General features: G+C 58.4%; 1 protein-coding gene across 7 annotated transcripts; it reads right to left on the bottom strand.

Moving 5' to 3' along the window:
- Positions 1 to 39,615: 39,615 nt before the first annotated feature.
- Positions 39,616 to 139,597, bottom strand: LOC140396049 (arylamine N-acetyltransferase, pineal gland isozyme NAT-3-like). 7 transcript variants are annotated; one of them, XM_072484129.1, is made up of 5 exons: positions 139,287 to 139,543; positions 135,099 to 135,240; positions 129,268 to 129,313; positions 124,168 to 124,254; positions 39,616 to 40,545 (listed from the first exon to the last, which is right to left on the bottom strand). In XM_072484129.1, exon 5 carries the CDS (start codon positions 40,538 to 40,540, stop codon positions 39,716 to 39,718), a length of 825 nt encoding a protein of 274 aa, XP_072340230.1. In that variant the 5' UTR covers positions 40,541 to 40,545; positions 124,168 to 124,254; positions 129,268 to 129,313; positions 135,099 to 135,240; positions 139,287 to 139,543; the 3' UTR covers positions 39,616 to 39,715. The 7 variants fall into 7 exon arrangements, 6 of the variants coding, with proteins under 6 accessions (XP_072340230.1, XP_072340229.1, XP_072340232.1 ...); XM_072484133.1 differs by lacking the exon at positions 39,616 to 40,545 and adding an exon at positions 66,816 to 68,962 and having other exon boundaries at positions 139,526 to 139,576; XM_072484132.1 differs by lacking the exon at positions 39,616 to 40,545 and adding an exon at positions 66,817 to 68,962 and having other exon boundaries at positions 139,287 to 139,597.
- Positions 139,598 to 141,614: the final 2,017 nt, after the last annotated feature.

Below are 141,614 nucleotides of genomic sequence, written 5' to 3'. Positions count from 1 at the left end.
CCCGGGTATCTGTTATTCTATATATAAACCACCCCAAACCCCTCGATTAGATTCCAGTCTGTAACTCACTCCCGGGTATCTGTTATTCTATATATAAACCACCCCGAACCGCTCGATATGATTCCAGACTGTAACTCACTCCCGGGTATCTGTTATTCTATATATAAACCACCACAAACCCCTCCATTAGATTCCAGTCTGTAACTCACTCCCGGGTATCTGTTATTCTATATATAAACCACCCCGAACCCCTTGATTAGATTCCAGTCTGTAACTCACTCCCGGGTATCTGTTATTCTATATATAAACCACCCCGAACCCCTTGATTAGATTCCAGTCTGTAACTCACTCCCGGGTGTCTGTAATTCTATATATTAACCACCCCAAACCCCTTGATTAGATTCCAGTCTGTAACTCACTCCCGGGTATCTGTTATTCTATATATAAACCACCCCAAACCCCTCGATTAGATTCCAGTCTGTAACTCACTCCCGGGTATCTGTTATTCTATATATAAACCACCACAAACCCCTCCATTAGATTCCAGTCTGTAACTCACTCCCGGTATCTGTTATTCAAATATTAACCACCCCGAACCCCTCGATTAGATTCCAGTCTGTAACTCACTCCCGGGTATCTGTTATTCTATATATAAACCACCCCGAACCCCTCGATTAGATTCCAGTCTGTAACTCACTCCTGGGTGTCCGTAATTCTATATATTAACCACCCCAAACCCCTTGATTAGATTCCAGTCTGTAACTCACTGCCGGGTATCTGTTATTCTATATATAAACCACCCCAAACCCCTCGATTAGATTCCAGTCTGTAACTCACTCCCGGGTGTCTGTAATTCTATATATTAACCACCCCAAACCCCTTGATTAGATTCCAGTCTGTAACTCTCTCCCGGGTATCTGTTATTCTATATATAAACCACCCCAAACCCCTCGATTAGATTCCAGTCTGTAACTCACTCCCGGGTATCGGTTATTCTATATATAAACCACCACAAACCCCTCCATTAGATTCCAGTCTGTAACTCACTCCCGGTATCTGTTATTCTATATATAAACCACCCCGAACCCCTCGATTAGATTCCAGTCAGTAACTCACTCCCGGGTATCCGTGATTCTGTATATAAACCACCCCGAAACCCTCGATTTGATTCCAGATTGTAACTCACTCCCGGGTTTCTGTTATTCTATATATAAACCACCCCGAACCCCTCGATTAGATTCCAGTCTGTAACTCACTCCCGGGTATCTGTTATTCTATATATAAACCACCCCGAACCCCTCGATTAGATTCCAGTCTGTAACTCACACCCGGGAATCTGTTATTGTATATATAAACCACCCGAACCCCTCGATTAAAATCCAGTCGGCAACTCACTCCCGGGTATCTGTTATTCTATATATAAACCACCCTGAACCCCTCGATTAGATTCCAGTCTGTAACTCACTCCCGGGTATCTGTTATTCTATATATAAACCTCCCTGAACCCCTCAATTACAATCCAGTCGGTAACTCACTCCCGGGTATCTGTTATTCTATATATAAACCACCCCGAACGCCTCGATTAGATTCCAGTCTGTAACTCACTCCCGGGTATCTGTTATTCTATATATAAACCACCCCGAACTCCTCGATTAGATTCCGGTCTGTAATTCACTCCCGGGTATCTGTTATTCTATATATAAACCACCCCGAACCCCTCGATTAGATTCCAGTCTGTAACTCACTCCCGGGTATCTGTTATTCTATATATAAACCACCCCAGACCCCTTGATTAGATTCCAGTCTGTAACTCACTCTCGGGAATCTGTTATTCTATATATAAACCATCCTGAACCCCTCGATTAGATTCTAGTCTGTAACTCACTCCCGGGTATCTGTTATTCTATATATAAACCACCCCGAACCCCTCGATTAGATTCCAGTCTGTAACTCACTCTCGGGAATCTGTTATTCTATATATAAACCATCCTGAACCCCACGATTAGATTCTAGTCTGTAACTCACTCCCGGGTATCTGTTATTCTATATATAAACCACCCCGAACCCCTCGATTAGATTCCAGTCTGTAACTCACTCCCGGGTATCTGTTATTCTATACATAAACCACCCTGAACCCCTCGATTAGATTCCAATCTGTAACCTACTCCCGGGTATCTGTTATTCTATATATATACCACCCCGAACCCCTCGATTAGATTCCAGTCTGTAACTCACTCCCGGGTATCTGTAATTCTATATATATACCACCCTGAACCCCTCAATTACAATCCAGTCAGTAATCTGTGACTGGCGCCTGATTCTTCAGGATTTGATATCCCGCCCACATTGACCCAGTAATGATCTCAGCTCTGTTCATTCCTGGAGCAGTACTGACCCCTCCTGACCGATTACAGACTCTACAGGAAGATGTTGAGAATTGATCCAGTTTTTAGACAGGCACTCTCACAATTATCCCTTGTTGGGCTCATACTTTACAGAATTCTCTACCTCCATCTCTCGTTCTCTCTGCCTGTTGCTTCGTTTTACTGCTGCTCCCTCTATTTCATTCTCTTTCTCTTTCTCCCAATCACTTTCGCTATCTCTCTTTTCTTATTTCCTCGCTCTCCCATTGTTTTCCTTCTCTCTTTTCATATCTTACTCGCTCTCTTACTCTCGCTCCTAAATCCTTCGATTAGATTCCAGTCTGTATCTCACTCCCGGGTATCTGTTATTCTATATATAAACCACCCCGAACCCCTCGATTAGATTCCAGTCCGTAACTCACTCGCGGGTATCTGTTATTCTATACATACACCACCCTGAACCCCTCGATTAGATTCCAGTCCGTAACTCACTCCCGGGTATCTGTTATTCTATATATAAACCACCACAAACCCCTCGATTAGATTCCAGTCTGTAACTCACTCCCGGGTATCTGTTATTCTATATATAAACCACCCCGAACCCCTCGATTAGATTCCAGTCTGTAACTCACTCCCGGGTATCTGTTATTCTATATATAAACCACACCAAACTCCTCGATTAGATTCCAGTCTGTAACTCACTCCCGGGTATCTGTTATTCTATATATAAACCACACCAAACTCCTCGATTAGATTCCAGTCTGTAACTCTCTCCCGGGTATCTGTTATTCTATATATAAACCACACCAAACACCTCGATTAGATTCCAGTCTGTAACTCACTCCCGGGTATCTGTTATTCTATATATAAACCACACCAAACTCCTCGATTAGATTCCAGTCTGTAACTCTCTCCCGGGTATCTGTTATTCTATATATAAACCACCCCGAACCCCTCGATTAGATTCCAGTCTGTAACTCACTCCCGGGTATCTGTTATTCTATATATAAACCACACCAAACTCCTCGATTAGATTCCAGTCTGTAACTCACTCCCGGGTATCTGTTATTCTATATATAAACCACCCCGAACCCCTCGATTAGATTCCAGTCTGTAACTCACTCCCGGGTATCTGTTATTCTATATATAAACCCATCCGAACCCCTCGATTAGATTCCAGTCTGTAACTCACTCCCGGGTATCTGTTATTCTATATATAAACCACCCCGAACCCCTCGATTAGATTCCAGTCAGTAACTCACTCCCGGGTATCTGTTATTCTATATATAAACCACCCTGAAGCCCTCGATTAGATTCCAGTCTGTAACTCACACCCGGGTATCTGTTATTCTATACATAAACCACCCCGAACCCCTCGATTAGATTCCAGTCTGTAACTCACTCCCGGGTATCTGTTATTCTATATATAAACCACCCTGAACCCCTCGATTAGATTCCAGTCTGTAACTCACACCCGGGTATCTGTTATTCTATATATAAACCACCCTGAACCCCTCGATTAGATTCCAGTCTGTAACTCACACCCGGGTATCTGTTATTCTATATATAAACCACCCCGAACCCCTCGATTAGATTCCAGTCTGTAACTCACTCCCGGGTATCTGTTATTCTATATATAAACCACCCCGAACCCCTCGATTAGATTCCAGTCTGTAACTCACTCCCGGGTGTCTGTTATTCTATATATAAACCAACCCGAACCCCTCGATTAGATTCCAGTCTGTAACTCACTCCCGGGTATCTGTTATTCTATATATAAACCACTCCGAACCCCTCGATTAGATTCCAGTCTGTAACTCACTCCCGGGTATCTGTTATTCTATATATAAACCACCCCGAACCCCTCGATTAGATTCCAGTCTGTAACTGACTCCCGGGAATCTGTTATTCTATATATAAACCACCCCGAACCCCTCGATTAGATTCCAGTCTGTAACTCACTCCCGGGTAGCTGTTATTCTATATATAAACCATCCCGAACCCCTCGATTAGATTCCAGTCTGTAACTCACTCCCGGGTATTTGTTATTCTAAATATTAACCACCCCGAACCCCTCGATTAGATTCCAGTCTGTAACTCACTCCCGGGTATCTGTTATTCTATATATAAACCACCCCGAACCCCTCCATTAGATTCCAGTCTGTAACTCACTCCCGGGTGTCTGTCATTCTATATATTAACCACCCCAAACCCCTTGATTAGATTCCAGTCTGTAACTCACTCCCGGGTATCTGTTATTCTATATATAAACCACCCCAAACCCCTCGATTAGATTCCAGTCTGTAACTCACTCCCGGGTGTCTGTAATTCTATATATTAACCACCCCAAACCCCTTGATTAGATTCCAGTCTGTAACTCTCTCCCGGGTATCTGTTATTCTATATATAAACCACCCCAAACCCCTCGATTAGATTCCAGTCTGTAACTCACTCCCGGGTATCTGTTATTCTATATATAAACCACCACAAACCCCTCCATTAGATTCCAGTCTGTAACTCACTCCCGGTATCTGTTATTCTAAATATTAACCACCCCGAACCCCTCGATTAGATTCCAATCTGTAACTCACTCCCGGGTATCTGTTATTCTGTATATAAACCACCCCGAACCCCTCGATTAGATTCCAGGTTGTAACTCACTCCCGGGTATCTGTTATTCTATATATAAACCACCCCGAACCCCTCGATTAGATTCCAGTCAGTAACTCACTCCCGGGTATCCGTGATTCTGTATATAAACCACCCCGAAACCCTCGATTAGATTCCAGACTGTAACTCACTCCCGGGTTTCTGTTATTCTATATATAAACCACCCCGAACCCCTCGATTAGATTCCAGTCTGTAACTCACTCCCGGGTATCTGTTATTCTATATATAAACCACCCCGAACCCCTCGATTAGATTCCAGTCTGTAACTCACACCCGGGAATCTGTTATTCTATATATAAACCACCCGAACCCCTCGATTAAAATCCCGTCGGTAACTCACTCCCGGGTATCTGTTATTCTATATATAAACCACCCTGAAACCCTCGATTAGATTCCAGACTGTAACTCACTCCCGGGTTTCTGTTATTCTATATATAAACCACCCCGAACCCCTCGATTAGATTCCAGTCTGTAACTCACTCCCGGGTATCTGTTATTCTATATATAAACCTCCCTGAACCCCTCAATTACAATCCAGTCGGTAACTCACTCCCGGTTATCTGTTATTCTATATATAAACCACCCCGAACTCCTCGATTAGATTCCAGTCTGTAACTCACTCCCGGGTATCTGTTATTCTATATATAAACCACCCCGAACCCCTCGATTAGATTGCGGTCTGTAATTCACTCCCGGGTATCTGTTATTCTATATATAAACCACCCCGAACCCCTCGATTAGATTCCAGTCTGTAACTCACTCCCGGGTATCTGTTATTCGATATACAAACCACCCTGAACCCCTCGATTAGATTCCAGTCTGTAACTCATTCCCGGGTATCTGTTATTCTCTATATAAACCACCCCAAACCCCTTGATTAGATTCCAGTCTGTAACTCACTCTCGGGAATCTGTTATTCTATATATAAACCATCCTGAACCCCTCGATTAGATTCTAGTCTGTAACTCACTCCCGGGTATCTGTTATTCTATATATAAACCACCCCGAACCCCTCGATTAGATTCCAGTCTGTAACTCACTCTCGGGAATCTGTTATTCTATATATAAACCATCCTGAACCCCACGATTAGATTCTAGTCTGTAACTCACTCCCGGGTATCTGTTATTCTATATATAAACCACCCCGAACCCCTCGATTAGATTCCAGTCTGTAACTCACTCCCGGGTATCTGTTATTCTATATATAAACCACCCCAAACCCCTCGATTAGATTCCAGTCTGTAACTCACTCCCGGGTGTCTGTAATTCTATACATTAACCACCCCAAACCCCTCGATTAGATTCCAGTCTGTAACTCACTCCCGGGTATCTGTTATTCTATATATAAACCACCCCAAACCCCTCGATTAGATTCCAGTCTGTAACTCACTCCCGGGTATCTGTTATTCTATATATAAACCACCACAAACCCCTCGATTAGATTCCAGTCTGTAACTCACTCCCGGTATCTGTTATTCTAAATATTAACCACCCCGAACCCCTCGATTAGATTCCAGTCTGTAACTCACTCCCGGGTATCTGTTATTCTATATATAAACCACCCCGAACCCCTCGATTAGATTCCAGTCTGTAACTCACTCCCGGGTGTCTGTAATTCTATATATTAACCACCCCAAACCCCTTGATTAGATTCCAGTCTGTAACTCACTCCCGGGTATCTGTTATTCTATATATAAACCACCCCAAACCCCTCGATTAGATTCCAGTCTGTAACACACTCCCGGGTGTCTGTAATTCTATATATTAACCACCCCAAACCCCTTGATTAGATTCCAGTCTGTAGCTCTCTCCCGGGTATCTGTTATTCTATATATAAACCACCCCAAACCCCTCGATTAGATTCCAGTCTGTAACTCACTCCCGGGTATCTGTTATTCTATATATAAACCACCACAAACCCCTCCATTAGATTCCAGTCTGTAACTCACTCCCGGTATCTGTTATTCTAAATATTAACCTCCCCGAACCCCTCGATTAGATTCCAATCTGTAACTCACTCCCGGGTATCTGTTATTCTATATATAAACCACCCCGAACCCCTCGATTAGATTCCAGGTTGTAACTCACTCCCGGGTATCTGTTATTCTATATATAAACCACCCCGAACCCCTCGATTAGATTCCAGTCAGTAACTCACTCCCGGGTATCCGTGATTCTGTATATAAACCACCCCGAAACCCTCGATTAGATTCCAGACTGTAACTCACTCCCGGGTTTCTGTTATTCTATATATAAACCACCCCGAACCCCTCGATTAGATTCCAGTCTGTAACTCACTCCCGGGTATCTGTTATTCTATATATAAACCACCCCGAACCCCTCGATTAGATTCCAGTCTGTAACTCACACCCGGGAATCTGTTATTCTATATATAAACCACCCGAACCCCTCGATTAAAATCCCGTCGGTAACTCACTCCCGGGTATCTGTTATTCTATATATAAACCACCCTGAAACCCTCGATTAGATTCCAGACTGTAACTCACTCCCGGGTTTCTGTTATTCTATATACAAACCACCCCGAACCCCTCGATTAGATTCCAGTCTGTAACTCACTCCCGGGTATCTGTTATTCTATATATAAACCTCCCTGAACCCCTCAATTACAATCCAGTCGGTAACTCACTCTCGGGAATCTGTTATTCTATATATAAACCATCCTGAACCCCTCGATTAGATTCTAGTCTGTAACTCACTCCCGGGTATCTGTTATTCTATATATAAACCACCCCGAACCCCTCGATTAGATTCCAGTCTGTAACTCACTCTCGGGAATCTGTTATTCTATATATAAACCATCCTGAACCCCACGATTAGATTCTAGTCTGTAACTCACTCCCGCGTAACTGTTATTCTATATATAAACCACCCCGAACCCCTCGATTAGATTCCAGTCTGTAACTCACTCCCGGGTATCTGTTATTCTAAATATAAACCACCCGGAACCCCACGATTAGATTCCAGTCTGTAACTCACTCCCGGGTATCTGTTATTCTAAATATAAACCACCCGGAACCCCTCGATTAGATTCCAGTCCGCAACTCACTCCCCGGTATCTGTTATTCTATATATAAACCACCCCGAACCCCTCGATTAGATTCCAGTCAGTAACTCACTCCCGGGTATCTGTTATTCTATATATAAATCACCCCGAACCCCTTGATTAAACTCCAGTCAGTAACTCACACCCGGGTATCTGTGATTCTAAATATAAACCACCCCGAATCCTTCAATTAGATTCCAGTCTGTAACTCACACCTGGGTATCTATTATTCTATATATAAACCACCCCGAACACCTCGAATAGATTCCAGTCAGCAACTCACTCCCGGGTATCTGTTATTCTATATATAAACCACCCCGAACACTTCGATTAGATTCCAGTCTGTAACTCACTCCCGGGTATCTGTTTTTCTATATATAAAACACCCCAAACCCCTTGATTAGATTCTAGACTGTAACTCACTCCCGGGTATCTGTTATTCTATATATAAACCACCCCGAACCCCTCGATTAGATTCCAGTCTGTAACTCACTCCCGGGAATCTGTTATTCTATATATAAACCACCCGAACCCCTCGATTACAATTCAGTCGGTAACTCACTCCCGGGTATCTGTTATTCTATATATAAACCACCCAGAATCCTCGATTAGATTCCAGTCTGTAACTCACTCCCGGGTATCTGTTATTCTATATATAAACCACCATGAACCCCTCAATTAGATTCCAGTCTGTGACTCACTCCCGGGTATCTGTTATTCTATATATAAACCACCCTGAACCCCTCGATTCGATTCCAGTCTGTAACTCACTCCCGGGTATCTGTTATTCTATATATAAACCACTCCGAACCCCTCGATTAGACTATGCGTTAACCCTGGACTGTTCTCATTTCCCAGTGCGGTTCCCAGTGTGTTTCCTCTTGACTGTTCCCATTTCCCAGTGCGGTTCCCAGTGTATTAACCCTGGACTGTTCCCATTTTCCAGTGCGTTATCGCTGGACTGTTCCCATTTCCCAGTGCGGTTCCCAGTGCGTTAACCCTGGAATATCCCATTTCCCTGTTCACTTCCCAGTGATTTAGGCCGGGACTGTTCCCATTTCCCAGTGTGGTTCCCAGTGTGTTCACCCTGGACTGTTCCCATTTCCCAGTATGTTAACCCTGGACTGTTCCCATTTCTCAATGCGGTTCCCAGTGTGTTAACCCTGGGCTGTTCCCATTTCCCAGTGCGGTTCCCAGTGTATTAACCCTGGACTGTTCCCATTTCCCAGTGTGATTCCCAGTGCGTTAACCCTGGACAGTTCCCATTTCCCAGTGTACTTCCCAGTGCGTTAACCCTGGTCTATTCCCATTTCCTAATGCGGTTCCCAGTGCGTTACCCCTGGACTGTTCCCATTTCCCAGTGCGGTCCCCAGTGTTTTAACCCTGGACTATTCCCATTTCCCAGTGCGTTAGCCCTGAACTGTTCCCATTTCCCAGTGTAGTTCCCAGTGCGTTATCCCTGGACTATACCCATTTCCCAATGCAGTTCCCAGTTTGTTAACCCTGGACTGTTCCCATTTCCCAGTGCGGTTCCCAGTGCGTTAATCCTGGCCTGTCCCCCTTTCCCAGTGCGGTTCCCAGTGTGTTAACCCTGGACTGTTCCCATTTCCCAGTGCAGTTCCCAGTGCGTTAACCCTGGACTGTTCCCATTTTCCAGTGCAGTTCCCAGTGTGTTAACCCGGGAGGGTTCCCATTTCCCAGTGCAGTTCCCAGTGCGTTATCCCTGGACTATACCCATTTCCCTGTGCGGTTCCCAATGCGTTACCCCTGGACTGTTCCCATTTCCCAGTGCGGTTCCCGGTGTGTTACCCCTGGACTGTTCCCATTTCCCAATGCAGTTCCCAGTTTGTTAACCCTGGACTGTTCCCATTTCCCAGTGCGGTTCCCAGTGCGTTAATCCTGGCCTGTCCCCCTTTCCCAGTGCGGTTCCCAGTGTGTTAACCCTGGACTGTTCCCATTTCCCAGTGCAGTTCCCAGTGCGTTAACCCTGGACTGTTCCCATTTTCCAGTGCAGTTCCCAGTGTGTTAACCCGGGAGGGTTCCCATTTCCCAGTGCAGTTCCCAGTGTGTTAACCCTGGACTGTTCCCATTTCCCAGTGCGATTCCCAGTGCGTTAACCCTGGACTGTTCCCATTTCCCAGTGTAGTTCCCAGTGCGTTATCCCTGGTCTATTCCCATTTCCCAGTGCGGTTCCCTGTGCGTTACCCCTGGACTGTTCCCATTTCCCAGTGCGGTCCCCAGTGTTTTAACCCTGGACTATTCCCATTTCCCAGTGCGTTAGCCCTGGACTGTTCCCATTTCCCAGTGCAGTTCCCAGTGCGTTAACCCTGGACTGTTCCCATTTCCCAGTGTGGTTCCCTGTGCGTTACCTCGGGACTGTTCCTATTTCCCAGTGCGGTTCCCAGTGTGGTAACCCTGGAATGTTCCCATTTCCCAGTGTGTTATCCCTGGACTGTTCCCATTTCCCAGTGCGGTTCCCAGTGCGTTAGCCCTGGAATATCCCATTTCCCAGTTCACTTCCCAGTGTGTTAGGCCGGGACTGTTCCCATTTCCCAGTGTGGTTCCCAGTGTGTTCACCCTGGACTGTTCCCATTCCCCAGTATGTTAAACCTGGACTGTTCCCATTTCTCAATGCGGTTCCCAGTGAGTTAACCCTGGACTGTTCCCATTTCCCAGTGCGGTCCCCAGTGTTTTAACCCTGGACTATTCCCATTTCCCAGTGCGTTAGCCCTGGACTGTTCCCATTTCCCAGTGCAGTTCCCAGTGCGTCAACCCTGGACTGTTCCCATTTCCCAGTGTGTTATCCCTGGACTGTTCCCATTTCCCAGTGCGGTTCCCAGTGCGTTAGCCCTGGAATATCCCATTTCCCAGTTCACTTCCCAGTGTGTTAACCCTGGACGGTTCCCATTTCCCAGTGCGGTTCCCAGTGCGTTAACCCTGGACTGTTCCCATTTCCCAGTGCGGTTCCCAGTGCATTAATCCTGGACTGTTCCCTTTTCCCAGTGCGGTTCCCAGTGTGTTCACCCTGGACTGTTCCCATTTCCCAGTGCGGTTCCCAGTGCGTTAACCCTGGACTGTTCCCATTTCCCAGTGCGGTTCCCAGTGTGTTATCCTTGGACTGTTCCCATTTCCCAGTACGGTTCCCACTGTGTTAACCCTGGACTGTTCCCATTTCCCAGTGTGATTCCCAGTGCGTTAACCCTGGACAGTTCCCATTTCCCAGTGCGGTTCCCAGTGCGTTAACCCTGGACTGTTCCCATTTCCCAGTGCGGTTCCCAGTGTGTTAACCCTGGACTGTTCCCATTTCCCAGTACGGTTCCCACTGTGTTAACCCTGGACTGTTCCCATTTCCCAGTGCGATTCCGAGTGCATTAACCTTGGACTGTTCATATTTCCCAGTGTAGTTCCCAGTGCGTTAACCCTGGTCTATTCCCATTTCCCAGTGCGGTTCCCAGTGCGTTAACCCTGGACTGTTCCCATTTCCCAGTGCGGTTCCCAGTCCGTTAACCGTGGACTGTTCCCATTTCCCAGTGCGGTTCCCAGTGCGTTAACCCTGGACTGTTCCCATTTCCCAATGCATTACCCCTGGACTGTTCCCATTTCCCAGTGCGGTTCCCAGTGCATTACCCCTGGACTGTTCCCAATTCGCAGTGCGTTTCCCAGTGCGTTAACCCTGGACAGTTCCCATTTCCCTGTGCGGTTCCCAGTGCGTTACCCCTGGACTGTTCCCATTTCCCAGTGCGGTTCCCAGTGCGTTACCCTTGGTCTGTTCCCATTTCCCAGTGCGGTTCCCAGTGCGTTACCCCTGGACTGTTCCCATTTCCCAGTGCGGTTCCCGGTGTGTTAACCCTGGACTGTTCCCATTTCCCAGTGCGTTAGCCCTGGACTGTTCCCATTTCCCAGTGCGGTTCCCAGTGCGTTAACCCTGGACTGTTCCCATTTCCCAGTGCGTTAGCCCTGGACTGTTACCATTTCCCAGTGCGGTTCCCGGTGTGTTAACCCTGGACTGTTCCCATTTCCCAGTGCGTTATGCCTAGACTGTTCCCATTTCCCAGTGCGGTTCCCAGTGAGTTAACCCTGGAATATCCCATTTCCCAGTTCACTTCCCAGTGTGTTATGCCTGGATTGTTCCCATTTCCCAGTGCGGTTCCCAGTGCGTTACCCCTGGACTGTTCCCTTTTCCCAGTGCGGTTCCCAGTGCGTTACCCCTGGACTGTTCCCATTTCCCAGTGCGGTTCCCAGTGCGTTACCCCTGGACTGTTCCCTTTTCCCAGTGCGGTTCCCAGTGCATTACCCCTGGACTGTTCCCATTTCCCAGTGCGGTTCCCACTGCGTTACCCCTGGACTGTTCCCATTTCCCAGTGCGGTTCCCAGTGTGTTAACCCTGGACTGTTCCCATTTCCCAGTGCGGTTATCCCTGGACTGTTGCCATTTCCCAGTGCGGTTGCCAGTGCGTTACCCCTGGACTGTTCCCATTTCCCAGTGCGGTTCCCAGTGCGTTACCCCTGGACTGTTCCCATTTCCCAGTGCGGTTCCCAGTGCGTTACCCCTGGACTATTTCCATTTCCCAGTGAGGTTCCCAATGCGTTACCCCTGGACTGTTCCCATTTCCCAGTGCGGTTCCCGGTGTGTTACCCCTGGACTGTTCCCATTTCCCAGTGCGTTATCCCTAGACTGTTCCCATTTCCCAGTGCGGTTCCCAGTGAGTTAACCCTAGAATATCCCATTTCCCAGTTCACGTCCCAGTGTGTTAGGCCTGGACTGTTCCCATTTCCCAGGACAGTTCCCAGTGCGTTAACCCTGGACTGTTCCCTTTTCCCAGTGAGGTTCCCAGTGTGTTCACCCTGGACTGTTCCCATTTCCCAGTGCGGTTCCCAGTGCGTTAACCCTGGACTGTTCCCATTTCCCAGTGCGGTTCCCAGTGTGTTATCCTTGGACTGTTCCCATTTCCCAGTACGGTTCCCACTGTGTTAACCCTGGACTGTTCCCATTTCCCAGTGCGATTCCGAGTGCATTAACCTTGGACTGTTCATATTTCCCAGTGTAGTTCCCAGTGCGTTAACCCTGGTCTATTCCCATTTCCCAGTGCGGTTCCCAGTGCGTTAACCCTGGACTGTTCCCATTTCCCAGTGCGGTTCCCAGTCCGTTAACCGTGGACTGTTCCCATTTCCCAGTGCGGTTCCCAGTGCGTTAACCCTGGACTGTTCCCATTTCCCAGTGCGGTTCCCAGTCCGTTAACCGTGGACTGTTCCCATTTCCCAGTGCGGTTCCCAGTGCGTTAACCCTGGACTGTTCCCATTTCCCAATGCATTACCCTGGACTGTTCCCATTTCCCTGTGCGGTTCCCAGTGCGTTACCCCTGGACTGTTCCCATTTCCCAGTGCGGTTCCCAGTGCGTTACCCTTGGTCTGTTCCCATTTCCCAGTGCGGTTCCCAGTGCGTTACCCCTGGACTGTTCCCATTTCCCAGTGCGGTTCCCGGTGTGTTAACCCTGGACTGTTCCCATTTCCCAGTGCGTTATCCCTGAACTGTTCCCATTTCCCAGTGCGGTTCCCAGTGAGTTAACCCTGGAATATCCCATTTCCCAGTTCACTTCCCAGTGTGTTATGCCTGGATTGTTCCCATTTCCCAGGACAGTTACAAGTGCGTTAACCCTGGACTGTTCCCATTTCCCAGTGCGGTTCCCAGTGCGTTAACCCTGGACTGTTCCCTTTTCCCAGTGCGGTTCCCAGTGCATTACCCCTGGACTGTTCCCATTTCCCAGTGCGGTTCCCACTGCGTTACCCCTGGACTGTTCCCATTTCCCAGTGCGGTTCCCAGTGCGTTAACCCTGGACTGTTCCCATTTCCCAGTGCGGTTCCCAGTCCGTTAACCGTGGACTGTTCCCATTTCCCAGTGCGGTTCCCAGTGCGTTAACCCTGGACTGTTCCCATTTCCCAATGCATTACCCCTGGACTGTTCCCATTTCCCAGTGCGGTTCCCAGTGCATTACCCCTGGACTGTTCCCAATTCGCAGTGCGTTTCCCAGTGCGTTAACCCTGGACAGTTCCCATTTCCCTGTGCGGTTCCCAGTGCGTTACCCCGGGACTGTTCCCATTTCCCAGTGCGGTTCCCAGTGCGTTACCCTTGGTCTGTTCCCATTTCCCAGTGCGGTTCCCAGTGCGTTACCCCTGGACTGTTCCCATTTCCCAGTGCGGTTCCCGGTGTGTTAACCCTGGACTGTTCCCATTTCCCAGTGCGTTAGCCCTGGACTGTTCCCATTTCCCAGTGCGGTTCCCATTGCGTTAACCCTGGACTGTTCCCATTTCCCAGTGCGTTAGCCCTGGACTGTTCCCATTTCCCAGTGCGGTTCCCGGTGTGTTAACCCTGGACTGTTCCCATTTCCCAGTGCGTTATGCCTAGACTGTTCCCATTTCCCAGTGCGGTTCCCAGTGAGTTAACCCTGGAATATCCCATTTCCCAGTTCACTTCCCAGTGTGTTATGCCTGGATTGTTCCCATTTCCCAGTGCGGTTCCCAGTGCGTTACCCCTGGACTGTTCCCTTTTCCCAGTGCGGTTCCCAGTGCGTTACCCCTGGACTGTTCCCATTTCCCAGTGCGGTTCCCAGTGCGTTACCCCTGGACTGTTCCCTTTTCCCAGTGCGGTTCCCAGTGCATTACCCCTGGACTGTTCCCATTTCCCAGTGCGGTTCCCACTGCGTTACCCCTGGACTGTTCCCATTTCCCAGTGCGGTTCCCAGTGTGTTAACCCTGGACTGTTCCCATTTCCCAGTGCGGTTATCCCTGGACTGTTGCCATTTCCCAGTGCGGTTGCCAGTGCGTTACCCCTGGACTGTTCCCATTTCCCAGTGCGGTTCCCAGTGCGTTACCCCTGGACTGTTCCCATTTCCCAGTGCGGTTCCCAGTGCGTTACCCCTGGACTATTTCCATTTCCCAGTGAGGTTCCCAATGCGTTACCCCTGGACTGTTCCCATTTCCCAGTGCGGTTCCCGGTGTGTTACCCCTGGACTGTTCCCATTTCCCAGTGCGTTATCCCTAGACTGTTCCCATTTCCCAGTGCGGTTCCCAGTGAGTTAACCCTAGAATATCCCATTTCCCAGTTCACGTCCCAGTGTGTTAGGCCTGGACTGTTCCCATTTCCCAGGACAGTTCCCAGTGCGTTAACCCTGGACTGTTCCCTTTTCCCAGTGCGGTTCCCAGTGTGTTCACCCTGGACTGTTCCCATTTCCCAGTGCGGTTCCCAGTGCGTTAACCCTGGACTGTTCCCATTTCCCAGTGCGGTTCCCAGTGTGTTATCCTTGGACTGTTCCCATTTCCCAGTACGGTTCCCACTGTGTTAACCCTGGACTGTTCCCATTTCCCAGTGCGATTCCGAGTGCATTAACCTTGGACTGTTCATATTTCCCAGTGTAGTTCCCAGTGCGTTAACCCTGGTCTATTCCCATTTCCCAGTGCGGTTCCCAGTGCGTTAACCCTGGACTGTTCCCATTTCCCAGTGCGGTTCCCAGTCCGTTAACCGTGGACTGTTCCCATTTCCCAGTGCGGTTCCCAGTGCGTTAACCCTGGACTGTTCCCATTTCCCAGTGCGGTTCCCAGTCCGTTAACCGTGGACTGTTCCCATTTCCCAGTGCGGTTCCCAGTGCGTTAACCCTGGACTGTTCCCATTTCCCAATGCATTACCCTGGACTGTTCCCATTTCCCTGTGCGGTTCCCAGTGCGTTACCCCTGGACTGTTCCCATTTCCCAGTGCGGTTCCCAGTGCGTTACCCTTGGTCTGTTCCCATTTCCCAGTGCGGTTCCCAGTGCGTTACCCCTGGACTGTTCCCATTTCCCAGTGCGGTTCCCGGTGTGTTAACTCTGGACTGTTCCCATTTCCCAGTGCGTTATCCCTGAACTGTTCCCATTTCCCAGTGCGGTTCCCAGTGAGTTAACCCTGGAATATCCCATTTCCCAGTTCACTTCCCAGTGTGTTATGCCTGGATTGTTCCCATTTCCCAGGACAGTTACAAGTGCGTTAACCCTGGACTGTTCCCATTTCCCAGTGCGGTTCCCAGTGCGTTACCCCTGGACTGTTCCCTTTTCCCAGTGCGGTTCCCAGTGCATTACCCCTGGACTGTTCCCATTTCCCAGTGCGGTTCCCACTGCGTTACCCCTGGACTGTTCCCATTTCCCAGTGCGGTTCTCGGTGTGTTACCCCTGGACTGTTCCCATTTCCCAGTGCGGTTCCCAGTGTGTTAACCCTGGACTGTTCCCATTTCCCAGTGCGGTTATCCCTGGACTGTTGCCATTTCCCAGTGCGGTTGCCAGTGCGTTAACCCTGGAGTATCCCATTTCCCAGTTCACTTCCCAGTGTGTTAGGCCTGGACTGTTCCCATTTCCAAGTGCATTACACCTGAACTGTTCCCATTTCCCAGTGCGGTTCCCAGTGCATTACTCCTGGACAGTTCCCATTTCCCTGTGCGGTTCCCAGTGCGTTACCCCTGGACTGTTCCCATTTCCCAGCGCGGTTCCCAGTGCGTTACCCCTGGACTATTTCCATTTCCCAGTGCGGTTCCCAATGCGTTACCCCTGGACTGTTCCCATTTCCCAGTGCGGTTCCCGGTGTGTTACCCCTGGACTGTTCCCATTTCCCAGTGCGTTATCCCTAGACTGTTCCCATTTCCCAGTGCGGTTCCCAGTGAGTTAACCCTGGAATATCCCATTTCCCAGTTCACGTCCCAGTGTGTTAGGCCTGGACTGTTCCCATTTATCAGGACAGTTCCCAGTGCGTTAACCCTGGACTGTTCCCATTTCCCAGTGCGGTTCCCACTGTGTTACCCCTGGACTGTTCCCATTTCCCAGTGCGGTTCCCAGTGTGTTAACCCTGGACTGTTCCCATTTCCCAGTGCGATTTCCCTGGACTGTTCCCATTTCCCAGTGCGGTTCCCAGTGCGTTAACCCTGGAATATCCCATTTCCCTGTTCACTTCCCAGTGAGTTAGGCCGGGACTGTTCCCATTTCCCAGTGTGGTTCCCAGTGTGTTCACCCTGGACTGTTCCCATTTCCCAGTATGTTAACCCTGGACTGTTCCCATTTCTCAATGCGGTTCCCAGTGTGTTAACCCTGGACTGTTCCCATTTCCCAGTGCGGTTCCCAGTGTGTTAACACTGGACTGTTCCCATTTCCCAGTGCGGTTCCCAGTGCGTTAACCCTGTACTGTTCCAATTTCCCAGTGCGGTTCCCAGTGCGGTAACCGTGGAGTATCCCATTTCCCAGTTCATTTCCCAGTGTATTAACCCTGGACTGTTCCCATTTCCCAGTGCGGTTCCCAGTGCGTTAACCCTGGACTGTTCCCATTTCCCAGTGCGGTTCCCAGTGCATTAATCCTGGACTGTTCCCCTTTGCCAGTCTGGTTCCCAGTGCGTTAACCCTGGACTGTTCCCATTTCCCAGTGCGGTTCCCAGTGTGTTAACCCTGGACTGTTCCCATTCCCCAGTGCGGTTCCCAGTGCGTTACCCCTTTACTATTCCCATTTCCCAGTGCGGTTCCCAATGCGTTACCCCTGGACTGTTCCCATTTCCCAGTGTGGTTCCCGGTGTGTTACCTCTGGGCTGTTCCCATTTCCCAGTGCGTTATCCCTAGACTGTTCCCATTTCCCAGTGCGGTTCCCAGTGAGTTAACCCTGGAATATCCCATTCCCCAGTTCACTTCCCAGTGTGTTAGGCCTGGACTGTTCCCATTTCCCAGGTCAGTTCCCAATGCGTTAACCCTGGACGGTTCTCATTTCCCAGTGCGGTTCCCAGTGTGTTTCCTCTTGACTGTTCCCATTTCCCAGTGCGGTTCCCAGTGTGTTAACCCTGGACTGTTCCCATTTCCCAGTGCGTTATCCCTGGACTGTTCCCATTTCCCAGTGCGGTTCCCAGTGCGTTAACCCTGGAATATCCCATTTCCCTGTTCACTTCCCAGTGATTTAGGCCGGGACTGTTCCCATTTCCCAGTGTGGTTCCCAGTGTGTTCACCCTGGACTGTTCCCATTTCCCAGTATGTTAACCCTTCACTGTTCCCATTTCTCAATGCGGTTCCCAGTGTGTTAACCCTGGGCTGTTCCCATTTCCCAGTGCGGTTCCCAGTGCGTTAACCCTGGACTGTTCCCATTTCCCAGTGCTGTTCCCAGTGTATTAACCCTGGACTGTTCCCATTTCCCAGTGTGATTCCCAGTGCGTTAACCCTGGACAGTTCCCATTTCCCAGTGTACTTCCCAGTGCGTTAACCCTGGTCTATTCCCATTTCCTAATGCGGTTCCCAGTGCGTTACCCCTGGACTGTTCCCATTTCCCAGTGCGGTCCCCAGTGTTTTAACCCTGGACTATTCCCATTTCCCAGTGCGTTAGCCCTGGACTGTTCCCATTTCCCAGTGTAGTTCCCAGTGCGTTATCCCTGGACTATTCCCATTTCCCAGTGCGGTTCCCAATGCGTTACCCCTGGACTGTTCCCATTTCCCAGTGCGGTTCCCGGTGTGTTACCCCTGGACTGTTCCCATTTCCCAATGCAGTTCCCAGTTTGTTAACCCTGGACTGTTCCCATTTCCCAGTGCGGTTCCCAGTGCGTTAACCCTGGACTGTTCCCATTTCCCAGTGCGGTTCCCAGTGTGTTAACCCTGGACTGTTCCCATTTCCCAGTGCGGTTCCCAGTGCGTTACCCCTTTACTATTCCCATTTCCCAGTGCGGTTCCCAATGCGTTACCCCTGGACTGTTCCCATTTCCCAGTGTGGTTCCCGGTGCGTTACCCCTGGGCTGTTCCCATTTCCCAGTGCGTTATCCCTAGACTGTTCCCATTTCCCAGTGCGGTTCCCAGTGAGTTAACCCTGGAATATCCCATTCCCCAGTTCACTTCCCAGTGTGTTAGGCCTGGACTGTTCCCATTTCCCAGGTCAGTTCCCAATGCGTTAACCCTGGACTGTTCTCATTTCCCAGTGCGGTTCCCAGTGTGTTTCCTCTTGACTGTTCCCATTTCCCAGTGCGGTTCCCAGTGTGTTAACCCTGGACTGTTCCCATTTCCCAGTGCGTTATCCCTGGACTGTTCCCATTTCCCAGGGCGGTTCCCAGTGCGTTAACCCTGGAATATCCCATTTCCCTGTTCACTTCCCAGTGATTTAGGCCGGGACTGTTCCCATTTCCCAGTGTGGTTCCCAGTGTGTTCACCCTGGACTGTTCCCATTTCCCAGTATGTTAACCCTTCACTGTTCCCATTTCTCAATGCGGTTCCCAGTGTGTTAACCCTGGGCTGTTCCCATTTCCCAGTGCGGTTCCCAGTGCGTTAACCCTGGACTGTTCCCATTTCCCAGTGCTGTTCCCAGTGTATTAACCCTGGACTGTTCCCATTTCCCAGTGTGATTCCCAGTGCGTTAACCCTGGACAGTTCCCATTTCCCAGTGTACTTCCCAGTGCGTTAACCCTTGTCTATTCCCATTTCCTAATGCGGTTCCCAGTGCGTTACCCCTGGACTGTTCCCATTTCCCAGTGCGGTCCCCAGTGTTTTAACCCTGGACTATTCCCATTTCCCAGTGCGTTAGCCCTGGACTGTTCCCATTTCCCAGTGTAGTTCCCAGTGCGTTATCCCTGGACTATTCCCATTTCCCAGTGCGTTAGCCCTGGACTGTTCCCATTTCCCAGTGTAGTTCCCAGTGCGTTATCCCTGGACTATTCCCATTTCCCAGTGCGTTACCCCTGGACTGTTCCCATTTCCCAGCGCGGTTCCCAGTGCGTTACCCCTGGACTATTTCCATTTCCCAGTGCGGTTCCCAATGCGTTACCCCTGGACTGTTCCCATTTCCCAGTGCGGTTCCCGGTGTGTTACCCCTGGACTGTTCCCATTTCCCAGTGCGTTATCCCTAGACTGTTCCCATTTCCCAGTGCGGTTCCCAGTGAGTTAACCCTGGAATATCCCATTTCCCAGTTCACGTCCCAGTGTGTTAGGCCTGGACTGTTCCCATTTATCAGGACAGTTCCCAGTGCGTTAACCCTGGACTGTTCCCATTTCCCAGTGCGGTTCCCACTGTGTTACCCCTGGACTGTTCCCATTTCCCAGTGCGGTTCCCAGTGTGTTAACCCTGGACTGTTCCCATTTCCCAGTGCGATTTCCCTGGACTGTTCCCATTTCCCAGTGCGGTTCCCAGTGCGTTAACCCTGGAATATCCCATTTCCCTGTTCACTTCCCAGTGAGTTAGGCCGGGACTGTTCCCATTTCCCAGTGTGGTTCCCAGTGTGTTCACCCTGGACTGTTCCCATTTCCCAGTATGTTAACCCTGGACTGTTCCCATTTCTCAATGCGGTTCCCAGTGTGTTAACCCTGGACTGTTCCCATTTCCCAGTGCGGTTCCCAGTGTGTTAACACTGGACTGTTCCCATTTCCCAGTGCGGTTCCCAGTGCGTTAACCCTGTACTGTTCCAATTTCCCAGTGCGGTTCCCAGTGCGGTAACCGTGGAGTATCCCATTTCCCAGTTCATTTCCCAGTGTATTAACCCTGGACTGTTCCCATTTCCCAGTGCGGTTCCCAGTGCGTTAACCCTGGACTGTTCCCATTTCCCAGTGCGGTTCCCAGTGCATTAATCCTGGACTGTTCCCCTTTGCCAGTCTGGTTCCCAGTGTGTTAACCCTGGACTGTTCCCATTTCCCAGTGCGGTTCCCAGTGTGTTAACCCTGGACTGTTCCCATTCCCCAGTGCGGTTCCCAGTGCGTTACCCCTTTACTATTCCCATTTCCCAGTGCGGTTCCCAATGCGTTACCCCTGGACTGTTCCCATTTCCCAGTGTGGTTCCCGGTGTGTTACCTCTGGGCTGTTCCCATTTCCCAGTGCGTTATCCCTAGACTGTTCCCATTTCCCAGTGCGGTTCCCAGTGAGTTAACCCTGGAATATCCCATTCCCCAGTTCACTTCCCAGTGTGTTAGGCCTGGACTGTTCCCATTTCCCAGGTCAGTTCCCAATGCGTTAACCCTGGACGGTTCTCATTTCCCAGTGCGGTTCCCAGTGTGTTTCCTCTTGACTGTTCCCATTTCCCAGTGCGGTTCCCAGTGTGTTAACCCTGGACTGTTCCCATTTCCCAGTGCGTTATCCCTGGACTGTTCCCATTTCCCAGTGCGGTTCCCAGTGCGTTAACCCTGGAATATCCCATTTCCCTGTTCACTTCCCAGTGATTTAGGCCGGGACTGTTCCCATTTCCCAGTGTGGTTCCCAGTGTGTTCACCCTGGACTGTTCCCATTTCCCAGTATGTTAACCCTTCACTGTTCCCATTTCTCAATGCGGTTCCCAGTGTGTTAACCCTGGGCTGTTCCCATTTCCCAGTGCGGTTCCCAGTGCGTTAACCCTGGACTGTTCCCATTTCCCAGTGCTGTTCCCAGTGTATTAACCCTGGACTGTTCCCATTTCCCAGTGTGATTCCCAGTGCGTTAACCCTGGACAGTTCCCATTTCCCAGTGTACTTCCCAGTGCGTTAACCCTGGTCTATTCCCATTTCCTAATGCGGTTCCCAGTGCGTTACCCCTGGACTGTTCCCATTTCCCAGTGCGGTCCCCAGTGTTTTAACCCTGGACTATTCCCATTTCCCAGTGCGTTAGCCCTGGACTGTTCCCATTTCCCAGTGTAGTTCCCAGTGCGTTATCCCTGGACTATTCCCATTTCCCAGTGCGGTTCCCAATGCGTTACCCCTGGACTGTTCCCATTTCCCAGTGCGGTTCCCGGTGTGTTACCCCTGGACTGTTCCCATTTCCCAATGCAGTTCCCAGTTTGTTAACCCTGGACTGTTCCCATTTCCCAGTGCGGTTCCCAGTGCGTTAACCCTGGACTGTTCCCATTTCCCAGTGCGGTTCCCAGTGTGTTAACCCTGGACTGTTCCCATTTCCCAGTGCGGTTCCCAGTGCGTTACCCCTTTACTATTCCCATTTCCCAGTGCGGTTCCCAATGCGTTACCCCTGGACTGTTCCCATTTCCCAGTGTGGTTCCCGGTGCGTTACCCCTGGGCTGTTCCCATTTCCCAGTGCGTTATCCCTAGACTGTTCCCATTTCCCAGTGCGGTTCCCAGTGAGTTAACCCTGGAATATCCCATTCCCCAGTTCACTTCCCAGTGTGTTAGGCCTGGACTGTTCCCATTTCCCAGGTCAGTTCCCAATGCGTTAACCCTGGACTGTTCTCATTTCCCAGTGCGGTTCCCAGTGTGTTTCCTCTTGACTGTTCCCATTTCCCAGTGCGGTTCCCAGTGTGTTAACCCTGGACTGTTCCCATTTCCCAGTGCGTTATCCCTGGACTGTTCCCATTTCCCAGGGCGGTTCCCAGTGCGTTAACCCTGGAATATCCCATTTCCCTGTTCACTTCCCAGTGATTTAGGCCGGGACTGTTCCCATTTCCCAGTGTGGTTCCCAGTGTGTTCACCCTGGACTGTTCCCATTTCCCAGTATGTTAACCCTTCACTGTTCCCATTTCTCAATGCGGTTCCCAGTGTGTTAACCCTGGGCTGTTCCCATTTCCCAGTGCGGTTCCCAGTGCGTTAACCCTGGACTGTTCCCATTTCCCAGTGCTGTTCCCAGTGTATTAACCCTGGACTGTTCCCATTTCCCAGTGTGATTCCCAGTGCGTTAACCCTGGACAGTTCCCATTTCCCAGTGTACTTCCCAGTGCGTTAACCCTTGTCTATTCCCATTTCCTAATGCGGTTCCCAGTGCGTTACCCCTGGACTGTTCCCATTTCCCAGTGCGGTCCCCAGTGTTTTAACCCTGGACTATTCCCATTTCCCAGTGCGTTAGCCCTGGACTGTTCCCATTTCCCAGTGTAGTTCCCAGTGCGTTATCCCTGGACTATTCCCATTTCCCAGTGCGGTTCCCAATGCGTTACCCCTGGACTGTTCCCATTTCCCAGTGCGGTTCCCGGTGTGTTACCCCTGGACTGTACCCATTTCCCAATGCAGTTCCCAGTTTGTTAACCCTGGACTGTTCCCATTTCCCAGTGCGGTTCCCAGTGCGTTAACCCTGGACTGTTCCCATTTCCCAGTGCGGTTCCCAGTGCGTTAATCCTGGCCTGTCCCCCTTTCCCAGTGCGGTTCCCAGTGTGTTAACCCTGGACTGTTCCCATTTCCCAGTGCGGTTCCCAGTGCGTTAACCCTGGACTGTTCCCATTTTCCAGTGCAGTTCCCAGTGTGCTAACCCTGGAGGGTTCCCATTTCCCAGTGCGGTTCCCAGTGTGTTAACCCTGGACTGTTCCCATTTCCCAGTGCGATTCCCAGTGCGTTATCCCTGGACTGTTCCCATTTCCCAGTGCAGTTCCCAGTGCGTTAACCCTGGACTGTTCCCATTTCCCAGTGTGGTTCCCTGTGCGTTACCTCGGGACTGTTCCTATTTCCCAGTGCGGTTCCCAGTGTGGTAACCCTGGAATGTTCCCATTTCCCAGTGTGTTATCCCTGGACTGTTCCCATTTCCCAGTGCGGTTCCCAGTGCGTTAGCCCTGGAATATCCCATTTACCAGTTCACTTCCCAGTGTGTTAGGCCGGGACTGTTCCCATTTCCCAGTGTGGTTCCCAGTGTGTTCACCCTGGACTGTTCCCATTCCCCAGTATGTTAAACTTGGACTGTTCCCATTTCTCAATGCGGTTCCCAGTGTGTTAACCCTGGACTGTTCCCATTTCCCAGTGCGGTTCCCAGTGTGTTAACCCTGGACTGTTCCCATTTCCCAGTGCGGTTCCCAGTGCGTTAACCCTGGACTGTTCCCATTTCCCAGTGCGGTTACCAGTGCTTTAACCCTGGAATATCCCATTTCCCAGTTCACTTCCCAGTGTGTTAACCCTGGACGGTTCCCATTTCCCAGTGCGGTTCCCAGTGCGTTAACCCTGGACTGTTCCCATTTCCCAGTGCGGTTCCCAGTGCATTAATCCTGGACTGTTCCCTTTTCCCAGTGCGGTTCCCAGTGTGTTCACCCTGGACTGTTCCCATTTCCCAGTGCGGTTCCCAGTGCGTTAACCCTGGACTGTTCCCATTTCCCAGTGCGGTTCTCAGTGTGTTAACCCTGGACTGTTCCCATTTCCCAGTGCGATTCCGAGTGCATTAACCTTGGACTGTTCATATTTCCCAGTGTAGTTCCCAGTGCGTTAACCCTGGTCTATTCCCATTTCCCAGTGCGGTTCCCAGTGCGTTAACCCTGGACTGTTCCCATTTCCCAGTGTGGTTCCCAGTCCGTTAACCGTGGACTGTTCCCATTTCCCAGTGCGGTTCCCAGTGCGTTAACCCTGGACTGTTCCCATTTCCCAATGCATTACCCCTGGACTGTTCCCAATTCGCAGTGCGTTTCCCAGTGCGTTAACCCCGGACAGTTCCCATTTCCCTGTGCGCTTCCCAGTGCGTTACCCCTGGACTGTTCCCATTTCCCAGTGCGGTTCCCAGTGCGTTACCCCTGGACTGTTCCCATTTCCCAGTGCGGTTCCCGGTGTGTTAACCCTGGACTGTTCCCAATTCCCAGTGCGTTATGCCTAGACTGTTCCCATTTCCCAGTGCGGTTCCCAGTGAGTTAACCCTGGAATATCCCATTTCCCAGTTCACTTCCCAGTGTGTTATGCCTGGATTGTTCCCATTTCCCAGGACAGTTACAAGTGCGTTAACCCTGGACTGTTCCCATTTCGCAGTGCGGTTCCCAGTGCGTTACCCCTGGACTGTTCCCTTTTCCCAGTGCAGTTCCCAGTGCGTTACCCCTGGACTGTTCCCATTTCCCAGTGCGGTTCCCACTGCGTTACCCCTGGACTGTTCCCATTTCCCAGTGCGGTTCCCGGTGTGTTACCCCTGGACTGTTCCCATTTCCCAGTGCGGTTCCCAGTGTGTTAACCCTGGACTGTTCCCATTTCCCAGTGCGGTTATCCCTGGACTGTTGCCATTTCCCAGTGCGGTTGCCAGTGCGTTAACCCTGGAGTATCCCATTTCCCAGTTCACTTCCCAGTGTGTTAGGCCTGGACTGTTCCCATTTCCAAGTGCATTACACCTGAACTGTTCCCATTTCCCAGTGCGGTTCCCAGTGCATTACTCCTGGACTGTTCCCATTTCCCAGTGCGGTTCCCAGTGTGTTAACCCTGGACAGTTCCCATTTCCCTGTGCGGTTCCCAGTGCGTTACCCCTGGACTGTTCCCATTTCCCAGCGCGGTTCCCAGTGCGTTACCCCTGGACTATTCCCATTTCCCAGTGCGGTTCCCAGTGCGTTACCCCTGGACTGTTCCCATTTCCCAGTGCGTTTCCCGGTGTGTTACTCCTGGACTGTTCCCATTTCCCAGTGCGTTATCCCTAGACTGTTCCCATTTCCCAGTGCGGTTCCCAGTGAGTTAACCCTGGAATATCCCATTTCCCAGTTCACGTCCCAGTGTGTTAGGCCTGGACTGTTCCCATTTATCAGGACAGTTCCCAGTGCGTTAACCCTGGACTGTTCCCATTTCCCAGTGCGGTTCCCACTGTGTTACCCCTGGACTGTTCCCATTTCCCAGTGCGGTTCCCAGTGTGTTAACCCTGGACTGTTCCCATTTCCCAGTGCGATTTCCCTGGACTGTTCCCATTTCCCAGTGCGGTTCCCAGTGCGTTAACCCTGGAATATCCCATTTCCCTGTTCACTTCCCAGTGAGTTAGGCCGGGACTGTTCCCATTTCCCAGTGTGGTTCCCAGTGTGTTCACCCTGGACTGTTCCCATTTCCCAGTATGTTAACCCTGGACTGTTCCCATTTCTCAATGCGGTTCCCAGTGTGTTAACCCTGGACTGTTCCCATTTCCCAGTGCGGTTCCCAGTGTGTTAACACTGGACTGTTCCCATTTCCCAGTGCGGTTCCCAGTGCGTTCATCCTGTACTGTTCCCATTTCCCAGTGCGGTTCCCAGTGCGGTAACCGTGGAATATCCCATTTCCCAGTTCATTTCCCAGTGTATTAACCCTGGACTGTTCCCATTTCCCAGTGCGGTTCCCAGTCTGTTAACCCTGGACTGTTCCCATTTCCCAGTGCGGTTCCCAGTGCGTTACCCCTTTACTATTCCCATTTCCCAGTGCGGTTCCCAATGCGTTACCCCTGGACTGTTCCCATTTCCCAGTGTGGTTCCCGGTGTGTTACCCCTGGGCTGTTCCCATTTCCCTGTGCGTTATCCCTAGACTGTTCCCATTTCCCAGTGCGGTTCCCAGTGAGTTACCCCTGGAATATCCCATTCCCCAGTTCACTTCCCAGTGTGTTAGGCCTGGACTGTTCCCATTTCCCAGGTCAGTTCCCAATGCGTTAACCCTGGACTGTTCTCATTTCCCAGTGCGGTTCCCAGTGTGTTTCCTCTTGACTGTTCCCATTTCCCAGTGCGGTTCCCAGTGTGTTAACCCTGGACTGTTCCCATTTCCCAGTGCGTTATCCCTGGACTGTTCCCATTTCCCAGTGCGGTTCCCAGTGCGTTAACCCTGGAATATCCCATTTCCCTGTTCACTTCCCAGTGATTTAGGCCGGGACTGTTCCCATTTCCCAGTGTGGTTCCCAGTGTGTTCACCCTGGACTGTTCCCATTTCCCAGTATGTTAACCCTTCACTGTTCCCATTTCTCAATGCGGTTCCCAGTGCGTTAACCCTGGACTGTTCCCATTTCCCAGTGCTGTTCCCAGTGTATTAACCCTGGACTGTTCCCATTTCCCAGTGTGATTCCCAGTGCGTTAACCCTGGACAGTTCCCATTTCCCAGTGTACTTCCCAGTGCGTTAACCCTGGTCTATTCCCATTTCCTAATGCGGTTCCCAGTGCGTTACCCCTGGACTATTCCCATTTCCCAGTGCGGTCCCCAGTGTTTTAACCCTGGACTATTCCCATTTCCCAGTGCGTTAGCCCTGGACTGTTCCCATTTCCCAGTGTAGTTCCCAGTGCGTTATCCCTGGACTATTCCCATTTCCCAGTGCGGTTCCCAATGCGTTACCCCTGGACTGTTCCCATTTCCCAGTGCGGTTCCCGGTGTGTTACCCCTGGACTGTTCCCATTTCCCAATGCAGTTCCCAGTTTGTTAACCCTGGACTGTTCCCATTTCCCAGTGCGGTTCCCAGTGCGTTAACCCTGGACTGTTCCCATTTCCCAGTGCGGTTCCCAGTGCGTTAATCCTGGCCTGTCCCCCTTTCCCAGTGCGGTTCCCAGTGAGTTAACCCTGGACTGTTCCCATTTCCCAGTGCGGTTCCCAGTGCGTTAACCCTGGACTGTTCCCATTTTCCAGTGCAGTTCCCAGTGTGCTAACCCTGGAGGGTTCCCATTTCCCAGTGCGGTTCCCAGTGTGTTAACCCTGGACTGTTCCCATTTCCCAGTGCGATTCCCAGTGCGTTATCCCTGGACTGTTCCCATTTCCCAGTGCAGTTCCCAGTGCGTTAACCCTGGACTGTTCCCATTTCCCAGTGTGGTTCCCTGTGCGTTACCTCGGGACTGTTCCAATTTCCCAGTGCGGTTCCCAGTGTGGTAACCCTGGAATGTTCCCATTTCCCAGTGTGTTATCCCTGGACTGTTCCCATTTCCCAGTGCGGTTCCCAGTGCGTTAGCCCTGGAATATCCCATTTCCCAGTTCACTTCCCAGTGTGTTAGGCCGGGACTGTTCCCATTTCCCAGTGTGGTTCCCAGTGTGTTCACCCTGGACTGTTCCCATTCCCCAGTATGTTAAACCTGGACTGTTCCCATTTCTCAATGCGGTTCCCAGTGTGTTAACCCTGGACTGTTCCCATTTCCCAGTGCGGTTCCCAGTGTGTTAACCCTGGACTGTTCCCATTTCCCAGTGCGGTTCCCAGTGCGTTAACCCTGGACTGTTCCCATTTCCCAGTGCGGTTCCCAGTGCGTTAACCCTGGAATATTCCATTTCCCAGTTCACTTCCCAGTGTGTTAACCCTGGACGGTTCCCATTTCCCAGTGCGGTTCCCAGTGCGTTAACCCTGGACTGTTCCCATTTCCCAGTGCGGTTCCCAGTGCATTAATCCTGGACTGTTCCCTTTTCCCAGTGCGGTTCCCAGTGTGTTCACCCTGGACTGTTCCCATTTCCCAGTGCGGTTCCCAGTGCGTTAACCCTGGACTGTTCCCATTTCCCAGTGCGGTTCCCAGTGTGTTATCCTTGGACTGTTCCCATTTCCCAGTACGGTTCCCACTGTGTTAACCCTGGACTGTTCCCATTTCCCAGTGCGATTCCGAGTGCATTAACCTTGGACTGTTCATATTTCCCAGTGTAGTTCCCAGTGCGTTAACCCTGGTCTATTCCCATTTCCCAGTGCGGTTCCCAGTGCGTTAACCCTGGACTGTTCCCATTTCCCAGTGCGGTTCCCAGTCCGTTAACCATGGACTGTTCCCATTTCCCAGTGCGTTAACCCTGGACTGTTCCCATTTCCCAATGCATTACCCCAGGACTGTTCCCATTTCCCAGTGCGGTTCCCAGTGCATTACCCCTGGACTGTTCCCAATTCGCAGTGCGTTTCCCAGTGCGTTAACCCTGGACAGTTCCCATTTCCCTGTGCGCTTCCCAGTGCGTTACCCCTGGACTGTTCCCATTTCCAAGTGCGGTTCCCAGTGCGTTACCCTTGGTCTGTTCCCATTTCCCAGTGCGGTTCCCAGTGCGTTACCCCTGGACTGTTCCCATTTCCCAGTGCGGTTCCCGGTGTGTTAACCCTGGACTGTTCCCAATTCCCAGTGCGTTATGCCTAGACTGTTCCCATTTCCCAGTGCGGTTCCCAGTGAGTTAACCCTGGAATATCCCATTTCCCAGTTCACTTCCCAGTGTGTTATGCCTGGATTGTTCCCATTTCCCAGGACAGTTACAAGTGCGTTAACCCTGGACTGTTCCCATTTCCCAGTGCGGTTCCCAGTGCGTTACCCCTGGACTGTTCCCATTTCCCAGTGCGGTTCCCAGTGCGTTACCCCTGGACTGTTCCCATTTCCCAGTGCGGTTCCCAGTGCATTACCCCTGGACTGTTCCCATTTCCCAGTGCGGTTCCCACTGCGTTACCCCTGGACTGTTCCCATTTCCCAGTGCGGTTCCCGGTGTGTTACCCCTGGACTGTTCCCATTTCCCAGTGCGGTTCCCAGTGTGTTAACCCTGGACTGTTCCCATTTCCCAGTGCGGTTATCCCTGGACTGTTGCCATTTCCCAGTGCGGTTGCCAGTGCGTTAACCCTGGAGTATCCCATTTCCCAGTTCACTTCCCAGTGTGTTAGGCCTGGACTGTTCCCATTTCCAAGTGCATTACACCTGAACTGTTCCCATTTCCCAGTGCGGTTCCCAGTGCATTACTCCTGGACTATTCCCATTTCCCAGTGCGGTTCCCAGTATGTTAACCCTGGACAGTTCCCATTTCCCTGTGCGGTTCCCAGTGCGTTCCCCCTGGACTGTTCCCATTTCCCAGCGCGGTTCCCAGTGCGTTACCCCTGGACTATTCCCATTTCCCAGTGCGGTTCCCAATGCGTTACCCCTGGACTGTTCCCATTTCCCAGTGCGGTTCCCGGTGTGTTACCCCTGGACTGTTCCCATTTCCCAGTGCGTTATCCCTAGACTGTTCCCATTTCCCAGTGCGGTTCCCAGTGAGTTAACCATGGAATATCCCATTTCCCAGTTCACGTCCCAGTGTGTTAGGCCTGGACTGTTCCCATTTCACAGGACAGTTCCCAGTGCGTTAACCCTGGACTGTTCCCATTTCCCAGTGCGGTTCCCACTGTGTTAACCCTGGACTGTTCCCATTTCCCAGTGCGGTTCCCACTGTGTTACCCCTGGACTGTTCCCATTTCCCAGTGCGGTTCCCAGTGTGTTAACCCTGGACTGTTCCCATTTCCCAGTGCGATTTCCCTGGACTGTTCCCATTTCCCAGTGCGGTTCCCAGTGCGTTAACCCTGGAATATCCCATTTCCCTGTTCACTTCCCAGTGAGTTAGGCCGGGACTGTTCCCATTTCCCAGTGTGGTTCCCAGTGTGTTCACCCTGGACTGTTCCCATTTCCCAGTATGTTAACCCTGGACTGTTCCCATTTCTGAATGCGGTTCCCAGTGTGTTAACCCTGGACTGTTCCCATTTCCCAGTGCGGTTCCCAGTGTGTTAACACTGGACTGTTCCCATTTCCCAGTGCGGTTCCCAGTGCGTTAACCCTGTACTGTTCCCATTTCCCAGTGCGGTTCCCAGTGCGATAACCGTGGAATATCCCATTTCCCAGTTCACTTCCCAGTGTATTAACCCTGGACTGTTCCCATTTCCCAGTGCGGTTCCCAGTGCGTTAACCCTGGACTGTTCCCATTTCCCAGTGCGGTTCCCAGTGCATTAATCCTGGACTGTTCCCCTTTGCCAGTCCGGTTCCCAGTGTGTTAACCCTGGACTGTTCCCATTTCCCAGTGCGGTTCCCAGTGTGTTAACCCTGGACTGTTCCCATTTCTCAGTGCGATTCTGAGTGCATTAACCCTGGGCTGTTCCCATTTCCCAGTGTAGTTCCCAGTGCGTGAATCCTGCTCTATTCCCATTTCCCAGTGCGGTTCCCAGTGCGTTAACCCTGGACTGTTCCCATTTCCCAGTGTAATTCCCAGTGCGTTACCCCTGGACTGTGCCCATTTCCCAGTGCGGTCCCCAATGTTTTAACCGTGGAATATTCCCATTTCCCAGTGCGGTTCCCAGTGCGTTAGCCCTGGACTGTTCCCATTTCCCAGTGCCGTTCCCAGTCCGTTAACCGTGGACTGTTCCCCTTTTCCAGTCCGGTTCCCAGTGCATTACCCCTGGACTGTTCCCATTTCCCAGTGAGGTTCCCAGTGCATTACCCCTGGACAGTTCCCATTTCGCAGTGCGGTTCCCGGTGTGTTAACCCTGGACTGTTCCCAATTCCCAGTGCGTTATGACTAGACTGTTCCCATTTCCCAGTGCGGTTCCCAGTGAGTTAACCCTGGAATATCCCATTTCCCAGTTCACTTCCCAGTGTGTTATGCCTGGATTGTTCCCATTTCCCAGGACAGTTACAAGTGCGTTAACCCAGGACTGTTCCCATTTCCCAGTGCAGTTCCCAGTGCGTTACCCCTGGACTGTTCCCATTTCCCAGTGCGGTTCCCAGTGCGTTACCCCTGGACTGTTCCCATTTCCCAGTGCGGTTCCCAGTGCGTTACCCCTGGACTGTTCCCATTTTCCAGTGCAGTTCCCAGTGTGCTAACCCTGGAGGGTTCCCATTTCCCAGTGCGGTTCCCAGTGTGTTAACCCTGGACTGTTCCCATTTCCCAGTGCGATTCCCAGTGCGTTATCCCTGGACTGTTCCCATTTCCCAGTGCAGTTCCCAGTGCGTTAACCCTGGACTGTTCCCATTTCCCAGTGTGGTTCCCTGTGCGTTACCTCGGGACTGTTCCAATTTCCCAGTGCGGTTCCCAGTGTGGTAACCCTGGAATGTTCCCATTTCCCAGTGTGTTATCCCTGGACTGTTCCCATTTCCCAGTGCGGTTCCCAGTGCGTTAGCCCTGGAATATCCCATTTCCCAGTTCACTTCCCAGTGTGTTAGGCCGGGACTGTTCCCATTTCCCAGTGTGGTTCCCAGTGTGTTCACCCTGGACTGTTCCCATTCCCCAGTATGTTAAACCTGGACTGTTCCCATTTCTCAATGCGGTTCCCAGTGTGTTAACCCTGGACTGTTCCCATTTCCCAGTGCGGTTCCCAGTGTGTTAACCCTGGACTGTTACCATTTCCCAGTGCGGTTCCCAGTGCGTTAACCCTGGACTGTTCCCATTTCCCAGTGCGGTTCCCAGTGCGTTAACCCTGGAATATTCCATTTCCCAGTTCACTTCCCAGTGTGTTAACCCTGGACGGTTCCCATTTCCCAGTGCGGTTCCCAGTGCGTTAACCCTGGACTGTTCCCATTTCCCAGTGCGGTTCCCAGTGCATTAATCCTGGACTGTTCCCTTTTCCCAGTGCGGTTCCCAGTGTGTTCACCCTGGACTGTTCCCATTTCCCAGTGCGGTTCCCAGTGCGTTAACCCTGGACTGTTCCCATTTCCCAGTGTGGTTCCCAGTGTGTTATCCTTGGACTGTTCCCATTTCCCAGTACGGTTCCCACTGTGTTAACCCTGGACTGTTCCCATTTCCCAGTGCGATTCCGAGTGCATTAACCTTGGACTGTTCATATTTCCCAGTGTAGTTCCCAGTGCGTTAACCCTGGTCTATTCCCATTTCCCAGTGCGGTTCCCAGTGCGTTAACCCTGGGATGTTCCCATTTCCCAGTGCGGTTCCCAGTCCGTTAACCATGGACTGTTCCCATTTCCCAGTGCGTTAACCCTGGACTGTTCCCATTTCCCAATGCATTACCCCTGGACTGTTCCCATTTCCCAGTGCGGTTCCCAGTGCATTACCCCTGGACTGTTCCCAATTCGCAGTGCGTTTCCCAGTGCGTTAACCCTGGACAGTTCCCATTTCCCTGTGCGCTTCCCAGTGCGTTACCCCTGGACTGTTCCCATTTCCCAGTGCGGTTCCCAGTGCGTTACCCTTGGTCTGTTCCCATTTCCCAGTGCGGTTCCCAGTGCGTTACCCCTGGACTGTTACCATTTCCCAGTGCGGTTCCCGGTGTGTTAACCCTGGACTGTTCCCAATTCCCAGTGCGTTATGCCTAGACTGTTCCCATTTCCCAGTGCGGTTCCCAGTGAGTTAACCCTGGAATATCCCATTTCCCTGTTCACTTCCCAGTGTGTTATGCCTGGATTGTTCCCATTTCCCAGGACAGTTACAAGTGCGTTAACCCTGGACTGTTCCCATTTCCCAGTGCGGTTCCCAGTGCGTTACCCCTGGACTGTTCCCATTTCCCAGTGCGGTTCCCAGTGCGTTAGCCCTGGACTGTTCCCATTTCCCAGTGCGGTTCCCAGTGCATTACCCCTGGACTGTTCCCATTTCCCAGTGCGGTTCCCACTGCGTTACCCCTGGACTGTTCCCATTTCCCAGTGCGGTTCCCGGTGTGTTACCCCAGGACTGTTCCCATTTCCCAGTGCGGTTCCCAGTGTGTTAACCCTGGACTGTTCCCATTTCCCAGTGCGGTTATCCCTGGACTGTTGCCATTTCCCAGTGCGGTTGCCAGTGCGTTAACCCTGGAGTATCCCATTTCCCAGTTCACTTCCCAGTGTGTTAGGCCTGGACTGTTCCCATTTCCAAGTGCATTACACCTGAACTGTTCCCATTTCCCAGTGCGGTTCCCAGTGCATTACTCCTGGACTATTCCCATTTCCCAGTGCGGTTCCCAGTATGTTAACCCTGGACAGTTCCCATTTCCCTGTGCGGTTCCCAGTGCGTTACCCCTGGACTGTTCCCATTTCCCAGCGCGGTTCCCAGTGCGTTACCCCTGGACTATTCCCATTTACCAGTGCGGTTCCCAATGCGTTACCCCTGGACTGTTCCCATTTCCCAGTGCGGTTCCCGGTGTGTTACCCCTGGACTGTTCCCATTTCCCAGTGCGTTATCCCTAGACTGTTCCCATTTCCCAGTGCGGTTCCCAGTGAGTTAACCCTGGAATATCCCATTTCCCAGTTCACGTCCCAGTGTGTTAGGCCTGGACTGTTCCCATTTCCCAGGACAGTTCCCAGTGCGTTAACCCTGGACTGTTCCCATTTCCCAGTGCGGTTCCCACTGTGTTAACCCTGGACTGTTCCCATTTCCCAGTGCGGTTCCCACTGTGTTACCCCTGGACTGTTCCCATTTCCCAGTGCGGTTCCCAGTGTGTTAACCCTGGACTGTTCCCATTTCCCAGTGCGATTTCCCTGGACTGTTCCCATTTCCCAGTGCGGTTCCCAGTGCGTTAACCCTGGAATATCCCATTTCCCTGTTCACTTCCCAGTGAGTTAGGCCGGGACTGTTCCCATTTCCCAGTGTGGTTCCCAGTGTGTTCACCCTGGACTGTTCCCATTTCCCAGTATGTTAACCCTGGACTGTTCCCATTTCTGAATGCGGTTCCCAGTGTGTTAACCCTGGACTGTTCCCATTTCCCAGTGCGGTTCCCAGTGTGTTAACACTGGACTGTTCCCATTTCCCAGTGCGGTTCCCAGTGCGTTAACCCTGTACTGTTCCCATTTCCCAGTGCGGTTCCCAGTGCGATAACCGTGGAATATCCCATTTCCCAGTTCACTTCCCAGTGTATTAACCCTGGACTGTTCCCATTTCCCAGTGCGGTTCCCAGTGCGTTAACCCTGGACTGTTCCCATTTCCCAGTGCGGTTCCCAGTGCATTAATCCTGGACTGTTCCCCTTTGCCAGTCCGGTTCCCAGTGTGTTAACCCTGGACTGTTCCCATTTCCCAGTGCGGTTCCCAGTGTGTTAACCCTGGACTGTTCCCATTTCTCAGTGCGATTCTGAGTGCATTAACCCTGGGCTGTTCCCATTTCCCAGTGTAGTTCCCAGTGCGTGAATCCTGCTCTATTCCCATTTCCCAGTGCGGTTCCCAGTGCGTTAACCCTGGACTGTTCCCATTTCCCAGTGTAATTCCCAGTGCGTTACCCCTGGACTGTGCCCATTTCCCAGTGCGGTCCCCAATGTTTTAACCGTGGAATATTCCCATTTCTGAGTGCGGTTCCCAGTGCGTTAGCCCTGGACTGTTCCCATTTCCCAGTGCCGTTCCCAGTCCGTTAACCGTGGACTGTTCCCATTTTCCAGTCCGGTTCCCAGTGCATTACCCCTGGACTGTTCCCATTTCCCAGTGAGGTTCCCAGTGCATTACCCCTGGACAGTTCCCATTTCGCAGTGCGGTTCCCGGTGTGTTAACCCTGGACTGTTCCCAATTCCCAGTGCGTTATGCCTAGACTGTTCCCATTTCCCAGTGCGGTTCCCAGTGAGTTAACCCTGGAATATCCCATTTCCCAGTTCACTTCCCAGTGTGTTATGCCTGGATTGTTCCCATTTCCCAGGACAGTTACAAGTGCGTTAACCCAGGACTGTTCCCATTTCCCAGTGCGGTTCCCAGTGCGTTACCCCTGGACTGTTCCCATTTCCCAGTGCGGTTCCCAGTGCGTTACCCCTGGACTGTTCCCATTTCCCAGTGCGGTTCCCACTGCGTTACCCCTGGACTGTTCCCATTTCCCAGTGCGGTTCCCGGTGTGTTACCCCTGGACTGTTCCCATTTCCCAGTGCGGTTCCCAGTGTGTTAACCCTGGACTGTTCCCATTTCCCAGTGCGGTTCCCGGTGTGTTAACCCTGGACTGTTCCCAATTCCCAGTGCGTTATGCCTAGACTGTTCCCATTTCCCAGTGCGGTTCCCAGTGAGTTAACCCTGGAATATCCCATTTCCCAGTTCACTTCCCAGTGTGTTATGCCTGGATTGTTCCCATTTCCCAGGACAGTTACAAGTGCGTTAACCCAGGACTGTTCCCATTTCCCAGTGCGGTTCCCAGTGCGTTACCCCTGGACTGTTCCCATTTCCCAGTGCGGTTCCCAGTGCGTTACCCCTGGACTGTTCCCATTTCCCAGTGCGGTTCCCAGTGCGTTACCCCTGGACTGTTCCCATTACCCAGTGCGGTTCCCACTGCGTTACCCCTGGACTGTTCCCATTTCCCAGTGCGGTTCCCGGTGTGTTACCCCTGGACTGTTCCCATTTCCCAGTGCGGTTCCCAGTGTGTTAACCCTGGACTGTTCCCATTTCCCAGTGCGGTTATCCCTGGACTGTTGCCATTTCCCAGTGCGGTTGCCAGTGCGTTAACCCTGGAGTATCCCATTTCCCAGTTCACTTCCCAGTGTGTTAGGCCTGGACTGTTCCCATTTCCAAGTGCATTACACCTGAACTGTTCCCATTTCCCAGTGCGGTTCCCAGTGCATTACTCCTGGACTATTCCCATTTCTCAGTGCGGTTCCCAGTATGTTAACCCTGGACAGTTCCCATTTCCCTGTGCGGTTCCCAGTGCGTTACCCCTGGACTGTTCCCATTTCCCAGCGCGGTTCCCAGTGCGTTACCCCTGGACTATTCCCATTTCCCAGTGCGGTTCCCAATGCGTTACCCCTGGACTGTTCCCATTTCCCAGTGCGGTTCCCGGTGTGTTACCCCTGGACTGTTCCCATTTCCCAGTGCGTTATCCCTAGACTGTTCCCATTTCCCAGTGCGGTTCCCAGTGAGTTAACCCTGGAATATCCCATTTCCCAGTTCACGTCCCAGTGTGTTAGGCCTGGACTGTTCCCATTTCCCAGGACAGTTCCCAGTGCGTTAACCCTGGACTGTTCCCATTTCCCAGTGCGGTTCCCACTGTGTTAACCCTGGACTGTTCCCATTTCCCAGTGCGGTTCCCACTGTGTTATCCCTGGACTGTTCCCATTTCCCAGTGCGGTTCCCAGTGTGTTAACCCTGGACTGTTCCCATTTCCCAGTGCGATTTCCCTGGACTGTTCCCATTTCCCAGTGCGGTTCCCAGTGCGTTAACCCTGGAATATCCCATTTCCCTGTTCACTTCCCAGTGAGTTAGGCCGGGACTGTTCCCATTTCCCAGTGTGGTTCCCAGTGTGTTCACCCTGGACTGTTCCCATTTCCCAGTATGTTAACCCTGGACTGTTCCCATTTCTGAATGCGGTTCCCAGTGTGTTAACCCTGGACTGTTCCCATTTCCCAGTGCGGTTCCCAGTGTGTTAACACTGGACTGTTCCCATTTCCCAGTGCGGTTCCCAGTGCGTTAATCCTGTACTGTTCCCATTTCCCAGTGCGGTTCCCAGTGCGATAACCGTGGAATATCCCATTTCCCAGTTCACTTCCCAGTGTATTAACCCTGGACTGTTCCCATTTCCCAGTGCGGTTCCCAGTGCGTTAACCCTGGACTGTTCCCATTTCCCAGTGCGGTTCCCAGTGCATTAATCCTGGACTGTTCCCCTTTGCCAGTCCGGTTCCCAGTGTGTTAACCCTGGACTGTTCCCATTTCCCAGTGCGGTTCCCAGTGTGTTAACCCTGGACTGTTCCCATTTCTCTGTGCGATTCCGAGTGCATTAACCCTGGGCTGTTCCCATTTCCCAGTGTAGTTCCCAGTGCGTGAATCCTGCTCTATTCCCATTTCCCAGTGCGGTTCCCAGTGCGTTAACCCTGGACTGTTCCCATTTCCCAGTGTAATTCCCAGTGCGTTACCCCTGGACTGTGCCCATTTCCCAGTGCGGTCCCCAATGTTTTAACCGTGGAACATTCCCATTTCCCAGTGCGGTTCCCAGTGCGTTAGCCCTGGACTGTTCCCATTTCCCAGTGCGGTTCCCAGTGCGATACCCCTGGACTGTTCCCATTTCCCAGTGCGGGTCCCGGTGTGTTAACCCTGGACTGTTCCCATTTCCCAGTCCGGTTCCCAGTGCGTTAACCCTGGACTGTTCCCATTTCCCAGTGTGTTATGCCTAGTCTGTTCCCATTTCCCAGTGCGGTTCCCAGCGAATTAACCCAAGAATATCCCATTTCCCAGTTCACTTCCCAGTGTGTTAGGCCTGGACTGTTCCCATTTCCCAGGACAGTTCCCAGTGCGTTAACCCTGGACTGTTCCCATTTCCCAGTGCGGCTCCCAGTTAGTTAACCCTGGAATATCCCATTTCCCAGTTCACTTCCCAGTGTGTTAGGCCTGGACTGTTCCCATTTCCCAGGACAGTTCCCAGTGCGTTAACCCTGGACTGTTGCCATTTCCCAGTGCGGTTCCAAGTGTGTTACCCCTGGACTGTTCCCATTTCCCAGTGCGGTTCCCAGTGTGTTAACCCTGGACTGTTCCCATTTCCCAGTACGTTAACCCTGGACTGTTCCCATTTCCCAATGCGGTTCCCAGTGTGTTAACCCTGGACTGCTCCCATTTCCCAGTGTGGTTCCCAGTGTGTTAACCCTGTACTGTTCCCATTTCCCAGTACGTTAACCCTGGACTGTTCCCATTTCCCAATGCGGTTCCCAGTGTGTTAACCCTGGACTGCTCCCATTTCCCAGTGCGGTTCCCAGTGCGTTAACCCTGGACTGTTCCCATTTCCCAATGCGGTTCCCAGTGTGTTAACGCTGGACTGTTCCCATTTCCCAGTGCGGTTCCCAGTGCGTTAATCCTGGACTTTTCCCCTTTCCCAGTGCGGTTCCCAGTGTGTTAACCCTGGCCTGTTCCCATTTCCCAGTGCGGTTCCCAGTGTGTTAACCCTGGACTGTTCCCATTTCCCAGTGCGGTTCCCAGTGCGTTAATCCTGGACTGTTCCCCTTTCCCAGTGCGGTTCCCAGTGTGTTAACCCTGGCCTGTTCCCATTTCCCAGTGCGATTCCCAGTGCGTTAACCCTGGACTGTTCCCATTTCCCAGTGCGGTTCGCAGTGTGTTAACCCTGGACTGTTCCCATTTCCCAGTGCGGTTCCCAGTGTGTTAACCCTGGACTGTTCCCATTTCCCAGTGCGGTTCCCAGTGTGTTAACCCTGGACTGTTCCCATTTCCCAGTGCGGTTCCCAGTGCGTTAACCCTGGACTGTTCCCATTTCCCAGTGCGTTAACCCTGGACTGTTCCCATTTCCCAGTGCGGTTCCCAGTGCGTTAATCCTGGACTGTTCCCCTTTCCCAGTGTGATTCCCAGTGTGTTAACCCTGGACTGTTCCCATTTCCCAGTGCGGTTCCCCGTGCGTTAACCCTGGACTGTTCCCATTTCCCAGTGCGGTTCCCAGTGTGTTAACCCTGGACTGTTCCCATATCCCAGTGCGTTAACCCTGGACTGTTCCCATTTCCCAGTGTGGTTCCCAGTGTGTTAACCCTGGACTGTTCCCATTTCCGAGTGCGGTTCCCAGTGCGTTAACCCTGGACTGTTCCCATTTCCCAGTGCGTTAACCCTGGACTGTTCCCATTTCCCAGTCCGGTTCCCCGTGCGTTAACCCTGGACTGTTCCCATTTCCCAGTGCGGTTCCCAGTGTGTTAACCCTGGACTGTTCCCATATCCCAGTGCATTAACCCTGGGCTGTTCCCATTTCCCAGTGCGGTTCCCAGTCTGTTAAACCTGGACTGTTCCCATTTCCCAGTGCGGTTCCCAGTGCGTTAACCCTGGACTGTTCCCATTTCCCAGTGCGATTCCCACTGTGTTAACCCTGGACTGTTCCCATTTCCCAGTGCGGTTCCCAGTGCGTTAACCCTGGGCTGTTCCCATTTCCCACTGCGGTTCCCAGTGTGTTAACCCTGGACTGTTCCCATTTCCCAGTGCGGTTCCCAGTGTGTTAACCCTGGACTGTTCCCATTTCCCAGTGCGGTTCCCAGTGCGTTAACCCTGCGCTGTTCCCATTTCCCACTGCGGTTCCCAGTGTGTTAACCCTGGACTGTTCCCATTTCCCAGTGCGGTTCCCAGTGTGTTAACCCTGGACTGCTCCCATTTCCCAGTGCGGTCCCCAGCGTGTTAACCCTGGACTATTCCCATTTCCCAGTGCGGTTCCCACTGTGTTAACCCTGGACTGTTCCCATTTCCCAGTGCGGTTCCCACTGTGTTAACCCTGGACTGTTCCCATTTCCCAGTGCGGTTCCCAGTGCGTGAACCCTGGACTGTTCCCATTTCCCAGTGCGTTAACCTCTCACGTCCGCTTTAGGATCAGCAGCGGAGGGAGTGAGATGGAAAGACGCCGGGACAACCTGTATTCGATGTGCGTACTATCCTTTTACTTTAATCATTCATTCACAGGAATAGCAGGTGAGGAAACTCCACCCTCTTGCCCACACCGTTTCCCCGCCAGTTGCTCAGAAATCCGTTGATGGGGGTACGATGTCCTGGTCTTTGGGAATCAGCTTGTTCCTCAGCGTAATGCCGAACCTCTCCTTCAGGGTGTGCGGAATCTGCTCCTCGGTCAGTTGTGTGGTGATTTTTTCCTCTCTCTCAGACGTGTACTCAGTGGTGATCAGCCTCTTGCCCATGTAGGTGATCATGCCCCCGGGGAGGTGCAGGGAGCAGAAGGATTTACAGAAGAAGATGGAGCTCGGGGAGGTCTGGTGGTACTCACACATGGGACGGAAGTCCTCCCGTCTCTGCCCCTCCAGGGTGAACTTGTAGAGCGTGGCTTCTGCACTGCCTCCCGGGGGTGTCCGGCGCAGCTCCCAGCTACCCCCCTCCTCGTGCAGGCCAAAGACCCCGTTGTCCTGTCTCTCCGCCCTCCCAGCCTCCAGGGGCAGCGGTTTCCGGAAGGCGTTCCCGAAGCCCACGTCGCACAGCCACCTCCGCCCGTCGCCGAACTCCACCAGCAGCACCAGGTGGTCGAAGGGGGGCCCAAAGTGCTCCGTGAAGGTGTTGCGCACCTGACCGCTCAGTAGGCTGACTCGATAGCCCAGCTCCTCCAGGAGCCAGGAGAACAGGCCGTTGAGCTCGTAGCAGAAGCCTCCCCGTTGCTGCTCCACGATCTTGCGGTACAGCAGCGGCACCTCGGGAACGATCCTCTCCCCGCAGTGGATGGACAGACTGCCAAACGGCACTGACAGAATGTGACGCTCGTGTATGGCCTTCAGGTTTTCCAACGAGGGCTGGGTGGGACCCTGGTAACCAATCCTGGCCAGGTACTTCCTCACGTCCATCCTCTCTGAAACAGAAAGACAAAGGGGAACTTTTACCACTGTTATTTGAAAAACCTCAGACATGTTGACCAGCTCGTTTCTCAAACGTTTAACCCAGGTGTCATTCTTTGCGAGATGAACAAAGGACAAATACAATAGAACAGAGAACAGTACGGGCAGCACGGTAGCATTGTGGATAGCACAATTGCTTCACAGCTCCAGGGTCCCAGGTTCGATTCCGGCTTGGGTCGCTGTCTGTGCGGAGTCTGCACATCCTCCCCGTGTGTGCGTGGGTTTCCTCCGGGTGCTCCGGTTTCCTCCCACAGTCCAAATATGTGCAGGTTAGGTGGATTGGCCAAGCTAAATTGCCCTTAGTGTCCAAAATTGCCCTCGGTGTTGGCTGGGGTTGCTGGGTTATGGGGATAGGGTGTAGGTGTTGACCTGGGATAGGGTGTAGGTGTGGACCTTGGGTAGGGTGCTCTTTCCGGGAGCCGGTGCAGACTTGATGGGCTGAATGGCCTCCTTCTGCACTGTAAATTCTATGAAGTACAGCACAGAACAGGCCCTTCGGCCCTCGATGTTGTGCCGAGCATTGTCCGAAACCAAGATCAAGCTATCCCACTCCCTGTCATTCTGGTGTGCTCCATGTGCCTATCCAATAACTGCTTGAAAGTTCCTAAAGTGTCCAACTCCACTATCACAGCAGGCAGCCCATTCCACACCCTAACCACTCTCTGAGTAAAGAACCTACCTCGGACATCCCTCCTTTTTCTCCCACCCCGAACCTTATAGTTATGCCCCCTTGTAACAGCTACATCCACCCGAGGAAATAGTCTCTGAATGTCCGCTCTATCTATCCCCCTCATCATCTTATAAACTTCTATTAAGTCGCCTCTCATCCTCCTCCGCTCCAAAGAGAAAAGCCCTCGCTCCCTCAACCTTTCCTCATAAGACCCATCCTGCAATCCAGGCATCATCCTGGTAAATCTCCTTCGCACCCTTTCCAATGCTTCCACATCCTTCCTATAATGAGGTGACCAGAACTGCACAAGGGGATGATCAATCAAATTTATTATTAAATACGATAAAACAGTTACCCCCCCCCCCCTTTAAATTATCCCAAACAACAATAACACTCCCAAGATTCTTAACGCTACCCACGCCGATGAACTCAATCGAGCTGCGGCTCCAATTCTCTGAGTTTCGGTTGTCTCAGGGCCTTCGACCAGGAAGATGGGTCTCGCTCGCTGGCTCCTTCCTCCATCTGGTCTGTCGTCCAATCTTCGCTGCTACCTCTGCGTCCAGTCTTCGCTGGGGAGGGTCCTGGGTGGTCGATCTTTATACCCCTCTTCGTGCCTTTCCAGAAAGTTCTCTGGCCCTCAGCCAATGAGGTCTCAGGGCGGGAGTTGTGACACCCAATGGAGTTGCCGATTACAACTCTGCAGGATACCAGGACCCCACTCTCAGTGATCCATCTCTCGGTGCACTGTTCGCACGTCACCTTACCCCATTTGCGGTAACTGGGTGCCAGAGAGTCTAGCTTTATCTGGGCAATCCACAACAATCGATCCATTTGAATGGGACCAATAATCTCCTGATGTCTGTTGACATAAGATGATGAGGGGGATAGGTAGAGTGGACGTTCAGAGACTATTTCCTCGGGTGGATGTAGCTGTTACAAGGGGGCATAACTATAAGGTTCGGGGTGGGAGAAAAAGGAGGGATGTCCGAGGTAGGTTCTTTACTCAGAGAGTGGTCAGGGTGTGGAATGGGCTGCCTGCTGTGATAGTAGAGTTGGACACTTTAGGAACTTTCAACAGACAACAGTCTGTCTGTGTTCAGAATATTCAAACTTTGCCAAGTTTGAATTCCCAGGCCTGCCCGGAGTTGACTGTGGTTTGATTTAAAATGTCCATTTCTTGATTTAGAGTGTTCAATCTTTTTTTCGGGCCTAAAATTCAGGCCTCTGTCCATTTTACCACACCCTCCATTGCACCGGTCTCGATATTGTTCACTCCCCACAGGATCAGGTTCCATATTCTCCGGGGCTACAGCCACTCACCAAGAACCCCTTCGACAGCACCTTCCCAACCCACCACCTCGACTGCCTAGAAGGCCAAGGGGCAGCAGACGCACAGGAAATGCCCTCCGCCCCTCAGTACCCTGACCCAGAAATATATCAGCCATTGCTCCACTCTCTGGTAAAGATGTTTCTGCTGAATTTCCTACTGGGGTTTATTAGTGACTGTCATAGAATCCTTACGCTGCAGAAGGAGGCCATTCGGCCCATCAAGTCTGCACCGGCCCTCTGAAAGTGCACCAACCCAGGCCCATTCCCCTGCCCTATCCCTGTAAGCCCACATAACCTGCACATCTTTGGACACTAAGGGACAATATAGTAAGGCCAATCCATGTAGCCTCATGTTGATTGCACCCCCCCAAGGCCGATATCTTTCCCAGTCAGGATGGTGAGTGTGGGGTTTGGAACTTGCAGGCGGCGGTGGGTGTTGCCCGTGTGTCTGCTGCCCTTGTCCCTCTAGATGGTAGAGGTGGTGAGTTTGGAAGGTGCTGTTGAAGGAGCCTTGGCCAATCGCTGCAGAGCATCTTGTAGACGGTACACACGGCTGCTGCTGTGTGTCGGTGGTGGAGGGAGTGAATGTCTGTGGATGGGGTGTCGATCGAGCGGGGCTGCTTTGTCCTGGATGGTGTCGAGCTTCTCGAGTGTTGTTGGAGCCGCCGCTCATCCAGGCAAGTGACACACTCCCGACTTGTGTCCTTGCAGACTTTAGGGAGAGTAGGAGGTGAGTTACTCTCCTCAGGATTCCCAGCCTCTGACCTGCTCTGGTACCCACAGTATTTGTATGGCTGGGTCTAGTTCAGTGTCTGGTCAATGGTAACCCCCAGGGGGTTGATAGTGGGGGATTCAGCGATGGTAATGCTATTGAATGCCAAGGCGTGCCATTCTCTTTTGTTGGGATGGTCATTGTCTGGCACTTGGGGGGCACGATTGTTACTTGTCACTCATCAGCTTTTCGCAGGGATCATCAATGTGCGACAATCACATAACTAGGAGACCGTACTCACTGAGGGAGCTCCTCACTGTCGGCGGGTGAGTGCTGAGAGAGCTCCGCACTGTCGGAGAGTCAGTACTGAGAGAGCTCCGCACTGTCGGAGAGTCAGTGCTGAGAGAGCTCCGCACTGTCGGAGAGTCAGTGCTGAGAGAGCTCCGCACTGTCGGAGAGTCAGTACTGAGGGAGAACCGCACTGTCGGAGAGTCAGTACTGAGAGAGCTCCGCACTGTCGGAGGGTCAGTACTGAGAGAGCTCCGCACTGTCGGAGAGTCAGTGCTGAGAGAGCTCCGCACTGTCGGAGAGTCAGTACTGAGGGAGCTCCTCACTGTCGGAGAGTCAGTACTGAGAGAGCTCCGCACTGTCGGAGGGTCAGTACTGAGAGAGCTCCGCACTGTCGGAGGGTGAGTACTGAGGGAGCGCAATTTATATACAAAACATACAATAATGCAGAGTAACAAATAAACATATTTCCGTTCCAACAATAGAACTTAGTTACTAGGAACAGTTCAAAAGTGCGGAGCTCCCTCAGCACTGACCCTCCAACATTGCGGCACTCCCTCAGTACTGACCCTCCGACAGTGCGGTGCTCCCTCAGTACTGACCCTCCGACAGTGCGGTGCTCCCTCAGTACTGACCCTCCGACAGTGCGGCACTCCCTCAGTACTGACCCTCCGACAGTGCGGCGCTCCCTCAGCACTGACCTTCCGACAGTGCGGCACTCCCTCAATACTGACCCTCTGACAGTGCGGCACTCCCTCAGCACTGACCCTCTGACAGTGCGGCATGTGAGGCTGCATCCTGTGAATACACCTAGTTTGATAGATAATTGTGTCCAGTTTTGTCACTCCCCAATCGGCCTGGATCCATTTAGCAATACACATATTCACTGTAAATGGCTCATTCTGTCTCTCACTCACTTTCTCTCCTCCTGACTCACATTCTGCCCATTCTTTCATTTTCATTTGCATTCCCCCGCATGTTCACTCTCACTTCTTCTGCATATTTCATACTCTGCCTATCTGGCCCTCTCCATCTCCATTTCTATTCCACACCACTTACGTTTCTCTCTCTCTCTCTCTCTCACGCACACTCTCACACAAACATGCACGCTCTCTCAGTCTACACACACATTCTGTCTCTCCCTCTGTCTCTCCCTGTCTCTCCCTCTGTCTCTACCTCTATCACTATCTGTCTCTCTCTCTGTATTTCTCACTCTCTGTCTTTTCTCTGTCTCTCCCTCCGTCTCTCTCTCTCCCCTGACATAATATACACCAGTATATCATGGTGCAGACACACACTGATGGACACACAGTGGGACCAATCAACACACACAACACCGCAGCCAATCACCAGTTAGAGCACACGCACTATAAAGACAGGGGGCATCAGAGTTCCCGCTCTTTCGGGATGCAGCTTCTCAGAAGGACAGAGTTTTTTTAAAAAAAATATTTTATTGAAAATTTTTGGCCAACCATCACAGTGCATTGTGTATCCCTTACATAGTAATATAACAATATAAATAACAATGGCCAGTTTTATAAACAAGAAATAAATAATATATAAACAAAAACAAAACTAAATGGCAACTGCCTTGATCCAGATAAATATTCTCCAAAAATATGTTTTAACAGTCCAATATACAATTATTTATAACAACAACCTATACATATTATACTTATATATTAACATCCCTGAGAATCCCTCTGGTTCCTCACCCCCCCCCCCCCCCCCGCCCCCCGCCCCTGGGCTGCTGCTGCTGTCTTCTTCTCTTCCATTCCCTCTATCTTTCTGTGAGGTATTCGACGAACGGTTGCCACCGCCTGGTGAACCCTTGAGCCGATCCCCTTAGGACGAACTTAATCCGTTCCAGCTTTATAAACCCTGCCATGTCATTTATCCAGGTCTCCACCCCCGGGGGCTTGGCTTCCTTCCACATCAACAGTATCCTGCGCCGGGCTACTAGGGACGCAAAGGCCAAAACATCAGCCTCTCTCGCCTCCTGCACTCCCGGCTCTTCTGCAACCCCAAATATAGCCAACCCCCAGCTTGGTTCGACCTGGACCCCACTACCTTCGAAAGCACCTTTGTCACCCCCACCCAAAACCCCTGTAGTGCCGGACATAACCAGAACATGTGGGTGTGATTCGCTGGGCTTTTCGAGCATCTCGCACACCTATCCTCTACTCCAAAAAATTTGCTAAGCCGTGTTCCAGTCATATGCGCCCTATGTAACACCTTAAATTGTATCAGGCTTAGCCTGGCACACGAGGACGTTGAGTTTACCCTACTTAGGGCATCAGCCCACATCCCCTCCTCAATCTCCTCCCCCAGCTCTTCTTCCCATTTCCCTTTCAGCTCGTCTACCATAATCTCCCCCTCGTCTCTCATCTCCCTATATATGTCTGACACCTTACCGTCCCCCACCCATGTCTTTGAGATCACTCTGTCCTGCACCTCCTGCGTCGGGAGCTGCGGGAATTCCCTCACCTGTTGCCTCATAAAAGCACTCAGTTGCATATACCGGAATGCATTCCCCTGGGGCAACCCATATTTTTCGGTCAGCGCTCCCAGACTCGCAAACGTCCCATCTACAAACAGATCTCTCAATTGTACTACCCCAGCTCTTTGCCATGTTCCAAATCCCCCATCCATTCTCCCCGGAGCAAACCTATGATTGTTTCTTATCGGGGACCACACCGAGGCTCCCGTCTTTCCCCTATGCCGTCTCCATTGCCCCCAAATTTTCAATGTAGCCACCACCACCGGGCTTGTGGTGTATTTCTTCGGTGAGAACGGCAACGGCGCCGTCACCATAGCTTGTAGGCTAGTCCCCCTGCAGGACGCCCTCTCCAATCTCTTCCACGCCGCTCCCTCCTCTTCTCCCATCCACTTACATACCATTGAGATGTTGGCGGCCCAGTAGTATTCACTCAGGCTCGGTAGCGCCAGCCCCCCCCCCTATCCCTACTACGCTGCAAAAATCCCTTCCTCACTCTCGGGGTCTTCCCGGCCCACACAAAACTCATGATACTCTTCTCACTCCTTTTGAAAAAAGCCTTCGTGATCACCACCGGGAGGCACTGAAACACAAAGAGGAATCGCGGGAGGACCACCATTTTAACCGCCTGCACCCTCCCTGCCAGTGACAGGGATACCATGTCCCATCTCTTGAAGTCCTCCTCCATCTGTTCCACCAACCGCGTTAAGTTTAACCGATGCAATGTACCCCAATTCTTGGCTATCTGGATCCCCAAGTAGCGAAAGTCCCTTGTTACCTTCCTCAACGGTAAGTCCTCTATTTCTCTGCTCTGCTCCCCTGGATGCACCACAAACAGCTCACTTTTCCCCATGTTCAGCTTATATCCTGAAAATTCTCCAAACTCCCCAAGTATCCGCATTATCTCTGGCATCCCCTCCGCCGGGTCCGCCACATACAACAACAAATCGTCCGCATACAGAGATACCCGGTGTTCTTCTCCTCCCCTGAGTACTCCCCTCCACTTCCTGGAACCCCTCAATGCTATGGCCAGGGGCTCAATCGCCAGTGCAAACAATAATGGGGACAGAGGACATCCCTGCCTCGTCCCTCTATGGAGCCGAAAATACGCAGACCCCCGTCCATTCGTGACCACGCTCGCCATCGGGGCCCTATACAACAGCTGTACCCATCTAACATACTCATCTCCAAAGCCAAATCTCCTCAACACCTCCCACAAATAATTCCACTCCACTCTATCAAATGCTTTCTCGGCATCCATCGCCACCACTATCTCCGCTTCCCCCTCTGGTGGGGGCATCATCATTACCCCTAGCAGCCTCCATATATTCGTATTCAGCTGTCTCGCCTTCACAAACCCAGTTTGGTCCTCATGGACCACCCCGGGACACAATCCTCTATCCTCATTGCCATTACCTTGGCCATAATCTTAGCGTCTACATTTAGGAGGGAAATAGGTCTATAGGACCCGCATTGCAACGGGTCTTTTTCCTTCTTTAGGAGAAGCGATATCGTTGCCTCCGACATAGTCGGGGGCAGCTGCCTCCTTTCCCTCGCCTCATTAAAGGTTCTCATCAGTATCGGGGCAAGCAAGTCCACATATTTCCTATAAAATTTGACTGGAAATCCATCCGGTCCCGGGGCCTTTCCCGCCTGCATACTCCTAATTCCTTTCACTACTTCCTCTATCTCGATCTGTGCTCCCAGTCCCACCCTCTCCTGCTCTTCCACCTTGGGAAATTCCAGCCGGTCCAGGAAGCACGTCATTCTCTCCTTCCCTTCCGGGGGCTGAGCTTCGTATAATCTTTTATAGAATGCCTTGAACACTCCATTCACTCTCTCCGCTCCCCGCTCTATCTCTCCTTCCTCATCCCTCACTCCCCCTATTTCCCTCGCTGCTCCCCTTTTCCTCAATTGATGGGCCAGCAACCTGCTCGCCTTCTCCCCATATTCGTACTGTACACCCTGTGCCTTCCTCCATTGTGCCTCTGCAGTACCCGTTGTCAGCAAGTCAAATTCTACGTGTAGCCTTTGCCTTTCCCTGTACAGTCCCTCCTCCGGTGCCTCCGCATATTGTCTGCCCACCCTCAAACGTTCTTGCAGCAACTGCTCCCGTTCCCTACTCTCCTGCTTTCCTTTATGTGCCCTTATTGATATCAGCTCCCCTCTAACCACTGCCTTCAGCGCCTCCCAGACCACTCCCACCTGGACCTCCCCGTTATCATTGAGTTCCAAGTATTTTTCAATGCACCCCCTCACCCTCAGACACACCTCCTCATCTGCCATTAGTCCCATGTCCATTCTCCAGGGTGGACGCCCTCCTGTTTCCTCCCCTATCTCCAAGTCTACCCAATGTGGAGCGTGATCCTAAATGGCTATAGCCGTATACTCCGTCCCCCTCACCTTCGGGATCAACGCCCTTCCCAAAACAACAAAGTCAATTCGCGAATAAACTTTGTTGACATAGGAGAAAAACGAAAACTCCTTACTCCTTGGTCTACTAAATCTCCACGGGTCTACTCCTCCCATCTGCTCCATAAAATCTTTAAGCACCTTGGCTGCAGCCGGCCTCCTTCCAGTCCTGGATCTCGACCTGTCCAGCCCTGGCTCCAGCACCGTATTAAAATCTGCCCCCATTACCAACTTTCCCACCTCTAGGTCCGGGATGTGTCCTAGAATGCGCCTCATAAAATTGGCATCATCCCAGTTCGGGGCATATACGTTTACCAAGACCACCGCCTCCCCTTGCAATCTGCCACTCACCATCACGTATCTGCCCCCGCTATCCGCCACTATGGTCTTTGCCTCAAACATAACCTGCTTCCCCACTAGTATAGCCACCCCCCTGTTTTTCGCATCTCGCCCCAAATGAAACACCTGCCCCACCCATCCTTTGCGTAGTCTAACCTGGTCTATAAGTTTCAAGTGCGTCTCTTGTAACATAACCACGTCTGCCTTAAGTTTCTTAAGGTGTGCGAGTACCCGTGCCCTCTTTATCGGCCCGTTCAGCCCTCTCACATTCCACGTGATCAACCGGGTTGGGGGGCTTTTTACCCCCCTCCTTGTCGATTAGCCATCCCCTTTTTCCAGCTCCTCACCCGGTTCCCACGCAGCTGTGTCCCCCCCAGGCGGTGCCCCCATTCCGGCTCCCCCCTCTCCCCAGCAGCAGCAACCCAGTAACTCCCCCCTCCCACTCCCCCCGCTAGATCCCCCACTAGCGTAGTTACACCCCCCATGTTGCTCCCAGTAGTCAGCAAACTCTGGCCGACCTTGGCTTCCCCCGTGACCTCGGCTCGCACCGTGCGACGCCCCCTCCTTCCTGCTTCCCTATTCCCGCCATGATTATCATAGCGCGGGAACAAAGCCCGCGCTTCCCTTTTGGCCCCGCCCCCCATGGCCAACGCCCCATCTCCTCCACCTCCCTTCCTCCCTCCACCACCACCTGTGGAAGAGAGAAAAGTTACCGCATCGCAGGATTAATAACATAAAACTCATCTTTCCCCCCCTTTTTCCCCCCTCTTCGCCCCCCATACTCGCCCCACCACTTTGTTTCAAACGTTCTTTTTTAATAACCCGCTTATTCCAGTTTTTCTTCCACAATAAAAGTCCACGCCTCATCCGCCGTCTCAAAGTAGTGGCGCCTCCCTTGATATGTGACCCACAGTCTTGCCGGTTGCAGCATTCCAAATTTTATCTTCTTTTTATGAAGCACCGCCTTGGCCCGATTAAAGCTCGCCCTCCTTCTCGCCACCTCCGCACTCCAGTCTTGATATACGCGGATCACCGCGTTCTCCCACCTACTGCTCCAAGTTTTCTTTGCCCATCTAAGGACCATCTCTCTGTCCTTAAAACGGAGGAATCTCACCACTATGGCTCTGGGAATTTCTCCTGCTCTCGGTCCTCGCGCCATCACTCGGTATGCTCCCTCCACCTCCAACGGACCCGTCGGGGCCTCCGCTCCCATTAACGAGTGCAGCATCGTGCTCGCATATGCCCCGACATCCGCTCCCTCCACACCTTCAGGAAGACCAAGAATCCTCAGGTTGTTCCTCCTTGCGTTGTTTTCCAGCACCTCCAGTCTTTCCACACATCGTTTATGGTGTGCCTCGTGCATCTCCGTCTTCACCACCAGGCACTGTATGTCGTCCTCGTTCTCGGCAACCTTTGCCTTCACGACCCTCTGCTCCCGCTCCTGGGTCTTTTGCTCATCTTTTAGCCCTTCGATCGCCTGTAATATCGGGGCCAACAGCTCCTTCTTCATTTCCTTTTTAAGTTCTTCCACGCAACATTTCAAAAACTCTTGTTGTTCAGGGCCCCATGTTAAACTGCCACCTTCCGACGCCATCTTGGTTCTTGCTTGCCTTCCTTGCCGCTGCTCCAAAGGATCCACTGCAATCTGGCCACTTCCCTCTCCTTTTTCCATCCGTTTCCAGGGGGGATTCCCTTCTGGTTTACCGCACAGTGCTTCTAGCCGTTAAAATTGCCGTTGGGGCTCTTATTAAGAGCCCAAAAGTCCGTTCCACCGGGAGCTGCCGAAACCTGCGACTCAGCTGGTCATCGCCGCACCCGGAAGTCCAGAAGGACAGAGCTTACAGTTTACAGCACAGATCTTCACCATGTGCTGAGTACATAGACCGGTTCGGACAGGCATAGGTCTTTAGTTTAATCTAACATCGTGTTAACCCACAGTGAAAGTATGTTCAACAGTTTCTAACTTAATAAAATAGTGTTGCACTATTTGAAGTGTTGGTGGCCGGTATGTGTTCCCCGGATCCAGAGCACCCAACACATCATGGTACCAGGAGTTGAGGGATGTTAGAACTTCTGAGACCTACCTGCAAGTGATCTGCCTTCCGCCAGCATTCCGTCATCCTGCAAAATGGACAGCGTCCGCCCGCCGCCGCCGCTCCGCATCACCGGTAACCTCGGGGCCAACTGGAAGATATTCAAACAACGCTTCCAACTCTACCTGCAAGCCACAGACCGGGAAGCTGCCTCAGACACCAGGAAGATCGGTCTCTTCCTATCCACGGCCGGGGAACATTCCATCCACATTTTCAATTCTCTCTCCTTTGCTGATGGTGAAGATAAATCAAAATTCAAGACGGTCCTCCTTAAGTTTGACAGTCACTGCAACATCGAGGTGAATGAAAGTTTTGAGCGCTACGTGTTCCAACTGCGTTTGCAGGGTAAGGATGAACCTTTACAATCCTTTCTCACCCACTTCCGACTCCATGATACGCGACCAGATCGTTTTTGGTGTTCAGTCGGACCCCCTACGCTAGCAGCTCCTCAAGGTAAAGCAGCTCCCCCTAGCGACCGCCATCGAGACCTGCGTGCTACACGAACACGCCACTAGTCGGTATTCCCACATCCAAGCGGCTGAAATGGTGCGGCAAGGTCCCCACGAGGCAGAACGGGTCCAAGCAATCGAGTAACTCCAGGGCCTCAGCCTGGATGAGGGCGGCCATTTCGCGCGCTTTTCGCGGACTCCCGCGCTTGTGCGCACCGAACGGGACGGCGACGTTGACGAACGTACTGCGCAGGCGCGCACCACGTACGACCGCACCGCGCATGCGCGGTGGCGCAGTGAGCGTACTGATGTTACAACGTGCGGCAACTGTGGCTCCGCCCATTTAAAGCGGCAATGCCCTGCCAAATCCCGCCATTATGCTGCTTTATGCAGAGCAGCAATGTCAGGGTTACCATTTACCAGAAACTCCAATTCGTATCGCTCCAGCCAGCCTCGCAGGAATGTCCGGGCCATTCAACCCACGGTCACCGAGTCCGATGCGGACCCACTACCCGTTATTGACACCGAGGACCCGAAGGCGCCTTTTCGAGTCGGTATCGTTACAAAAAACAGGGTGTCCCCGAAGCAAAGAATCCAGCCTCTATCGGTATACAGCATCGATCCGGACGATGAGTGGTGTGCCACCCTTACGGTCAACCGGTCCCAAATACGATTCCGCCTGGACACTGGTGCCTCCGCCAATCTCATTGCGCGGTCTGACCTCCAAAGCCTTTGTGTCAAACCAGCCATCCTCCCATCAGCCTGCCAGCTATTAGATTATAATGGCAATGCCATTGCTGCCAGCGGCTCGTGTCAGCTCGAAGTGACGCACAGGTCACGCACAGCCATCCTTCCCTTTGAAATCGTGGGCTCCTGGAAAGCCTCCCTGCTTGGCCGCAGGCTGCAAGCTGTTGAACCTAGTTCAGAGAGTTCACTCTCTCTCTCTCCTGCTGACGCGTCTGCCTTTCAGGACACTGACTTCAGGGTGCAGCTCGACGCCATTATCAACCAGTACCGCGACGTCTTCGAGGGCAGGGGCACGCTCCCGTACACCTACAAGATTTTATTAAAACCGAATGCCACGCCTGTGGTGCACGCACCTCGCAGGGTCCCAGCACCCCTTAAGGACCGCCTCAAGCAGCAGCTGCAGGACCTCCAGAACCAAGGGGTGGTTTCCAAAGTCACGGAACCGACCGACTGGGTCAGTTCCATGGTATGTGTAAAAAAGCCTTCCGGCGAATTGAGAATTTGCATTGATCCCAAGGATCTGAATCGCAATATCATGAGGGAGCATTATCCAATTCCCAAGCGCGAAGAGCTCACATGTGAGATGGCTCGCGCCAAGCTCTTCACCAAACTCGACGCCTCAAAAGGATTCTGGCAAATCCAGCTCGATCAATCCAGCAGGAAACTCTGCACATTTAACACCCCATTTGGCAGATATTGTTACAACAGGATGCCGTTTGGGATCATATCTGCATCGGAAGTGTTCCATAGGATTACAGAACAAATGATGGAAGGTATTGAAGCTGTTCGCGTCTATGTCGATGACATAATCATTTGGTGACATAATCATGCAGGAATAGTCGCCTCCAGCGCGTATTCAGACGTATACATGAGCATGGCCTCCGCCTCAACTGGGCCAAATGCGCTTTTGGTCAGACGAAACTCAAGTTCCTCGGGGACCACATCTCCCAATTGGGTGTGCAGCCGGATGCGGACAAGGTAGCTGCCATCACAGCTATGAAAACACCAGAGGACAAGAAGGTGGTCCTCCGATTTCTGGGCATGGTCAATTTTTTAGGGAAATTTATCCCTAACCTCGCCTCTCACACCACGGCTCTCAGGAACCTGGTCAGGAAGACGACAGGCTCCCAATGGCTCCCTGCCCACGAGCGCGAATGGAGAGAACTCAAAGCAAAACTGACCACGGCCCTGGTCTTAGCTTTCTTTGATCCAGCAAAGGAGACAAAAATTTTGACCGATGCCAGTCACTCCGGCATTGGGGCAGTGCTCCTTCAACGTGATGAGGCCTCATCATCGGCCCCCGTTGCAGATGCATCACGCGCCATGACCCCCACGGAGCAGCGCTACGCGCAGATAGAAAAGGAGTGCCTGGGCCTTCTGACCGGTGTGGTTAGGTTTCACGGTTATGTCTACGGACTTCCTCAGTTCACCGTCGAGACCGACCATCGCCCGCTGGTCAAAATAATACAGAAAGACTTGAACGACATGATACCTCACCTCCAGCGTATTCTTCTCAAGCTCCAGCGATACGACTTCCAGCTGGTATACACCCCAGGGGAGGACCTCATCATCGCTGACGCTCTCTCCAGGGCAGTCAACACTCCATGTGACCCAGCGGGATTTGTCTGCCAGGTTGACGCCCATGTGGCATTCGCGGCCTCCAATCTACCTGCCGCGGATGAACGTCTCGTCCAAATTCACCGCGAGACGGCGGCTGACCCCTTGCGACAGCGTGTCATGCGCCACCTAACGGACGGGTGGCTCAAGGGCCAATGCCCTCAATTCTATAACGTCAGAGATGATCTGCCGGTAGTAGACGGGGTTCTCCTGAAACTGGACCGCATTGTCATCCCGCATAGCATGCGCCAGCTTGTCCTGGAACAACTACACGAGGGCCACCTTGGCGTGGAAAAGTGCCCCCGACGGGCCCGAGAGGCAGTGTACTGGCCCGGCATTAATGAGGACATAGCCAACACAGTGCTCAACTGCCCCACTTGTCAGCGCTTCCAGCCGGCCCAACCACGTGAGGCCCTACAGCCCCATGAGTTGGTCACGTCACCATGGACCAAGGTGGGCATCGACCTGTTCCACGCGCTGGGTAGAGACTATGTCCTGATCGTGGACTACTTTTCGAATTACCCGGAGGTGATACGGTTGCACAACCTCGTCTGCAGTCACCCGTGCCTGTAAAGAAACCTTTGCTCGACACGGCATCCCGCTCACGGTTATGTCGGACAATGGCCCCTGCTTCGCCAACTGAATGGTCCAACTTTGCCAGGCAGTACAATTTTGCCCAGGTGACATCCAGTCCCCTGTACCCCCAATCCAACAGCAAAGCGGAGAAGGGTGTCCACATAGTCAAACGGCTCCTATGCAAGGCTGCCGATGCTGGGTCCGATTTCTATCTCGCCTTGCTGGCCTATCGCTCCGCCCCACTGTCCACTGGCCTGTCGCCAGCCCAGTTGCTCATGGGTCGTACCCAGAGGATGACGGTGCCGTCCATCCATGTCCCAGACCTCGACCACGTTCCGGTCCTTCGCCGGATGCAGCTGTCTCGTGCACAGCACAAGGCGGCTCATGACTCCCGTGCAGCTGATCTCCCTGCTCTGGCTCCAGATAACAACGTCCGCGTCCATCTTCCGGATGGGGGCTGGTCTGCGACCGCTGTTGTCCTTCGGCAGGTGGCCCCCCGCTCGTTCCTGGTCCGTCTACCGGATGGCTCTATTCTGTGCCGCAATCGACGCGCCCTTCGTCTCGTTCCACGCTCGCCACGTGACCCTCCAGTGTCGCCTCGCTCTCCTGCTGACCCTGCCACGGACTATGCAGAGCTCCCTGTCACTCTGCCTCCCCCTGACTCTGACGCAGTCCAGCCCGCTCCTGAACCGGCGGCTCTCGCCCCACCTTTGAGGCGGTCAACAACATTCGTCGCCCACCTCAGAGACGAAATTTATGAACTTTGCGGACTTATGGACTCTCTGAATTGTTTTGTTGCTTCGTTTGATCGTTTCCCTGGTTTGTATATAGTGTTGATCTCGTTACTCTTGTTGCATACTGCTTCTCTGCACCAGGCACCTTCCCATGTAAATAGCTTAGTTCTCATGTACGTAGTCCTGTAAATATGTCTTCGCACCCCACACGTAGGAATATTCTCACCACACATTATTTATTGCCACACACATACATTCTTTTATAAAAGGGGGGATGTCATAATATACACCAGTATATCACGGTGCAGATACACACGCACTGATGGACACACAGTGGGACCAATCAACACACACAACACCGCAGCCAATCACCAGTTAGAGCACACTCACTATAAAGATAGGGGGCATCAGAGTTCCCACTCATTCGGGATGCAGCCTCCTTACAAGGACAGAGCTTACAGCTTACAGCACAGATCTTCACCATGTGCTGAGTGCATAGACTGGTTCGGACAGGCATAGGTCTTTAGTTTAATCTAACATCGTGTTAACCCACAGTGAAAGTATGTTCAACAGTTTCTAACTTAATAAAATAGTGTTGTACTATTTTAAGTGTTGGTGGCCTGTATGTGTTCCACGGATCCAGAACACCCAACACATCATCCCCCTCTCACTCTGGGTCTCTCTACCTCCCTCTATCTCGCGGTCTTGCTCTAATGCTCTGTCTCTCTCTACGTCTCTCTCTCTGTCTCTCTCTCCCTCATTGTCTCTCTCTCTCTCTCTTCCCCCTCTCTCTCTGTCTCTCTCTCTGCATCTCTCTGCCTCCCTCTGTCAGTCTCTGTCTCTGACACTCTCCCTCTGTCTATCTCTCTCGCTCTCCCCCTTGTCTGTCTGTCTCTCTCACTCCTGCATTGTCTCTCTCTCTTTCTCCCTCTCTCCGCGGAGCAGCGTGGCTGATAGAAGACGGAGCTCCCGGGATCTACCCGACTTGCAACATCTCGCGAGATCCAACACAATCTCGCAAGACGTTGCGATGTAATTCCCACCCGTTGTGGCCGGGATCACTTTCAGGCAAATCTGCATATTAGAGCGAGACAGCGAGTCTCACTTCAATGTGCAGATTCCCGAGACAACTCCTTCGCCACAGAGACATCAGCGAGCGTCGTTCAGTACTGATCTCCACAAATGGGGACCAGACAAATGGTACTTGTGGGTGAGTCCCAGGGGATCGGGGGCCCTCAGGGCACCCCTTTGGGCACCCCACGGAGGGTCCTAGCAAGGGTGGCAGGTGGTGGCACAGTGGTTAGCACTGCTGCCTCACAGCTCCAGGGTCCCAGGTTCGATTCCGGCCTTGGGTCACTGTCTGTGCGGAGTCTGCACGTTCTCCCCGTGTGTGCGTGGGTTTCCTCCGGGTGTCCCGGTTTCCTCCCACAGTCCAAAGATGTGCAGGTTAGGTGGATTGGCCATGATACATTGCCCCTTAGTGTCCAAAAAGGTTAAGTGGGGTTACTGGGTTAGGGTGGAGGTGTGGGTTTAAGTAGGGTGCTCTTTCCAAGGGCCGGTGCAGACTCAATGGGCCGAATAGTCTCCTTCTGCACAGTAAATTCTATGATTCTATCTCATCCGAGTGTCGTTTTATAGCCATGTGTTTAGCGGTACTGCAAGCACGGAGAAACACACGGCTAAACACGTTCACCTTGGAACTTTCTTTCCAGTTTGTTAAATCATGCCAAAAGGTCTCTCTAAGTCACTCTCTCTGTCTCTTTCTGTCTCCCTCTCACTGTTCCTCCCTGTCTCACTCTTTCGGTCTCTGTCTCTCTCTATCCCTGTCTCGCTCTCTCTGTTCCTCCCTGTCTCACTCTTTCGGTCTCTGTCTCTCTCTATCCCTGTCTCGCTCTCTCTGTTCCAGTTTGTCTCTATGTTTTTAAGTGTCTCTCTGTCTTTCTCTGTGTCTCTGTGTGTCTCTCTCTCTTGGTCTCTTTCGCTGCCTGTCTCCCTCCCTGACTCTCTCTCGCTCTATCTCTCCGTCTCTGTGTTTCTCCCTCTCTCTGTCCGTCTCTCAGTCTCCCTCCCTCTCTTTCTCTCTCTCTCTGTCCCTGTCTCTCTGTCCCTCCATCCCACTCTCTCTGTCTTTCTCTGTCTCTCTCTCACACTGTCTTTCTCTCTCTCTCTGTCTCTCTCACACTGTCTTTCTCTCTCTCTCTGTCTCTCTCTCGCACTGTCTTTCTCTCTCTCTCTCTGTCTTTCTCTCTCTCTCTCACCCTCTTTGTCCCTGTCTCTTTCCCTCTCTCGGCCTGTCTCTTGCTCTGTCTCTCACTTCCAGGTTCCAGTTACAAACACTGCTCTGTGTGATCTTCACTCACTGTTGTGGCTGTCCTCAGGCGCAGCCCTTGTGAATTTTAGACCCCTTTGGCTGGATCTCGGATGTCCCCGATATGCCCCACCTCCTCCCGGCCCTCTCGACTGCCCCCACCCTCAACCCTGCCCCTTCAGCAAGGTTCCTGGATGGGGCAGGACGTGTCTCAGGGAGGCGCGGTCAGGGGACGGAGTCTGAACTCACCGTGATCATGTGATCAAACTTCACAGACTGCTGCCTGCTCCTATTTCCTCATTTTAACAGCCGACAGAGCTTGTAGGCCCCGGTTCATCATTGCAGCTCTCTCTCTCTCACTCTCGTGGTAACTCACGCTCTCTTCCAATCTCTTTCTCCTTCTCTTTTTTGTCTCTCATGTCTGTCTCCCTCTCTCTCTCGCTCTGTTTCTCTCTCTCTCTCTCTGTCCCTATCTTACACACCCCCACTCTTTCTCTATCTCACTCTCCCTTACTACCAACAGTTTCTGTCTCTCTCTTTGTCTTTCACTCTCTCTCTGCCTCTTTCTCGGCCTTCTCGCGCTCTGTTTGTCTCACACTTTGTCTCTTTCGCTGCCTCAGTTTCTCTCTCTCTCTCTCTCTCTGCCTGTCACTGTCTCATGCTCTCCCTCTCTGTTCCACACAGTCATTTTCTCTGAGTGTCACTCTGACTCGATCTCTCTCTTTCTCTCACCCTGTCTGTCTATCTCTCGCGCTTTCTTTGTCCCTCTGACTGTCTCTCTCTCTACCTATCTCACTCTCTGTCTATTATTAGGTCCGGAAAGGGCACACCGAACAGGTTAAGTCAAAGGAAAAAGGTCGAATGCAACAGAAGAAGAGTACAGAGCAGTTACTCTGCTACAGGAGCCAGCTCACAGTTCATGACCTTCTGGTTTTATACAGATGTAGAAGTTTTGCCCTGATCCACAGTGGCAGAACTCCAGTCTCATAAGTGTCCCAGGTTAACCCCAGGTTATGACAGTGCTTTCCTCTCTCTCTGTTGCTCTCTCTGTCTCTCTATCTTTGTCGCCCTCTCTGCCTCCCACTCTCTCCCTAAGCCTCTTGCTCTCTCTCTCCCTCCCGCTCTCTCTCTCCCTCTCTCACTCTGCCCCCTTTCTCTCTCCCCCCCCCCCCCCCCCCCCGCCCACCCCCCCAGCCGACACCGTTTACAGACACCCCACTGTGATGCCACTCACCCATTCAGATGCAGGCCTGGTTTCAATCACCTTGAAACGCAGGCTGCCAGCTACGCCCCCTGGTGCCAGGCACCAAGATCCATTCGGCGGGCAAAGTCCAGGAAAGAGAGCAGGGCCCCGGATTGACAAAGGGTGAGCCTGCCAGCAGTGTGTGTATTGGAACTCCAGCTGCTCCTGAATCAGATATTCCCCTTTTGTGAGGGCCACGGAGAATCCAGCACGAGTTTTAAGGATACAAAGCAAGAACATTTATTTACAATAACATATATATATATAACAGCAGCAGTAACTTCCCTTGCTACATACTCCTTTCCTGCTGGTTCCAAACTGGCCAGCTTTGTTTATACTTGGAGTTTACTAATAGTTTCTCCGCCCCCCTCATTGGGGAAGCTCATACTCCCACAGGATTGTGGGATTGTCATTAGTCCCCAGCCAATGGTAAGCAGGCAGGTTATAACATCCCTCCCCCCCAAAGTCCAAGGAATCCACCGAAGACCCTGGCGAAGGAGGGCGTCGGACTCATTTTGCCGCAGGCCGGACACCATTTGCACGCGGCACTGGATCAGGCGGCGTGAAACGAGACGGAGACCGGCGCTTCCGTGATGAACGGCGTAACGGTTGTACATCCACGGCCCGTGGACCCGAGGATTCCCCCTCTGATGCGTCCTGTGTCTGTGCTCCAGAGAATACTCGTATGCAGCAAGCAACAAAGCCCAGCGCTGGATCCGTGCAGAAGCAATGGGCGGTATTGGCTTATCCTCTCTGAAAAGTCCCAACAGAGGCTTATGATCAGTCACGATAATGAAATGGCGGCCAGACACGTACTGGTGGAAGCATTTCACCGCAAAAACCACTGCCAGGCCCTCCTTCTCGATCTGCGCGTACTTTTTCTCCGCTGCAGTCAATGTGCGGGAGGCGAAAGCTATCGGTCGCTCGGCCCCGTTCTCCACCTTGTGGGACAGGACAGCCCCAATACCATACGGGGATGCATCACATGTGATGAGCAAAGGCTTTCCAGGATCATAGTGGGTTAGTAACCCAGACGACGACAATTGTTGCTTTACCCGCCGGAAAGCGGTTTCTTGCGGCTGACCCCAAACCCAGGTGTGATTTTTCTTTAGCAGAAGGTGCAAAGGGGACAGCGTAGTTGCCAGATTGGGGAGGAACTTCCCGTAATAGTTTACGAGACCGAGAAAAGAACGAAGATGCGAAGTGTCAGTCGGGGCGGGGGCCTGTTGAATCGCACGCACCTTCTCTGCGACGGGGTGCAAACCTTCGCGGTCCACCCAATAACCCAGGTAGACTACTTCCTTTGCCTGAAATACGCACTTTGTGCGACGTAAACGGACTCCAGCTTCCGAAAGGCGTCTAAGGACAGCCTCCAGATTTTCCAAATGTTCCTGCTCCGATGTCCCTGTAATCAACACGTCATCTAAGTAGACAGCAACATGTGATAAACCTCTCAAAATGCCCTCCATAACACGTTGAAAAATAGCGCAGGCAGAGGATACTCCAAAGGGCAACCGTGTATATTCATACAGGCCCCGGTGTGTATTAATCGTTACATATGGTCGGGAGGCAAGGTCCAGCTCCAACTGCAGGTAGGCGTGACTCATATCTAATTTTGTGAACGAGAGTCCGCCTGCAAGCTTCGTGTAGAGATCCTCGATGCGAGGCATTAGATATCGGTCGAGTCGGGAAGCCGTATTCACTGTAAGTTTATAGTCGCCGCACAAGCGAACTGTGGCATCTGGCTTCATTACTGGTACAATTGGTGCTGCCCAGTCAGCAAAACGGACGGGCCTGATAATACCCAAACTCTCCAAACGAGTGAGCTCCCCTTCTACCTTCTCGAGCAAGGCGTAAGGCACCGGGCGCACCCGGAAATAGCGCGGCGTGGCTCCTGGTTCGACTTGGATACGGGCTACGGCCCCTTTTATTTTCCCCAAACCAGGCTGGAATACATCTGGGTATCGTCCTAGCACCTCAGTCAACCCTCCGGAAACTGTTTGAAGGATGTGCTGCCATTGCAACCGCAAATGGCGCAACCAGTCCTGACCCAACAGGCTGGGCCCCTGGCCACGCACCACGATAAGTGGGAAACGCCCCTCCTGGCGTCCATAAACAACAGGGGTCATTGTAGTTCCTGCAATGTCCAGTGGTTCCCCCGTGTAGGTGGCCAACCTGGCCTGTGAGTCGGTTAATGTAAGGGTTTGTGTACCCTGCTTGATGCGGTCGAATGTCCTCTGGGCGATCACGGAGACCGCTGCGCCAGTGTCCAACTCCATCTCCAGCGGGTGGCCATTGACCCGTACTGTCACCTTAATGGGGGCCACACGGGGAGCTTCCACACAATGCAGCTGCAGGCAGTCGTCCTCCGTCTCCACGTCCTCCGGAGTAGTCGCCGCAGGTTCATCCACATGGAAGGTACGGCCTCTGGGCTGGTCCCAGATACGGCCCCTGGGCTGGTCCCAGTTTCGGTCAGAACGACGGCGCCTCTGGCGCCTCCAGGACCGGTGTCCGCGACGGGGTCGGCGCCTACAAGTCTGACACGGACATGGCTCCTCATCCATTGGTTCTGGAGAAGGCTCCCTTCGGGGAGGAATGTCCGACAGCCACTGGCGTCGGTCCGGACGTCGCCTCGCCCAAGGTACCGCAGGAGTGCGGGGGGACGTTTTTGGACGGAAGGGGTTGCGCCCCAAGGCATGCACTTCCATTCCCTGTAGCTCCTGCACTCCTCGTTCTGTGCTCTCTCGGGACAATCCTATTTGAATGGCCTGTTGAAAAGTCAATGTTGGCTCAGCTAACAACTTTCTCTGGGTGGCCGCATTGTAAATACCGCAAACCAAACGGTCGCGTAACATTTCTGACCAGGTCTCACCATAGTCACAGTATTCCGCAATCCTGCGTAGCCTGGATAGAAAGTCGGCAAGGGATTCTCCAGGGGTCCTCTCAGCGGTATTAAACCAGTAACGCTGGACTATCGTGGACGGGGTTGGGTTAAAATGTTGCCCCACTATATTCGCAAGTTCATCAAACGTTTTGGTGTCCGGCGCAGCTGGGTACGTAAGGCTCCTAATCACCCCAAACGTATGCGGGCCGCAGGCGGTGAGCAATATGACCACCTGGCGCTCGTTTTCGGTGATATTGTTTGCCCGGAAATAGTAACGCATCCGTTGTGTGTACTGGTTCCAGTTTTCCAGCACAGCATCAAAAACATCCAAACGTCCGTACAGAGGCATGGTGTAATAGAAAACAACTTCCAACCTGGATCCAACAAAAATCCAGGGAGGTAGACAGCTATTCACTTTAACCCTCGTCGCCAGTTTTGTAAGGGCCACGAAGAATCCAGCACGAGTTTTAAGGATACAAAGTAATAACATTTATTTACAATAACATATATATATAACTTGCTGCACACTCCTTCCTGCTGGTTCCAAACTGGCCAGCTTTATTTATACATGGGGTTTACTAATGGTTTCTCCGCCCCCCTCATTGGGGAAGCTCATACTCCCACAGGATTGTGGGATTGTTTTTAGTCCCCAGCCAATGGTAAGCAGGCAGGTTATAACATCACCGTTCCAGGGTACATGTCCCAACTTCATAGTGAATAAGACACCCAGCTTTCCCTGGGAATAATCCAACATTTATTCAACATTTAACAAGAACTGACATTGACACAAATTGAACATGTGCTTGACCTGATTTAGAACTCAGTTGAGACCTGGCTGTCCGTGATCACAAATCACTGAACGCTCGCGTGTAGGCGCAGCGAGGCATTCGGGCGGCCAATGGCATATTGTGAGGGGGGGGGGGGGGCAGGGGGATGGGCTGAAGCACGGGATTGAGGGAATTCCTGTCCTAATTGTACAGGGCTTTGGGAGAGAGACCGCACCCGGAATTCCATGGACAATTTTGGCCTTCGTGGCCTGCTCTTTCCCTCCCTCGGATTCCGCAGGCCCAAAACACGCCTCTAGCTGCCCCATTCCACGGCCAGCTGGCAAATTAGCGGGCACTGGGAAAGGGTTCAGGGCGGGCATGGAGGAAAGGGAAAGTTGGCGCTTCGACCGTGTTCCCTCAGGCGAGAGGAGGGAGGGGGTGACATCTGCTGTGTAGCGAGTCTCGGGGAGCTGCAGAGGCTTTGAAAAAATATAGTGACAAAAAGTACACAAAGCGTGTCCAGGCAGCACAGCCTCAGTCCCCTGACACCTTGATTAAGATTTTATTTCAGCCCCCGGCAGTTCGCCCCACCCTGGACCCGGGTCGCGGATAAAACCCAAAGGCCACCAGGCCAATCTGCCGGTCTGACAAACATGAGGCAGATGGGGCCTTGTCAAAATGGCATTTGATCAGCTAGGTTGCTAACTTGATTATTGAGGCACGATCAATTTGGCTGGAGACGAAGTTGAATTCAAACTGAAGCTTTATTAGTATCTGAAGTGTGGCCTCCTACAGCAGCTGGCGAAATGGCTGCGAGCTGGAGGCCACGCATATTTATAACCCGCCTCCTGGGCGGGGCTAGCATGCAGGGGCCCAGGTGAACCTGTAGTGCAGGTTCTACCATACAACCCTGAATATAGGAACACAGTGGTTTACCACATTCACCCCCTGTTAAAATTGAGTCCGGCGGGGATGGTGGATAACTATATACAATTCGCAATCTTTAATATTTACAGAACAGTAAAAAAATGTCTCTGGTCATCCTGTGGGCCGGTCAGAGGTTCAGCCGGTCCGGCGCCTTGATCGTCCTCTGGGATCGACGAAGTGGAGCGGCGATGTTGGTGCTGTCGTGGTCGAAGTTGACTCCAGGAGTGTGCCGAAATACTCTTCATCAACGGGGGTGGGCAGGGGGAGGACGGACAGTCCTAGGAGGGGTGATGGGAGCGGAGGGGGAGGGGGGGGGTGGTGACGGGGGTGGTACCTGCTGGTGCCAGGTCTCTGAGGGAGACGGTATCCTGGTGGCCGTCGGGGAACGCCACGCAGGCGTATTGTGGGTTTGCGTGGAGCAGGTGCACCCTTTCCACCAACGGATCCGCCTTGTAGAGCCGCACATGTTTACGGAGAAGCACGGTTCCCGGAGCTGCGAACCAAGTTGGGAGTGATACCCCGGGTGTGGACTTCCTGGGGAAGGCAAAAAGATGTTCATGCGGTGTACTGTTAGTAGCAGTGCAGAGTAATGAGCGAATGGAATGTAGTGCATCAGGGAGGACCTCTTGCCAGCGGGAGGCCGGGAGATTTCTGGACCGTAGGGCCAGCTGGACGACCCTCCATACCGTCCCATTCTCCCTTTCTGCCTGTCCATTTCCCCGGGGGTTGTAGCTCGTCGTTCTGCTGGAGGCGATACCTCTGCTGAGCAGGAACTGACGTAGCTCATCGCTCATGAATGAGGATCCCCTGTCACTGTGGATGTAGGCGGGGAAGCCGAACAGAGTGAAGATTGAATTAAGGGCTTTAATGACGGTGGCAGACGTCATGTCGGGGCATGGGATGGCGGAGGGAAAACGGGAATATTCATTGATCACACTGAGGAAATACGTGTGTCGGTCGGAGGAGGTGAGGGGGCCTTTGAAATCCACGCTGAGGCGTTCAAAGGGGCGGGAGGCCTTCACCAGGCGCGCGCGGTCCGGCCGGGAGAAGAGCGGTTTGCACTCCGCACAGACCTGGCAGTCCCTGGTGATCGTCCTTACTTCCTCGACGGAGTAGGGCAAGTTTTGTGCTTAATGAAGTGGTACAACCGAGTGACCCCTGGGTGACAAATCTGCCGTGCAGGGTCCGGAGTCGGTCTACCTGTGCGCTGGCACATGTACCTCGGGATAGGGCGTCTGGGGGCTCGTTGAGTTTGCCAGGGCGATACTTCATCTCGTAATTATAGGCGGAGAGCTCGATTCTCCACCGCAAGATTTTGTCATTTTTGATCTTGCCCCGTTGGTCAGTGAGGAGAGTGAATCTCCTGCCGGCCAGGTGATATCTCCAATGCTGCACAGCTTCAACGATAGCTTGGGCCTCCTTTTCGACGGATGAGTGCCGAATTTCAGAGGCATGGAGGGTGCGGGAAAAGAATGCCACGGGTCTGCCTGCCTGGTTGAGGGTGGCGGCAAGGGCGACGTCCGATGCGTCGCTTTCTACTTGGAAAGGAAGTGTTTCGTCTACAGCGTGCATTGGGGCCTTGGCAATATCAGCTCTGATCCGGGTGAAAGCCAGTTGGGCCTCGGCCGTCAGGGGGAAATGAGTGGACCGTATGAGCGGGCGGGCCTTGTCCGCATAGTTTGGGACCCACTGAGCGTAATACGAGAAGAACCCCAGGCAGCGTTTGAGGGCCTTGGGGCAGTGGGGGAGGGGAAGCTCCATGAGGGGGCGCATGCGGTCTGGATCGGGCCCCAGAACTCCGTTCTCGACCACGTAGCCGAGGATAGCTAAGCGCTTTGTACGGAACACACACTTCTTGTTATACGTGAGGTTGAGGAGAGTGGCGGTGCGGAGAAATTTAGTGAGATTGGCGTCGTAGTCCTGCTGATCCTGGCCGCAGATGGTCACATTGTCTAGGTACGGAAACGTGGCCCGCAAGTTGCACCAGTCGACCATTCTGTCCATCTCCCTGTGGAAGACCGAAACCCCATTGGTGACGCCGAAGGGGACCCTAAGGAAGTGATATAGCTGGCCGTCTGCCTCAAAGGCGTTGTATGGCAGGTCCGATTTACGGATGGGGAGCTGGTGGTAAGCGGATTTCAGGTCCACCGTTGAGAAGACCCGGTACTGTGCAATCTGGTTAACCATGTCAGATATGCGTGGGAGGGGGTACGCGTCGCTTGCGTGTGGATCCAGCTGCAGGCGATCTGGTTTAATCCGGAGGTCCAGCTTCTGAATCAGAGATTAATAAATTGAGGCACGATCAATTTGGCTGGAGACAAAGTTGAATTCAGACTGAAGCTTTATTAGTCTCTGAAGTGTGGCCTCCCACAGCAGCTGGCGAAATGGCTGCAAGCTGGAGGACACGCATATTTATAACGCGGCTCCTGGGCGGAGCAACCATGCAGGGGCCCAGGTGAACCTGTAGTGCAGGTTCTACCGTACAACCCTTAATATAGGAACACAGTGGTTTACCACAATTATCCTCTCAAGGTTGGGTAGGGAAACACAGCCACACAGGGGGAACAGGAGGGGGCCATTTAGCACCTTCCCCACCCACCCCCCCGGGGCCAGTTCAGACATTCAATGCTACCGTGGCTGATCTGAGACCTGACTCGATTTCCCCGCCTTCACCTCATATCCATCTGGACGTTAAAACTCCACCGATCCCATCGATTTAAATCTGGGCACCGAGGTCCCTCTTTAGAGGAGCTCTCCTCCTTAAACTCGGGGACCTGGGGTGGAGGGTGTTGTATGCAGCAGTCCCATACAGCACAGGATGCATTGGTGGGGGCATGGAATGCACTGCCTGTGGAAGTAGTTGAGTCGGAAACATTAGGGACCTTCAAGCAGCTATTGGATAGGTACATGGATTACGGTAAAATGATATAGTGTAGATTTATTTGTTCTTAAGGGCAGCACGGTAGCATTGTGGATAGCACAATGCTTCACAGCTCCAGTGTCCCAGGTTCGATTCCGGCTTGGGTCACTGTCTGTGCGGAGTCTGCACATCCTCCCCGTGTCTGCGTGGGTTTCCTCCGGGTGCTCCGGTTTCCTCCCACAGTCCAAAGATGTGCAGGTTAGGTGAATTGGCCAATGATAAATTGCCCTTAATGTCCAAAATTGCCCTTAGTGTTGGGTGGAGGTGTTGAGTTTGGGTAGGGTGCTCTTTCCAAGAGCCGGTGCAGACTCAAAGGGCCGAATGGCCTCCTTCTGCACTGTAAATTCAATGATAATCTATGATTAATCTAGGACAAAGGTTCGGCACAACATCGTGGGCCGAAGGGCCTGTTCTGTGCTGTATTTTCTATGTTCTATGTTCATGCATCCCAAGACGTCTGCCTTTCTTGCGGCATTGTAGAGTCCGTGAACCATGCGTATGACAGAATCATAAAATCCCTACAGTGCAGGAGGGCCATTCTGCCCATCGGGTCTGCACCGGCCCTCTGAAAGAACACCCTACCCGACCCAATCCCCCATCCTATCCCCGTAACCCAATCTAGGGGCAATTATAGCATGGCCAATCCACCTAACCTGCACCTCTTTGGACTGTGGGAGGAAACCGGAGCACCCGGAGGAAACCCATGCAGACACGGGGAGAACGTGCAGATTCCGCTGTAGCCACCTGAGTTGGTCACTTCCCAACTTAGAATGGAGATCCACAAAGGCTGCAGGGAAATTCAGCCAACACAGGCAAAAACCAGCAAGTGCAGAAATCCTGTGTATTAGAACTTGCAAAAGCCCAGACAGCACCGAAACCAGCAGCCATCTGCATATTAATGAGCGATCCCCGGACACAATTGAAACACTTAAGGTGAATAAGGCCAAGCCAGACTCCTCGGCGCCAGGAGAAGCCCAGACAAAGGAAGGCCAACGGACACTCAGGGACCGCCCAGCGATCAGGGAACAACTCCAGTATTGGAGAAATCGATCCAAGTGATCGAAACGCAGTCCAATCACTTGGAACCAGGTACGGGGTCCGCCCCAAACGCGGGAAGCCCCTGGGGACTATAAAGTAAAGCCCCCAAGTTCAAATCATCCTTCTTGGGTCACTCAGCAGCGAATCAACCCTTGAGAGTGAACTGCCCAAGCTGCCGCACCAACCAAGTAAGTCTCCAGTCAACGCTCGCTACGAGATAGGCGCTCCTAGCTACCAGTCCATACCAGCTTTTGAATCCTGCAGACTCAGATCGAACGAAAGGCCATTTGTTCCCCTGACCTGGTGGGCCAGTCCGAAGCTAAGTATCGGCCTTTTAGTGATAGAGAATAGTCTAGAAAGTAGAGTTTATGCATGAGTGGTGATTTACTGTGTATAATAAATGTGTTTTGATTTGAATCTTACTAATTAGTGTGTTGCGTTATTGATCAGTACTTGAACTTGAACTCTAGAGCAAAGGTTATAAAACAGAGCAAATTGAACCAACCAAAGTTAGCAACACCGCACAGACAGTGACCCAAGGTCAGAATAGAACCCGGGTCCCTGGAGCTGGGAGGCAGCAGTGCCAACCACTGTGCCGCGTATGTAAGTTGTTTTAAGCTGCAACTCGTTTTCAGTTATCCGACAAATCTTTTGTTGACGTTTTGTTTGCACTTCGGCCCCACGCTCCTGATCTACGGGCACCCTGTTCCTGGGCCTGATCAAACTTATCATAAATAGGTCCAGGCAATGGACAACCGAGGGGGGGGGTCATCCGACCTATCTGCCCCTCCACCTTGGCTATATTCACGGCCATGTGTCCCTGGAGAGGGAGCTTGCAGTGTCGACGGGCACCATTGAGACCTTCCATGCCCGGTGGGGAGCTTTACCCATCCTTTTAATCACATGTTGATTTGATGTTTGAAGTTTCATTTTCTCTTTGTTTAAGGTAGTGTCCCTTTAAGGGGCTGCCCCTTTTAATTTCTCCCTCAGTTTGTTTAATTTATTTATTTTGTTCAATCAAAATAGTTGAGACTAGTAACTGATCCAGACTCGATCATTATTTCCGGAGGAAAGTTACAAACGTTTAACACCTTCATTTTTTTCGTAAAGAAGCGGTTCCTAGTTTCACTCCCGGGAGATCTGCGCCTGATTGTTATACTCTGCTCCCTCGTCTTAGACTCCCCGAAACGAGCAGAAATACTTTCTCCCTCACTCTCTCGCCCCTATATGCTCCCCTGGATAGCTGGGGCGGCCTTAGCAGTGAAACAATTTCAGCTTTTCCCCGTGGCGACGCCTCAGCCCATCGGAGTCGACTTGACAATGAATCAGCACAATTCTCCTCAGGCAAGTATGAATGTGAGAGTTGGGGTTTGAATTTCTTGCTTTTGTCCGAATGAGTATAAAAGGAACAACTTTGCCCGCACATCCCTCTTTTCAGCAACACTGAAAGGAGAATATGCCGATTAAAAAGAAGGCAGTGTTTGGTCAGCTGTATCTTTTAGTCATTTGCTACAGTAAAGGTGTAAAATCAGTGAAATTTTGGCGAGTTAACAGAAATTAATACCACAATATTCACGAACAGTCGACTATAGTATCGATAGAAAGCACAATGAGAAAGATGAGGGATTGAACGTCAGAGAGTATTATTCTTCGAGGATTCAGTCGGAGGCCGCATGTGTGGATGGCAGTCGGCGAGAGACAGCATCCTTGGGAATGTCCAGTCCTTAGGATTGATCTCGCTTCTTGTAAAGATGAATTAGGACCTCTTGTGCCTCTTTAATCCCGTGTTCCGCCGCCCTGGAGAGCAGTCCCTCCATCTCCCTGAGCCGGGAGGGAAAGGATTTTAAGGGTTAATCACTCTGGGAGTGGGAGTTCCGGCCTCTTACCCACCCTCTTCACTAAGACTGCCTAATTCTACCCTCTGTAACACGGCCTGACTCAACCCTGTGTGCCGGCTCATCCTCTGCTGCAACCCTCGTCCATGCCCGCCGTCACCTCCCGACTACCCACAGCCACTCCTGGTTGCTTTCCCATATTCTATACTCCGTCAACCTGAGCATGTCCAAATATCTGCACCCCCCCCCACCCACCCTCCCGCATCCCCCGGGCCCGGGCTCGAGCACAACGCCACTCGTCCTATCAGCCTCCGTGTGATCGCTGACCCTACACTGGCTCCCGGTTCGGCAATGCCGGCATTTTGAAATTTTCATCCTGGTTTTCAAATCCATCCATGGCCCTAGCATTCACTCCCTACCTCTGTAACCTCCTCCAGCCCTGAGAAACCTCCCTATCTCTGTAACCTCCTTCAGCCCTGAGAAACTTCCCTATCTCTGTAACCTCCGTCAGCCCTGAGAAACCTCCCTATCTCTGTAACCTCCTCCAGCCCTGAGAAACCTCCCTATCTCTGTAACCTCCTTCAGCCCTGAGAAACTTCCCTATCTCTGTAACCTCCTCCAGCCCTGAGAAACTTCCCTATCTCTGTAACCTCCTTCAGCCCTGAGAAACTTCCCTATCTCTGTAACCTCCGTCAGCCCTGAGAAACCTCCCTATCTCTGTAACCTCCTCCAGCCCCTACAACCCTCCCTATCTCTGTAACCTCCTCCAGCCCTGAGAAACCTCCCTATCTCTGTAACCTCCTTCAGCCCTGAGAAACTTCCCTATCTCTGTAACCTCCTCCAGCCCTGAGAAACCTCCCTATCTCTGTAACCTCCTTCAGCCCTGAGAAACTTCCCTATCTCTGTAACCTCCGTCAGCCCTGAGAAACCTCCCTATCTCTGTAACCTCCTCCAGCCCCTACAACCCTCCCTATCTCTGTACCCTCCTCCAGACCCTACAACCCTGCCTATCTCTGTAACCTCCTCCAGCCCCTACAACCCTCCCTATCTCTGTACCCTCCTCCAGACCCTACAACCCTGCCTATCTCTGTAACCTCCTCCAGCCCCTACAACCGTCCCTATCTCTGTAACCTCCTCCAGCCCCTACAACTCTCCCTATCTCTGTAACCTCCCCCAGCCCTGAGAAACCTCCCTATCTCTGTAACCTCCTCCAGCCCCTACAAACCTCCCTATCTCTGTAACCTCCTCCCGCCCTGAGAAACCTCCCTATCTCTGTAACCTCCTCCAGCCCCTACAACCCTCCCTATCTCTGTAACCTCCTCCAGCCCTGAGAAACCTCCCTATCTCTGTAACCTCCTCCAGCCCCTACAATCCTCCCAGAATTGTACAGAAGTCACACGTTAGTAGTCATGGCTGACTTCAACTTCCCAAATATTGAGTGGAAACTCTTTCGATCAAATAGTTTGGATGGGTTGGTGTTTGTGCAGTGTGTCCAGGAAGCTTTTCTAACACAGTATGTAGATTGTCCGACCAGAGGGGAGGCCATATTGGATTTAGTACTTGGTAATGAACCAGGGCAAGTGATAGATTTGTTAGTGGGGGAGCATTTTGTAGATAGTGACCACAATTCTGTGACTTTCACTTTCGTAATGGAGAGGGATAGGTGCGTGCAACAGGGCAAGGTTTACAATTGGGGGAAGGGTAAATACGATGTTGTCAGACAAGAACTGAAATGCATAAGTTGGGAACATAGGCTGGCAGGGAAGGACACAATTGAAATGTGGAACTTGTTCAAGGAACAGATACTACGTGTCCTTGATATGTATGTCCCTGTCAGGCAGGGAAGAGATGGTCGAGTGAGGGAACCATGGTTGACAAGAGAGGTTGAATGTCTTGTTAAGAGGAAGAAGGATACTTATGTAAGGCTGAGGAAACAAGGTTCAGACAGGGCGCTGGAGGGATACAAGATAGCCAGGAGGGAACTGAAGAAAGGGATTAGGAGAGCTAAGAGAGGGCATGAAAAATCTTTGGCGGGTAAGATCAAGGAAATCCCCAAGGCTTTTTACACATATGTGAGAAATATGAGAATGACTAGAGCGAGGGTAGGTCCGATCAAGGACAGTAGCGGGAGATTGTGTATTGGGTCTGAAGAGATAGGGGAGGTCTTGAACGAGTACTTTTCTTCAGTATTTACAAATGAGAGGGGCCATATTGTTGGAGAGGACAGTGTGAAACAGACTGGTAAGCTCGAGGAGATACTTGTTAGGAAGGAAGATGTGTTGGGCATTTTGAAAAACTTGAGGATAGACAAGTCCCCTGGGCCTGATCGGATATATCCAAGGATTCTATGGAAGCAAGAGATGAAGTTGCAGAGCCGTTGGCAATGATTTTTTTTCGTCCTCACTGTCAACAGGGGTGGTACCAGAGGATTGGAGAGTGGCGAATGTCGTGCCCCTGTTCACAAAGGGGAATAGGGATAACCCTAGGAAATACAGGCCAGTTAGTCTTACTTCGGTGGTAGGCAAAGTAATGGAAAGGGTACTGAGGGATAGATTTCTGAGCATCTGGAAAGACACAGCTTGATTAGGGATAGTCAGCACGGATTTGTGAGGGGTAGGTCTTGCCTCACAAGTCTTATTGAATTCTTTGAGGAGGTGACCAAGCATGTGGATGAAGGTAAAGCAGTGGATGTAGTGTACATGGATTTTAGTAAGGCATTTGATAAGGTTCCCCATGGTAGGCTTATGCAGAAAGTAAGGAGGCATGGGATAGTGGGAAATTTGGCCAGTTGGATAACGAACTGGCTAACCGATAGAAGTCAGAGAGTGGTGGTGGATGGCAAATATTCAGCCTGGATCCCAGTTACCAGTGGCGTACCGCAGGGATCAGTTCTGGGTCCTCTGTTGTTTGTGATTTTCATTAATGACTTGGATGAGGGAGTTGAAGGGTGGGTCAGTAAATTTGCAGACGATACGAAGATTGGTGGAGTTGTGGATAGTGAGGAGGGCTATTGTCGGCTGCAAAGAGACATAGTTAGGATGCAGAGCTGGGCTGAGAAGTGGCAGATGGAGTTTAACCCTGAAAAATGTGAGGTTGTCTATTTTGGAAGGACAAATATGAATGCAGAATACAGGGTTAACGGTAGGGTTCTTGGCAATGTGGAGGAGCAGAGAGATCTTGGAATCTATGTTCATAGATCTTTGAAAGTTGCCACTCAAGTGGATAGAGCTGTGAAGAAGGCCTATGGTGTGCTAGCGTTCATTAACAGAGGGATTGAATTTAAGAGCCGTAAGGTGATGATGCAGCTGTACAAAACTTTGGTAAGGCCACATTTGGAGTACTGTGTGCAGTTCTGGTCACCTCACTTTAGGAAGGTTGTGGAAGCTTTGGAAAAGGTGCAAAGAAGATTTACCAGGATGTTGCCTGGAATGGAGAGTAGGTCTTATGAGGAACGGTTGAGGGTGCTAGGCCTTTTCTCGTTAGAACGGAGAAGGATCAGGGGCGACTTGATAGAGGTTTATAAGATGATCAGGGGAATAGATAGAGTAGACAGTCAGAGACTTTTCCCCGGGTGGAACAAACCATTACAAGGGGACATAAATTTAAGGTGAAAGGTGGAAGATATAGGAGGGATATCAGAGGTAGGTTCTTTACCCAGAGAGTAGTGGGGGCATGGAATGCACTGCCTCTGGAAGTAGTTGAGTCGGAAACATTAGGGACCTTCAAGCGGCTATTGGATAGGTACATGGATTACGGTAGAATGATGGGGTGGCGATTAATTTGTTCTTAATCTAGGACAAAGGTTCGGCACAACATCGTGGGCCAAAGGGCCTGTTCTGTGCTGTATTTTTCTATGTTCTATGTTCTATCTCTGTAATCTCCAGCCCCGACAACTCTTCCTATCTCTGTACCTCCTCCAGCCGCTACAACTCTTCCTATCTCTGTAGCCTCCTCCAGCCGCTACAACCCTCCCTATTTCTGTACCCTTCAGTCCCTACAACCTCCATATCTCTGTAACCTCCAGCCCCTACAATCCTCCCTATCTCTGTAGCGTCCATCAACCGCAACAACCCTCCCTATCTCTGTAACCTCCTCCAGACTCTACAACGCACCCTATCTCTGTAACCTCCTCCAGCCCCTACAACAATCCCTATCTCTGTAACCTCCGCCAGACTTGACAATCATCCCTATCTCTGTAACCTTCTCCAGCCCTTAAAAACCTCCCTATCCCTGTAACCTCCTCCAGACTCTACAACCCTCCTTATCTGTGTAACCTCCTCCAGCCCCTACAACCCTCCCTATCTCTGTAATCTCCTCCAGCCCCTACACCCTCCCTATCTCTGTAACCTCCTCCAGCCCCTACAACCCTCCCTATCTCTGTAACCTCCTCCAGCCTCTACAACCCTCCCTATCTCTGTAACCTCCTCCAGCCCCTACAACCCTCCCTATCTCTGTAACCTCCTCCAGGCCTACAACCCTCCCTATCTCTGTAACCTCCTCCAGCCCTTACAACCCTCCCTATCTCTGTAACCTCCTCCAGGCCTACAACCCTCCCTATCTCTGTAACCTCCTCCAGCCCTTACAACCCTCCCTATCTCTGTAACCTCCTCCAGCCCCTACAACCCTCCCTATCACTGTAACCTCCTCCAGCCCTTACAACCCTCCCTATCTCTGTAACCTCCTCCAGCCCCTACAACCCTCCCTATCTCTGTAACCTCCTCCAGCCCCTACAACCCTCCCTATCTCTGTAACCTCCTCCAGCCTCTACAACCCTCCCTATCTCTGTAACCTCCTCCAGCCCCTACAACCCTCCCTATCTCTGTAACCTCCTCCAGGCCTACAACCCTCCCTATCTCCGAAACCTCCGCCAACAGTTCAAGGTTTCTGTACGCCTCCAATGCCAGCCTCCCCGATACCCAGTGCCAGCCTCCCCGGTACCCAGTGCCAGCCTCCCCGATACCCAGTGCCAGCCTCCCCGGTACCCAGTGCCAGCCTCCCCGATACCCAGTGCCAGCCTCCCCGATACACAGTGCCAGCCTCCCCGATACCCAGTGTCAGCCTCCCCTGTACCCAGTGCCAGCGTCCCCGGTACCCAGTGCCAGCCTCCCCGATACCCAGTGCCAGCCTCCCCGATACCCAGTGTCAGCCTCCCCTGTACCAAGTGCCAGCCTCCCCGGTACCCAGTGCCAGCCTCCCCGGTACCCAGTGCCAGCCTCCCCGATACCCAGTGCCAGCCTCCCCGATACCCAGTGCCAGCCTCCCCGGTACCCAGTGCCAGCGTCCCCGGTACCCAGTGCCAGCCTCCCCGATACCCAGTGCCAGCCTCCCCGATACCCAGTGCCAGCCTCCCCGGTACCCAGTGCCAGCCTCCCCGGTACCCAGTGCCAGCCTCCCCGGTACCCAGAGCCAGCCTCCCCGGTACCCAGTGCCAGCCTCCCCGGTACCCAGTGCCAGCCTCCCCGGTACCCAGAGCCAGCCTCCCCGGTACCCAGTGCCAGCCTCCCCGATACCCAGAGCCAGCCTCCCCGATACCCAGTGCCAGCCTCCCCGATACCCAGTGCCAGCCACCCCGGTACCCAGTGCCAGCCTCCCCGATACCCAGTGCCAGCCTCCCCGGTACCCAGTGCCAGCCTCCCCGGTACCCAGTGCCAGCCTCCCTGATACCCAGTGCCAGCCTCCCCGGTACCCAGTGCCAGCCTCCCCGATACCCAGTGCCAGCCTCCCCGGTACCCAGTGCCAGCCTCCCCGATACCCAGTGCCAGCCTCCCCGGTACCCAGTGCCAGCCTCCCCGGTACCCAGTTCCAGCCTCCCCGATACCCAGTGCCAGCCTCCCCGATACCCAGAGCCAGCCTCCCCGATACCCAGTGCCAACCTCCCCGGTACCCAGTGCGAGCCTCCCCGATACCCAGAGCCAGCCTCCCCGATACCCAGTGCCAGCCTCCCCGATACCCAGTGCCAGCCTCCCCTATACCCAGTGCCAGCCTCCCCGATACCCAGTGCCAGCCTCCCCGGTACCCAGTGCCAGCCTCCCCGGTACCCAGTGCCAGCCTCCCCGATACCCAGTGCCAGCCTCCCCTATACCCAGTGCCAGCCTCCCCGATACCCAGTGCCAGCCTCCCCGATACCCAGTGCCAGCCTCCCCGGTACCCAGTGCCAACCTCCCCGGTACCCAGTGCGAGCCTCCCCGATACCCAGAGCCAGCCTCCCCGGTACCCAGTGCCAGCCTCCCCGATACCCAGTGCCAGCCTCCCCTATACCCAGTGCCAGCCTCCCCGATACCCAGTGCCAGCCTCCCCGATACCCAGTGCCAGCCTCCCCGGTACCCAGTGCCAGCCTCCCCGGTACCCAGTGCCAGCCTCCCCTATACCCAGTGCCAGCCTCCCCGATACCCAGTGCCAGCCTCCCCTATACCCAGTGCCAGCCTCCCCGATACCCAGTGCCAGCCTCCCCGGTACCCAGTGCCAGCCTCCCCGCTACCCAGTGCCAGCCTCCCCGGTACCCAGTGCCAGCCTCCCCTATACCCAGTGCCAGCCTCCCCGATACCCAGTGCCAGCCTCCCCGATACCCAGTGCCAGCCTCCCCGATACCCAGTGCCAGCCTCCCCGGTACCCAGTGCCAGCCTCCCCTATACCCAGTGCCAGCCTCCCCGATACCCAGTGCCAGCCTCCCCGGTACCCAGTGCCAGCCTCCCCGGTACCCAGTGCCAGCCTCCCCGATACCCAGTGCCAGCCTCCCCGGTACCCAGTGCCAGCCTCCCCGGTACCCAGTGCCAGCCTCCCCGATACCCAGTGCCAGCCTCCCCGGTACCCAGTGCCAGCCTCCCCGGTACCCAGTGCCAGCCTCCCCGATACCCAGTGCCAGCCTCCCCGATACCCAGTGCCAGCCTCCCCGGTACACAGTGCCAGCCTCCCCGATACCCAGTGTCAGCCTCCCCGGTACCCAGTGGCAGCCTCCCCGGTACCCAGTGCCAGCCTCCCCGGTACCCAGTGCCAGCCTCCCCGGTACCCAGTGCCAGCCTCCCCGGTACCCAGTGCCAGCCTCCCCGGTACCCAGTGCCAGCCTCCCCGGTACCCAGTGCCAGCCTCCCCGGTACCCAGTGCCAGCCTCCCCGGTACCCAGTGCCAGCCTCCCCGGTACCCAGTGCCAGCCTCCCCGGTATCCAGAGCCAGCCTCCCCGGTACCCAGTGCCAGCCTCCCCGGTATCCAGAGCCAGCCTCCCCGGTACCCAGTGCCAGCCTCCCCGGTACCCAGTGCCAGCCTCCCCGATACCCAGTGCCAGCCTCCCCGATACCCAGTGCCAGCCTCCCCGGTATCCAGAGCCAGCCTCCCCGGTACCCAGTGCCAGCCTCCCCGGTACCCAGTGCCAGCCTCCCCGGTACCCAGTGCCAGCCTCCCCGGTACCCAGTGCCAGCCTCCCCGATACCCAGAGCCAGCCTCCCCGGTACCCAGTGCCAGCCTCCCCGGTACCCAGTGCCAGTCTCCCCGATACCCAGTGCCAGCCTCCCCGGTACCCAGTGCCAGCCTCCCCGGTACCCAGAGCCAGCCTCCCCGGTACACAGTGCCAGCCTCCCCGGTACCCAGTGCCAGCCTCCCCGGTACCCAGTGCCAGCCTCCCCGATACCCAGTGCCAGTCTCCCCGATACACAATGTCAGCCTCCCCGATACCCAGTGCCAGCCTCCCCGGTACCCAGTGCCAGCCTCCCCGGTACCCAGTGCCAGCCTCCCCGGTACCCAGTGCCAGTCTCCCCGATACCCAGTGCCAGCCTCCCCGATACCCAGTGCCAGCCTCCCCGGTACCCAGTGCCAGCCTCCCCGGTACCCAGAGCCAGCCTCCCCGGTACCCAGTGCCAGCCTCCCCGATACCCAGTGCCAGCCTCCCCGGTACCCAGTGCCAGCCTCCCCGATACCCAGTGCCAGTCTCCCCGATACCCAGTGTCAGCCTCCCCGATACCCAGTGCCAGCCTCCCCGGTACCCAGTGCCAGCCTCCCCGGTACCCAGAGCCAGCCTCCCCGGTACCCAGTGCCAGCCTCCCCGGTACCCAGTGCCAGCCTCCCCGGTACCCAGTGCCAGCCTCCCCGGTACCCAGTGCCAGCCTCCCCGGTATCCAGAGCCAGCCTCCCCGGTACCCAGTGCCAGCCTCCCCGGTACCCAGTGCCAGCCTCCCCGGTACCCAGTGCCAGCCTCCCCGGTAACCAGTGCCAGTCTCCCCGATACCCAGTGCCAGCCTCCCCGATACCCAGTGCCAGCCTCCCCGGTACCCAGTGCCAGCCTCCCCGGTACCCAGTGCCAGCCTCCCCGATACCCAGTGCCAGCCTCCCCGGTACCAAGTGCCAGCCTCCCCGGTACCCAGTGCCAGCCTCCCCGGTACCCAGTGCCAGCCTCCCCGATACCCAGTGTCAGCCTCCCCGGTACCCAGAGCCAGCTACCCGATACCCAGTGCCAGCCTCCCCGGTACCCAGTGCCAGCCTCCCCGATACCCAGTGCCAGCCTCCCCGGTACCCAGTGCCAGCCTCCCCGATACCCAGTGCCAGCCTCCCCGATACACAGTGCCAGCCTCCCCGGTACCCAGTGCCAGCCTCCCCGGTACCCAGTGCCAGCCTCCCCGATACCCAGTGCCAGCCTCCCCGGTACCCAGTGCCAGCCTCCCCGGTACCCAGTGCCAGCCTCCCCGGTACCCAGTGCCAGCCTCCCCGGTACCCAGTGCCAGCCTCCCCGGTACCCAGAGCCAGCTACCCGATACCCAGTGCCAGCCTCCCCGGTACCAAGTGCCAGCCTCCCCGGTACCCAGTGCCAGCCTCCCCGGTACCCAGTGCCAGCCTCCCCGGTACCCAGTGCCAGCCTCCCCGATACCCAGTGCCAGCCTCCCCGATACCCAGTGCCAGCCTCCCCGATACCCAGAGCCAGCCTCCCCGATACCCAGTGCCAGCCTCCCCGATACCCAGTGCCAGCCTCCCCGGTACCCAGTGCCAGCCTCCCCGGTACCCAGTGCCAGCCTCCCCGGTACCCAGTGCCAGCCTCCCCGGTACCCAGTGCCAGCCTCCCCGGTACCCAGAGCCAGCCTCCCCGATACCCAGTGCCAGCCTCCCCGATACCCAGTGCCAGCCTCCCCGGTACCCAGTGCCAGCCTCCCCGGTACCCAGTGCCAGCCTCCCCGGTACCGAGAGCCAGCCTCCCGGTACCCAGTGCCAGCCTCCCCGGTACCCAGTGCCAGCCTCCCCGGTACCCAGTGCCAGCCTCCCTGGTACCCAGTGCCAGCCTCCCCGGTACCCAGTGCCAGCCTCCCGGTACCCAGTGCCAGCCTCCCCGATACCCAGTACCAGCCTCCCCGATACCCAGTGCCAGCCTCCCGGTACCCAGTGCCAGCCTCCCCGATACCCAGTGCCAGCCTCCCCGATACCCAGTGCCAGCCTCCCTGGTACCCAGTGCCAGCCTCCCCGGTACCCAGTGCCAGCCTCCCGGTACCCAGTGCCAGCCTCCCCGATACCCAGTACCAGCCTCCCCGATACCCAGTGCCAGCCTCCCCGGTACCCAGTGCCAGCCTCCCCGATACCCAGTGCCAGCCTCCCCAATACCCAGTGCCAGCCTCCCCGATACCCAGTGCCAGCCTCCCCGATACCCAGAGCCAGCCTCCCCGATACCCAGTGCCAGCCTCCCCGATACCCAGTGCCAGCCTCCCCGGTACCCAGTGCCAGCCTCCCCGGTACCCAGTGCCAGCCTCCCCGGTACCCAGTGCCAGCCTCCCCGGTACCCAGAGCCAGCCTCCCCGGTACCCAGTGCCAGCCTCCCCGGTACCCAGAGCCAGCCTCCCCGATACCCAGTGCCAGCCTCCCCGTTACCCAGTGCCAGCCTCCCCGGTACCGAGAGCCAGCCTCCCGGTACCCAGTGCCAGCCTCCCCGGTACCCAGTGCCAGCCTCCCCGGTACCCAGTGCCAGCCTCCCCGATACCCAGTGTCAGCCTCCCCGGTACCCAGTGCCAGCCTCCCTGGTACCCAGTGCCAGCCTCCCCGGTACCCAGTGCCAGCCTCCCGGTACCCAGTGTCAGCCTCCCCGATACCCAGTACCAGCCTCCCCGATACCCAGTGGCAGCCTCCCCGGTACCCAGTGCCAGCCTCCCCGATACCCAGTGCCAGCCTCCCCGATACCCAGTGCCAGCCTCCCCGGTACCCAGTGCCAGCCTCCCCGGTACCCAGTGCCAGCCTCCCCGGTACCCAGTGTCAGCCTCCCCGGTACCCAGAGCCAGCCTCCACGGTACCCAGTGCCAGCCTCCCCGGTACCCAGTGCCAGCCTCCCCAATACCCAGTGCCAGCCTCCCCGGTACCCAGTGCCAGCCTCCCCGGTACCCAGTGCCAGCCTCCCCGATACCCAGTGCCAGCCTCCCCGATACCCAGTGCCAGCCGCCCCGGTACCCAGTGCCAGCCTCCCCGATACCCAGTGCCAGCCTCCCCGGTACCCAGTGCCAGCCTCCCCGGTACCCAGAGCCAGCCTCCACGATACCCAGTGCCAGCCTCCCCGGTACCCAGTGCCAGCCTCCCTGGTACCCAGTGCCAGCCTCCCCGGTACCGAGAGCCAGCCTCCCCGGTACCCAGTGCCAGCCTCCCCGGTACCCAGAGCCAGCCTCCCCGGTACCCAGTGCCAGCCTCCCCGGTACCCAGTGCCAGCCTCCCCGGTACCCAGTGCCAGCCTCCCCGGTATCCAGAGCCAGCCTCCCCGATACCCAGTGCCAGCCTCCCCGGTACCAAGTGCCAGCCTCCCCGATACCCAGTGCCAGCCTCCCCGGTATCCAGAGCCAGCCTCCCCGATACCCAGTGTCAGCCTCCCTGGTACCCAGTGCCAGCCTCCCCGGTACCCAGTGCCAGCCTCCCCGATACCCAGTGTCAGCCTCCCCGGTATCCAGTGCCAGCCTCCCCGATACCCAGTGCCAGCCTCCCCGGTATCCAGAGCCAGCCTCCCCGGTACCCAGTGCCAGCCTCCCCGGTACCCAGTGCCAGCCTCCCCGATACCCAGTGCCAGCCTCCCCGATACCCAGTGCCAGCCTCCCCGGTACCCAGTGCCAGCCTCCCCGATACCCAGTGCCAGCCTCCCCGATACCCAGTGCCAGCCTCCCCGATACCCAGTGCCAGCCTCCCCGATACCCAGAGCCAGCCTCCCCGATACCCAGTGCCAGCCTCCCCGATACCCAGTGCCAGCCTCCCCGGTACCCAGTGCCAGCCTCCCCGGTACCCAGTGCCAGCCTCCCCGGTACCCAGTGCCAGCCTCCCCGGTACCCAGTGCCAGCCTCCCCGGTACCCAGAGCCAGCCTCCCCGATACCCAGTGCCAGCCTCCCCGATACCCAGTGCCAGCCTCCCCGGTACCCAGTGCCAGCCTCCCCGGTACCCAGTGCCAGCCTCCCCGGTACCGAGAGCCAGCCTCCCGGTACCCAGTGCCAGCCTCCCCGGTACCCAGTGCCAGCCTCCCCGGTACCCAGTGCCAGCCTCCCTGGTACCCAGTGCCAGCCTCCCCGGTACCCAGTGCCAGCCTCCCGGTACCCAGTGCCAGCCTCCCCGATACCCAGTACCAGCCTCCCCGATACCCAGTGCCAGCCTCCCGGTACCCAGTGCCAGCCTCCCCGATACCCAGTGCCAGCCTCCCCGATACCCAGTGCCAGCCTCCCTGGTACCCAGTGCCAGCCTCCCCGGTACCCAGTGCCAGCCTCCCGGTACCCAGTGCCAGCCTCCCCGATACCCAGTACCAGCCTCCCCGATACCCAGTGCCAGCCTCCCCGGTACCCAGTGCCAGCCTCCCCGATACCCAGTGCCAGCCTCCCCAATACCCAGTGCCAGCCTCCCCGATACCCAGTGCCAGCCTCCCCGATACCCAGAGCCAGCCTCCCCGATACCCAGTGCCAGCCTCCCCGATACCCAGTGCCAGCCTCCCCGGTACCCAGTGCCAGCCTCCCCGGTACCCAGTGCCAGCCTCCCCGGTACCCAGTGCCAGCCTCCCCGGTACCCAGAGCCAGCCTCCCCGGTACCCAGTGCCAGCCTCCCCGGTACCCAGAGCCAGCCTCCCCGATACCCAGTGCCAGCCTCCCCGTTACCCAGTGCCAGCCTCCCCGGTACCGAGAGCCAGCCTCCCGGTACCCAGTGCCAGCCTCCCCGGTACCCAGTGCCAGCCTCCCCGGTACCCAGTGCCAGCCTCCCCGATACCCAGTGTCAGCCTCCCCGGTACCCAGTGCCAGCCTCCCTGGTACCCAGTGCCAGCCTCCCCGGTACCCAGTGCCAGCCTCCCGGTACCCAGTGTCAGCCTCCCCGATACCCAGTACCAGCCTCCCCGATACCCAGTGGCAGCCTCCCCGGTACCCAGTGCCAGCCTCCCCGATACCCAGTGCCAGCCTCCCCGATACCCAGTGCCAGCCTCCCCGGTACCCAGTGCCAGCCTCCCCGGTACCCAGTGCCAGCCTCCCCGGTACCCAGTGTCAGCCTCCCCGGTACCCAGAGCCAGCCTCCACGGTACCCAGTGCCAGCCTCCCCGGTACCCAGTGCCAGCCTCCCCAATACCCAGTGCCAGCCTCCCCGGTACCCAGTGCCAGCCTCCCCGGTACCCAGTGCCAGCCTCCCCGATACCCAGTGCCAGCCTCCCCGATACCCAGTGCCAGCCGCCCCGGTACCCAGTGCCAGCCTCCCCGATACCCAGTGCCAGCCTCCCCGGTACCCAGTGCCAGCCTCCCCGGTACCCAGAGCCAGCCTCCACGATACCCAGTGCCAGCCTCCCCGGTACCCAGTGCCAGCCTCCCTGGTACCCAGTGCCAGCCTCCCCGGTACCGAGAGCCAGCCTCCCCGGTACCCAGTGCCAGCCTCCCCGGTACCCAGAGCCAGCCTCCCCGGTACCCAGTGCCAGCCTCCCCGGTACCCAGTGCCAGCCTCCCCGGTACCCAGTGCCAGCCTCCCCGGTATCCAGAGCCAGCCTCCCCGATACCCAGTGCCAGCCTCCCCGGTACCAAGTGCCAGCCTCCCCGATACCCAGTGCCAGCCTCCCCGGTATCCAGAGCCAGCCTCCCCGATACCCAGTGTCAGCCTCCCTGGTACCCAGTGCCAGCCTCCCCGGTACCCAGTGCCAGCCTCCCCGATACCCAGTGTCAGCCTCCCCGGTATCCAGTGCCAGCCTCCCCGATACCCAGTGCCAGCCTCCCCGGTATCCAGAGCCAGCCTCCCCGGTACCCAGTGCCAGCCTCCCCGGTACCCAGTGCCAGCCTCCCCGATACCCAGTGCCAGCCTCCCCGATACCCAGTGCCAGCCTCCCCGGTACCCAGTGCCAGCCTCCCCGATACCCAGTGCCAGCCTCCCCGGTACCCAGTGCCAGCCTCCCCGATACCCAGTGCCAGCCTCCCCGATACCCAGTGCCAGCCTCCCCGGTACCCAGTGCCAGCCTCCCCGATACCCAGTGCCAGCCTCCCCGGTACCCAGTGCCAGCCTCCCCGATACCCAGTGCCAGCCTCCCCGGTACCCAGTGCCAGCCTCCCCGGTACCCAGTTCCAGCCTCCCCGGTACCCAGTGCCAGCCTCCCCGGTACCCAGTGCCAGCCTCCCCGGTACCGAGAGCCAACCTCCCGATACCCAGTGCCAGCCTCCCCAGTATCCAGTGCCATCCTCCCTGGTACCCAGTGCCAGCCTCCCGGTTACCCAGTGCCAGCCTCCCCGATACCGAGTGCCAGCCTCCCCGGTACCCAGTGCCAGCCTCCCCGGTACCCAGTGCCAGCCTCCCCGTTACCCAGTGCCAGCCTCCCGGTTACCCAGTGCCAGCCTCCCCGGTACCCAGTGCCAGCCTCCCCGATACCCAGTGCCAGCCTCCCCGATACCCAGTGCCAGCCTCCCCGATACCGAGTGCCAGCCTCCCGGTACCCAGTGCCAGCCTCCCCGATACCCAGTGCCAGCCTCCCCGGTACCCAGTGCCAGCCTCCCCGATACCCAGTGCCAGCCTCCCCGGTACCCAGTGCCAGCCTCCCCGATACCCAGTGCCAGCCTCCCCGATACCCAGTGTCAGCCTCCCCGGTACCCAGTGCCAGCCTCCCCGATACCCAGTGCCAGCCTCCCCGGTACCCAGTGCCAGCCTCCCCGATACCCAGTGCCAGCCTCCCCGATACCCAGTGCCAGCCTCCCCGGTACCCAGTGCCAGCCTCCCCGATACCCAGTGCCAGCCTCCCTGGTACCCAGTGCCAGTCTCCCCGATACCCAGTGCCAGCCTCCCCGGTACCCAGTGCCAGCCTCCCCGGTACCCAGTGCCAGCCTCCCCGATACCCAGTGCCAGCCTCCCCGATACCCAGTGCCAGCCTCCCCGGTACCCAGTGCCAGCCTCCCCGGTACCCAGTGCCAGCCTCCCCGGTACCCAGTGCCAGCCTCCCCGGTACCCAGTGTCAGCCTCCCCGGTACCCAGAGCCAGCCTCCCCGGTACCCAGTGCCAGCCTCCCCGGTACCCAGTGCCAGCCTCCCCAATACCCAGTGCCAGCCTCCCCGGTACCCAGTGCCAGCCTCCCCGGTACCCAGTGCCAGCCTCCCCGATACCCAGTGCCAGCCTCCCCGATACCCAGTGCCAGCCTCCCCGGTACCCAGTGCCAGCCTCCCCGATACCCAGTGCCAGCCTCCCCGGTACCCAGTGCCAGCCTCCCCGGTACCCAGAGCCAGCCTCCACGATACCCAGTGCCAGCCTCCCCGGTACCCAGTGCCAGCCTCCCTGGTACCCAGTGCCAGCCTCCCCGGTACCCAGTGCCAGCCTCCCCGGTACCCAGAGCCAGCCTCCCCGGTACCCAGAGCCAGCCTCCCCGGTACCCAGTGCCAGCCTCCCCGGTACCCAGTGCCAGCCTCCCCGATACCCAGTGCCAGCCTCCCCGGTATCCAGAGCCAGCCTCCCCGATACCCAGTGCCAGCCTCCCCGGTACCCAGTGCCAGCCTCCCCGATACCCAGTGCCAGCCTCCCCGGTATCCAGAGCCAGCCTCCCCGATACCCAGTGTCAGCCTCCCCGGTACCCAGTGCCAGCCTCCCCGGTACCCAGTGCCAGCCTCCCCGATACCCAGTGTCAGCCTCCCCGGTATCCAGTGCCAGCCTCCCCGATACCCAGTGCCAGCCTCCCCGATACCCAGTGCCAGCCTCCCCGGTATCCAGAGCCAGCCTCCCCGGTACCCAGTGCCAGCCTCCCCGGTACCCAGTGCCAGCCTCCCCGATACCCAGTGCCAGCCTCCCCGATACCCAGTGCCAGCCTCCCCGGTACCCAGTGCCAGCCTCCCCGATACCCAGTGCCAGCCTCCCCGGTACCCAGTGCCAGCCTCCCCGATACCCAGTGCCAGCCTCCCCGATACCCAGTGCCAGCCTCCCCGGTACCCAGTGCCAGCCTCCCCGATACCCAGTGCCAGCCTCCCCGGTACCCAGTGCCAGCCTCCCCGATACCCAGTGCCAGCCTCCCCGGTACCCAGTGCCAGCCTCCCCGGTACCCAGTTCCAGCCTCCCCGGTACCCAGTGCCAGCCTCCCCGGTACCCAGTGCCAGCCTCCCCGGTACCGAGAGCCAGCCTCCCGATACCCAGTGCCAGCCTCCCCAGTATCCAGTGCCATCCTCCCTGGTACCCAGTGCCAGCCTTCCGGTTACCCAGTGCCAGCCTCCCCGATACCGAGTGCCAGCCTCCCCGGTAACCAGTGCCAGCCTCCCCGGTACCCAGTGCCAGCCTCCCCGGTACCCAGTGCCAGCCTCCCCGATACCCAGTGCCAGCCTCCCGGTTACCCAGTGCCAGCCTCCCCGGTACCCAGTGCCAGCCTCCCCGATACCCAGTGCCAGCCTCCCCGATACCCAGTGCCAGCCTCCCCGATACCGAGTGCCAGCCTCCCCGGTACCCAGTGCCAGCCTCCCCGATACCCAGTGCCAGCCTCCCCGGTACCCAGTGCCAGCCTCCCCGATACCCAGTGCCAGCCTCCCCGGTACCCAGTGCCAGCCTCCCCGATACCCAGTGCCAGCCTCCCCGATACCCAGTGCCAGCCTCCCCGATACCCAGTGCCAGCCTCCCCGGTACCCAGTGCCAGTCTCCCCGATACCCAGTGCCAGCCTCCCCGGTACCCAGTGCCAGCCTCCCCGGTACCCAGTGCCAGCCTCCCCGATACCCAGTGCCAGCCTCCCCGATACCCAGTGCCAGCCTCCCCGATACCCAGTGCCAGCCTCCCCGATACCCAGTGCCAGCCTCCCCGGTACCCAGTGCCATACTCCCTGGTACCCAGTGCCAGCCTCCCGGTTACCCAGTGCCAGCCTCCCCGATACCGAGTGCCAGCCTCCCCGGTACCCAGTGCCAGCCTCCCCGGTACCCAGTGCCAGCCTCCCCTATACCCAGTGCCAGCCTCCCCGATACCCAGTGCCAGCCTCCCCGGTACCCAGTGCCAGCCTCCCCGGTACCCAGAGCCAGCCTCCACAATACCCAGTGCCAGCCTCCCCGGTACCCAGTGCCAGCCTCCCTGGTACCCAGTGCCAGCCTGCCCGGTACCCAGTGCCAGCCTCCCCGGTACCCAGAGCCAGCCTCCCCGGTACCCAGAGCCAGCCTCCCCGGTACCCAGTGCCAGCCTCCCCGGTACCCAGTGCCAGCCTCCCCGATACCCAGTGCCAGCCTCCCCGGTATCCAGAGCCAGCCTCCCCGATACCCAGTGCCAGCCTCCCCGGTACCCAGTGCCAGCCTCCCCGATACCCAGTGCCAGCCTCCCCGGTATCCAGAGCCAGCCTCCCCGATACCCAGTGTCAGCCTCCCCGGTACCCAGTGCCAGCCTCCCCGGTACCCAGTGCCAGCCTCCCCGATACCCAGTGTCAGCCTCCCCGGTATCCAGTGCCAGCCTCCCCGATACCCAGTGCCAGCCTCCCCGATACCCAGTGCCAGCCTCCCCGGTATCCAGAGCCAGCCTCCCCGGTACCCAGTGCCAGCCTCCCCGGTACCCAGTGCCAGCCTCCCCGATACCCAGTGCCAGCCTCCCCGATACCCAGTGCCAGCCTCCCCGGTACCCAGTGCCAGCCTCCCCGATACCCAGTGCCAGCCTCCCCGGTACCCAGTGCCAGCCTCCCCGATACCCAGTGCCAGCCTCCCCGATACCCAGTGCCAGCCTCCCCGGTACCCAGTGCCAGCCTCCCCGATACCCAGTGCCAGCCTCCCCGGTACCCAGTGCCAGCCTCCCCGATACCCAGTGCCAGCCTCCCCGGTACCCAGTGCCAGCCTCCCCGGTACCCAGTTCCAGCCTCCCCGGTACCCAGTGCCAGCCTCCCCGGTACCCAGTGCCAGCCTCCCCGGTACCGAGAGCCAGCCTCCCGATACCCAGTGCCAGCCTCCCCAGTATCCAGTGCCATCCTCCCTGGTACCCAGTGCCAGCCTCCCGGTTACCCAGTGCCAGCCTCCCCGATACCGAGTGCCAGCCTCCCCGGTACCCAGTGCCAGCCTCCCCGGTACCCAGTGCCAGCCTCCCCGGTACCCAGTGCCAGCCTCCCCGATACCCAGTGCCAGCCTCCCGGTTACCCAGTGCCAGCCTCCCCGGTACCCAGTGCCAGCCTCCCCGATACCCAGTGCCAGCCTCCCCGATACCCAGTGCCAGCCTCCCCGATACCGAGTGCCAGCCTCCCCGGTACCCAGTGCCAGCCTCCCCGATACCCAGTGCCAGCCTCCCCGGTACCCAGTGCCAGCCTCCCCGATACCCAGTGCCAGCCTCCCCGGTACCCAGTGCCAGCCTCCCCGATACCCAGTGCCAGCCTCCCCGGTACCCAGTGCCAGCCTCCCCGATACCCAGTGCCAGCCTCCCCGATACCCAGTGCCAGCCTCCCCGATACCCAGTGCCAGCCTCCCCGGTACCCAGTGCCAGTCTCCCCGATACCCAGTGCCAGCCTCCCCGGTACCCAGTGCCAGCCTCCCCGGTACCCAGTGCCAGCCTCCCCGATACCCAGTGCCAGCCTCCCCGATACCCAGTGCCAGCCTCCCCGATACCCAGTGCCAGCCTCCCCGATACCCAGTGCCAGCCTCCCCGATACCCAGTGCCAGCCTCCCCGATACCCAGTGCCAGCCTCCCCGATACCCAGTGCCAGCCTCCCCGGTACCCAGTGCCAGCCTCCCCGATACCCAGTGCCAGCCTCCCCGATACCCAGTGCCAGCCTCCCCGATACCCAGTGCCAGCCTCCCCGGTACCCAGTGCCATCCTCCCTGGTACCCAGTGCCAGCCTCCCCGATACCCAGTGCCAGCCTCCCCGATACCCAGTGCCAGCCTCCCCGATACCCAGTGCCAGCCTCCCCGGTACCCAGTGCCATCCTCCCTGGTACCCAGTGCCAGCCTCCCCGGTACCCAGTGCCAGCCTCCCCGGTACCCAGTGCCAGCCTCCCCGATACCCAGTGCCAGCCTCCCGGTTACCCAGTGCCAGCCTCCCCGGTACCCAGTGCCAGCCTCCCCGATACCCAGTGCCAGCCTCCCCGATACCCAGTGCCAGCCTCCCCGATACCGAGTGCCAGCCTCCCCGGTACCCAGTGCCAGCCTCCCCGATACCCAGTGCCAGCCTCCCCGGTACCCAGTGCCAGCCTCCCCGATACCCAGTGCCAGCCTCCCCGGTACCCAGTGCCAGCCTCCCCGTTACCCAGTGCCAGCCTCCCCGATACCCAGTGCCAGCCTCCCCGATACCCAGTGCCAGCCTCCCCGGTACCCAGTGCCAGTCTCCCCGATACCTAGTGCCAGCCTCCCCGGTACCCAGTGCCAGCCTCCCCGGTACCCAGTGCCAGCCTCCCCGATACCCAGTGCCAGCCTCCCCGGTACCCAGTGCCAGCCTCCCCGATACCCAGTGCCAGCCTCCCCGGTACCCAGTGCCAGCCTCCCCGATACCCAGTGCCAGCCTCCCCGATACCCAGTGCCAGCCTCCCCGATACCCAGTGCCAGCCTCCCCGGTACCCAGTGCCAGTCTCCCCGATACCCAGTGCCAGCCTCCCCGGTACCCAGTGCCAGCCTCCCCGGTACCCAGTGCCAGCCTCCCCGATACCCAGTGCCAGCCTCCCCGATACCCAGTGCCAGCCTCCCCGATACCCAGTGCCAGCCTCCCCGATACCCAGTGCCAGCCTCCCCGGTACCCAGTGCCATACTCCCTGGTACCCAGTGCCAGCCTCCCGGTTACCCAGTGCCAGCCTCCCCGATACCGAGTGCCAGCCTCCCCGGTACCCAGTGCCAGCCTCCCCGGTACCCAGTGCCAGCCTCCCCGGTACCCAGAGCCAGCCTCCACGATACCCAGTGCCAGCCTCCCCGGTACCCAGTGCCAGCCTCCCTGGTACCCAGTGCCAGCCTCCCCGGTACCCAGTGCCAGCCTCCCCGGTACCCAGAGCCAGCCTCCCCGGTACCCAGAGCCAGCCTCCCCGGTACCCAGTGCCAGCCTCCCCGGTACCCAGTGCCAGCCTCCCCGATACCCAGTGCCAGCCTCCCCGGTATCCAGAGCCAGCCTCCCCGATACCCAGTGCCAGTCTCCCCGATACCCAGTGCCAGCCTCCCCGATACCCAGTGCCAGCCTCCCCGATACCGAGTGCCAGCCTCCCCGGTACCCAGTGCCAGCCTCCCCGATACCCAGTGCCAGCCTGCCCGGTACCCAGTGCCAGCCTCCCCGATACCCAGTGCCAGCCTCCCCGGTACCCAGTGCCAGCCTCCCCGATACCCAGTGCCAGCCTCCCCGATACCCAGTGCCAGCCTCCCCGATACCCAGTGCCAGCCTCCCCGGTACCCAGTGCCAGTCTCCCCGATACCCAGTGCCAGCCTCCCCGGTACCCAGTGCCAGCCTCCCCGGTACCCAGTGCCAGCCTCCCCGATACCCAGTGCCAGCCTCCCCGGTACCCAGTGCCAGCCTCCCCGATACCCAGTGCCAGCCTCCCCGGTACCCAGTGCCAGCCTCCCCGATACCCAGTGCCAGCCTCCCCGATACCCAGTGCCAGCCTCCCCGATACCCAGTGCCAGCCTCCCCGGTACCCAGTGCCAGTCTCCCCGATACCCAGTGCCAGCCTCCCCGGTACCCAGTGCCAGCCTCCCCGGTACCCAGTGCCAGCCTCCCCGATACCCAGTGCCAGCCTCCCCGATACCCAGTGCCAGCCTCCCCGATACCCAGTGCCAGCCTCCCCGATACCCAGTGCCAGCCTCCCCGATACCCAGTGCCAGCCTCCCCGATACCCAGTGCCAGCCTCCCCGGTACCCAGTGCCAGTCTCCCCGATACCCAGTGCCAGCCTCCCCGGTACCCAGTGCCAGCCTCCCCGGTACCCAGTGCCAGCCTCCCCGATACCCAGTGCCAGCCTCCCCGATACCCAGTGCCAGCCTCCCCGATACCCAGTGCCAGCCTCCCCGATACCCAGTGCCAGCCTCCCCGGTACCCAGTGCCATACTCCCTGGTACCCAGTGCCAGCCTCCCGGTTACCCAGTGCCAGCCTCCCCGATACCGAGTGCCAGCCTCCCCGGTACCCAGTGCCAGCCTCCCCGGTACCCAGTGCCAGCCTCCCCGGTACCCAGAGCCAGCCTCCACAATACCCAGTGCCAGCCTCCCCGGTACCCAGTGCCAGCCTCCCTGGTACCCAGTGCCAGCCTGCCCGGTACCCAGTGCCAGCCTCCCCGGTACCCAGAGCCAGCCTCCCCGGTACCCAGAGCCAGCCTCCCCGGTACCCAGTGCCAGCCTCCCCGGTACCCAGTGCCAGCCTCCCCGATACCCAGTGCCAGCCTCCCCGGTATCCAGAGCCAGCCTCCCCGATACCCAGTGCCAGCCTCCCCGGTACCCAGTGCCAGCCTCCCCGATACCCAGAGCCAGCCTCCCCGATACCCAGTGTCAGCCTCCCCGGTACCCAGTGCCAGCCTCCCCGGTACCCAGTGCCAGCCTCCCCGATACCCAGTGTCAGCCTCCCCGGTATCCAGTGCCAGCCTCCCCGATACCCAGTGCCAGCCTCCCCGATACCCAGTGCCAGCCTCCCCGGTATCCAGAGCCAGCCTCCCCGGTACCCAGTGCCAGCCTCCCCGGTACCCAGTGCCAGCCTCCCCGATACCCAGTGCCAGCCTCCCCGATACCCAGTGCCAGCCTCCCCGGTACCCAGTGCCAGCCTCCCCGATACCCAGTGCCAGCCTCCCCGGTACCCAGTGCCAGCCTCCCCGATACCCAGTGCCAGCCTCCCCGATACCCAGTGCCAGCCTCCCCGGTACCCAGTGCCAGCCTCCCCGATACCCAGTGCCAGCCTCCCCGGTACCCAGTGCCAGCCTCCCCGGTACCCAGTTCCAGCCTCCCCGGTACCCAGTGCCAGCCTCCCCGGTACCCAGTGCCAGCCTCCCCGGTACCGAGAGCCAGCCTCCCGATACCCAGTGCCAGCCTCCCCAGTATCCAGTGCCATCCTCCCTGGTACCCAGTGCCAGCCTCCCGGTTACCCAGTGCCAGCCTCCCCGATACCGAGTGCCAGCCTCCCCGGTACCCAGTGCCAGCCTCCCCGGTACCCAGTGCCAGCCTCCCCGGTACCCAGTGCCAGCCTCCCCGATACCCAGTGCCAGCCTCCCGGTTACCCAGTGCCAGCCTCCCCGGTACCCAGTGCCAGCCTCCCCGGTATCCAGAGCCAGCCTCCCCGATACCCAGTGCCAGTCTCCCCGATACCCAGTGCCAGCCTCCCCGATACCCAGTGCCAGCCTCCCCGATACCGAGTGCCAGCCTCCCCGGTACCCAGTGCCAGCCTCCCCGATACCCAGTGCCAGCCTGCCCGGTACCCAGTGCCAGCCTCCCCGATACCCAGTGCCAGCCTCCCCGGTACCCAGTGCCAGCCTCCCCGATACCCAGTGCCAGCCTCCCCGATACCCAGTGCCAGCCTCCCCGATACCCAGTGCCAGCCTCCCCGGTACCCAGTGCCAGTCTCCCCGATACCCAGTGCCAGCCTCCCCGGTACCCAGTGCCAGCCTCCCCGGTACCCAGTGCCAGCCTCCCCGATACCCAGTGCCAGCCTCCCCGGTACCCAGTGCCAGCCTCCCCGATACCCAGTGCCAGCCTCCCCGGTACCCAGTGCCAGCCTCCCCGATACCCAGTGCCAGCCTCCCCGATACCCAGTGCCAGCCTCCCCGATACCCAGTGCCAGCCTCCCCGGTACCCAGTGCCAGTCTCCCCGATACCCAGTGCCAGCCTCCCCGGTACCCAGTGCCAGCCTCCCCGGTACCCAGTGCCAGCCTCCCCGATACCCAGTGCCAGCCTCCCCGATACCCAGTGCCAGCCTCCCCGATACCCAGTGCCAGCCTCCCCGATACCCAGTGCCAGCCTCCCCGATACCCAGTGCCAGCCTCCCCGATACCCAGTGCCAGCCTCCCCGGTACCCAGTGCCAGTCTCCCCGATACCCAGTGCCAGCCTCCCCGGTACCCAGTGCCAGCCTCCCCGGTACCCAGTGCCAGCCTCCCCGATACCCAGTGCCAGCCTCCCCGATACCCAGTGCCAGCCTCCCCGATACCCAGTGCCAGCCTCCCCGATACCCAGTGCCAGCCTCCCCGGTACCCAGTGCCATACTCCCTGGTACCCAGTGCCAGCCTCCCGGTTACCCAGTGCCAGCCTCCCCGATACCGAGTGCCAGCCTCCCCGGTACCCAGTGCCAGCCTCCCCGGTACCCAGTGCCAGCCTCCCCGGTACCCAGAGCCAGCCTCCACAATACCCAGTGCCAGCCTCCCCGGTACCCAGTGCCAGCCTCCCTGGTACCCAGTGCCAGCCTGCCCGGTACCCAGTGCCAGCCTCCCCGGTACCCAGAGCCAGCCTCCCCGGTACCCAGAGCCAGCCTCCCCGGTACCCAGTGCCAGCCTCCCCGGTACCCAGTGCCAGCCTCCCCGATACCCAGTGCCAGCCTCCCCGGTATCCAGAGCCAGCCTCCCCGATACCCAGTGCCAGCCTCCCCGGTACCCAGTGCCAGCCTCCCCGATACCCAGAGCCAGCCTCCCCGATACCCAGTGTCAGCCTCCCCGGTACCCAGTGCCAGCCTCCCCGGTACCCAGTGCCAGCCTCCCCGATACCCAGTGTCAGCCTCCCCGGTATCCAGTGCCAGCCTCCCCGATACCCAGTGCCAGCCTCCCCGATACCCAGTGCCAGCCTCCCCGGTATCCAGAGCCAGCCTCCCCGGTACCCAGTGCCAGCCTCCCCGGTACCCAGTGCCAGCCTCCCCGATACCCAGTGCCAGCCTCCCCGATACCCAGTGCCAGCCTCCCCGGTACCCAGTGCCAGCCTCCCCGATACCCAGTGCCAGCCTCCCCGGTACCCAGTGCCAGCCTCCCCGATACCCAGTGCCAGCCTCCCCGATACCCAGTGCCAGCCTCCCCGGTACCCAGTGCCAGCCTCCCCGATACCCAGTGCCAGCCTCCCCGGTACCCAGTGCCAGCCTCCCCGGTACCCAGTTCCAGCCTCCCCGGTACCCAGTGCCAGCCTCCCCGGTACCCAGTGCCAGCCTCCCCGGTACCGAGAGCCAGCCTCCCGATACCCAGTGCCAGCCTCCCCAGTATCCAGTGCCATCCTCCCTGGTACCCAGTGCCAGCCTCCCGGTTACCCAGTGCCAGCCTCCCCGATACCGAGTGCCAGCCTCCCCGGTACCCAGTGCCAGCCTCCCCGGTACCCAGTGCCAGCCTCCCCGGTACCCAGTGCCAGCCTCCCCGATACCCAGTGCCAGCCTCCCGGTTACCCAGTGCCAGCCTCCCCGGTACCCAGTGCCAGCCTCCCCGATACCCAGTGCCAGCCTCCCCGATACCCAGTGCCAGCCTCCCCGATACCCAGTGCCAGCCTCCCCGGTACCCAGTGCCAGTCTCCCCGATACCCAGTGCCAGCCTCCCCGGTACCCAGTGCCAGCCTCCCCGGTACCCAGTGCCAGCCTCCCCGATACCCAGTGCCAGCCTCCCCGATACCCAGTGCCAGCCTCCCCGATACCCAGTGCCAGCCTCCCCGATACCCAGTGCCAGCCTCCCCGATACCCAGTGCCAGCCTCCCCGATACCCAGTGCCAGCCTCCCCGATACCCAGTGCCAGCCTCCCCGGTACCCAGTGCCAGCCTCCCCGATACCCAGTGCCAGCCTCCCCGATACCCAGTGCCAGCCTCCCCGATACCCAGTGCCAGCCTCCCCGGTACCCAGTGCCATCCTCCCTGGTACCCAGTGCCAGCCTCCCCGATACCCAGTGCCAGCCTCCCCGATACCCAGTGCCAGCCTCCCCGATACCCAGTGCCAGCCTCCCCGGTACCCAGTGCCATCCTCCCTGGTACCCAGTGCCAGCCTCCCCGGTACCCAGTGCCAGCCTCCCCGGTACCCAGTGCCAGCCTCCCCGATACCCAGTGCCAGCCTCCCGGTTACCCAGTGCCAGCCTCCCCGGTACCCAGTGCCAGCCTCCCCGATACCCAGTGCCAGCCTCCCCGATACCCAGTGCCAGCCTCCCCGATACCGAGTGCCAGCCTCCCCGGTACCCAGTGCCAGCCTCCCCGATACCCAGTGCCAGCCTCCCCGGTACCCAGTGCCAGCCTCCCCGATACCCAGTGCCAGCCTCCCCGGTACCCAGTGCCAGCCTCCCCGTTACCCAGTGCCAGCCTCCCCGATACCCAGTGCCAGCCTCCCCGATACCCAGTGCCAGCCTCCCCGGTACCCAGTGCCAGTCTCCCCGATACCTAGTGCCAGCCTCCCCGGTACCCAGTGCCAGCCTCCCCGGTACCCAGTGCCAGCCTCCCCGATACCCAGTGCCAGCCTCCCCGGTACCCAGTGCCAGCCTCCCCGATACCCAGTGCCAGCCTCCCCGGTACCCAGTGCCAGCCTCCCCGATACCCAGTGCCAGCCTCCCCGATACCCAGTGCCAGCCTCCCCGATACCCAGTGCCAGCCTCCCCGGTACCCAGTGCCAGTCTCCCCGATACCCAGTGCCAGCCTCCCCGGTACCCAGTGCCAGCCTCCCCGGTACCCAGTGCCAGCCTCCCCGATACCCAGTGCCAGCCTCCCCGATACCCAGTGCCAGCCTCCCCGATACCCAGTGCCAGCCTCCCCGATACCCAGTGCCAGCCTCCCCGGTACCCAGTGCCATACTCCCTGGTACCCAGTGCCAGCCTCCCGGTTACCCAGTGCCAGCCTCCCCGATACCGAGTGCCAGCCTCCCCGGTACCCAGTGCCAGCCTCCCCGGTACCCAGTGCCAGCCTCCCCGGTACCCAGAGCCAGCCTCCACGATACCCAGTGCCAGCCTCCCCGGTACCCAGTGCCAGCCTCCCTGGTACCCAGTGCCAGCCTCCCCGGTACCCAGTGCCAGCCTCCCCGGTACCCAGAGCCAGCCTCCCCGGTACCCAGAGCCAGCCTCCCCGGTACCCAGTGCCCGCCTCCCCGGTACCCAGTGCCAGCCTCCCCGATACCCAGTGCCAGCCTCCCCGGTATCCAGAGCCAGCCTCCCCGATACCCAGTGCCAGTCTCCCCGATACCCAGTGCCAGCCTCCCCGATACCCAGTGCCAGCCTCCCCGATACCGAGTGCCAGCCTCCCCGGTACCCAGTGCCAGCCTCCCCGATACCCAGTGCCAGCCTGCCCGGTACCCAGTGCCAGCCTCCCCGATACCCAGTGCCAGCCTCCCCGGTACCCAGTGCCAGCCTCCCCGATACCCAGTGCCAGCCTCCCCGATACCCAGTGCCAGCCTCCCCGATACCCAGTGCCAGCCTCCCCGGTACCCAGTGCCAGTCTCCCCGATACCCAGTGCCAGCCTCCCCGGTACCCAGTGCCAGCCTCCCCGGTACCCAGTGCCAGCCTCCCCGATACCCAGTGCCAGCCTCCCCGGTACCCAGTGCCAGCCTCCCCGATACCCAGTGCCAGCCTCCCCGGTACCCAGTGCCAGCCTCCCCGATACCCAGTGCCAGCCTCCCCGATACCCAGTGCCAGCCTCCCCGATACCCAGTGCCAGCCTCCCCGGTACCCAGTGCCAGTCTCCCCGATACCCAGTGCCAGCCTCCCCGGTACCCAGTGCCAGCCTCCCCGGTACCCAGTGCCAGCCTCCCCGATACCCAGTGCCAGCCTCCCCGATACCCAGTGCCAGCCTCCCCGATACCCAGTGCCAGCCTCCCCGATACCCAGTGCCAGCCTCCCCGATACCCAGTGCCAGCCTCCCCGATACCCAGTGCCAGCCTCCCCGGTACCCAGTGCCAGTCTCCCCGATACCCAGTGCCAGCCTCCCCGGTACCCAGTGCCAGCCTCCCCGGTACCCAGTGCCAGCCTCCCCGATACCCAGTGCCAGCCTCCCCGATACCCAGTGCCAGCCTCCCCGATACCCAGTGCCAGCCTCCCCGATACCCAGTGCCAGCCTCCCCGGTACCCAGTGCCATACTCCCTGGTACCCAGTGCCAGCCTCCCGGTTACCCAGTGCCAGCCTCCCCGATACCGAGTGCCAGCCTCCCCGGTACCCAGTGCCAGCCTCCCCGGTACCCAGTGCCAGCCTCCCCGGTACCCAGAGCCAGCCTCCACAATACCCAGTGCCAGCCTCCCCGGTACCCAGTGCCAGCCTCCCTGGTACCCAGTGCCAGCCTGCCCGGTACCCAGTGCCAGCCTCCCCGGTACCCAGAGCCAGCCTCCCCGGTACCCAGAGCCAGCCTCCCCGGTACCCAGTGCCAGCCTCCCCGGTACCCAGTGCCAGCCTCCCCGATACCCAGTGCCAGCCTCCCCGGTATCCAGAGCCAGCCTCCCCGATACCCAGTGCCAGCCTCCCCGGTACCCAGTGCCAGCCTCCCCGATACCCAGAGCCAGCCTCCCCGATACCCAGTGTCAGCCTCCCCGGTACCCAGTGCCAGCCTCCCCGGTACCCAGTGCCAGCCTCCCCGATACCCAGTGTCAGCCTCCCCGGTATCCAGTGCCAGCCTCCCCGATACCCAGTGCCAGCCTCCCCGATACCCAGTGCCAGCCTCCCCGGTATCCAGAGCCAGCCTCCCCGGTACCCAGTGCCAGCCTCCCCGGTACCCAGTGCCAGCCTCCCCGATACCCAGTGCCAGCCTCCCCGATACCCAGTGCCAGCCTCCCCGGTACCCAGTGCCAGCCTCCCCGATACCCAGTGCCAGCCTCCCCGGTACCCAGTGCCAGCCTCCCCGATACCCAGTGCCAGCCTCCCCGATACCCAGTGCCAGCCTCCCCGGTACCCAGTGCCAGCCTCCCCGATACCCAGTGCCAGCCTCCCCGGTACCCAGTGCCAGCCTCCCCGGTACCCAGTTCCAGCCTCCCCGGTACCCAGTGCCAGCCTCCCCGGTACCCAGTGCCAGCCTCCCCGGTACCGAGAGCCAGCCTCCCGATACCCAGTGCCAGCCTCCCCAGTATCCAGTGCCATCCTCCCTGGTACCCAGTGCCAGCCTCCCGGTTACCCAGTGCCAGCCTCCCCGATACCCAGTGCCAGCCTCCCCGATACCGAGTGCCAGCCTCCCCGGTACCCAGTGCCAGCCTCCCCGATACCCAGTGCCAGCCTGCCCGGTACCCAGTGCCAGCCTCCCCGATACCCAGTGCCAGCCTCCCCGGTACCCAGTGCCAGCCTCCCCGATACCCAGTGCCAGCCTCCCCGATACCCAGTGCCAGCCTCCCCGATACCCAGTGCCAGCCTCCCCGGTACCCAGTGCCAGTCTCCCCGATACCCAGTGCCAGCCTCCCCGGTACCCAGTGCCAGCCTCCCCGGTACCCAGTGCCAGCCTCCCCGATACCCAGTGCCAGCCTCCCCGGTACCCAGTGCCAGCCTCCCCGATACCCAGTGCCAGCCTCCCCGGTACCCAGTGCCAGCCTCCCCGATACCCAGTGCCAGCCTCCCCGATACCCAGTGCCAGCCTCCCCGATACCCAGTGCCAGCCTCCCCGGTACCCAGTGCCAGTCTCCCCGATACCCAGTGCCAGCCTCCCCGGTACCCAGTGCCAGCCTCCCCGGTACCCAGTGCCAGCCTCCCCGATACCCAGTGCCAGCCTCCCCGATACCCAGTGCCAGCCTCCCCGATACCCAGTGCCAGCCTCCCCGATACCCAGTGCCAGCCTCCCCGATACCCAGTGCCAGCCTCCCCGATACCCAGTGCCAGCCTCCCCGGTACCCAGTGCCAGTCTCCCCGATACCCAGTGCCAGCCTCCCCGGTACCCAGTGCCAGCCTCCCCGGTACCCAGTGCCAGCCTCCCCGATACCCAGTGCCAGCCTCCCCGATACCCAGTGCCAGCCTCCCCGATACCCAGTGCCAGCCTCCCCGATACCCAGTGCCAGCCTCCCCGGTACCCAGTGCCATACTCCCTGGTACCCAGTGCCAGCCTCCCGGTTACCCAGTGCCAGCCTCCCCGATACCGAGTGCCAGCCTCCCCGGTACCCAGTGCCAGCCTCCCCGGTACCCAGTGCCAGCCTCCCCGGTACCCAGAGCCAGCCTCCACAATACCCAGTGCCAGCCTCCCCGGTACCCAGTGCCAGCCTCCCTGGTACCCAGTGCCAGCCTGCCCGGTACCCAGTGCCAGCCTCCCCGGTACCCAGAGCCAGCCTCCCCGGTACCCAGAGCCAGCCTCCCCGGTACCCAGTGCCAGCCTCCCCGGTACCCAGTGCCAGCCTCCCCGATACCCAGTGCCAGCCTCCCCGGTATCCAGAGCCAGCCTCCCCGATACCCAGTGCCAGCCTCCCCGGTACCCAGTGCCAGCCTCCCCGATACCCAGAGCCAGCCTCCCCGATACCCAGTGTCAGCCTCCCCGGTACCCAGTGCCAGCCTCCCCGGTACCCAGTGCCAGCCTCCCCGATACCCAGTGTCAGCCTCCCCGGTATCCAGTGCCAGCCTCCCCGATACCCAGTGCCAGCCTCCCCGATACCCAGTGCCAGCCTCCCCGGTATCCAGAGCCAGCCTCCCCGGTACCCAGTGCCAGCCTCCCCGGTACCCAGTGCCAGCCTCCCCGATACCCAGTGCCAGCCTCCCCGATACCCAGTGCCAGCCTCCCCGGTACCCAGTGCCAGCCTCCCCGATACCCAGTGCCAGCCTCCCCGGTACCCAGTGCCAGCCTCCCCGATACCCAGTGCCAGCCTCCCCGATACCCAGTGCCAGCCTCCCCGGTACCCAGTGCCAGCCTCCCCGATACCCAGTGCCAGCCTCCCCGGTACCCAGTGCCAGCCTCCCCGGTACCCAGTTCCAGCCTCCCCGGTACCCAGTGCCAGCCTCCCCGGTACCCAGTGCCAGCCTCCCCGGTACCGAGAGCCAGCCTCCCGATACCCAGTGCCAGCCTCCCCAGTATCCAGTGCCATCCTCCCTGGTACCCAGTGCCAGCCTCCCGGTTACCCAGTGCCAGCCTCCCCGATACCGAGTGCCAGCCTCCCCGGTACCCAGTGCCAGCCTCCCCGGTACCCAGTGCCAGCCTCCCCGGTACCCAGTGCCAGCCTCCCCGATACCCAGTGCCAGCCTCCCGGTTACCCAGTGCCAGCCTCCCCGGTACCCAGTGCCAGCCTCCCCGATACCCAGTGCCAGCCTCCCCGATACCCAGTGCCAGCCTCCCCGATACCGAGTGCCAGCCTCCCCGGTACCCAGTGCCAGCCTCCCCGATACCCAGTGCCAGCCTCCCCGGTACCCAGTGCCAGCCTCCCCGATACCCAGTGCCAGCCTCCCCGGTACCCAGTGCCAGCCTCCCCGATACCCAGTGCCAGCCTCCCCGATACCCAGTGCCAGCCTCCCCGATACCCAGTGCCAGTCTCCCCGATACCCAGTGCCAGCCTCCCCGGTACCCAGTGCCAGCCTCCCCGGTACCCAGTGCCAGCCTCCCCGATACCCAGTGCCAGCCTCCCCGATACCCAGTGCCAGCCTCCCCGATACCCAGTGCCAGCCTCCCCGATACCCAGTGCCAGCCTCCCCGGTACCCAGTGCCATCCTCCCTGGTACCCAGTGCCAGCCTCCCGGTTACCCAGTGCCAGCCTCCCCGATACCCAGTGCCAGCCTCCCCGATACCCAGTGCCAGCCTCCCCGGTACCCAGTGCCATCCTCCCTGGTACCCAGTGCCAGCCTCCCCGGTACCCAGTGCCAGCCTCCCCGGTACCCAGTGCCAGCCTCCCCGATACCCAGTGCCAGCCTCCCGGTTACCCAGTGCCAGCCTCCCCGGTACCCAGTGCCAGCCTCCCCGATACCCAGTGCCAGCCTCCCCGATACCCAGTGCCAGCCTCCCCGATACCGAGTGCCAGCCTCCCCGGTACCCAGTGCCAGCCTCCCCGATACCCAGTGCCAGCCTCCCCGGTACCCAGTGCCAGCCTCCCCGATACCCAGTGCCAGCCTCCCCGGTACCCAGTGCCAGCCTCCCCGATACCCAGTGCCAGCCTCCCCGATACCCAGTGCCAGCCTCCCCGATACCCAGTGCCAGCCTCCCCGGTACCCAGTGCCAGTCTCCCCGATACCCAGTGCCAGCCTCCCCGGTACCCAGTGCCAGCCTCCCCGGTACCCAGTGCCAGCCTCCCCGATACCCAGTGCCAGCCTCCCCGGTACCCAGTGCCAGCCTCCCCGATACCCAGTGCCAGCCTCCCCGGTACCCAGTGCCAGCCTCCCCGATACCCAGTGCCAGCCTCCCCGATACCCAGTGCCAGCCTCCCCGATACCCAGTGCCAGCCTCCCCGGTACCCAGTGCCAGTCTCCCCGATACCCAGTGCCAGCCTCCCCGGTACCCAGTGCCAGCCTCCCCGGTACCCAGTGCCAGCCTCCCCGATACCCAGTGCCAGCCTCCCCGATACCCAGTGCCAGCCTCCCCGATACCCAGTGCCAGCCTCCCCGATACCCAGTGCCAGCCTCCCCGGTACCCAGTGCCATACTCCCTGGTACCCAGTGCCAGCCTCCCGGTTACCCAGTGCCAGCCTCCCCGATACCGAGTGCCAGCCTCCCCGGTACCCAGTGCCAGCCTCCCCGGTACCCAGTGCCAGCCTCCCCGGTACCCAGAGCCAGCCTCCACGATACCCAGTGCCAGCCTCCCCGGTACCCAGTGCCAGCCTCCCTGGTACCCAGTGCCAGCCTCCCCGGTACCCAGTGCCAGCCTCCCCGGTACCCAGAGCCAGCCTCCCCGGTACCCAGAGCCAGCCTCCCCGGTACCCAGTGCCAGCCTCCCCGGTACCCAGTGCCAGCCTCCCCGATACCCAGTGCCAGCCTCCCCGGTATCCAGAGCCAGCCTCCCCGATACCCAGTGCCAGCCTCCCCGGTACCCAGTGCCAGCCTCCCCGATACCCAGTGCCAGCCTCCCCGGTATCCAGAGCCAGCCTCCCCGATACCCAGTGTCAGCCTCCCCGGTACCCAGTGCCAGCCTCCCGGGTACCCAGTGCCAGCCTCCCCGATACCCAGTGTCAGCCTCCCCGGTATCCAGTGCCAGCCTCCCCGATACCCAGTGCCAGCCTCCCCGATACCCAGTGCCAGCCTCCCCGGTATCCAGAGCCAGCCTCCCCGGTACCCAGTGCCAGCCTCCCCGGTACCCAGTGCCAGCCTCCCCGATACCCAGTGCCAGCCTCCCCGATACCCAGTGCCAGCCTCCCCGGTACCCAGTGCCAGCCTCCCCGATACCCAGTGCCAGCCTCCCCGGTACCCAGTGCCAGCCTCCCGATACCCAGTGCCAGCCTCCCCGATACCCAGTGCCAGCCTCCCCGGTACCCAGTGCCAGCCTCCCCGATACCCAGTGCCAGCCTCCCCGGTACCCAGTGCCAGCCTCCACGATACCCAGTGCCAGCCTCCCCGGTACCCAGTGCCAGCCTCCCCGGTACCCAGTTCCAGCCTCCCCGGTACCCAGTGCCAGCCTCCCCGGTACCCAGTGCCAGCCTCCCCGGTACCGAGAGCCAGCCTCCCGATACCCAGTGCCAGCCTCCCCAGTATCCAGTGCCATCCTCCCTGGTACCCAGTGCCAGCCTCCCGGTTACCCAGTGCCAGCCTCCCCGATACCGAGTGCCAGCCTCCCTGGTACCCAGTGCCAGCCTCCCCGGTACCCAGTGCCAGCCTCCCCGGTACCCAGTGCCAGCCTCCCCGATACCCAGTGCCAGCCTCCCGGTTACCCAGTGCCAGCCTCCCCGGTACCCAGTGCCAGCCTCCCCGATACCCAGTGCCAGCCTCCCCGATACCCAGTGCCAGCCTCCCCGATACCGAGTGCCAGCCTCCCCGGTACCCAGTGCCAGCCTCCCCGATACCCAGTGCCAGCCTCCCCGGTACCCAGTGCCAGCCTCCCCGATACCCAGTGCCAGCCTCCCCGGTACCCAGTGCCAGCCTCCCCGATACCCAGTGCCAGCCTCCCCGATACCCAGTGCCAGCCTCCCCGATACCCAGTGCCAGCCTCCCCGGTACCCAGTGCCTGTCTCCCCGATACCCAGTGCCAGCCTCCCCGGTACCCAGTGCCAGCCTCCCCGGTACCCAGTGCCAGCCTCCCCGATACCCAGTGCCAGCCTCCCCGATACCCAGTGCCAGCCTCCCCGATACCCAGTGCCAGCCTCCCCGATACCCAGTGCCAGCCTCCCCGGTACCCAGTGCCATCCTCCCTGGTACCCAGTGCCAGCCTCCCGGTTACCCAGTGCCAGCCTCCCCGATACCCAGTGCCAGCCTCCCCGATACCCAGTGCCAGCCTCCCCGGTACCCAGTGCCATCCTCCCTGGTACCCAGTGCCAGCCTCCCCGGTACCCAGTGCCAGCCTCCCCGGTACCCAGTGCCAGCCTCCCCGATACCCAGTGCCAGCCTCCCGGTTACCCAGTGCCAGCCTCCCCGGTACCCAGTGCCAGCCTCCCCGATACCCAGTGCCAGCCTCCCCGATACCGAGTGCCAGCCTCCCGGTACCCAGTGCCAGCCTCCCCGATACCCAGTGCCAGCCTCCCCGGTACCCAGTGCCAGCCTCCCCGATACCCAGTGCCAGCCTCCCCGGTACCCAGTGCCAGCCTCCCCGATACCCAGTGCCAGCCTCCCCGATACCCAGTGCCAGCCTCCCCGATACCCAGTGCCAGCCTCCCCGGTACCCAGTGCCAGTCTCCCCGATACCCAGTGCCAGCCTCCCCGGTACCCAGTGCCAGCCTCCCCGGTACCCAGTGCCAGCCTCCCCGATACCCAGTGCCAGCCTCCCCGATACCCAGTGCCAGCCTCCCCGATACCCAGTGCCAGCCTCCCCGATACCCAGTGCCAGCCTCCCCGGTACCCAGTGCCAGCCTCCCCGGTACCCAGTGCCAGCCTCCCCGGTACCCAGTGCCAGCCTCCCCGGTACCCAGTGCCAGCCTCCCCGGTACCCAGTGCCAGCCTCCCCGATACCCAGTGCCAGCCTCCCCGGTACCCAGTGCCAGCCTCCCCGGTACCCAGTGCCAGCCTCCCTGGTACCCAGTGCCAGCCTCCCCGGTACCCAGAGCCAGTCTCCCCGATACCCAGTGCCAGCCTCCCCGGTACCCAGAGCCAGTCTCCCCGATACCCAGTGCCAGCCTCCCCGATACCCAGTGCCAGCCTCCCCGATACCCAGTGCCAGCCTCCCCGATACCCAGTGCCAGCCTCCCCGGTACCCAGTGCCAGCCTCCCCGGTACCCAGTGCCAGCCACCCCGATACCCAGTGCCAGCCTCCCCGATACCCAGTGCCAGCCTCCCCGGTACCCAGTGCCAGCCTCCCCGATACCCAGTGCCAGCCTCCCCGGTACCCAGTGCCAGCCTCCCCGATACCCAGTGCCAGCCTCCCCGGTACCCAGTGCCAGCCTCCCCGATACCCAGTGCCAGCCTCCCCGATACCCAGTGCCAGCCTCCCCGATACCCAGTGCCAGCCTCCCCGGTACCCAGTGCCAGTCTCCCCGATACCCAGTGCCAGCCTCCCCGGTACCCAGTGCCAGCCTCCCCGGTACCCAGTGCCAGCCTCCCCGATACCCAGTGCCAGCCTCCCCGATACCCAGTGCCAGCCTCCCCGATACCCAGTGCCAGCCTCCCCGATACCCAGTGCCAGCCTCCCCGGTACCCAGTGCCATCCTCCCTGGTACCCAGTGCCAGCCTCCCGGTTACCCAGTGCCAGCCTCCCCGATACCCAGTGCCAGCCTCCCCGATACCCAGTGCCAGCCTCCCCGGTACCCAGTGCCATCCTCCCTGGTACCCAGTGCCAGCCTCCCCGGTACCCAGTGCCAGCCTCCCCGGTACCCAGTGCCAGCCTCCCCGATACCCAGTGCCAGCCTCCCCGTTACCCAGTGCCAGCCTCCCCGGTACCCAGTGCCAGCCTCCCCGATACCCAGTGCCAGCCTCCCCGGTACCCAGTGCCAGCCTCCCCGATACCCAGTGCCAGCCTCCCCGGTACCCAGTGCCAGCCTCCCCGATACCCAGTGCCAGCCTCCCCGATACCCAGTGCCAGCCTCCCCGATACCCAGTGCCAGCCTCCCCGGTACCCAGTGCCAGTCTCCCCGATACCCAGTGCCAGCCTCCCCGGTACCCAGTGCCAGCCTCCCCGGTACCCAGTGCCAGCCTCCCCGATACCCAGTGCCAGCCTCCCCGATACCCAGTGCCAGCCTCCCCGATACCAAGTGCCAGCCTCCCCGATACCCAGTGCCAGCCTCCCCGGTACCCAGTGCCAGCCTCCCCGGTACCCAGTGCCAGCCTCCCCGGTACCCAGTGCCAGCCTCCCTGGTACCCAGTGCCAGCCTCCCCGGTACCCAGTGCCAGCCTCCCCGATACCCAGTGCCAGCCTCCCCGGTACCCAGTGCCAGCCTCCCCGGTACCCAGTGCCAGCCTCCCTGGTACCCAGTGCCAGCCTCCCCGGTACCCAGAGCCAGTCTCCCCGATACCCAGTGCCAGCCTCCCCGGTACCCAGAGCCAGTCTCCCCGATACCCAGTGCCAGCCTCCCCGATACCCAGTGCCAGCCTCCCCGATACCCAGTGCCAGCCTCCCCGATACCCAGTGCCAGCCTCCCCGGTACCCAGTGCCAGCCTCCCCGGTACCCAGTGCCAGCCACCCCGATACCCAGTGCCAGCCTCCCCGGTACCCAGAGCCAGCCTCCCCGATACCCAGTGCCAGCCTCCCCGGTACCCAGTGCCAGCCACCCCGGTACCCAGTGCCAGCCACCCCGATACCCAGTGCCAGCCTCCCTGGTACCCAGTGCCAGCCTCCCCGGTACCCAGTGCCAGCCTCCCCGGTACCCAGTGCCAGCCTCCCCGATACCCTGTGCCAGCCTCCCCGGTACCCAGTGCCAGCCTCCCCGATACCCAGTGCCAGCCTCCCCGGTACCCAGTGCCAGCCTCCCCGGTGCCCAGTGCCAGCCTCCCCGATACCCAGTGCCAGCCTCCCCGGTACCCAGAGTCAGCCTCCCCGGTACCCAGTGCCAGCCTCCCCGGTACCCAGTGCCAGCCTCCCCGGTACCCAGTGCCAGCCTCCCCGGTACCCAGTGCCAGCCTCCCCGATACCCAGTGCCAGCCTCCCCGGTACCCAGTGCCAGCCTCCCCGGTACCCAGTGCCAGTCTCCCCGGTACCCAGAGCGAGCCTCCCCGGTACCCAGTGCCAGCCTCCCCGGTACCCAGTGCCAGCCTCCCCGGTACCCAGAGCCAGCCTCCCCGGTACCCAGTGCCAGCCTCCCCGGTACCCAGTGGCAGCCTCCCCGATACCCAGTGCCAGCCTCCCCGGTACCCAGTGCCAGCCTCCCCGGTACCCAGTGCCAGCCTCCCCGGTACCCAGTGCCAGCCTCCCCGATACCCAGTGCCAGCCTCCCCGATACCCAGTGCCAGCCTCCCCGGTACCCAGAGCCAGCCTCCCCGATACCCAGCGCCAGCCTCCCCGGTACCCAGTGCCAGCCTCCCCGGTACCCAGTGCCAGCCTCCCCGGTACCCAGTGCGAGCTTCCCCGGTACCCAGTGCCAGCCTCCCCGATACCCAGTGCCAGCCTCCCCGGTACCCAGAGCCAGCCTCCCCGATACCCAGCGCCAGCCTCCCCGGTACCCAGTGCCAGCCTCCCCGGTACCCAGTGCCAGCCTCCCCGGTACCCAGTGCGAGCCTCCCCGATACCCAGTGCCAGCCTCCCCGGTACCCAGTGCCAGCCTCCCCGGTACACAGTGCCAGCCACCCCGGTACCCAGTGCCAGCCTCCCTGATACCCAGTGCCAGCCCCCCCGATACCCAGTGCCAGCCTCCCCGGTACCCAGTGCCAGCCTCCCCGGTACCCAGTGCCAGCCTCCCCGATACCCAGTGCCAGCCTCCCCGATACCCAGTGCCAGCCTCCCCGGTACCCAGTGCCAGCCTCCCCGGTACCCAGTGCCAGCCTCCCCGGTACCCAGTGCCAGCCTCCCCGGTACCCAGTGTCAGCCTCCCCGGTACCCAGTGTCAGCCTCCCCGGTACCCAGTGCCAGCCTCCCCGGTACCCAGTGCCAGCCTCCCCGGTACCCAGTGCCAGCCTCCCCGGTACCCAGTGCCAGCCTCCCCGGTGCCCAGAGCCAGCCTCCCCGGTACCCAGTGCCAGTCTCCCCGATACCCAGTGCCAGTCTCCCCGATACCCAGTGCCAGCCTCCCGGTACCCAGAGCCAGCCTCCCCGGTACCCAGTGCCAGCCTCCCCGGTACCCAGTGCCAGCCTCCCTGGTACCCAGTGCCAGCCTCCCCGGTACCCAGTGCCAGCCTCCCCGATACCCAGTGCCAGCCTCCCCGGTACCCAGTGCCAGCCTCCCCGATACCCAGAGCCAGCCTCCCCGGTACCCAGTGCCAGCCTGCCCGGTACCCAGTGCCAGCCTCCCCGGTACCCAGTGCCAGCCTCCCCGATACCCAGTGCCAGCCTCCCCGATACCCAGTGCCAGCCTCCCCGGTACCCAGTGCCAGCCTCCCCGATACCCAGTGCCAGCCTCCCCGGTACCCAGAGCCAGCCTCCCTGGTACCCAGTGCCAGCCTCCCCGATACCCAGTGCCAGCCTCCCCGATACCCAGTGCCAGCCTCCCCGGTACCCAGAGCCAGCCTCCCCGGTACCCAGTGCCAGCCTCCCCGGTACCCAGTGCCAGCCTCCCCGATACCCAGTGCCAGCCTCCCCGATACCCAGAGCCAGCCTCCCTGGTACCCAGTGCCAGCCTCCCTGGTACCCAGTGCCAGCCTCCCCGATACCCAGTGCCAGCCTCCCCGATACCCAGAGCCTGCCTCCCTGGTACCCAGTGCCAGCCTCCCCGGTACCCAGTGCCAGCCTCCCCGGTACCCAGTGCCAGCCTCCCCGGTACCCAGTGCCAGCCTCCCCGGTACCCAGTGCTAGCCTCCCCGGTACCCAGTGCCAGCCTCGCCGATACCCAGAGCCAGCCTCCCCGGTACCCAGTGCCAGCCTCCCCGATACCCACTGCCAGCCTCCCCGATACCCAGTGCCAGCCTCCCCGGTACCCAGTGCCAGCCTCCCCAGTACCCAGTGCCAGCCTCCCCGGTACCAAGTGCCAGCCTCCCCGATACCCAGTGCCAGCCTCCCCGGTACCCAGAGCCAGCCTCCCCGATACCCAGTGCCAGCCTCCCCGGTACCCAGTGCCAGCCTCCCCGGTACCCAGTGCCAGCCTCCCCGATACCCAGTGCCAGCCTCCCCGGTACCCAGTGCCAGCCTCCCCGATACCCAGTGCCAGCCTCCCCGGTACCCAGTGCCAGCCTCCTCGGTACCCAGTGCCAGGCTCCCCGGTACCCAGTGCCAGCCTCCCCGGTACCCAGTGCCAGCCACCCCGATACCCAGTGCCAGCCTCCCCGGTACCCAGTGCCAGCCTCCCCGATACCCAGTGCCAGCCTCCCCGGTACCCATTGCCAGCCTCCCCGGTACCCAGTGCCAGCCTCCCCGGTACCCATTGCCAGCCTCCCCGATACCCAGTGCCAGCCTCCCCGATACCCAGTGCCAGCCTCCCCGATACCCAGTGCCAGCCTCCCCGATACCCAGTGCCAGCCTCCCCGGTACCCAGTGCCAGCCTCCCCGGTACCCAGTGCCAGGCTCCCCGGTACCCAGTGCCAGCCTCCCCGGTACCCAGTGCCAGCCTCCCCGGTACCCAGTGCCAGCCTCCCCGGTACCCATTGCCAGCCTCCCCGGTACCCAGTGCCAGCCTCCCCGATACCCAGTGCCAGCCTCCCCGGTACCCAGTGCCAGCCTCCCCGGCATCCAGTGCCAGCCTCCCCGGTACCCAGTGCCAGCCTCCCCGATACCCAGAGCCAGCCTCCCCGGTACCCAGTGCCAGCCTCCCCGGTACCCAGTGCCAGCCTCCCCGGTACCCATTGCCAGCCTCCCCGGTACCCAGTGCCAGCCTCCCCGATACCCAGTGCCAGCCTCCCGGATACCCAGTGCCAGCCTCCCCGGTACCCAGTGCCAGCCTCCCCAGTACCCATTGCCAGCCTCCCCGGTACCCAGTGCCAGCCTCCCCGATACCCAGTGCCAGCCTCCCGGATACCCAGTGCCAGCCTCCCCGGTACCCAGTGCCAGCCTCCCCGGTACCCAGAGCCAGCCACCCCGATACCCAGTGCCAGTCACCCCGGTACCCAGTGCCAGCCTCCCCGGTACCCAGTGCCAGCCTCCCCGGTACCCAGTGCCAGCCTCCCTGGTACCCAGAGCCAGCCACCCCGATACCCAGTGCCAGTCACCCCGGTACCCAGTGCCAGCCTCCCCGGTACCCAGTGCCAGCCTCCCCGGTACCCAGAGCCAGCCTCCCCGGTACCCAGTGCCAGCCTCCCCGATACCCAGTGCAAGCCTCCCCGGTACCCAGTGCCAGCCTCCCTGATACCCAGTGCAAGCCTCCCCGGTACCCAGTGCCAGCCTCCCCGGTACCCAGTGCCAGCCTCCCCGGTACCCAGTCCCAGCCTCCCCGATACCCAATGCAAGCCTCCCGGTACCCAGTGCCAGCCTCCCCGATACCCAGTGCAAGCCTCCCCGGTACCCAGTGCCAGCCTCCTCGGTACCCAGTGCCAGCCTCCCCGGTACCCAGTGCCAGCCTCCCCGGTACCCAGTGCCAGCCTCCCCGGTACCCAGTGCCAGCCTCCCGGATACCCAGTGCCAGCCTCCCCGGTACCCAGTGCCAGCCTCCCCGGTACCCAGAGCCAGCCTCCCCGGTACCCAGAGCCAGCCTCCCCGGGACCCAGTGCCAACCTCCCCGGTACCCAGTGCCAGCCTCCCCGGTACCCAGTGCCAGCCTCCCGGATACCCAGTGCCAGCCTCCCCGGTACCCAGAGCCAGCCTCCCCGGTACCCAGAGCCAGCCTCCCCGGTACCCAGAGCCAGCCTCCCCGGTACCCAGAGCCAGCCTCCCCGATACCCAGTGCCAGCCTCCCCGGTACCCAGAGCCAGCCTCCCCGATACCCAGTGCCAGCCTCCCCGGTACCCAGTGCCAGCCTCCCCGGTACCCAGTGCCAGCCTCCCCGGTACCCAGTGCCAGCCTCCCCGGTACCCAGTGCCAGCCTCCCCGGTAACCAGTGCCAGCCTCCCCGATACCCAGTGCCAGCCTCCTCGGTACCCAGTGCCAGCCTCCCCAATACCCAGTGCCAGCCTCCCCGGTACCCAGTGCCAGCCTCCCCGATACCCAGTGCCAGCCTCCCCGATACCCAGTGCCAGCCTCACCGGTACCCAGTGCCAGCCTCCCCGGTACCCAGTGCCAGCCTCCCCGGTACCCAGTGCCAGCCTCCCCGGTACCCAGTGCCAGCCTCCCCGATACCCAGTGCCAGCCTCCCCGATACCCAGTGCCAGCCTCCCCGATACCCAGTGTCAGCCTCCCCGGTACCCAGTGCCAGCCTCCCCGATACCCAGTGCCAGCCTCCCCGGTACCCAGTGCCAGTCTCCCCGATACCCAGTGCCAGCCTCCCCGGTACCCTGTGCCAGCTTCCCTGGTACCCAGTGCCAGCCTCCCCGGTACCCAGTGCCAGCCTCCCCGGTACCCAGTGCCAGCCTCCCCGATACCCAGTGCCAGCCTCCCCGATACCCAGTGCCAGCCTCCCCGATACCCAGTGCCAGCCTCCCCGGTACCTAGTGCCAGTCTCCCCGGTACCCAGTGCCAGCCTCCCCGGTACCCAGTGCCAGTCTCCCCGGTACCCAGTGCCAGCCTCCCCGATACCCAGAGCCAGCCTCCCCGATACCCAGTGCCAGCCTCCCCGGTACCCAGAGCCAGCCTCCCCGGTACCCAGTGCCAGCCTCCCCGATACCCAGTGCCAGCCTCCCCGGTACCCAGTGCCAGCCTCCCCGGTACCCAATGCCAGCCTCCCCGATACCCAGTGCCAGTCTCCCCGGTACCCAGTGCCAGTCTCCCCGGTACCCAGTGCCAGCCTCCCCGATACTTAGTGCCAGCCTCCCCGATACCCAGTGCCAGCCTCCCCGATACCCAGTGGCAGCCTCCCCGGTACCCAGTGCCAGCCTCCCCGGTACCCAGTGCCAGCCACCCCGATACCCAGTGCCAGCCTCCCCGGTACCCAGTGCCAGCCTCCCCGGTACCCAGTGCCAGCCTCCCCGGTACCCAGTGCCAGCCTCCCCGGTACCCAGTGCCAGCCTCCCCGGTACCCAGAGCAAGCCTCCCCGGTACCCAGTGCCAGCCTCCCCAGTACCCAGTGCCAGCCTCCCCGATACCCAGTGCAAGCCTCCCCGGTACCCAGTGCCAGCCTCCCCGATACCCAGTGCCAGCCTCCCCGGTACCCAGTGCCAGCCTCCCCGATACCCAGTGCAAGCCTCCCCGGTACCCAGTGCCAGCCTCCCCGATACCCAGTGCAAGCCTCCCCGGTACCCAGTGCCAGCCTCCCCGATACCCAGTGCAAGCCTCCCCGGTACCCAGTGCCAGCCTCCCCGATACCCAGTGCAAGCCTCCCCGGTACCCAGTGCCAGCCTCCCCGATACCCAGTGCCAGCCTCCCCGGTACCCAGAGCCAGCCACCCTGGTACCCAGTGCCAGCCTCCCCGATACCCAGTGCCAGCCACCCCGGTACCCAGTGCCAGCCTCCCCGGTACCCAGTGCCAGCCTCCCCGATACCCAGTGCCAGCCTCCCCGATACCCAGTGCCAGCCTCCCCGGTACCCAGAGCCAGCCACCCCGATACCCAGTGCCAGTCACCCCGGTACCCAGTGCCAGCCTCCCCGGTACCCAGTGCCAGCCTCCCCGGTACCCAGTGCCAGCCTCCCTGGTACCCAGAGCCAGCCACCCCTATACCCAGTGCCAGTCACCCCGGTACCCAGTGCCAGCCTCCCCGGTACCCAGTGCCAGCCTCCCCGGTACCCAGAGCCAGCCTCCCCGGTACCCAGTGCCAGCCTCCCCGATACCCAGTGCAAGCCTCCCCGGTACCCAGTGCCAGCCTCCCTGATACCCAGTGCAAGCCTCCCCGGTACCCAGTGCCAGCCTCCCCGGTACCCAGTGCCAGCCTCCCCGGTACCCAGTCCCAGCCTCCCCGATACCCAGTGCCAGCCTCCCCGGTACCCAGTGCCATCCTCCCCGGCACCCAGTGCCAGCCTCCCCGGTACCCAGTGCCAGCCTCCCCGATACCCAGAGCCAGCCTCCCCGGTACCCAGTGCCAGCCTCCCCGGTACCCAGTGCCAGCCTCCCCGGTACCCATTGCCAGCCTCCCCGGTACCCAGTGCCAGCCTCCCCGATACCCAGTGCCAGCCTCCCGGATACCCAGTGCCAGCCTCCCCGGTACCCAGTGCCAGCCTCCCCGGTACCCATTGCCAGCCTCCCCGGTACCCAGTGCCAGCCTCCCCGATACCCAGTGCCAGCCTCCCGGATACCCAGTGCCAGCCTCCCCGGTACCCAGTGCCAGCCTCCCCGGTACCCAGAGCCAGCCACCCCGATACCCAGTGCCAGTCACCCCGGTACCCAGTGCCAGCCTCCCCGGTACCCAGTGCCAGCCTCCCCGGTACCCAGTGCCAGCCTCCCTGGTACCCAGAGCCAGCCACCCCGATACCCAGTGCCAGTCACCCCGGTACCCAGTGCCAGCCTCCCCGGTACCCAGTGCCAGCCTCCCCGGTACCCAGAGCCAGCCTCCCCGGTACCCAGTGCCAGCCTCCCCGATACCCAGTGCAAGCCTCCCCGGTACCCAGTGCCAGCCTCCCTGATACCCAGTGCAAGCCTCCCCGGTACCCAGTGCCAGCCTCCCCGGTACCCAGTGCCAGCCTCCCCGGTACCCAGTCCCAGCCTCCCCGATACCCAGTGCAAGCCTCCCCGGTACCCAGTGCAAGCCTCCCCGGTACCCAGTGCCAGCCTCCCCGGTACCCAGTGCCAGCCTCCCCGGTACCCAGTGCCAGCCTCCCCGGTACCCAGTGCCAGCCTCCCCGGTACCCAGTGCCAGCCTCCCGGATACCCAGTGCCAGCCTCCCCGGTACCCAGTGCCAGCCTCCCCGGTACCCAGAGCCAGCCTCCCCGGTACCCAGAGCCAGCCTCCCCGGTACCCAGTGCCAACCTCCCCGGTACCCAGTGCCAGCCTCCCCGGTACCCAGTGCCAGCCTCCCGGATACACAGTGCCAGCCTCCCCGGTACCCAGAGCCAGCCTCCCCGGTACCCAGAGCCAGCCTCCCCGGTACCCAGAGCCAGCCTCCCCGATACCCAGTGCCAGCCTCCCCGGTACCCAGAGCCAGCCTCCCCGATACCCAGTGCCAGCCTCCCCGGTACCCAGTGCCAGCCTCCCCGGTACCCAGTGCCAGCCTCCCCGGTACCCAGTGCCAGCCTCCCCGGTACCCAGTGCCAGCCTCCCCGGTACCCAGTGCCAGCCTCCCCGATACCCAGTGCCAGCCTCCCCGGTACCCAGTGCCAGCCTCCCCGATACCCAGTGCCAGCCTCCCCGGTACCCAGTGCCAGCCTCCCCGATACCCAGTGCCAGCCTCCCCGATACCCAGTGCCAGCCTCACCGGTACCCAGTGCCAGCCTCCCCGGTACCCAGTGCCAGCCTCCCCGGTACCCAGTGCCAGCCTCCCCGGTACCCAGTGCCAGCCTCCCCGATACCCAGTGCCAGCCTCCCCGATACCCAGTGCCAGCCTCCCCGGTACCCAGTGCCAGCCTCCCCGATACCCAGTGCAAGCCTCCCCGGTACCCAGTGCCAGCCTCCCCGATACCCAGTGCAAGCCTCCCCGGTACCCAGTGCCAGCCTCCCCGATACCCAGTGCAAGCCTCCCCGGTACCCAGTGCCAGCCTCCCCGATACCCAGTGCAAGCCTCCCCGGTACCCAGTGCCAGCCTCCCCGATACCCAGTGCCAGCCTCCCCGGTACCCAGAGCCAGCCACCCCGGTACCCAGTGCCAGCCTCCCCGATACCCAGTGCCAGCCACCCCGGTACCCAGTGCCAGCCTCCCCGGTACCCAGTGCCAGCCTCCCCGATACCCAGTGCCAGCCTCCCCGATACCCAGTGCCAGCCTCCCCGGTACCCAGAGCCAGCCACCCCGATACCCAGTGCCAGTCACCCCGGTACCCAGTGCCAGCCTCCCCGGTACCCAGTGCCAGCCTCCCCGGTACCCAGTGCCAGCCTCCCTGGTACCCAGAGCCAGCCACCCCGATACCCAGTGCCAGTCACCCCGGTACCCAGTGCCAGCCTCCCCGGTACCCAGTGCCAGCCTCCCCGGTACCCAGAGCCAGCCTCCCCGGTACCCAGTGCCAGCCTCCCCGATACCCAGTGCAAGCCTCCCCGGTACCCAGTGCCAGCCTCCCTGATACCCAGTGCAAGCCTCCCCGGTACCCAGTGCCAGCCTCCCCGGTACCCAGTGCCAGCCTCCCCGGTACCCAGTCCCAGCCTCCCCGATACCCAGTGCAAGCCTCCCCGGTACCCAGTGCCAGCCTCCCCGATACCCAGTGCAAGCCTCCCCGGTACCCAGTGCCAGCCTCCCCGATACCCAGTGCCAGCCTCCCCGGTACCCAGAGCCAGCCTCCCTGGTACCCAGTGCCAGCCTCCCCGATACCCAGTGCCAGCCACCCCGGTACCCAGTGCCAGCCTCCCCGGTACCCAGTGCCAGCCTCCCCGATACCCAGTGCCAGCCTCCCCGATACCCAGTGCCAGCCTCCCCGGTACCCAGAGCCAGCCACCCCGATACCCAGTGCCAGTCACCCCGGTACCCAGTGCCAGCCTCCCCGGTACCCAGTGCCAGCCGCCCCGGTACCCAGTGCCAGCCTCCCTGGTACCCAGAGCCAGCCACCCCGATACCCAGTGCCAGTCACCCCGGTACCCAGTGCCAGCCTCCCCGGTACCCAGTGCCAGCCTCCCCGGTACCCAGTGCCAGCCTCCCCGGTACCCAGTGCCAGCCTCCCCGGTACCCAGAGCCAGTCTCCCCGGTATCCAGTGCCAGTCTCCCCGATACCCAGTGCCAGCCTCCCCGATACCCAGTGCCAGCCTCCCCGATACCCAGAGCCAGCCTCCCCGGTACCCAGTGCCAGCCTCCCGATACCCAGAGCCAGCCTCCCCGGTACCCAGTGCCAGCCTCCCCGATACCCAGTGCCAGCCTCCCCGATACCCAGAGCCAGCCTCCCCGGTACCCAGTGCGAGCCTCCCCGGTACCCAGTGCCAGCCTCCCCGATACCCAGTGCCAGCCTCCCCGATACCCAGAGCCAGCCTCCCCGGTACCCAGTGCCAGCCTCCCCGATACCCAGAGCCAGCCTCCCCGGTACCCAGAGCCAGCCTCCCCGGTACCCAGTGCCAGCCTCCCCGATACCCAGTGCAAGCCTTCCCGGTACCCAGTGCCAGCATCCCTGATACCCAGTGCAAGCCTCCCCGGTACCCAGTGCCAGCCTCCCCGGTACCCAGTGCCAGCCTCCCCGGTAACCAGTGCAAGCCTCCCCGGTACCCAGTGCCAGCCTCCCTGATACCCAGTGCAAGCCTCCCCGGTACCCAGTGCCAGCTTCCCCGATACCCAGTGCCAGCCTCCCCGATACCCAGTGCAAGCCTCCCCGGTACCCAGTGCCAGCCTCCCCGGTACCCAGTGCCAGCCTCCCTGATACCCAGTGCAAGCCTCCCCGGTACCCAGTGCCAGCCTCCCCGATACCCAGTGCCAGGCTCCCCGATACCCAGTGCAAGCCTCCCCGGTACCCAGTGCCAGCCTCCCCGGTACCCAGTGCCAGCCTCCCTGATACCCAGTGCAAGCCTCCCCGGTACCCAGTGCCAGCCTCCCCGGTACCCAGTGCCAGCCTCCCCGATACCCAGTGCCAGCCTCCCCGGTACCCAGTGCCAGCCTCCCCGGTACCCAGTGCCAGCCTCCCCGATACCCAGTGCAAGCCTCCCCGGTACCCAGTGCCAGCCTCCCTGATACCCAGTGCAAGCCTCCCCGGTACCCAGTGCCAGCTTCCCCGATACCCAGTGCCAGCCTCCCCGGTACCCAGTGCCAGCCTCCCCGATACCCAGTGCCAGCCTCCCCGGTACCCAGTGCCAGCCTCCCCGATACCCAGTGCCAGCCTCCCCGATACCCAGTGCCAGCCTCCCCGATACCCAGTGCCAGCCTCCCCGATACCCAGAGCCAGCCTCCCCGGTACCCAGTGCCAGCCTCCCCGATACCCAGTGCCAGCCACCCCGATACCCAGTGCCAGCCACCCCGATACCCAGTGCCAGCCACCCCGGTACCCAGTGCCAGCCTCCCCGGTACCCAGAGCCAGTCTCCCCGGTACCCAGTGCCAGCCTCCCCGATACCCATTGCCAGCCTCCCCGGTACCCAGTGCCAGCCTCCCCGATACCCAGTGCCAGCCTCCCCGATACCCAGTGCCAGCCTCCCCGGTACCCAGTGCCAGCCTCCCCGGTACCCAGTGCCAACCTCCCCGGTACCCAGTGCCAGCCTCCCCGATACCCAGTGCCAGCCTCCCCGGTACCCAGTGCCAGCCTCCCCGGTACCCAGTGCCAGCCTCCCCGATACCCAGTGCCAGCCTCCCCGATACCCAGTGCCAGCCTCCCCGGTATCCAGTGCCAGCCTCCCCGGTACCCAGAGCCAGCCTCCCCGGTACCCAGTGCCAGCCTCCCCGGTACCCAGTGCCAGCCTCCCCGATACCCAGTGCCAGCCTCCCCGGTACCCAGTGCCAGCCGCCCCGGTACCCAGTGCCAGCCGCCCCGGTACCCAGTGCCAGCCTCCCCGATACCCAGTGCCAGCCTCCCCGGTACCCAGAGCCAGTCTCCCCGATACCCAGTGCCAGCCACCCCGGTACCCAGTGCCAGCCTCCCCGGTACCCAGTGCCAGCCTCCCCGGTACCCAGTGCCAGCCTCCCCGATACCCAGTGCCAGCCACCCCGATACCCAGTGCCAGCCTCCCCGGTACCCAGTGCCAGCCTCCCCGGTACCCAGTGCCAGCCTCCCCGATACCCAGTGCCAGCCACCCCGATACCCAGTGCCAGCCTCCCCGGTACCCAGTGCCAGCCTCCCCGATACCCAGTGCCAGCCTCCCCGATACCCAGTGCCAGCCTCCCCGGTACCCAGAGCCAGTCTCCCCGATACCCAGTGCCAGCCACCCCGGTACCCAGTGCCAGCCTCCCCAGTACCCAGTGCCAGCCTCCCCGATACCCAGTGCCAGCCTCCCCGGTACCCAGTGCCAGCCTCCCCGGTACCCAGTGCCAGCCTCCCCGATACCCAGTGCCAGCCTCCCTGGTACCCAGTGCCAGCCTCCCCGGTACCCAGTGCCAGCCTCCCCGGTACCCAGTGCCAGCCTCCCCGGTACCCAGTGCCAGCCTCCCCGGTACCCAGTGCCAGCCTCCCCGGTACCCAGTGCCAGCCACCCCGATACCCAGAGCCAGCCTCCCCGGTACCCAGTGCCAGCCTCCCCGGTACCCAGTGCAAGCCTCCCCGATACCCAGTGCCAGCCTCCCCGGTACCCAGTGCCAGCCTCCCCGGTACCCAGTGCCAGCCTCCCCGGTACCCAGTGCCAGCCTCCCCGATACCCAGTGCCAGTCTCCCCGGTACCCAGTGCCAGCCTCCCCGATACCCAGTGCCAGCCTCCCCGATACCCAGTGCCAGCCTCCCCGGTACCCAGTGCCAGCCTCCCCGGTACCCAGTGCCAGCCTCCCCGATACCCAGTGCCAGCCTCCCCGGTACCCAGTGCCAGCCTCCCCGATACCCAGTGCCAGCCTCCCCGGTACCCAGTGCCAGCCTCCCCGGTACCCAGTGCCAGCCTCCCCGGTACCCAGAGCCAGCCTCCCCGGTACCCAGTGCCAGCCTCCCCGGTACCCAGTGCCAGCCTCCCCGATACCCAGTGCCAGCCTCCCCGGTACCCAGTGCCAGCCTCCCCGGTACCCAGTGCCAGCCTCCCCGGTACCCAGAGCCAGCCTCCCCGATACCCAGTGCCAGCCTCCCCGGTACCCAGTGCCAGCCACCCCGATACCCAGTGCCAGCCTCCCCGATACCCAGTGCCAGCCTCCCCGGTACCCAGTGCCAGCCTCCCCGATACCCAGTGCCAGCCTCCCCGGTACCCAGAGCCAGCCTCCCCGATACCCAGTGCCAGCCTCCCCGATACCCAGTGCCAGCCTCCCCGGTACCCAGTGCCAGCCTCCCCGGTACCCAGTGCCAGCCTCCCCGATACCCAGTGCCAGCCTCCCCGATACCCAGTGCCAGCCTCCCCGATACCGAGTGCCAGCCTCCCCGATACCCAGTGCCAGCCTCCCCGGTACCCAGTGCCAGCCTCCCCGATACCCAGTGCCAGCCTCCCCGGTACCCAGTGCCAGCCTCCCCGGTACCCAGTGCCAGCCTCCCCGATACCCAGTGCCAGCCTCCCCGATACCCAGTGCCAGCCTCCCCGATACCCAGTGCCAGCCTCCCCGGTACCCAGAGCCAGCCTCCCCGATACCCAGTGACAGCCTCCCCGGTACCCAGTGCCAGCCTCCCCGGTACCCAGTGCCAGCCTCCCCGGTACCCAGTGCCAGCCTCCCCGGTACACAGTGCCAGCCACCCCGGTACCCAGTGTCAGCTTCCCCGATACCCAGTGCCAGCCTCCCCGATACCCAGTGCCAGCCTCCCCGGTACCCAGTGCCAGCCTCCCCGATACCCAGTGCCAGCCTTCCCGGTACCCAGTGCCAGCCTCCCCGGTACCCAGTGTCAGCCTCCCCGGTACCCAGTGTCAGAATACCCGGTATTCAGTGTCAGCCTCCCTGGTACCCAGTGCCAGCCTCCCCGGTACCCAGTGCCAGCCTCCCCGGTACCCAGTGCCAGCCTCCCCGGTACCCAGTGCCAGCCTCCCCGGTACCCAGTGCCAGCCTCCCTGGTACCCAGAGCCAGCCTCCCCGGTACACAGTGCCAGCCTCCCCGGTACCCAGTGCCAGCCTCCCCGATACCCAGTGCCAGCCTCCCCGGTGCCCAGTGCCAGCCTCCCCGATACCCAGTGCCAGCCTCCCCGGTACCCAGAGCCAGCCTCCCCGGTACCCAGTGCCAGCCTCCCCGATACCCAGTGCCAGCCTCCCCGATACCCAGTGCCAGCCTCCCCGATACCCAGAGCCAGCCTCCCCGATACCCAGTGCCAGCCTCCCCGGTACCCAGTGCCAGCCTCCCCGGTACCCAGTGCGAGCCTCCCCGATACCCAGTGCCAGCCTCCCCGGTACCCAGTGCCAGCCTCCCCGGTACCCAGAGCCAGCGTCCCCGGTACCCAGTGCCAGCCTCCCCGGTACCCAGTGCCAGCCTCCCCGGTACCCAGTGCCAGCCTCCCCGATACCCAGTGCCAGCCTCCCCGATACCCAGTGCCAGCCTCCCCGATACCCAGTGCCAGCCTCCCCGGTACCCAGTGCCAGCCTCCCCGGTACCCAGTGCCAGCCTCCCCGATACCCAGTGCCAGTCTCCCCGGTACCCAGTGCCAGCCTCCCCGATACCCAGTGCCAGCCTCCCCGGTACCCAGTGCCAGCCTCCCCGATATCCAGTGCCAGCCTCCCCGGTACCCAGTGCCAGCCTCCCCGATATCCAGTGCCAGCCTCCCCGGTACCCAGTGCCAGCCTCCCCGATACCCAGTGCCCACCTCCCCGGTACCCAGTGCCAGCCTCCCCGGTACCCAGTGCCAGCCTCCCCGGTACCCAGTGCCAGCCTCCCCGATACCCAGTGCCAGCCTCCCCGGTACCCAGTGCCAGCATCCCCGATACCCAGTGCCAGCCTCCCCGGTACCCAGTGCCAGCCTCCCCGGTACCCAGTGCCAGCCTCCCCGGTACCCAGTGCCAGCCTCCCCGGTACCCAGTGCCAGCCTCCCCGGTACCCAGTGCCAGCCTCCCCGGTACCCAGTGCCAGCCTCCCCGGTACCCAGTGCCAGCCTCCCCGGTACCCAGTGCCAGCCTCCCCGGTACCCAGTGCCAGCCTCCCCGGTACCCAGTGCCAGCCTCCCCGATACCCAGTGCCAGCCTCCCCGGTACCCAGTGCCAGCCTCCCCGGTACCCAGTGCCAGCCTCCCCGGTACCCAGAGCCAGCCTCCCCGGTACCCAGTGCCAGCCTCCCCGGTACCCAGTGCCAGCCTCCCCGGTACCCAGTGCCAGCCTCCCCGGTACCCAGTGCCAGCCTCCCCGGTACCCAGTGCCAGCCTCCCCGATACCCAGTGCCAGCCTCCCCGATACCCAGTGCCAGCCTCCCCGGTACCCAGAGCCAACCTCCCCGATACCCAGTGCCAGCCTCCCCGATACCCAGTGCCAGCCTCCCCGGTACCCAGAGCCAACCTCCCGGGTACCCAGTGCCAGCCTCCCCGATACCCAGTGCCAGCCTCCCCGATACCCAGTGCCAGCCTCCCCGATACTCAGTGCCAGCCTCCCCGGTACCCAGAGCCAACCTCCCGGGTACCCAGTGCCAGCCTCCCCGATACCCAGTGCCAGCCTCCCCGGTACCCAGTGCCAGCCTCCCCGGTACCCAGAGCCAACCTCCCGGGTACCCAGTGCCAGCCTCCCCGATACCCAGTGCCAGCCTCCCCGATACACAGTGCCAGCCTCCCCGATACCCAGTGCCAGCCTCCCCGGTACCCAGTGCCAGCCTCCCCGGTACCCAGTGCCAGCCTCCCAATACCCAGTGCCAGCCTCCCCGGTACCCAGTGCCAGCCTCCCCGATACCCAGTGCCAGCCTCCCCGGTACCCAGTGCCAGCCTCCCCGGTACCCAGTGCCAGCCTCCCCGGTACACAGTGCCAGCCACCCCGGTACCCAGTGTCAGCTTCCCCGATACCCAGTGCCAGCCTCCCCGATACCCAGTGCCAGCCTCCCCGGTACCCAGTGCCAGCCTCCCCGATACCCAGTGCCAGCCTTCCCGGTACCCAGTGCCAGCCTCCCCGGTACCCAGTGTCAGCCTCCCCGGTACCCAGTGTCAGCCTACCCGGTATTCAGTGTCAGCCTCCCTGGTACCCAGTGCCAGCCTCCCCGGTACCCAGTGCCAGCCTCCCCGGTACCCAGTGCCAGCCTCCCCGGTACCCAGTGCCAGCCTCCCCGGTACCCAGTGCCAGCCTCCCTGGTACCCAGAGCCAGCCTCCCCGGTACACAGTGCCAGCCTCCCCGGTACCCAGTGCCAGCCTCCCCGGTACCCAGTGCCAGCCTCCCCGGTACCCAGAGCCAGCCTCCCCGGTACCCAGTGCCAGCCTCCCCGATACCCAGTGCCAGCCTTCCCGATACCCAGTGCCAGCCTCCCCCATACCCAGTGCCAGCCTCCCCGGTACCCAGTGCCAGCCTCCCCGGTACCCAGTGCCAGCCTCCCCGATACCCAGTGCCAGCCTCCCCGATACCCAGTGCCAGCCTCCCCGATACCCAGTGCCAGCCTCCCCGATACCCAGTGCCAGCCTCCCCGGTACCCAGTGCCAGCCTCCCCGATACCCAGTGCCAGCCTCCCCGGTGCCCAGTGCCAGCCTCCCCGATACCCAGTGCCAGCCTCCCCGGTGCCCAGTGCCAGCCTCCCCGATACCCAGTGCCAGCCTCCCCGATACCCAGAGCCAGCCTCCCCGATACCCAGTGCCAGCCTCCCCGATACCCAGTGCCAGCCTCCCCGGTACCCAGTGCCAGCCTCCCCGATACCCAGTGCCAGCCTCCCCGATACCCAGTGCCAGCCTCCCCGGTACCCAGTGCCAGCCTCCCCGATACCCAGTGCCAGCCTCCCCGGTGCCCAGTGCCAGCCTCCCCGATACCCAGTGCCAGCCTCCCCGGTACCCAGAGCCAGCCTCCCCGGTACCCAGTGCCAGCCTCCCCGATACCCAGTGCCAGCCTCCCCGATACCCAGTGCCAGCCTCCCCGATACCCAGAGCCAGCCTCCCCGATACCCAGTGCCAGCCTCCCCGGTACCCAGTGCCAGCCTCCCCGGTACCCAGTGCGAGCCTCCCCGATACCCAGTGCCAGCCTCCCCGGTACCCAGTGCCAGCCTCCCCGGTACCCAGAGCCAGCGTCCCCGGTACCCAGTGCCAGCCTCCCCGGTACCCAGTGCCAGCCTCCCCGGTACCCAGTGCCAGCCTCCCCGATACCCAGTGCCAGCCTCCCCGATACCCAGTGCCAGCCTCCCCGATACCCAGTGCCAGCCTCCCCGGTACCCAGTGCCAGCCTCCCCGGTACCCAGTGCCAGCCTCCCCGATACCCAGTGCCAGTCTCCCCGGTACCCAGTGCCTGCCTCCCCGATACCCAGTGCCAGCCTCCCCGGTACCCAGTGCCAGCCTCCCCGATATCCAGTGCCAGCCTCCCCGGTACCCAGTGCCAGCCTCCCCGATATCCAGTGCCAGCCTCCCCGGTACCCAGTGCCAGCCTCCCCGATACCCAGTGCCCACCTCCCCGGTACCCAGTGCCAGCCTCCCCGGTACCCAGTGCCAGCCTCCCCGGTACCCAGTGCCAGCCTCCCCGATACCCAGTGCCAGCCTCCCCGGTACCCAGTGCCAGCATCCCCGATACCCAGTGCCAGCCTCCCCGGTACCCAGTGCCAGCCTCCCCGGTACCCAGTGCCAGCCTCCCCGGTACCCAGTGCCAGCCTCCCCGGTACCCAGTGCCAGCCTCCCCGGTACCCAGTGCCAGCCTCCCCGGTACCCAGTGCCAGCCTCCCCGGTACCCAGTGCCAGCCTCCCCGGTACCCAGTGCCAGCCTCCCCGGTACCCAGTGCCAGCCTCCCCGGTACCCAGTGCCAGCCTCCCCGATACCCAGTGCCAGCCTCCCCGATACCCAGTGCCAGCCTCCCCGGTACCCAGTGCCAGCCTCCCCGGTACCCAGTGCCAGCCTCCCCGGTACCCAGAGCCAGCCTCCCCGGTACCCAGTGCCAGCCTCCCCGGTACCCAGTGCCAGCCTCCCCGGTACCCAGTGCCAGCCTCCCCGGTACCCAGTGCCAGCCTCCCCGATACCCAGTGCCAGCCTCCCCGATACCCAGTGCCAGCCTCCCCGGTACCCAGAGCCAACCTCCCCGATACCCAGTGCCAGCCTCCCCGATACCCAGTGCCAGCCTCCCCGGTACCCAGAGCCAACCTCCCGGGTACCCAGTGCCAGCCTCCCCGATACCCAGTGCCAGCCTCCCCGATACCCAGTGCCAGCCTCCCCGATACTCAGTGCCAGCCTCCCCGGTACCCAGAGCCAACCTCCCGGGTACCCAGTGCCAGCCTCCCCGATACCCAGTGCCAGCCTCCCCGGTACCCAGTGCCAGCCTCCCCGGTACCCAGAGCCAACCTCCCGGGTACCCAGTGCCAGCCTCCCCGATACCCAGTGCCAGCCTCCCCGATACACAGTGCCAGCCTCCCCGATACCCAGTGCCAGCCTCCCCGGTACCCAGTGCCAGCCTCCCAATACCCAGTGCCAGCCTCCCCGGTACCCAGTGCCAGCCTCCCCGATACCCAGTGCCAGCCTCCCCGGTACCCAGTGCCAGCCTCCCCGATACCCAGAGCCAGCCTCCCCGATACCCAGAGCCAGCCTCCCCGGTACCCAGTGCCAGCCTCCCCGATACCCAGTGCCAGCCTCCCCGGTACCCAGTGCCAGCCTCCCCGGTACCCAGTGCCAGCCTCCCCGATACCCAGAGCTCTGCCATTGCCGGCCGTGCTTTCAGCTACCTGGGTGGGTGGTCTCTAAGCTGTTGTACCCCATCCAAAACCTCTCCACCTCTCTGTCTCTCTCAGAGAATCATAGGAGTTACAGTGCAGAAGGAGGCCATTCGGCCCATCAAGTCTGCACCGGCCCTTGGAAAGAGCCCCTTACCCAAGCCCACACCTCCACCCAATCCCCACAACCCAGTAACCCCACCTAAACGTTTTTGGAAACTGAGAGCAATTCATCACGGCCAATCCACCTAACCCGCACATCTTTGGACTGTGGGAGGAAACCGGAGCACCCGGAGGAAACCCACGCACACACGGGGAGGATGTGCAGACTCCGCACAGACAGTGACCCAAGCCGGAATCGAACCTGGGACCCTGGCGTGTGAAGCAACTGTGCTAACCACTGTGCTACCGTGCTGCCCATCTCTATCTCTCTGTATCTCTCTGTATCTCTGTCTCTGTCTCTCTCGCTCTCTCCTTCTCCATGTGCCTCTCTCTCCCTCTCTCTCCTCTTTGTCTCTTCCTCTCTCTCTCTCTCTCATTCTCTGTCCCTCTCTCTGGCTCTCTCTCTCTCTCTCTCTCTGTCACCCCCTCTTTCACTCTGTATCTCTCTTTCTCGCTGTCTCTCTTTCTATCTGTCTCTCCTTCTTTCTCTCAATCTAACTCTGTCGCTCGCTCTTTCACTCTTTTTCTTGCTCTCTCTGTTTATCTTTCTCTCTGTCTCACAGTCTCCCGACCGCTGCCCCTCCCTCTCTCCTTCTTTCTCTCAGTCTCTCCCTTTCTCTGTTTCTCTCTCTCTGTCTCTTTCTCTCTGTTTCTCTTTCTTGCTCTTTCTCTCCTTTCTCTCGCTCTATCTCTATCTCACTCTGTTTCACAGTCGCTCTATACCTCTCCCTCTCACTGTTTCTCTCTATCTCTCCTTCTCTCTCTCTGTTTCTCTCTCTCTGTCTCTTTCTCTGTCTCTTCCTCTCTGTCACTCTCTCCCTGTCTCTCTCTCTCTCTGTCTCTCTCTGTGTCTCTCTCTCTGCCTTTCTCTGTGTGTGTCTCTCTCTCTGACTCTCTCTCTGACTCTCTCACTGTCTCTCCCTCTCTGTGTTTCTCTCTGTGTCTCTCTCTCTATCTCTCTCTCTGACTCTCTCACTGTCTCTCCCTCTCTGTGTTTCTCTCTGTGTTTCTCTCTGTGTGTCTCTCTCTGTCTCTCTCTCTGACTCTCTCTCTGACTCTCTCACTGTCTCTCCCTCTCTCTGTTTCTCTCTGTGTTTCTCTCTGTGTCTCTCTCTCTGACTCTCTCTCTGACTCTCTCACTGTCTCTCCCTCTCTGTGTTTCTCTCTGTCTCTCTCTCTCTGTCTCTCTCTCTGACTCTCTCTCTGACTCTCTCACTGTCTCTCCCTCTCTCTGTTTCTCTCTGTGTTTCTCTCTGTGTCTCTCTCTCTGACTCTTTCTCTGTCTCTTCCTCTCTGTCACTCTCTCCCTGTCTCTCTCTCTCTCTGTCTCTCTCTGTGTCTCTCTCTCTGCCTTTCTCTGTGTGTGTCTCTCTCTCTGACTCTCTCTCTGACTCTCTCACTGTCTCTCCCTCTCTGTGTTTCTCTCTGTGTCTCTCTCTCTATCTCTCTCTCTGACTCTCTCACTGTCTCTCCCTCTCTGTGTTTCTCTCTGTGTTTCTCTCTGTGTGTCTCTCTCTGTCTCTCTCTCTGACTCTCTCTCTGACTCTCTCACTGTCTCTCCCTCTCTCTGTTTCTCTCTGTGTTTCTCTCTGTGTCTCTCTCTCTGACTCTCTCTCTGACTCTCTCACTGTCTCTCCCTCTCTGTGTTTCTCTCTGTCTCTCTCTCTCTGTCTCTCTCTCTGACTCTCTCTCTGACTCTCTCACTGTCTCTCCCTCTCTCTGTTTCTCTCTGTGTTTCTCTCTGTGTCTCTCTCTCTGACTCTCTCTCTGACTCTCTCACTGTCTCTCCCTCTCTGTGTTTCTCTCTGTCTCTCTCTCTCTGACTCTCTCTCTGACTCTCTCACTGTCTCTCCCTCTCTCTGTTTCTCTCTGTGTTTCTCTCTGTGTCTCTCTCTCTGACTCTCTCTCTGACTCTCTCACTGTCTCTCCCTCTCTGTGTTTCTCTCTGTGTCTCTCTCTCTATCTCTCTCTCTGACTCTCTCACTGTCTCTCCCTCTCTGTGTTTCTCTCTGTGTCTCTCTCTGTGTCTCTCTCTCTGACTCTCTCTCTGACTCTCTCACTGTCTCTCCCTCTCTCTGTTTCTCTCTGTGTCTCTCTCTCCCTCTCTCTCTCTTCCCCTCCCCCTCTCTCTCTCCCCCTCCCCCTCAGTGATAGGTGTGATAGAGCAGACGCACTGACACAGAGAGAGACGCCAAGTCCTAGTCCTAGTCCCTCTCACCACCCGGGGCTCTCTCCCAACGTCTGTTATTCACGGATGAATAATTACCGAGCGGTGGACACAGAGACTTACCAATCTTCAACGTCGCTTGTCAGCTCCTTCAGTTTTCCCACTGCGAGGTTGTACGATGAGTGAGGATGACCCTGGTCTGCCGCTTTCCTAAGGAGAGAGTAACTGTCAGTTCAGTCCAGTCACAGCAGTCACGGCGCATGTGAAAAGTCGGGAAATAAGCCTGTTAGGGGCAAGGTGATCAGGCTCATGAAAGGTGCACAATTTGCGTTGGAATGAGGGACATTGGCCCCTGAGTGGATGTTGGCCGGAGTGGAGTGGATTCAATAATCAAGGCCAGGGCTGAGAGAGGTGCTGATGCCTCAACGCCCAGAGGGGGGCCATCTGTTTCACATCTCTTCTCAAATATGCACCTCCAACAGTGCAGTGCTCCCTCAGCACTGACCCTCCGACAGCGTGGAGCTCCCTCAGCACTGACCCTCCGACAGCGTGGAGCTCCCTCAGCACTGACCCTCCAACAGTGCAGTGCTCCCTCAGCACTGACCCTCCGACAGTGTGGCACTCCCTCAGCACTGACCCGCCGACAGTGCGGCGCTCCCTCAGCTCTGAGCCTCCGACAGCGTGGAGCTCCCTCAGCACTGACCCTCCAACAGTGCAGCACTCCCTCAGCACTGACCCTCTGACAGTGCGGCGCTCCCTCAGCACTGACCCTCCGACAGCGTGGAGCTCCCTCAGCACTGACCCTCCAACAGTGCAGTGCTCCCTCAGCACTGACCCTCCGACAGCGTGGAGCTCCCTCAGCACTGACCCTCCGACAGTGCGGTGCTCCCTCAGCACTGACCCTCCGACAGCGTGGAGCTCCCTCAGCACTGACCCTCCGACAGTGTGGCACTCCCTCAGCACTGACCCGCCGACAGTGCGGCGCTCCCTCAGCTCTGAGCCTCCGACAGTGCGGCGCTCCCTCAGAACTGACCCTCCGACAGTGTGGCACTCCCTCAGTACTGACCCTCCGACAATGCGGCGCTCCCTCAGAACTGACCCTCCGACAGTGTGGCACTCCCTCAGCACTGACCCTCAGACAATGCGGCGCTCCCTCAGTACTGACCCTCTGACAGTGCGGCACTCCCACAGTACTGACCCTCCGACAGCGCGACGCTCCCTCAGTACTGACCCTCTGACAGTGTGGCACTCCCTCAGTACTGACCCTCCGACAGCGCGACGCTCCCTCAGTACTGACCCTACAACAGTGCAGTGCTCCCTCAGCACTGACCCTCCGACAGTGCGGTGCTCCCTCAGTACTGACCCTCTGACAGTGAGGCGCACCCTCAGTACTGACCCTCTGACAGTGCAGTGCTCCCTCAGTACTGACTCTCTGACAGTGCGGCGCTCCCTCATCACTGACCCTCTGACAGTGCAGCGCTCCCTCAGCACTGACCCTCTGACAGTGCAGCGCTCCCTCAGCACTGACCCTCTGACCGTGCAGCACTCCCTCAGCACTGACCCTCTGACAGTGCGGCGCTCCCTCAGTACTGACCCTCTGACAGTGCGGCGCTGTGTGTGAGCGGGAGAGGGTGTGTGTGAGCGGGAGAGGGTGTGTGTGAGTGTGTGACGGTGTGTGCGAGCCGGTGAGTGTGTGTGTGAGCAGATGAGGGGTGAGTGAGCGGGTAAGCGGTGTGTGAGTGTGTGAGGGTGTGTGTGGGCCGGTGAGGGGTGTGCGAGCGGGAGAGGGTGTGTGTGAGCGGGTGTGCGAGCGGGTGAGGGAGTGTGTGAGCGGGAGAGGGTGTGTGTGAGTGTGTGAGGGTGTGTGTGGGCCGGTGAGGGTGTGTGTGAGCAGATGAGGGGTGAGTGAGCGGGTGAGCGGTGTGTGAGTGGGTGAGGGTGTGTGTGGGCCGGTGAGGGGTGTGCGAGCGGGAGAGGGTGTGTTTGAGTGGGTGAGGGGTGTGTGAGCAGATGAAGGGTGAGTGAGCGGGTGAGGGGTGTGTGAGCAGATGAAGGGTGAGTGAGCGGGTGAGGGGTGTGTGTGAGCGGGTGAGGGGTGTGTGTGAGCGGGTGAGGGGTGTGTGTGAACGGGAGAGGGTGTGTGTGAGCGGGTGAGGGGTGTGCGAGCGGGTGAGCAGTGTGTGTGAGCGGGAGAGGGTGTGTGTGAGCGGGTGAGGGGTGTGTGTGAGCGGGAGAGGGTGTGTGTGAACGGGAGAGGGTGTGTGTGAACGGGAGAGGGTGTGTGTGAGCGGGTGAGGGGTGTGCGAGCGGGTGAGCAGTGTGTGTGAGCGGGAGAGGGTGTGTGTGAGCGGGAGAGGGTGTGTGTGAGCGGGTGAGGGGTGTGCGAGCGGGTGAGGGGTGTGTGTGAACGGGAGAGGGTGTGTGTGAGCGGGAGAGGGTGTGTGTGAACGGGAGAGGGGTGTGCGAGCGGGAGAGGGGTGTGTGTGAGCGGGTGAGCGATGTGTGAGTGGGAGAGGGTGTGTGTGAGCGGGAGAGAGGGTGTGTGAGCGGATGAGGGGTGTGCGAGCGGGAGAGAGGGTGTGTGAGTGGGTGAGGGTTGTGTGAGCAGGTGAGGGGTGTGTGTGAGCGGGTGAGCGGTGTGTGAGTGGGAGAGGGCTGTGTGAGCGGGTGAGGGGTGTGTGAGCGGATGAGGGGTGTGAGAGCGGATGAGGGGTAAGTGAGCGGGAGAGGGGTGTGCGAGTGGGTGAGTGGGTCTGTGACCAGGTGAAGGAGTGTCTGAGAAGGAGAGGGTGTGTGTGAGCGGGTGTGCGAGCAGGTGAGGGTGTGTGTGAGCGGGTATGCGAGCGGGTCAGGGTGTGTGTGAGTGGATGAGCGGCAGTGTGAGTGGGTGAGGGTGTGTGTGCGCGTGTGTGTGAGCGGGTGTGTGAGCGGGTGTGTGCGCGGGTGAGGGTGTGTGTGAGCGGGTGAGGGTGTGTGTGAGCGGGTGAGCGGTGTGTGAGCGGATGAGGGGTGTGAGAGCGGATGAGGGGTAAGTGAGCGGGAGAGGGGTGTGCGAGTGGGTGAGTGGGTCTGTGACCAGGTGAAGGAGTGTCTGAGAAGGAGAGGGTGTGTGTGAGCGGGTGTGCGAGCAGGTGAGGGTGTGTGTGAGCGGGTATGCGAGCGGGTCAGGGTGTGTGTGAGTGGATGAGCGGCAGTGTGAGCGGGTGAGGGTGTGTGTGCGCGTGTGTGTGAGCGGGTGTGTGAGCGGGTGTGTGCGCGGGTGAGGGTGTGTGTGAGCGGGTGAGGGTGTGTGTGAGCGGGTGTGTGCGCGGGTGAGGGTGTGTGTGAGCGGGTGAGGGTGTATGTGAGCGGGTGAGGGTGTATGTGCGCCGATGATGGGGGTGCAAGCATGGTAAGGGTGTGTGTGAGCGGGTGTGTGCGCGGGTGAGGGTGTGTGTGAGCGGGTGAGGGTGTATGTGAGCGGGTGAGGGTGTATGTGCGCCGATGATGGGGGTGCAAGCATGGTAAGGGTGTGTGTGTGCGGGTGTGTGAGCGGGTGAGGGTGTGTGAGCGGGTGAGGGTGTGTGTGTGCCGATGATGGGGGTGCGAGCATGGTAAGGGTGTGTGTGTGCGGGTGTGTGAGCGGGTGAGGGTGTGTGAGCGGTTGAGGGTGTGTGAGCGGGTGAGGGTGTGTACGCCAATGATGGGGGTGCGAGCAGGGTAAGGGTGTGTGTGAGCGGGTGTGTGTGCGGGTGAGGGTGTGTGTGCGCGGATGATGGGGGTGCGAGCAGGGTAAGGGTGTGTGTGAGCGGGTGTGTGCGGGTGAGGGTGTGTGTGCGCGGATGATGGGGGTGCGAGCAGGGTAAGGGTGTGTGTGAGCGGGTGTGTGCGGGTGAGGGTGTGCGTGCGCGGATGATGGGGGTGCGAGCAGGGTAAGGGTGTGTGTGAGCGGGTGTGTGCGGGTGAGGGTGTGTGTGCGCGGATGATGGGGGTGCGAGCAGGGTAAGGGTGTGTGTGAGCGGGTGTGTGCGGGTGAGGGTGTGCGTGCGCGGATGATGGGGGTGCGAGCAGGGTAAGGGTGTGTGTGAGCGGGTGTGTGTGCGGATGAGGGTGTGTGTGCGCGGATGATGGGGGTGCGAGCAGGGTAAGGGTGTGTGTGAGCGGGTGTGTGTGCGGGTGAGGGTGTGTGTGCGCGGATGATGGGGGTGCGAGCAGGGTAAGGGTGTGTGTGAGCGGGTGTGTGTGCGGGTGAGGGTGTGTGTGCGCGGATGATGGGGGTGCGAGCAGAGTAAGGGTGTGTGTGAGCGGGTGTGTGTGCGGGTGAGGGTGTGTGTGCGCGGGTGAGGGTGTGTGAGCGGGTGTGTGTGCGGGTGAGGGTGTGTGTGCGCGGATGATGGGGGTGCGAGCAGAGTAAGGGTGTGTGTGAGCGGGTGTGTGTGCGGGTGAGGGTGTGTGTGCGCGGGTGAGGGTGTGTGAGCGGGTGTGTGTGCGGGTGAGGGTGTGTGTGCGCGGATGATGGGGGTGCGAGCAGGGTAAGGGCTGCCATTCAGGGATATGTGGAGCTGAATGATAGGGGGGAAGTCACGGCCGCCATGCTTTGGGAGGCACTTGAGGCAGTAGTTAGGGGTGAATTTATTTTGATCCAGGTGCATAGGGAGGGGGTGGATAGCGAGGAGAGGGCAAGGCTGGTAGAGGAGATTCTGAGGGTGGATCGGAGATATTCAGTGACCCTGGAGGAGGTGTTGCTGAAGAAGAGGCAGAGTCTCCAGGTGGAGTTTGGGTTAGTGTCCACGGGGAAGGTGGTAGGACAATTGTGGAGGGCCAGAGGGGCAGTGTAGGAGTATGAGGAGAAAGCGAGGTGGATGCTGGTCCACCAGTTGGGGAAGCAGGCAGCGGTAAGGGAGATTGGTAAGGTGAGGGACGAGAGGGGTAATGCGGTGAGAGACCCAGAGGGGGTGGGTGGGTAGTTGAGGCCTTCTCCAGGAGGCTGTATGAGTCGGAAGCCCTGATGTTCTGTCTGAAGGGTGGTGCTGGGGCCCTCACCAACAATGTAGCCCTCCACGTCCCCTCCACCCTGTGCAAATTTGGAATGGTTGAGGGGAGTCGCAGTCCATGGTTGGGGGAGGAGCGATCATTGCGTGCCGGCTATCCTCACTATTCTTCGACAGCTGTTCTCTGCCCGCCGTTAGTATCGGTGCGAAAGGTGCACGGTGATGGAACGATCCTCTGGAATATTATTCTTACCGAAACCATTTCATCGCAGTCTCATCATTCTTCACCACTCCGTGACCTGCTCAGGTAGAAGCAATTATGCAGTTAGTTACCGACAGTATCTTTGTGAGCACTTCATAATCCCATGCACATACACCAAACAATTCGCTCCCGACATCGACTCAATCAACACAATCAGAATTCTCCACCATCTATACACTGACTGTGTCTCTCAGTCCCCTCTCTCTCTCAGGGAGATATCTGTACACTGACTGTGTCTCTCAGTCCCCTCTCTCTCTCAGGGAGATATCTGTACACTGACTGGTGTCTCTCAGTCCCCTCTCTCTCAGGGAGATATCTGTACACTGACTGGTGTCTCTCAGTCCCCTCTCTCTCAGGGTGATATCTGTACACTGACTGGTGTCACTCAGTCCCCCCTCTCTCTCAGGGAGATATCTATACACTGACTGGTGTCACTCAGTCCCCCCTCTCTCTCAGGGAGATATCTATACACTGACTGGTGTCTCTCAGTCCCCTCTCTCTCAAGGAGATATCTATACACTGACCGGTGTCTCTCAGTCCCCTCTCTCTCACAGGGAGATATCTGTACACTGAATGGTGTCTCTCAGTCCCCTCTCTCTCAGGGAGATATCTGTACACTGACTGGTGTCTCTCAGTCCTCTCTCTCTCTCAGGGAGATATCTGTACTCTGACTGGTGTCTCTCAGTCCCCTCTCTCTCAGGGAGATATCTGTACACTGACTGGTGTCTCTCAGTCCCCTCTCTCTCAGGGAGATATCTGTACACTGATTGGTGTCTCTCAGTCCTCTCTCTCTCTCAGGGAGATATCTGTACACTGACTGGTGTCTCTCAGTCCCCTCTCTCTCAGGGAGATATCTATACACTGACTGGTGTCTCTCAGTCCCCTCTCTCTCAGGGAGGTATCTGTACACTGACTGGTGTCTCTCAGTCCCCTCTCTCTCAGGGAGATATCTGTACACTGACTGGTGTCTCTCAGTCCCCTCTCTCTCTCAGGGAGATATCTGTACACTGACTGGTGTCTCACAGTCCCCTCTCTCTCAGGGAGATATCTGTACACTGACTGGTGTCTCTCAGTCCCCTCTCTCTCTCTCGGGGAGATATCTGTACACTGACTGGTGTCTCTCAGTCCCCTCTCTCTCTGAAGGAGATATCTGTACACTGACTGGTGTCTCTCAGTCCCCTCTCTCTCTCTCAGGGAGATATCTGTACACTGACTGGTGTCTCTCAGTCCCCTCTCTCAGGGAGATATCTGTACACTGACTGGTGTCTCGCAGTCCCCTTTCTCTCTCAGGGAGATATCTGTACACTGACTGGTGTCTCTCAGTCCTCTCTCTCTCTCAGGGAGATATCTGTACACTGACTGGTGTCTCTCAGTCCTCTCTCTCTCTCAGGGAGATATCTGTACACTGACTGGTGTCTCTCTGTCCTCTCTCTCTCTCGGGGAGATATCTGTACACTGACTGGTGTCTCGCAGTCCCCTTTCTCTCTCAGGGAGATATCTGTACACTGACTGGTGTCTCTCAGTCCCCTCTCTCTCTCTCAGGGAGATATCTGTACACTGACTGCTGTCTCTCAGTCCTCTCTCTCTCTCAGGGAGATATCTGTACACTGACTGGTGTCTCTCAGTCCTCTCTCTCTCTCAGGGAGATATCTGTACACTGACTGGTGTCTCTCAGTCCCCTCTCTCTCTCTCAGGGAGATATCTGTACACTGACTGGTGTCTCTCAGTCCTCTCTCTCTCTCAGGGAGATATCTGTACACTGACTGGTGTCTCTCAGTCCCCCCTTTCTCTCTCAGGGAGATATCTATACACTGACTGGTGTCTCTCAGTCCCCTCTCTCTCTCAGGGAGATATCTGTACACTGACTGGTGTCTCTCAGTCCGCTCTCTCTCTCTCTCAGGGAGATATCTGTACACTGACTGGTGTCTCTCTGTCCTCTCTCTCTCTCGGGGAGATATCTGTACACTGACTGGTGTCTCGCAGTCCCCTTTCTCTCTCAGGGAGATATCTGTACACTGACTGGTGTCTCTCAGTCCCCTCTCTCTCAGGGAGATATCTGTACACAGACTGGTGTCTCTCAGTCCCCTCTCTCTCAGGGAGATATCTGTACACAGACTGGTGTCTCTCAGTCCCATCATTCTCCCAGGGAAATATCTGTACACTGACTGGTGTCTCTCAGTCCCCTCTCTCAGGGAGATATCTGTACACAGACTGGTGTCTCGCAGTCCCCTTTCTCTCTCAGGGAAATATCTGTACACTGACTGGTGTCTCTCAGTCCCTTCGTTCTCTCAGGGAGACATCTGTACACTGACTGGTGTCTCTCAGTCCCCTCTCTCTCTCAGGGAGATATCTGTACACTGCCTGGTGTCTCTCAGTCCCTCTCTCTCAGGGAGACATCTGGGGCGTCATTCTCCGACCCCCCGCCGGGTCGGAGAATGGCTGTTGGCCGCCGTGAATCCCGCCCCCGCCCCCGCCGAAGTCCCCGGTACCGGAGATTGGGCGGGGGCGGGAATCGGGCCGCGCCGGTTGGCGGGACCCCCCCGCTCAATTCTCCGGCCCGGATGGGCCGAAGCCCCGCCCAGAACAAAGAACAAAGAAATGTACAGCACAGGAACAGGCCCTTCGGCCCTCCAAGCCCGTGCCGACCATGCTGCCCGACTAAACTACAATCTTCTACACTTCCTGGGTCCGTATCCCTCTATTCCCATCCTATTCATGTATTCGTCAAGATGCCCCTTAAATGTCACTATCGTCCCTGCTTCCACCACCTCCTCCGGTAGCGAGTTCCAGGCACCCACTACCCTCTGCGTAAAAAACTTGCCTCGTACATCTACTCTAAACCTTGCCCCTCTCACCTTAAACCTATGCCCCCTAGTAATTGACCCCTCTACCGTGGGGAAAAGCCTCTGACTATCCACTCTGTCTATGCCCCTCATAATTTTGTATACCTCTATCAGGTCTCCCCTCAACCTCCTTCGTTCCAGTGAGAACAAACCGAGTTTATTCAACCGCTCCTCATAGCTAATGCCCTCCATACCAGGCAACATTCTGGTAAATCTCTTCTGCACCCTCTCTAAAGCCTCCACATCCTTCTGGTAGTGTGGCGACCAGAATTGAACACTATACTCCAAGTGTGGCCTAACTAAGGTTCTATACAGCTGCAACATGACTTGCCAATTCTTATACTCAATGTCCCGGCCAATGAAGGCAAGCATGCCGTATGCCTTCTTGGCTACCTTCTCCACCTGTGTTGCCCCTTTCAATGACCAGTGGACCTGTACTCCTAGATCTCTTTGACTTTCAATACTCTTGAGGGTTCTACCATTCACTGTATATTCCCTACCTGCATTAGACCTTCCAAAATGCATTACCTCACATTTGTCCGGATTAAACTCCATCTGCCATCTCTCCGCCCAAGTCTCCAAACAATCTAAATCCTGCTGTATCCTCCAACAGTCCTCATCGCTATCCGCAATTCCACCAACCTTTGTGTCGTCTGCAAACTTATTAATCAGACCAGTTACATTTTCCTCCAAATCATTTATATATACTACAAAGAGCAAAGGTCCCAGCACTGATCCCTGTGGAACACCACTAGTCACAGCCCTCCAATGAGAAAAGCATCCTTCCATTGCTACTCTCTGCCTTCTATGGCCTAGCCAGTTCTGTATCCACCTTGCCAGCTCACCCCTGATCCCGTGTGACTTCACCTTTTGTACTAGTCTACCATGAGGGACCTTGTCAAAGGCCTTACTGAAGTCCATATAGACAACATCCACTGCCCTACCTGCATCATTCATCTTAGTGACCTCCTCGAAAAACTCTATCAAGTTAGTGAGACACGACCTCCCCTTCACAAAACCGTGCTGCCTCTCACTAATACGTCCATTTGCTTCCAAATGGGAGTAGATCCTGTCTCGAAGAATTCTCTCCAGTAATTTCCCTACCACTGAAATAAGGCTCACCGGCCTGTAGTTCCCGGGATTATCTTTGCTACCCTTCTTAAACAGAGGAACAACATTGGCTATTCTCCAGTCCTCCGGGACATCCCCTGAAGACAGCGAGGATCCAAAGATTTCTGTCAAGGCCTCAGCAATTTCCTCTCCAGCCTCCTTCAGTATTCTGGGGTAGATCCCATCAGGTCCTGGGGACTTATCTACCTTAATATTTTTTAAGACACCCAACACCTCGTCTTTTTGGATCTCAATGTGACCCAGGCTATCTACACACCCTTCTCCAGACTCAACATCTACCAATTTCTTCTCTTTGGTGAATACTGATGCAAAGTATTCATTTAGTACCTCGCCCATTTCCTCTGGTTCCACACATAGATTCCCTTGCCTATCCTTCAGTGGGCCAACCCTTTCCCTGGCTACCCTCTTTCTTTTTATGTACGTGTAAAAAGCCTTGGGATTTTCCTTAACCCTATTTGTCAATGACTTTTCGTGACCCCTTCTAGCCCTCCTGACTCCTTGCTTAAGTTCCTTCCTACTTTCCTTATATTCCACGCAGGCTTCGTCTGTTCCCAGCCTTTTAGCCCTGACAAATGCCTCCTTTTCCTTTTTGACGAGGCCTACAATATCTCTCATCATCCAAGGTTCCCGAAAATTGCCGTATTTATCCTTCTTCCTCACAGGAACATGCCGGTCCTGAATTCCTTTCAACTGCCACTTGAAAGCCTCCCACATGTCAGATGTTGATTTGCCCTCAAACATCCGCCCCCAATCTATGTTCTTCAGTTCCCGCCTAATATTGTTATAATTAGCCTTCCCCCAATTTAGCACATTCATCCTAGGACCACTCTTATCCTTGTCCACCAGTACTTTGAAACTTACTGAATTGTGGTCACTGTTATCGAAATGCTCCCCTACTGAAACATCTGAAAAATTGCCTGTCCCGCCGGCGTAAATCAAAGCTGGTATTTACCGGCGGGACCAGGCGGCGTGGGCGGGCTCCGGGGTCCTGGGGAGGGCGCGGGGCGATCTGACCCCGGGGGGTGCCCCCACGATGGCCTGGCCCGCGATCGGGGCCCACCGATCCGCGGGCGGGCCTGTGCCGTGGGGGCACTCTTTCCCTTCCGCCTCCGCCACGGCCTCCACCATGGCGGAGGCGGAAGAGACTCTCCCCACTGCTCATGCGCGGTAAACTGTCGGCGGCCGCTGACACTCCCGCGCATGCGCCGCATTTCCGCGCCAGCTGGCGGGGCAACAAACGCCATTTCCGCCAGCTGGCGGGGCGGAAAGCCCTCCGGCGCCGGCCTAGCCCCTCAAGTTGGGGCTCGGCCCCCAAAGATGCGGAGCATTCCACACCTTTGGGCCGTCGCTATGCCCGTCTGATTGGCGCCGTTTTGGTCGCCAGTCGGCGGACATCGCTCCGTTGGGGGAGAATTTCGCCCCTGTACACTGACTGGTGTCTCTCAGTCCTCTCTCTCTCTCAGGGAGATATCTGTACACTGACTGGTGTCTCTCAGTCCTCTCTCTCTCAGGGAGATATCTGTACACTGGCTGGAGTCTCTCAGTCCCCTTTCTCTCTCAGGGAGATATCTGTACACTGACTGGTGTCTCTCAGTCTCGTCATTCTCCCAGGGAAATACCTGTACACTGACTGGTGTCTCTCAGTCCCCTCTCTCTCTTAGGGAGATATCTGTACACTGCCTGGTGTCTCTCAGTTCCCCCTCTCTCTCTCAGGGAGATATCTGTACACTGCCTGGTGTCTCTCAGTCCCCTCTCTCCCAGGGAGATATCTGTACACTGACTGGCGTCTCTCAGTCCCCTCTCTTTCCCTTCCTCAGGACCAGGTCTTTATCAATATGAAACACCTACCTTGCAGATACCTCTGCCCGATGCTGTGCTGTGCCGTTGCGTATCCGAGGTGTGCGTAGGTATGTGTGAGATGGAGGTGAAATGTCTCATAATAAAGGCAGAGATAAAACAGGAAGCTTATTGCCAAGGCAACAGTCAGAATCTGCAAAGAGATCGTATATTAAAACCAAAGAATATGTTGATAGAGAGCGGTGAATAAAACAAACAGTATCCTGGAATTTATTAACAGGGGCACAGAGTACAAGAGCCAGGAGGTTCTGTTAAACTTGTATCACACACCAGTTTAACCCCAACTGGCGTATTGTGGCCAGTCCTGGGAGCTACACTGTCGGAAGGATGTAGAGGCTTCAGAGAGAGAGTGGGAGACAGAGTGAGACAAAGAGTGAAAGACAGAGAGACAGAGAGACAGAGAGAGAGAGACAGACAGAGAGTGAGAAACAGAGAGAGAGAGAAACGGAGAAAGTGAGAGATAGAGAGAGCAAGAGAGCGAGTGAAAGAGAGATGTACTGGGTGTTATGGGCGAGGCGTTTTCAGAACCCCAAAATGTATCTTGGAGTTCAACCGACCTCACCCTGTAATGCTATTGTTGCTTTTCCGAGCACACGGCTTGTTCCACAGGGGTGGGATTACAATTATGGACACGTGGGTTTTTAAACACAAAACAATGTTTATTCCATGAACTCAACTTAACCCCTGAAATAAACATTGGATCTCTTAACACCCCTTACTTCAAAGATAACCCCGAAAATATTACAACAGTAAATAATCCTTCAGTTATTCCTTTCAACATCCACGAGACTTAACGCCTTTAAACAGAAACACATCAGGTTAAAGGCTTTACTATTATGAGTTTAAATCACCCAAATGATCCAGAGATAGTCTTTCATGGCAGAGATCCAGCTCACTGCAAAACACAGACACACACCCAGCTCTTTTCCTCCAAACTGCAAAACTAAACTGCAAAATGGCTGACCTGAGCTCAGCCCCACCCACTCTCTGACGTCACTGTTTTCTTGAAGGTACATTGCTTAAACATCCATGTCTTACAGGTACTCTCACAATACATGGGAAAGAGAGAGACTGAGAATGAGAGAGATAGAGAAAGAGAGAGAGACAGAGAGAGCAAGAGACAGTGGGCGGGAGTCCTGGCCGCGTATGCCCTGTGACTGGAGAATCCCGCCCGAGGTCAGTGGAGTTCTCCATTGTACACGTCTCGTCCCTGGCGTTCTTCGGCAGGTGGAGCGGAAGAATCCAGTCCAGAGAGAGAGAGTGGAACAGAGAGAGAGAGAGAGAGAGAGAGAGAGCGTGGGGAAAATGTTGACGAGAATGGTTCCAGGGATGAGGAATTTCAGTGACGGGGAGAGACTAGAGAAGTTTGGAATGTTCTCAGAGAAGTGAATGTCGAGAGGAGATTTGGATTGATGTTCAAAATCATGAGGGTGTCCCGGAGAGAGTCGAGAGGGATAAACTGCTCCCATTGGGAATCAGAGGGAGGGGGAAACACAGATTGAAGACAATTTGTTAAAAGCGGAGAGGGGGACACGAGGAGGAACTTTTTCACAGGACGAGAGGTGAGGGTATGGGATACACTGTCCGAGGGTGTGGTGGTGGCAGGTCGAGCGATGAATTCAAGGGGGAATCGGAACACAAGGTATGGCGGCCGCCAGTACTCGAAAACTAGCATGGAAAATTCCGGAAATACTCAGCTAGTCCGGCAGCATCCACGGCAAGAGAGAAGCAGGAGGCCCACCTCTGGGGTCTCGCTCTCAACATGGCTGACAGTTCCTGGACCCGTCCTCCTCCGGAAGCACGTGCGGACCCATAAGTCGGACCCTTTGGTCGATAGGGTCCACCTCCTACACGCGAACCCGCAGTACGCCTACGTGGCACACCCCGACGGGTGCCAGGACACAGTCTCCCTCTGGGACCTGGCACCCACTGGATCCCCACCCACGGCCCCCCGACCTGACACCGCCCCCGCCCAGGTTGCCTCATTCACCCCTGCGCCACTCCCCCTCCCCCCAGCGAACCTCACCGCAGCCCCCGCCCCAGGAGGATCCGTCCTCCCACTGGTTCCACTCAGGGGCGACGAAGAGGAGGCCAACACGCTCCCGGAGTCACAGGTGACCAAGTCGGCGCCCACATCACCACCAGGACCGAGGCGATCACAGAGGAGGGTCAAGGCCCCCGACAGACTGAACCTGTAATTCATTTTTCCACCACCCCCACCGGACTCTTTTTTTTAACAGGGGGTGAATGTGGTAGTCACCACTAGCAGTATTATATGTATTACGGTAAGACACGTATAATAGAGGTACATGGGTAAATCCCTGCCTGCTGGCGGGGTGCACCGTTTTACCGGCAGCCCGGGGTTTTCCCAACGGCGTGGGCCTGCCCCACAATGGGAAACCTTATTGACCGTCCGGCGTAACAGAGAATCCCGCCGGCCTGCCGTACCTGAAATCTGGCATACGGGACGGGGAAACCCGCTCCCTGGGGGCGATTCTCCGAGCCCCGCGCCAGGCGTGGAGAATCGCCGCCATTTGCGCCGGCGAGTTTGGCGCAGCGCCGGCCATGGGCCGCTGGAATCGGTAGGGCGATTCTCCGGCCCGGGTGGACTGAGTGGCAGCGCTGATACGACAGAGACCCGCCTGCGCCGTTCACCCCTGGTCGCTGCCGGCGGGAACTCTGCGTGGACGGTCAGAGGGTGGCCTGTGGGGGGGCCTCCTTCACCGGGGGGGACCTCCGATGGGGTTTGGCCTGCGATCGGGGCCTACCGATTGGCGGGCTGGCCTCTCCTTCCCCGGGCCTACTTTCTGGCGCGCCCGGCCCCTGCACACCGACGCCATCTTGAGTCGGGGCCGGCGCGAGAGAATCGGCGCGACCCAACTGCGCATGTGCGGGTTGGCACGGCACGCGAAAGGAGGCTGGAGCGGCGTGAACCGTTCCAGCACCTTGCTGGCCCCCTGTGGGGGACAGAATCAGTCGTACCCGGGCCCGGTTCGCGCCGTCGTGAAACGCGATGGTGTTCACAACGGCGCAAACACTTGGGCTCCATATCGGAGAATCGCCCCCCCGTCTCTACATCGTTCTCTCTCTTTCTCTCACTCTATGTGTCTCTCTCTCTCTCCCTTATTCTCTCTCTCTCTGTCTCTCTCTCTATTTTCCTGTCTCTCTCTCTTTCCCTCACCCTCTATCCATCTCTCTCCCTCACTCTCTATCCTTCTCCCTGTCTCATTCACTCTGTCTCTCTCCCTCGCTTTGCCTCTCACTGTCTCTCTCTGTCTCTCCCTCACTCTGCCTCTCACTGTCTCTCTCTGTCTCTCCCTCACTCTGCCTCTCTCTCTATCTCACTCACTCTCTATCTCTTTGGCTGTTTCCCTCTCCCTCGCTTTATTTATCTCCTGCGTCTCTCCCCCTTACTCACTGTTCCTCTCCATCGCTCTCTATCTCTTTCTCTTTCTTTCTCTCTTTCTCTCCCTCAATCTGTCTCTATCTCCCTCACTGCATCTCTCCGCCTCGCTCAATCTTTGTCTCTCTCCCTGCCTCTCTCTCTCCTTCAATCTCTGTCTCTCTTTGTCTCACTCTGTCTTTCTCACTCTGCCTCTCTCATTCTGTGTGCGTCTCTCTCTTTCTCTGCCTCTCTCTCCATCTGATTTTCTCTCCATCTCTCTGTCTGTCTGTCTCTATCTCTCTTTGTCTCTCTCTCTCTCTCTGGATGGGATTCTCTGTCTGTGCCCGCCCGGCGACTAGAGAATCGTGTCCGTGATCAATGGACTTCTCCATTGTTCGCGTCTCGTGGTGGCATTCCTGAGGCTGGTGCCCTCTGCCTCTCTCTCTCCCTGCCACTCTTTCTCTCTGTCTATTTCTTTCTCTCTCTCTGTCTGTCCAACACACACTCACATTCTCTCACTCACACACACACTCTGTCAATCACTGTTTCTCTCTTTCCCTCTCTATTTCTGTCTCTCTCTCTCCATCTCTCTCCCCTTCACACTTTGTCTCTCTGTCTGTCTCTCTTTCTCCCCCTCACTCTCTCTGTTATTCTATCCCAGTTGCTATTTCTCTCAATCACTTTCTGTCTGTCCTTCTCAGTTTCTCTCTCTCACCTGCCGCCCTCTGTCTTGTTTTCCCGACCCTGGGCACAACCCTGCCTCTCCTCCCCCACTTCACCCGGCAGTTACCCACCTCCCACGAGCTGCATTCTCCCTGATACCCCTGCCCGCTCGGGGGCTGGGGTCTCCGGGCCCCGGAGGAGGCCCCTGCCCGGGAACGCATCCCGAATTGTTGGCGCAGCCTTGGTGAAAAAGGCCAGAAGGTGCTGGAGGCAGAACGCTGACCCTCTGGGGAGGTGAGAGCCGGAGGCAGCTGCGAGGAGTGTGGGGTGAAGTGGTAACTGAAACAAGCAAACAGCGTCACCCACTCACACACACAGTCTGGTTAACAGAGATAAGGGACATTTACAGAGGTACAAGAACAGAGAGCCCTGTATTGTTTCCCAGAGAAAGAACCATTGTGTACAGGGAGGCTGTGCCCAGAGATCGAGTGTCGCTTAAACATTGACTTTAATATTTATTCATTCGGGGAATGTCGACCTCATTGATGCCAATAGGCACCTGTGAGCTGCCAGGTTTTACCAACGCGCTGTCTGACGTGGGCTTTACTGCCCCAACACACATCACACCAGCATCATCGTGACACCAGGACCCTCACACACATCCTCACACTCACTCTCATACACACGCACATACACTCTCACACTCACTCCCCCACACATTCATTCACACACACTCACACTCTCTCTCACACTCCCACTCACTCCCACTCACACACACTCACTCCCACTCACACACACTCATTCCCACCCACTCCCACTGACACACTCACACACACTCACTCACACTCACACACACACTCACTCACTCACACACACTCATTCCCACCCACTGACACACACTCACTCCCACTCACTCCCACTCACACTCACACACTCACTCCCACTCACACACTCTCATTCCCACTCACACACACTCACTCCCACTCACACTCACACACACTCACACCACTCCCACTCACTCCCACTCACACACACTCACTCCCACTCACACACACTCATTCCCACCCACTGACACACACTGACTCCCACTCACTCCCACTCACACTCACACACTCACTCCCACTCACACACACTCACTCCCACTCACCCACACATTCATTCACACACACTCACACTCTCTCTCACACACTCCCACTCACACACATTCACTCCCACTCACACACACTCATTCCCACCCACTGACACACACTCACTCCCACTCCCACTCACACACTCACTCCCACTCACACACACTCATTCCCACCCACTCCCACTGACACACTCACTCACACTCACACACACACACACACTCACTCCCACACACACTCACTCACACACACACACACTCACTCCCACACACACTCACTCACACTCAAACACACGCACTCACTCATTCACACTCTCATACATACGCATATATGTACACATATTCACTCACACATACTCACTCAGACACACACTCGCACACACTCACTCTCATACGCACGCACACACATACTCATACTCAGTCACACTCACTGATGTACATTCACTCACACACTCTCATACTCACACACTCATACACATACACACAAACACACACATACTCAGTCACACACACTCATTCACTCACATACACACACACAGACTCACACACACTCACTCATTCACACACACACACTTGCTCACACACACACTCACTCACGCACTCACACTGCCTCACACATACACTGACTCACTCACACTAACACACACTCTCACTCACACACACATAGACTCATACACACACAATCTCACTCTATCACACGCACACTCACTCACACACTCTCACTTATATACTCACACACATTCACACTCTCATACACGAACACACACACACTCACTTTCTCTCTCACATACACAGGCACACACACAATCTCATACACACAATCTCTTCACACACACTCATACATTTACACATTCTCTCGCACACATTCACACACGCTCTCTTTCTCACACATACACTCACGCACACACAGATTCTCACAAATGCACACAGACTCTCACTCTGCTACACACACACATTCTCTCTCAGACAGACAGACACACACACAGCTGGAGTCTCCTTCGGCCGGCGCTTAATCAGGAAACGCGATTGGGCGGAGAATCCGTTCTGGCGCCGGAATCGTGGTGGGCGCCAATTTCACACCAAATCACAATTCTTCGTCACCTTGACGGCAGCGTCAATGGGTTCCAGAACGCACGTATAGTTAACATTGGTGGCATATCATTAGCGGGCCTGACTCGGTATTCATGATTCTTGGCCTTCACCGGGGCGAATTCCCGATGGCGTGGTTAATTTGTGCTTTCGGGGCTGCACGGTGGCGCAGTGGTTAGCACTGCTGCTTCACGGCGCTAAATTGCCCCTTCATTGGGAAAATGATTTGGGTACTCTAAATTTT

This window comes from Scyliorhinus torazame, chromosome 19 (genome assembly GCF_047496885.1).
Source record: "Scyliorhinus torazame isolate Kashiwa2021f chromosome 19, sScyTor2.1, whole genome shotgun sequence".
Classification (NCBI taxonomy): Eukaryota; Metazoa; Chordata; class Chondrichthyes; order Carcharhiniformes; family Scyliorhinidae; genus Scyliorhinus; species Scyliorhinus torazame.
The sequence above is the reverse complement of the archived record's forward strand: the minus strand, read 5'-3'. Positions and strand labels throughout refer to the sequence as shown.